This window comes from Diuraphis noxia, unplaced genomic scaffold (genome assembly GCF_037042655.1).
Source record: "Diuraphis noxia isolate RWA-SAM2 unplaced genomic scaffold, SU_Dnox_SAM2 contig0001, whole genome shotgun sequence".
In the NCBI taxonomy this organism is placed as follows: domain Eukaryota; kingdom Metazoa; phylum Arthropoda; class Insecta; order Hemiptera; family Aphididae; genus Diuraphis; species Diuraphis noxia.
In genome coordinates, this window is record NW_028301711.1 from 39,322,357 (window position 1) to 39,466,535 (window position 144,179).

Sequence of the window (144,179 nt, forward strand, 5' to 3'; positions counted from 1 at the left end):
TTTACAAATTTGTATGAGAATACTGCAAGATAACCAGCGGTGATAATTATTTGTTGTCATTGATAATACACAATTAATTAACACATTGTTTTACAATGTCGACTAATAAAAAATATGAAATAATAACAAAATTAGGGTTAACAGAGTTTTAAACGATTTTACGTATTACATGTCGCTTACGACAACTTAGTAACGACAAATAAAATACCTAGAGTTTTTAATAAAATAAATCACCAATGGGTGATATTAGTTAAATACTTAAACTAATTAATTAAATGAATTAGTACTTACCCAACATAAAAACCATGTGCCATTGCGCAAAAATCAAAATTTAAATTAAAAACTTTAAATCTTAAAAATAAATATTAATATTTTAAATGTCGTTCAATGACAAGTATTGGACTGAGCTCTAATCAGACCAACTAATGTTCATCATGTACTTTGTAAGGAGTACGGTCAATTCAATATTAACGATAAAAGTATAATATTAGGTTCACTAATAAATAATAACTATAGTAGGTATAAAATAAAATGTTTATCTTATCGAGTCAAAATAATTATGTTAAGTACTGTGATATCCAAAAACTGGAATTTCAGTAATCAGTATAAACACAGTACACACAAATAGGTAGTTTCTTTTATCTCTAACTATTATAACTTTATAAGGTTAAAAGTTATTTAATAAAGGTATTACATAAATGTATGATAATAAATTTGATCGTTTAAAACTCTTTTAACCCTAATTTTGTTATTATTTCATATTTTTTATTAATTATTAGTCGACAATGTAAAATAATGTGTTAATTAATTGTGTATTATCAATGACAACAAATAATTATCACCACTGGTTATCTTTCAATATTATCATACAACTCGATGTGTCACACGACTTTTTTGTTAGTTGGTGATTCGAGCGTGAAAAACGCGCGACAAGCACAAAAATGATGCGATATCTCGATTCGTATGAGCATTTTGCAAAAAATACGACTAGAGTGTTCATTTTTACATTCAAGATAAAATTCTAAAAATAACATTAAAAAACACAGATTTTGGAGTTAGAAAAAAAATTCCAAAAAAATCTTCATTGTGGCATCACAGAGAGTATGCGTATACTAATTACCTCACACACTTCAGAAACACCCTGTATACTTATCAAGAATCGATCGATAAAATCCATGATAAATCTATGAAGAAATTATCCCTTTCAAATGTTTTCAACATAATGTCTTTGGAGGATTAAGGGAATGATCTATTCCAGTTGTTCCCAACCTGTGCACCGTGGTGCTCTAAGGGCACCACGAGCTCATTTAAGGGGCACCACGGCTCATCCAAGAATGAACAAAATTATTAAATTATCTATTAAAAATTAAAATTTATTGTAGTTGAAAAGACCAAAGATTATTTTACGTACAAAATTACTTAACATACTATCTGTATATCTAATATTAAATACAGTGTTTTTAGTATGTGTCGAATAATTCAATAACAAATAAAAACAGATAAAAATATTGCCAAACTTTCCAAAAATAAACAACCTCAAATATCTCATTATTAGTTTTTCACTATTAAAGCAGAATTTTTTCTTTTTACTTTCAACTATAAAATTATAGTTTGTTAATAATATAATGTTCAATAAAATTATTTAAATCAGTTATTAATGAAAACTATAGTGTTTATTTTTATCACGTTCCTCATGATATTAACAGAAGGATACCTAACAAAATTTGTACAAACAAAAGGGCACCGCCGGCTAAAAAGGTTGGGAACTGCTGATCTATTCTATTGCCTTTTTATAATGATTACAAGTGTAAAGACGTAAAGTAAATCAAATAGAGTACCTAAATACATTATGTATGTAGGTTATTTATAGTGCGTACTACACCGTACTGTAAATTAGATGTCAATATGGCTTTTATCGTCCTTGAATCAATAATGTAATTGTATTTAGTCCTAATAAGTAGGTAATCAATGTAAACTTTGTCAAGGTAAAAACTTAACAATTATTATGCAGTTATTTTTTTTAAACATTTTTTTTATTTTTTTTATTACTTAGTAAAAGATCTTTGGCAACATGTTCCGTTGAATTTACAAATGATTTAAATACCTAATCAAATATACTGTCTATTTATTCAAATTATTCTTATGGTTTTTAAATCTTCGGTTGAAGTCTTGCGGCTGTGATGAATTCGAATAATTCCAAATAATTTGATGATTTTGAATATTAACTGAGGACAGTGGCTTACGCAAGGGGGGGAGGGGGCTAACGGGCTGAAGCCCCCCCCCCCCATTGCCCGTATTATTGTATTATTTTTATTTTTAAATCTACCGACGATTTAATATAGTACATATCTAAGTGTGTATTTCCCCATTTATTACAACCACGGACTAAGATACCATATATTAGTATATTGTATATTATTACTATAGTTAATATCTTTAATTGTGATGACGACCACAATCCATAGATATGTAGATATCTATAATCTATGATTACAACCGAACGTACTATGTTACCAACAATCCGAACAACGTCAATCTATAAAAATAGCCAACATTCCGATTTTCGATAATTTTTCGACTTTCGTTATTATACTTATCAGTTATCTATGTAATTTTGGAAGTTCTATAACAATTTTCAAAAACGTCACCTAAGCGATTACAGTTATTAGATTGGACTAAATAAAAATGTTTAAACAACAAAATGGGCAATAAAATACATTTAGTCCAGTCTAATAAGTTAAAAATATATTTACACTATTTACAGTCATTGTAGTTTTTATTAAATCACAACCTTATACCGGAGACCAATAATTTCTAATATTAGATGTATAACCAAATTCATAATTATAAGAATACTTATTTATACTTATATTTTTGTAAATCTTCATTATTAATTTTTAAGGAGGTATTAGAGTTGTTCTGTACACCATATTTATGTTTCACAACATATATGATCTAATAAGTCAGAGGTAAAAAAAATATTTACATATCTAAAAGGGTGTTTCTAATTCAAGGATATCACTAGGTAAATCCATTTTCAAGCCCCCCCCCCCCCAAATGTAAAATCCTGCGTACGCAACTGACTGAGGATGATAATGAAGTATTTCAACTAATGATACAGATAGATAGAAACTTGTTCTAAATTCTAATGTTGTAAATTTGTAATAATGTGGTATATTCTGCATTCAGTGAGAATGTACACTATATTATTATTACTATAATATGAATAAAATTCCACATTTTCACATAATTTATACATACCTAATACCATTATTCGTTTTTTTTTTTTTTTTTTATTAAATGTGAATTTTATGGATTAAAAATAATATTAATTAATGGTAGGTACTTACTTAAGATTTTTTTGACAATCATTAAATCGAACTTATTTTATTATTTAGGTAGTTGAAACGAAGATATAATAATAGTAGGTAGGCAAATAGCTGATAAATACATGAAATTATATTATTATTAGGTATTATTAATTCGAGCATAGCTTTTTTTTTTTTGCTAAATGCTGAACACGAATAAAGGTTCTAACTCGTTCCTGTTAAACCAAACTTAACTATTTCTTTAAAATACATTACCAATATTGTTTTGTTAACCATATAATCGGTAGCGTATTATCAATTATTTCAGGGGCATAATTAAGAGGGGATAAGCGGGATTAGATCCCCCAAACTTTTATTTTACTGCTATCATTTTATATTTGGAGGGGTAGATAACTGAGGTTTACGGATTTTGCTAAAAATACAAAATACCCCCCCCCCCTCACACACACACAAAAAAAAAAAAAATAAATTCCTAATAGCGTCACTGAATTATTTATGATGGGTGTAAAGTCGTGGAGTTCTAACTGGAGTCTGCTTATAATATAATATTATGATTAATCTAAGTATCTAACTTGAATTTCTCAACAATCATCCTAGAATTTCAGGAATTATCATACAATTTCAATTTTTTTTTTTTTTGTATTCGTAGGTTTGCAGTCATTATTAAATCATTTGAATTTAATTTTTAGAAATAAATTAACCTCAATTAGACGTAAATGTTAGTTAATTTACCAAAAAATCAAATAGTTTTAATCGAAACTCTAACTTGTTATAGTTTAGTCAATTTTGATTTTAGAGCTATGGTAAAAAGGATCATATTAACTTTAAAAAATTCGATCTATCCAAATCTGTTGTTAAAATTAGGTGTTGCCGTTTAAAAAAATGCAAGTTGTATTGCGCATACGCACAATAAAAAGATTAAAAATTTGAAAATTTGAAAAAATGTGTATTTCAATAGTCCCTATCTATTTAAAAAAAAAACCCATCTCAATCCAATATCAATGGACAAAATTATTTAATTTTACTTCTAAAAGGAAACACATTGTATACTAAAATCTTATACAATGTAATTGTTTGCTTGTAACTAATTAACTTTATTTTATCTAGGCATATTATTTCAGTATCTTTAGAACTTTTTTTTGGTTCTAAGGGTCTAAAATCCCTGGACTCTTTCCATAAATTATGCTACTGTGGCACAGAATGATAAAAATACACATAAGACAAATAAATAGGTAGGTAGTTATTAATTTAAAAATAATTTCAAATGCATTACATAAGTAAACGGTTATCAATGTTCATACTTATATTGCCATCATTATCAATGGTTGTCAGTTATCTCTATGACTTTACAATCTACAATATACTTACCTACCTACCACATGGGTAAAATATCGTATTAAAATATTTTTTATCTACAACGAATAGTAATGTATACTGTTGATGTAGACATTAAGACATGTAGTGCAAAAATTCATATCTCTTATACCTATTCCTTCTATAATTGTAACTTGTATGAATGTAAACCTTCAGTGGCGTAATTTGGCCATGTTTGTGGGGGGGGGGGGATAAAATGTTTTAACATTTAACCTATACCCCCCCCCCCCCATGAAAAAAAAGTATTTATTATAAGCACCTTTCAGAATTCAGAGCAATATATTTATGTACACAAGAGACATGGAATAAATTCGGGTGCGTTATGATTGCGCATGATACTATTGCGTATGGACCTTTTTCATTATTACGATTGCGTACATTCTACCTACCCAAAGTTAGTGCAACGTTGCCGTTGTTCAAAATCATAAAATAACTTATTTTAGGAAATTATTGGTTATACTTGATACAATTTGATAAACGTTACTGTGACTATTATTCCCAGGCCAATACCTTTCGATAATCTATAAAATACTATAAGATAAGATAAAATGCCGATTATTATATCGGATTTCCTAGCGTGTCGCATTTTAGCACCGTTATAATATTAGTATACGAACAACTTGTCATTCGATAAGTCGCTATAGTATTAATGTTAATGAGTAATAGTGCGTTAACCATGGACAATTCTTTAAATATTATAATTTCTGAACGTGGGAAAGAGTTAGCAGTGGTTTCTTCCCATAAATATCGTTTTTTAAGAAAACGCAAAGACGAATTGCTAAAGTGGATATGTTATAATAAAAGTTGTTATGCCAGCATTTTAACTGATGTCACAAAAACTCAAGTGAATGCAGTAATTGGTGAGCACAAGCATAATGCAATAACACCTCAAATTATTGATCGTCAAGTGCTCAGAGAAAATTGCAAACGAAAAGCCAGCGATTCAATTTCAACTTGACCAAGCAAAATTATACGAAAAGAATTACTGACAAATTTAGGTACAGATATTGTACATAAAGATATTTCTTCTGTTCGAAAAGCTATGTATATGGCAAGACGGAAACATTTTCCTACATATCCAAGATCTTTCGATGAAGCCATAGATAAAATTTGGAAAATGCAAAACGATGATATTTTTAAATTTAATAATAAAAATTTTATCCACATTCCGATGAATAAATCGTTTATCTGTATCACGACTGAAGACAATTTAAATTTTATGAGTTCTTGCACAGAATATTTTTCAGATGGCACATTTCAATGCGCACCTAATTTTTTTATGCAAATGTATACTGTTCACTGTTTAAAAATGGTTTTTATTTACCAGTTATATTTATATTTTTGAAAGATAAATTTAAGCAAACATATATCGAAATGTGGAAATTTATTAAAGAATTATATTTGCAACACACATCTCAAACACTTAATATATGCAAATTACACATCGACTTTGAAATAGGAGCACACGAAGCTGTGAGGGAAGTTTTTCCGAATGTAAAACTTACTGGATGCCGTTTCCATTTAAGTCAATCTTGGTGGCGTTTTGTAAGTATTTAATAAATTACTTACTCACATTATTTAACTAAAATACATACATATAGTTACATACAATAATTTTTAAATAGATAAACTAGTTATCAATACCAAGGTTTTAATTTATAACTTATGATTTGTATTTATTTGACTTAATGTTTTTAGTTTTTTTAAATTATATTATTATTATTTAAATTTTTTATCAGGGACTGCTTATTGATTAGAACCAACGTTTTTAATTTATAACTTATATTTGTTGTATTTATTGACTATAATAATGGTTTTTAAATTATATTATAATAAGTAGTAAGTACATGTTGGCAACGTTGCTCTCATTTTCATACACAATCGTAATATTTTAAGGTATAGGTAGAGAAATCGTACGCAATAGTACAAACGTACGCAATCGTTCTACTAAAAGGGAAAAACGTACGCAATCGTATATCACCGATAAATTCCGATTAAGTGTACAAATCGATAGGTTATTTTTAGTTCAATAGGGCTACGGAAAAATAGTAGGTTGGGTTAGGTTAGGTTAGATATGACAATAGTCTTTAATCTAGATAAAATAATCTGATAATCGTCGAGCGTCGTCGATCCACGATAAAATAATATTTTACTGCTCGGTGGTTTATTTTTGTACCACTACACAATGCATAAACAAGCTCAAAACATACACAAAACATATTGCAATAGTGATACTTATAAACTTGCGTGGCTGCATTTAAACGAACTATTTATGTACAACTAGCAAAAAGGATTTGTTTTTCTTTGTATTATTTCTATAAAGTATAAAATGGATTATTATAATAATATTAATTCGCCGAGGTATTTGATTCAATATATATAAATATAAAAACAAATAATAATAATATTATTAAATAAAGAAGTACATAGGTGAATGTAGTTAACCAGTCTTAAAAAAAAGGTCATGGGGGGATACGACACCCAAATCCCGCCCCCCCCCGTAATTACGCCACTGTAAACCTTTAGATAAATTGCATTTCTTTCGAAGAATTTATATAAATCATATAAAATTGAACATATTATTAAATTGTGTTGATGTAAAATATATGTGTTTATTATTAGAATCATGTATACCTATTATAAACATTTTAATATAATATTGCTGTGTCTCGTATGGGACAATCCCCGACCATATAGGTACATATAATAATATGTGCAAATGTAGGTATTTGATACGTAACTATTATTATACTGCCAATATATCGAAATACTGACTGCCGATTGTCGTATTGATAAATAAATATTTACAAATAATTTTACATGTTGGTCTTACAGAGAACGACAGAACGTCTTATAAATGAGCATATCAAAAACTACTTTTTCTCGGATCAACATCTAAGGTAAGTACTTCCAGCGTATTTATAATATAATTACCAAAATTCTACACCACACATGAAAGAACTTTATCAGCATTGTACGTTTACATTTTTATTGTTTGGATAACATAAATACAATTATCGGTTCGATACCATTAGGTTTTTAAAAAAAAAATTAAACTGTTAAAAAATATTGGCTAGTGAGCCACATAGTCACTATCTTGTTAAACCAAAAAAATAAAAACTCTATAACATAAATTAAATTCTTCTCTATGCGTTGTGGAATTTTGTTGATTTTACTAGAAACATTAACCCTATATGCATAATGCATATAGTGTTGCTTCTCGGCAACAACCGATAAAAACGGTTATAATCAAATATTTATTTATGTTAGTGTATATTAGCTATAATCATAATCAATTATGGTAAAATATATTACGTGATTTACTTTCAAACCGATAGATATAGAATATGATTGAAAAAAATAAACTATTTATCAATGGATCGGTACATTTGAATGTAGAGGCAAGAGGGAGTATGGTTGTGTCGCGCAATACAGTTATTGCAATGTTGTTGGCCTTTTTAAGACTGAGCACGGAGACAACACTAATAGCATCCTATAGAAACAATAAATTCTTTATAGGTGTAGGTACTTATCTAATTTCAATTTTAATTATCTAAAAATATATGTTTTAGGTACATTGGTTCATTAAAATATAATAAATTGTTTAATGTTAATTTGATGTAATAATATCGATGGATTTTTCGGTTTTTACAACTTGTACCTATTGTAATTTTCCGTAGTCTTAATATGGCTTTTAACCTTCCAAACCGAGGGAACCGGAAAGTGATTGCATGGTGTTCATAAATCATAACACGACAAATGAAAATAGGTCAGTGTTATATAGGTGCGTATTACTAGCTAACTAGGTGGCTACAAAGTTTTGGTTTGACATCGCGATTATATTTTGTACCCACCTAGGTATTAACTGAACTTATGTGTGGTTAACGACTGAAATTAAACACACGGGGGAATTATGATTCCTATGCACTTACCTATTCAACTATTGTTTTTGTAAAATTGTGATTTGTTACTACAATAATTTATATTAGGTACCAACCTACGTTTTTATTATTTTGGAGGTAAAAGAAAATGTATGATTATGAACAAAATAACGTACATGAATACGCGATGCCCACACTGCTCGGTCTTATCATATTCTCATCGTCACTCGTTGTTCTTTGCCCGCCAAAATATCGAAAATAGCGATAACAATATAAGATAACTATAGTCGAAATATTATTAATTTAATTATTTTAATTATTAATTATTTAGTTTTTTCACTTTGTTAGACCTCCACAACTACTTGCACTCTACCAAATTCCTATGCGATTACTGATGACGATTATTTAAATATTCAATATTTATGTAGTACACACTATCCGCGTAGGTAGTATGTGTATTGTGTTTGAACTGTATTTAAAATTTTCGAATTATTGATTTTCAACTATATTGGTTTTCGATCTATTAAACTGTAATTTACAATTCACAATAATGGTAAGCATACATACATTCTGTATTTATTATGATATTAGTATACACGCAGTCAATATTATGTTAGTGTATTCATTACAAGGTGAGACGAGGTAAATGTACAAATCGTTTTTTGTTGATGTGTGGTATTTCAAATTTATCTGTACAACTTTTTCTGTTAACTAAGGAAATTTGATCTCTCCAGATATTTGAATTTCATGCTAGATTTATAATAAGCAGTGTGAATTATTTTTAATTGTGCACTTCATAGTCCGTAAAAAATTCTACCTCTTAAATTATGCCTCCCAAAAAAAGATCAATTGGTAGTTGTACGCCTTGAGCATGAAAGAAAATGGCAATATGAGCTTCAGAAACAATGAAGCAAAGAAATTATGAATGATAATTAGGCCTGTCACTTTTTAACTTAGCCTTCTGCCCTTATCTCTATACAAAATTTTGTCGCAATCGGTCCACCGGTTTTGAAATGTATATAGGATAAACATATATATATAAATAGATTTCTGTCTATTTATCCTTTATGTATCTGAATTTCAATTGGTGGACCAATTACAATGAAATTTGGTATAATTACAATTACAGTATTGTATATTAAGATATATTATATTAAGATAAAGTGTATCCAAAAGATAGAAAAAGATTAAAGTGTATCTATTAAAAATAAACTTAGCCTAGTAATGACTATGTAAAAACCAGAGGTAGACCGCATACTATATGACAGCCAATATTTGAATTGTCACACTTTTCATCATAAAATTAATAAATATACATAATGATAAACTAAATTGAATATTGCTGTACGATTATTACCTAGTATATTTTAACAATTATCTATCTATATGTATAAAAATTTACTGCTAGCATAATCACAGGAAACAAATTTAACATAAAGTTTGAGATATATAAGAGGTAGGACAGGCTACGAAGTGCACGGGTTCAGCTAGTATTTTAATAAATGAGAAACTTAAGCCTATGATCTAAAATAAATTATCCAAAAGATGGTATAAGTGTTCAATTCTCTAAATCTTAATGACAAAAAATACCTTTAATCTAACTCTACAATGTGTATTAGTCATTCTTATAGTTGTAAATGTATTTATAATTAATTATACATACATTTATGTACTATTTATATAATTAATGTTTAGTTGTCGATTTTTAAAATTATATTATACACTTAAAAGTTATTCATATAAGCATTATACATAACTCTCAACCTCCATCACTAGCTTGTGCTTATAGGAGGTTGATGAACCATAATATTTATGTAAAATATAATATATAAAAAAAAATTGTTGATTCTAAAATAATTAGTGATATACCAAAATAAAATGTATTTAACTAAATTATAATATTTGATAATAATTATTCTAAATATTTGTGTTACGGCCATGACAAAATCATTTTTATTGACAGATACTTAGGTGTTGAGAATATTATTAATCATGTGATGTATGAAAAAACATTACTGAGTGATGACTAATAATTGACAGGAAAATCAAACATCATGTGGTGATTTTATATAGTGATAACAATATTGATGGAATAACAGTTTTTAATATAGAAATCAAAGGGCAGGGACTTGTCTAAAACTGTTCATTAGTTATAGGCTGAAAAAACTGGTTATTGACTAATTTTTACTGGATTCTTAAGAAATAGGTATACTGAAATAATATTAGTAATTTTGAAATTTGAAGGCCATGTTATGATAAGTTTTGTTTTAGAACCTATTTTTATATTTCAATCAAAAAATGTGTTAATCACGATGGTAAAAAGTTAATCCCTAGTATATTTATGTCATGACTTATTTGTTAAAAAATAATTTATCCTTGTATACCTAAAAGTTAATATTTTTTAAGAATATGCTACATTCATACTAACACTTGTTTTATTGTCCTTAGAAATGTGTAATTACAAATTTTAATCTTGTCAAGTTTTGATAGTTCCAATATTGGCAATATTTGATTAAATTAACCTATGTTTTAGATTTACTTTTAAATTTGATAATAGATTATATCACTAATATTAAAGTTAATAAATTAAAATAATAAAAAATAAATGTGAATTGCCCAATATAAATTATAAATATATTTTTAATTTTTAGAAATCTTCAAATAATAGTAAGACAAATATAGATGAAATAAGCAGAGAAACTCAACGACTAGTTAGTGATAGTCATGTGCGTTTACCATATCATAAACCAAAACAAAAGTCATTAAAAGACTTTCTTAACAGACAGAAACAATCAACTGAGTATCAAGCATCTTTAACAGGTTCCAAAAAATTACTGCATAAAGCATGGCAAGTATTATTAAAAATTTTGAGTTTAATAAATAATAAACATATAAAGTATTTAGAAAAATGTACATCCACTACTTCTAAAACATATTATATACCATTTAATTTAGTGTTAATATATTATATATACAGGGTGATCCTTTTATCAGACAACACTCATTATTTAAAAAAGTATTGACTATTTTCAAAATATTTTTTTACATAGTTTCAAGTTGTTAAAAAACCAACACGTTTATTAAAAAATTATATTTTTAAATATTTTTCATCCTCAACATTTTTTAAGTTTTTTACTTTTTTGAATGGCAACATAGTTTTTTAATTTCATATTCCAAAGCAGAATATTTTTCTAAAAATTTCGATACATAAAAATCGAATTTAGGACGAGTAATTTATGAGTTATAAGTATTTAAAGGTTTAGACAAGCGGAGTAGTGGACAAACATTTAGCGGGGTAACCCCGTACCACTCCACTCTGCCAATCTAAACTTTAAATACCTGTAACTCTTAAACTATTAGCGCTAAATTCGAAATTTTAACGTAATAATTAATAAAAAAAAAATAGTTTTAATAATTTATGAAACTTTAAGTATAGGTTACCATTTGAAAATCAAAAGTTGATAGTGGTTTATCTAATAAATATAAGGGTGAAAAATATAAAAAAAATAAACAATTCAAGAAGAGTGTAAATCTACAATTTTGAAGAAAAAAAAATTTTGAAAAAAGTCAATACTTTTTTAAATAATGAGTATTGTTTGATAAAAGAATCACCCTGTATATATATATATTTACATATATTATATTAACTATTTCTCACTATGAAATGTTTTTAATAGCTAATGAAGGGCATTTTTTATTGAGTGAACATAACAACTGTGTTATAGTTAAGTCATTAGGCAGGATTATAAAAATTATGATTATTTTAATCTAGTGTTATATTTCAAAATCTATTTTTAAGTTATTGATTAATGGTACCTATTGATATAGTTAACTATGATATCATTATCATGATACATGGTTGTGAACATGTTTACTCAGCTAATAATCACTATTCGAGAATAAATTATATATTTATAGAGTTTATTATATAAATTACTATTTATAAATTTCTAAGATTTAAATAATTTTTATTAGTTTAACTTCATTAATCGGATATTCATTTTACCTTTTGTTTAATACATGAGGCTAGACTTAAAAACATTCTTAAGTAATTTTAATATTAAATATAATAATATACAGGGTATCCCACAGAGATCTGACATTCTGACAAATGAAATAACTTTTGTTCTAATCAATATTTTAAAAAAATTTCTTTTAAATATAATTCATAGACACTTGCGCTACATTTTTAGAATACATTTTTATTTTTTATTTTTTATTTTTTAATACTGAAAATAAAAAACTTAAAAATTGATAAATTTTTTTTTTGAAATATTCAATATAGCCAATTTGTAAATCTGATTTTTAGAAAAATTTATATGGTAAAAACACTTATTTAAGTCAAATGACTGATTTTTTAAAATTTTTTTAAATATCAATATTTTCATTAAGTAAATTATGATCTAGTTTATGTTAGAAACCTTGTAATTTCAAATATAATAAAGTTTTTTAAAAATATTTTATAAGAACATTTTTAAATAAGTGCATGTTAAAATCTAATTATTTTTTTTATTGTATTTATATTTTAATAATATGTGATGTATAAACTATAAATTATTATAATTTACCTAACAAAAATATTGATATTTAAAAAAATTGTAAAAAATCAGCCTTTTGACTTCAATAAGTGTTTTTATCATATAAATTTTTTCTGAAAATCAAATTTAGTAAAATTGGCTATATTGAATATTTCGAAAAAAAAATTTATCAATTTTTAAGTTTTTTATTTTCAGTATTAAAAAATAAAAATAAAAAATATATTCTAAAAATGTAGCGCAGGTGTCTATGGATTATATTTAAAAGAATCTTTTTTTTAAATATTGATTAGAACAAAAGTTATTTCGTTTGTCAAAATGTCAGATCTCTTTGGGACACTCTGTATAGGTAGGTACATAACCATTTTCTATGACCTATTAGTTTGTAATAAGTAATAACATAATAATATAATATAGCAAATATTGTATTTTATTATTATTCACTAATTTAGTTATGTATATACATTTAGGGAATTAATTGAAAATAAAGAACAAACTGTTGAAAAATTTTACAATGAAGAGAGTGTCCAAGAAGAAAACAACAGAGAAGTATCTTTGGATACTAGTAATACTCAAGCAGAAAATAATTTTTCTTTAAATGATAAAAACTATGATAAAGGTTTGAAACCAAATTGAATTATTCGTATGTAATACTTATTAATAATAAGCTTAATAACCTATTAAATTTAAATTACCAAATTAATCTATTAAATATACACACTTACTAGTATAGCTAAATATAAAGATATGATCTTATTGAGACTCATTTTTGCTATGGTTTGTGCATGTACTATTATTGCATAATTTAGCATTTAAAAGAATCTCAGTTGGCAGTAATTTTTAAATTTATTTAGTCATAGAATTAATAATTTGTATAATTTTGTTAACCAATAAATCAATGTGTTAATATACACTGCCAATGTAGGACATGACACCTGTATATTAAAAAGTTGCAATTCTATCTATATTTTTAGCTATACTTGCTAGTTTCTTAAGAAAAAAACACACTTTAAAGTTTAAATGTATAACTTTAATGTTTTTAATAGTACTTATTTGTTGTGCTACACAGAAATTTCTCTTAATGAGAACCATAACAATAGTTTATTTGAGTTTAATGATGATGAAGAAAACGTTGACACCAATTCAAATATAGCAAGTGAATTATCATCTGAAGATGAAACAATTGATGATGATGATGATGAAGATACTGTTACTGCGGATGATGATGATGATGATGACAATTCTAGGCAAGAGAAAAGCTTGAATACAGAAAAACATCTTTTTGAAGATGAAACAGAGGTATGTATTTATAAATATTTTACTTTCTTTAATTAAATTAATATGCTATTTTTTTGTTGATTTCAGAAAGGTAATGGAAACTTAGAAAATAATTAGAATCTAATAAGTAAGTACATAATTTTCAATCTTAATAACATTATAGACACTGAAGACCAATTAAAAAGAAATGTAGCTAAGACATTCATTGATGATGAAGCGGAGTTGTCTGAATTAGATTGTAGTTCAGATGATGAAGACAATCGACCTAATAATTTTATTGATGAAGAAGAAGACGACGAAGGTAATACAAATAAATATCTAAAAAAAAATGAAAATTTATTAACGGTTTTATTATCTTGTAAAATATTTATTTTAGACTGTGAAATTGAATTTTCTAAGAAAAAGAAACGTAGATTAGTTTTATTATCAGAAAGCAGTGACGATGATATGAACAATAAAGATGAAGATCATTTAAACACAGATATTCAGCTAATAACAAATAATTTATCACCTTTATTCAATGATTCTGAAGCTATTGTCTCTACACAACAACTGATGGGTTTTTGTTCTGGACAATTTCAATCCCAACAATCGGATGCTAAGGTTTTAGCAATACAAAACTTAATGTTTTATGTCACTTGATAAATTTATGTTTTATATTTACAGGGAGATAATAATCAAGAAGTAGATGATTTTGAAGATAATTTTGATTCTGAAGTGTAAGTTAAATTATTTATGGCTTATTTTTTAATTAATATAATATGTGACTAATGTTTGTCATTCTAGTGCACAGAATGATACTGACAGTGTTACAAATGAAAATGATGCTGATGATGATGTATCTCTCAAACTAGTTTCAGCTAAAGACTTTTTTGATGATGAAGTGTAAGTTAAATATTTATTTCTTATTTGTAAATATAATATAAAAGTAATATTTATTGTTTTAGTACTCAAAATGACACTTATAGTATAACAAATGAAGATGATGCTGATGATGATAATGTGTCTCTCAAACTAGTTTCAGCTAAAGACCTTTTTAATGACGAAGTGTTAGTTAAATATTTATAACTTATTTTTAAACATAATTTAAAAGTAATATTTATTGTTTTAGTTCTCAAAATGGCCATGCCAATATTACAAATGAAGACGATGATGATAATGTGTCTCTCAAACTAGTTTCAGCTAAAGATTTTTTTGATGATGAAGCTGAATTATCTGAATCAGACTGGAGTTCTGATGATGAAGATAGATTAGTTGGTTTAAATGACAAACTGGAAGAAGAAGAAGGGGACAAAGATAAGCTGGATGAAAACCTTGTTAAGGATGGATTAGACAAGATATATATGTATGTTTAGACATTTATTTGTAATAATTTGGTTTAAATTAATATTTTTAAACTGGATTTAGGCGCCAGCTTTTAGACGATGATAAACAGCAAGTAACTGCACTTAAAGAAATGCTTCTTGAAGATGGTGAATTATATTCAGAATCCAACAGAAAAAGAAAATTTCAGTGGGATGATGCTGGTTAGATTTTAATTTATTTTTATATTTGCTTTAAACTTAATATTTGTATTTCCTATACAGATCAAAATGATGTTGCTCTAAAGAGACCGTTATTCTCAGACAATGAAGATGATAATGAGGATGATGTTTTAAGTGATGAGGAAAAAACGGAACATTGGAGAAATGAACGTTTCAAGCGTGAATCTTATCTATCAGAAGTAACAATATAATATATATCTAAATATTAAAATATACATTTATTTACAGTGATTTGATACATCCTGGTACATCTTATATATCAATACTGTACAGTTTTATCCATTATGTGGGTAAGGCATTTGATTAATGTTTGATGAGTGTCTGTGCATTATTTTCGCTCTAAGATTAGTGCTCCTGTTGTTACTTATAAATTGTTTGTTTGGGTAAAATTTGATCAAAACTCTGCCCAATAAATATACTTGCAATGCAAAATTTGATATTAGTTCAGTATACGAATCAAAAAATCACCTTTCTGTACTTAATTGTACCTTCCCGATATGAAAAACATCTGATTGGATTTCTTCACAATACAGCTTCTACTATAGGTTACGCGAGCAACTTTTAACACATAAAAATAATGGTGAAACTGATTTATACAAATGTTAAATTATAGGAGTACCTCTCATCCTCAAAAAACATAACAATATTATATTATATTATTTACTAGCTATCTTGCCTGGCATTTCTGTGCTAACGATTAGTTTTTTTTTATAAATATATTTTTAATATAATATTCATACTAATTTTAATATAGTAGTATAATATTTTGCCAATATGTGAGCCCTGATCCATACTATTAAGCTACCTATAGGAGTTTGAAAACAAGATAATACACTTTCCATATCTCAAGGAATTTATTTGTATATCTTTTTTTTATATAAATAATCTATTGTAGTTTTGAATATATTTACTTAAAATAAACCAATCATCCATTTTTAGCTATTTAATCAGACTTTGCCTGTGACAAAATGATAAAATGTAGTGTCATATAGATTTTTGATGTATGATTTTATGCATGCGCTTATCTCATCTGCCCAAGTAACCAATATCAGAAAATACTAATTTTTCCTTTTGGCCATTACTAGTATAATCTGTAAGCATTAACCAATAGCAACCATTTTAAATCTTTAAGCCCTTTTATAAATTTATAATAAAAAAAAAAATCTAAGGACCACTTATTGAGATCACAATCTATCAGGTTGGAACAAACAAGAGATGTTTACACAATTTCATTAAAATAGGTTAAGTGTTATTTTCATAGTTCACCACTGATGAACATAATTACATGATATTTGTTATATAGATAATTTATTGAAAATTTGATGTTGGTTTTGTGTATTAATTTTTTTTTTTTGTAATGCATCTAACTAATGATTTGTCAAATATTAATATTTTTTACAATTGTTGTCATTTACAAAAATTGTAAAATATATATATATATTTTTATTTATTCTTGTTAGTTTTGTTACATTTTTTTATAAACTTTCATTCTGAATGCATATCTAAAATCAAAATCTGTACTGCACTATACTATTGATGTGTTGATAATATATACACATAATAATAAAATATATTTTGATACTATTGGTTGGATCAAATCACAATATTGATCTTTAAATGTAATAGTTTCAATTTTTAATGATTCATAATATTATTCATTCAAATAATAATATATTATATCAACAATAACTAATTCAATGTTATGCCTGTATATATATATAAAAAAATGTTGATCAGTTTATTTATAATTTTTATTTGCTGATTAAGTGGTTGTACACTTACATATATTTATAATGCATATTATATATTGACCACTTAACCTTTTTTTATATTTTTTAGAAAAATAAATATTCTGATGAGGATGAAAGCTGTGAAGATGAAGAATCAAGAAATATTTTACAAACATCTGTATCAATTGTGAAAAAAACTCATGTTGTATGTTATGTTTACTTATACCATATTTTTTTTCATCTCCATATAAGATGGGCCACCATAATTTCAAATTATTCGATGCTATTTAGTAATGTGGCCCTCTCTTGAATCTATGTATTAATAATTAATCAATAATATATTTATTTAAATTATTTTATTATAGGTTAAGTATAAAAATGGAAAAAGTATGTTAATATCAAAGACATCTGATACTGAAAAAATAAATGAATCAACACAGTTAAATAAAATTATTGATGAATCTGATCCTAATAGTCAAACTTTAAATACAAATTCAAATGATACAACAAAAACAAATAAAATAACAACCAATAATTTTGTTGACCCCCAAATTGTGAATGTACTCGCATCAAAAGTAAGATCTATTTATTAATAATATATGTCATGTTTGAAATATAAAATATTGCAATTTAAAATATAATATATTGTAGTCTGTTACATATACATTAATGTTAGTAGTTGTTTTCTATAAATCATTGGTATTTTCCAGCATATTAAATGTATAAAAGGGTCATTCATGAAACGTTCTAGTGACAAGTTGACTAACGCATTATTGTTCGCTAATAAAAAAATAACTAATAATGATGGAACAAGCTCTAAGCAATATGAAGAAAAGAAAGAAATGAAGTCATTGAGTACAATCACAGCTACTGCTACCAGTAATCCTTTTGCATATTTGATGAGAAATGAAAAAAAAAATGAAGTCAGTGTTGATTTAATGGTATGTATTATTTATTTAGAGTACTTAAGTAGGTAATTAAAATTTTTGAGTGTTTTCCACATTATAACTATACTTTATCGTTTATTATAATATACTCAATTAGTATTTCATAAATTCAAATATTTTACTATTTAATTAAATGTTATTATATGAAAAAGCCACTAAGTAGTTATCCACTATGCTGTTCAATAGCTAATAGATAATGAGTGTATCTCGTACATTTTGGTGACCATTCTCTTCAAAAAATTATATGAATAATAATTTTAAAACTGAAAAATTATGTAAATTATTTCAAATAGTAATAGAAAACTTCTAATTTTGAATCCCCAATTGTCTATCAATAACCTCTCTCAAAAAGATAGTTTGTGTATTTTTTCTTAACAGTTTACATTGTAAAAAAACTTCATACATCATAGTACATTGTATAGTATTCATAAAGCTGTGCTCCAAATCTTAAAAATAATAAATGAATAGGTAGTTTTTAAGAAATATTTAAAACAAACACAAAAATTAAAAATTTGGTTGAAAATTAAACTATCATAAAGTTATCATTTTACTTTTCAGGAAATAGAGAAAACAGATAATAGCATCAATCTTAGTAAAACATCTATCAATGTTAAAACATCCTCACAAATTCATCAAGAGAAAAGTCAACAAACAGTCAAACTCAATAATTTAACTAATAGCATACTGAAACAATTTGAATAATAAAATTATAATTTACACCTTTTTCAATAGTAATAGGTTAAGATAGTATTTTAATCTTAAGTTCAATATATTACACCAAATTATTTTACTAAAATAAATACATGTAATATACTTAATTTGTAATTATACTCAACGTCATTAATAAATTAAAATTATATTTATATTTATAAAATTTAGTTGTTTTAAGTTGAAAATATATTCTAAGCCTACCTAAGTAAAAAATGTAAAATCTACACAAAACAGTTTGCTAAAAAACAAGTGTAGCAACAATTTCAAACTGAAAATGTCGGTTTGTTTTTCACATAGAACATAATTACCTCACAGATGTATTCAATAAAATAAATATATTAAATTTAAAATTATAATTATAATTTATCATTTTAGCAAAATAGCAAGTGACAGTGTTTGAGAAATTACAATATATACAATCCTTAAAATTCTAAAATATATAGTTTTAACATTTTATTTTTCATGAGCCTTACATAAGCTAAACAATTTTATAATAATTAAATGTTACTGATTCCAAAGATAGACTTTTAATAACAAAACAATTTAACAGACAAAAAATATTTCATTTGGAACAGGACTAAACATATTATGTTTGTTAACAAACATGTATTTTTAAACAAGTGCTTCCTTGAAAACTAATTTATACCAATGACCACAGTAACGTTTTGGTTCTCCTGAATGTAGTCACATCCATTTGACATAAGATGCATCTTCTTCACATACACAGCCAATAATTCTTGCTCCAAAGGCAGATGGTACTAAAGTGGGTTTATCATAGGTACCAACGCCATGTTTTATAGCTTTCAAATTGTATGGATCCTATAAAAGAATTATATAAGATATTGGTATTGTAGAAACGACATAGATTATATCTAAAGATATTATTAAACTTAATAATATTTATGATTTATAAAATAAAAAATTAATTAATTAAAAAAAATTTAACAGTAATTTGGTACAATAATTTGTATACTAAATTGATAGAATGATATTTATTTTTTTAATTAAATTCAATATATTATTTAAAAGAATATATACATATAAACTATTCTCATATACCATTGATTAAACTTTAGTAATAAACAATTTATTGATTGAAGCAATAACAATCATATTATATTATTGTAAATTTATTTGTCCTTAAATTATTACTTTTATGATAAAATATATACGGTAAACAATTTGCTCCACTAAGAGTAGCGGTGTTTAGATTATATATGCGAGTCATGATGGATTAAGAAAAAATAATGTATGTTTGATAAAAGTTGAATGGATTTTTATACAAAAAAACTATGATTTCCATACTAAAAAGATCTTGGTTAAATTAATTCAACAGATTATGAGGTATCCCAAATATCTAACATATAATTTTTTAAGAAATAATTAATGATAAAGATAATTGAAATCTTTTTGCATATCTAAGAAAAATACCATTATTTTGAAATTGGTTTCAATATCTTTTAAATATAATGTATCATAAGAAGTTCAGTTCTGTAGACATTCTTTTTGAAACCAAATTGATTAATAGAGAAGAAAGACTCATACATGTATTCTATTTGTAATACCTTAAAAAAAAAAAAAATGTTTTTGACAATGTTATTGATAAATAAATCAATTGACTACCTTCACTTAATGTGTGATATTTTATTTGCTTTTAAAAATAGAAACAATACATAAATTAATGGTGAATTTTTAAATGTGATAAAAGTAATTTGTAATTTATGTGAATAGACAAACATGAAATTTTTGGTTTGTCTCCACCCCCACCCCCTCATTGACAATCATAAATTCTAGGTATGCCATTGTAAAAAAAAATTATTAGTTAACTAAATGTTTAAATAAACTTACATCATTTCCAGCTAGACGCAAGGGCATTTCTTTTTTTTCAATACCAGTAGCTAAATCCAATGGATTAGGAAATCCTAAAATAAAAATACCTGAAAAACCATTATAAAAATATTATTTTAATTATTTTCTAGTACTTACATTAAATATGTTTATTAATCTAAACAAAATCATATTTTATTTTATTAGATATATAATACGATTTTATAGTTACTTTTTATAATTTTATGACATACACATGACAAGTAAAGATTTAATAAATTTACTATTCATGATCATACATATTACAATTTTTTTACCTTGACATTTTAAAGCTAAATATGCTCGTAAATATGTATCTCGGAGTGCTGTGGTAATGTCCATTCCAATCTCATATATTTAGTAGGTTATATTACATATATTTTATTTCTTTGTTCTTCAAAATGATTGTATTTATGAATTGCATGTTCAAAATCTACACTGTGGCTCTGCAACTTAGTGGTCTAGTGACACCTAGCCTTAGCCACTAAGTAAGGTTTACTAAATGTTCAATTACACCGAGCAACTGCATTGTTATTTCATTGAATAATGCTACTCTTTCATAAGTCACAGTCTTCACCAACATTCAACAAATCAGTAATACCCTAAAAATATAAAAAACTACTAGTCCTAATATCTGTTACAAATAAAACCCACCCACTCAATCTAAAACACTAATTGTATAGGTTACTAATTTGTTGTTAATTGTATAAGAGACATATTGGTCTAACTACTCTAACTACCAAGTACACAAAAATATTACGCATGTGCATTCCCTTAATTGTGGCATTCATGCCATATTTGATTTTATATTAAATATTAAATTTGGTTATTGTTCCATTATATGTACAGATTGTAAATCGCTATTTTTCATATAGGTGTAAAAAAATATATTAAAATTAATTTCTTTATTTTTAAAATGTTATTATACATATTTTATATTCTAATTATGTGTGAGGGGTCGTGGTTAGATAACAATTACATAGCATTTCAAGGTATTTTGACACCTTTATAGATAGGTATATCACTGAAATACTGCTATAATATTATTAACCTATATACCTTAGAAGTTTTTAATTTTAAATTCATGAATATCTTAGCTTAACAATATTGATTACATTTTAGTTGACGTTAACATATTTGTGTAGGGAGTTCTATAATTTTATTATATAATAAATTATAGTGTTTTATATATAGGTACTTAAGAATTTGATACATTGGATACAATGAAACAAACATTTTTTAAAGGAAAGATCACCTAATATTAATAAATGTTCGAATAAATAATACATTTAAAACAATATCACAATTCATTGATTTTCATAAGTATAATAGCAGCCCTTGTATAAAGCAAAGAATTCATGAAAAGTATACATTTTTTGAACACTATCTAGAATTAATTAAAAATTAAAAAAGGTGATTTTTTAGTACCCGTTTCATCATTGCCTTTGGTGAATTTTGCGTAAGAGGCAGTGAACGTTCTACTTTGATTCCTAAAAATAATTTTTGAGCTCAAGAATAATAGTTTAGAATTCATTTTTTTTTTCTGAGATAAAGTGAAATATATTTACAATAGAAAGGACGGGAACGGAGTAGTAAATAATCGCAATTCAGAAAAAAAAATTGCGTGAGTAATGATGACGGTGAACCGGTAAAGAAAAAACTATAAAAATTGAAAAAGAGGCAACGCGTTATCAGCAGTCCATAAAACTGATAACACGGTGCCTGCCACGAATGGATCTTCGCAGGAAAATTTTTTTGTGTCCGTATATAATATTGCCTATATTTAGCCCCTTTTTTGCAGCTATCAAAATGTGAAAACATCATTTTCATTATAAATTATAATACTATATTTTATTATAATTAGATTTAATGATTTTATATATTGCTAATTTCAAATTAAAATAGTTAAATGCATTAATAGTTAAATAAATTTAATAATACACAATTCGTTGCGAATACTTCAAGCGAAAATATAATAGAAATGTTATAATTAGGCTATATTTTGTATTTTTTTTTTTTTTTAAATACAAAATCATCTTGTCGTCCAGTTTTTCAAATACAAAATTAGATTATAAATACATTTTATTAACTTTTTGGCCTATAATTGAACACTCGTAGTGTAAGCGTTACTATGTTGTTCCTTTCACAGAATCTTGAACATCATTTAATACTCTTTGAATAAGAACCAGTATAATAGATGGTACTATAGTATTATATAAAATAATATTGCTACTTGCCAATTTTTCTCTATCAGCTAAAACATATTTTAAAACATTGCAATAAAAATAGTGAATCACTTACAAACTAATCAAAACCTATGCAAACTGAGGATATGAATACAATTAACATCAAAAAAACAAAAAACAAAAAATGAAAATGAAAAACAACCACGTTTCTTCATTAAAATATTTTAAATGTTCATTTATATGACGATCATTCTTATAGCGTTAAAAAAAATGAATTTCTTAATTGTTGAATGGTAGCTTTTAAATGACGACCGTAAGTGAATATCGTGTTTTTATTCAAATTGTGTATTATATTAAATTTATTTAACTATTTGAATTTCAATTTAGCAATATATAAAACCATTAAATCTAATTATAATAAAATATAATATAATTTATAATGAAAATTATGTTATCACATTTTGATAGCTGCACAAAAGGGGCGAAATGTAGGCAATATTATATACGGACACAAACATTTTTTTCCTGCGAAGATCCATTCGTTGCCTGCCGCCACAGATATAGATAATAAATTATTATCTATATCTGTGCCTACCGCCTAGGAACATAAGTCCGGCAAGAGGATATGCGATTGATAAGAATATCACATGTTACTCCATAAAAAATTAATTAAAAAAATAAATAAATAAATTATGGAATATTTTATGGAGGTAAATAATATATTTTACTTTTTTAGTTAATTCGCTTCAAGGTTCATGGTTTCACTTCGGAGCATCTGCCGTTAAAATAGTCACCATTTCCATTTATATGAATTCTTACGTTGAACTTCGTGTATATTAACCTAACCTATATCCGTTAAGCGAAGGACACTTAATCATTTTTGAAAATAATTTTTTTCAATATTACCTACGTCCTATGGAATATACAAATAGCCATAAATTATTCTTCTATGGTCCATTTCCCGTGGACGAAAAATGAAAATTCTTAAAATAAATTATATTTTGATATTATTATAAATATACATTTGTAGGTAGTTAGGTACCTACCTAATTGTTAACTGAGCTTGAAAACTATCCTTAAAGATAAAGATGATAAATGCAGTGTTATACTGTACCTAATTGTAGTGTTAAATTATTATTTCCAATTAATTTTTATTATGTAAACAAGTTAATAACAAAATTGGTTATAATTCGTTTTCGAGTTGTATTAAAAAAACAAAGTTGATTTTGTCGAAAAATGGTTTCGCGTAAAAATTCTTAATTTTCCTTTCTTTTATTATTTTTTGTATTTCCTGAAGTATTTGAATACTATTAGTATTATACTAATGAGAGTTTTCTCACTTTTAAGTTTTGACCCTCAAAAATACAAGTCTTACCAGAAAAAATTCCGCTGTTGAAAACTGAATCATATTTACTTCCCTAAAAGGTGATAACAGATAGGAAAAAAACATAATATCCATTGTAAGATCAATACTTTCTTTCACTCCGCTCAAAATGTGTGGTTTGTTTTTAACGGTTTCATAAATAGCTACTCTAAAAGGCCTCATTATTTCCACATTACACGTTCATTCAATTTTATCTAGTTAATTTTTTTAGTTAAAAAAAAAGTATATGAATATGTTTCAAAATGAATTATTTATCGAATAAAAATTCTCTACCATAGCAGGCTAGACCAGCAGGGGCCTCTAACTAATTTATATGGGAGTCCGTTTTGAAATTTACCAAACTATCCGTGGACCATACAGTTTCTGTTCGATCCCTCTGACAATTTTAATTTCCCGCCGTCTGGTAACCGATATGGTTAACCAGGCTAGCGTGGTCGTCAAGGGCCACCGGCCGCAATGTTGGCAAAACTGCGTTTCTGTAAAAGTAACTGCTAGTTTCACTATTTAAGTAAATAGAAATATAGAATCACTTATACAAAAAAAAATTCTTATTGTTTCATAATACATTAATTTTGTGTTTTTTAAGCATGAATAACTTTTTTTGTAGTTCTGATACCGAAAAATAAAAATGATATTGCACAGACAAAATTCTCATTTTTATGTGGTGAAAATTTCGTTTCTTAGTTGTAACTAATAGCTTTCTAGGTTCTTTCCCGCGTGAAATAGTTTTGCCATTTTACGTATTTGTAAGACGGAGACAACGCATGCGAGTATAGTGTCCTCTTAATAGGAAAATCTTCTTGAATATCTATCAGGTCTTTTTCATCAAAAAATAAATTAATTTTTCAGCCATGGATTTGCATTTTTTATACAAAGAGTTAATGTTATCTTCATTCTTTTTTTTCAATTTTCTTTTGTAAAGTTTCAATCATATTCCAAGCTTGTAAATAGTTAATAGATTTAGTTTGCAAATAAACTGATACAGGACTTGTTACTGCATAAATATCAAGCAAAAAATTAGTAATTAATATTGTTTCGAATTTTGACCAATTATTTATTAAAGATTTTGCAATGCAATTATTCTGAACATTAAAGTTACCTTTGCAGACTGCAACTAAAAATTCTAATAAAGTAACAAACTTACTATTTTCAACTTCATTGTTATCTTCAATTATTTGTAAATCCATGATAGAAAACGGAGCTTTTTCTTTGCTCCACCACCTAGTGGTACCAATCTTTTGTAAACGATAGAGTTTTCCATGTGCAGAATGTTTTTCTCCTGTAACACTCATCAATGTTGTCATTCGTTTATGAGAATCGGTTAAAAACACTGCTGATTGTTCAATTAACCCAAATAAATCTTCTACCTACTGTAAATTATTTGTAGACTCGCTCATTACCAAATTTAAAACATGGCCTATACCTACAGTGAGTATATACAATATCTGGATTGACTTTTTTTAAATATACTTGTAAGCCATGATATATTCCCTTCGTGTTAGGTGATCCATCAAAAGAACATGCCACAATATCTTCAAGTAATAGACCACGAAGTTTCAAATTATCTTCCAACAATTTAAAAAGTCTACCCACCCAACATTTTATCATACATACAAAAAAGATGTGTACCTACATGTAATTATATAATTCAGTAATTAATATTCTTAATTTAGACATTAGACACATTCATATTAAATGGTATGTCTTTATCTCGACATTGAGTAAACCATTTTAGCAAACATTTATCAATGTCCAAATAAGGAGTCATCCTCATTTTTTTTCATATTTCCTAAGTTGAACTTCATTATTTTCTCTTTCTGTTTAATAATTGACGATAATTTATTTGGTGGTATATTGAACTCATTAGCGATTCCACATTTTTTTACGATCACCTTTTTCAACTAACTGTCCGAAGAACTTTGTCCGCAATTGAAAGAACATTTAATTTACGCTTCTTTTCCATTTCACTACTAACGAACTACAAAAAAAAAAAAAAACGAAAGACTAGAAACGTGACTAGGTACCAGTAGGTACCAACGCGATAAATCACAATCGCTAATACTGAATATACTGCACAATCCCTGTTTTAACCGTAATTAAAATATTATTTGTGAACTCGAGATAACGAAAAACGATTAATTTTATATCGAGTTATCGAGAGCAAGACACTATAAAGTGTAATATTAGTTTCAAGGGGAATTCAAAGTAATTCGAGAAAACGAAAAATTCGAGAAAGCGACGTTCGACATAATATTAAGAATCTACTGTACAGCATTATTATTACCACGAACGAATATAGAAAATAATACATTAATTTTTGGTTTTCGAGTATAATACAGAATACAAATTACACATCGATAATTATAATAATACCTATACCTACTGATTTTAAACCAATTAAAAAACGTACTTGATACCTAATCAGATTATCTTGTTGCTTAGGTATTATTATTTTATTTATACAGTACTTACAGTACTTCATTAATTCTAGTATGTCATATATGACCAATTTTAGTACTCATATAATATATAATGATTAATAATATTCAATATTCATATATTTCATAATATTATAAGGACCCCTCGAGGCCTCGACACAAATACGGCCGGGGGCCACGAACGCGTTTGCGGCCCCGTGGCTCTTGCCAGGCCGACACTGATAGTGGGCACACGGTAAATAACTTCAGACACTACTGGATCGAATTTTGATTCAATTGGATATACATTTTCAAAAAAACTGTGTGGTTATCAATTTAAAATAAAAAGGGTAGTTTTCGAAAAAAAGTATAGTTTGTATTGTTAAAGCACATAACTTAAATGGCATAAAATAACTATGTTTAAAATGGGGGTGATTAATATAACCACTTATACTTAATAGTATAATATAAGATATTAACATATCATAATTCATAGGTAAGGTATACAACACAACAAAGGAAAATTAAAAAATACATTTTATCAAATAAAACAAGATTTATTTGATTTTTCAACACCAAACAACATAATTTAATATATAAAGCTGGTATATAATATATAATCAACCAGAAAAGCACACCAAAACGTACAATATATTTTTTTTAATATAACAATATATTATGTGTCAGTATACGAATACCCACTGTGTAGTATTTTGTATGACACTGCTTAATCGAAAACAAAAATAGTTATCGTAATATGTTATGTCTTAATACGTAAACACCGACTTGAAATCACAAATATAACATGATAAAATGTCATGATATGTGTATAAAGTTGTTGTTTAACGTATCATAGAATGTTTGAAATTTGAAGGGTATAATTTTGATTATCCAATTAGGTATAGTTGCAATTAAATATTCGACTGGTTTAATAAAATGCATTTAAAAAAAATTACAAATCTTTAACAATTACGAGTAGATATACTAATATATATCTATATTAGTATAATAATATCATAGTATGGAAAATGCTTGCTGACGAAAAAAAAATAAATAAATTATGTGACACACGGTAAAGTTTTAAAAGAAGTAATAACAAATAATTTCTCACATAAATCTTTTGGTTGAGAAACCCCACACGCTTATTTTATTATACGTACACCCATATTTAATAGCTTACCTATCTATTATTATTTATTATTAAATTACTCTGTGGAAAAAATCAGTTACGTGAAAAACGATTTATATATATATATGTTATGTATATATTCTCGCGGGACCAAGGGCCAATGGCAATCGAAAGTTCTAGACATTCGATATGTAATTTTGTTTAAATTTGAGTTTTACGCTACGTTGGTGGAAATTCGTAAGTCACATAGGGTTTTTGTTATGATATCTCAACTAAAGATTAATTACATGATAGGTAGGTAATGATATTATGTTGATCTAAAATTAGGTAAAACTGTAAAAGTGCACGTGATTCAGTGGACAGTGGAAATGTGATAAAATATTATTATTATTTTTCTATGTCTCAAGCCGTTTAATTGGGATGAGGTTCGTTAAGTATGTTAGGCTAACAGAAGAGAGAGTAGGAGCGGAAGACGGACTGATACAGGTTAGGTTAGGGTAATCGAGATGGGATCAAACTGATAACGGAGGATGGACATAATACCGGTTAATACAATAATACCAAATATCAAAAGATAGTACTAAAAAAAGAATGACTTGGTAAATTTTCATTTGACGCAAGCGCTCATAGGGCATGGATGCTTTTCCTCCTACCTCCACAGATTTTGAAAATTAGCATCTCCAGCGTGTGTTCTGTGGGGATCGCAATGATGACGTTGAGCACACATTGGTTGTGTGTGTCGCTTTTCACTCACAACGAAGATACACAGAAATTACGGTTGGTTAAGACTTAACCCCAGAAAATATTGAGGAGGGCTTGGTGAATTCGAAGGCAAAGTGGGAAAATATTACTAACTTCATAATGGCGACCCTGAAGAAGAAGGAAGAGGAAGTACGCGAAAGGCAACGACACATCAACATTGACATTTAGAAGAGGGAAGAAGGAAAATGTAAAAACGTATTAGTTAAGTATATAATATATATATATATATGCCGAAGGCAAAAAAAAAGAGGAGTAGGGGCCAAATGTACCTAACCAATGTACTCCCTAGCAGACTGAAATTATAATTTCCCTAGTTATAGTTTTTTTTCCTGAAATAAATTATTGTGGTCGGGGGTGAAATGACGAGAGTCAGTACCACCCACGATCCCCTAATCAAAATAAAAAAAAAAATTCTGAGGTTAGATATTTCAACCGCCGGGCTTTAGGTTTTACAATTGAGTGCTTACTATCAATGATTAAGTATAGTTTGATACATATAATCATTACGTTATGAAGGAATTGAATATTACCTATATTAAACAAAAATCGTATATAGGCACATATATAGGTATAGGTATCTCTATAATATTTTTTCATAATTGCTGATTATGCGTTCGAAATCGATAACTTATAATATAGGTGGCTTAAGTATATAAATATGATATATAAACATATAATAATAAAAGCGTTCCATTTATAATAATATATAACTTATATAATCCAAAATACATCAATTACGATTAAACATAAATTACAGTAATTAACGCGATTGAGCGTCACGATGTGACGTTTAAAGTTCCTAGAACAACTTCAGTAGTATAATCTTAATAAACTAGTAGTAAAAACACAAAATTAACACATATTAAGTAGGTTTTCATCAAACATCATGTCCATAATTATGAAAAAAAAAAATCACAACACATTAAATTCAATTAGTATAACATCAAAAACATAGAATTCCTATATCATAGAAAACATTCAATGCAATTTTTATTTTTTGTTAGGAAAATAATTTTTAATTTTTTAGATAGCTGGTAACTAATATAACAATAGGTACCTAAAATTAGGGACTGACAAAATCAGTACATAACGATAACTAAGAACAGTAAGAACCCTTGAAATCAGTAGGTAAACACGCACTTATACATTAAATCATTACGTATGTTGTGCACAGTAAGTAACAAAAGATTGAGAAAGGTCGACGAGCGACAGCTAAAATTCATCCTTGATATTTTCATAATACAGTTTTCAAAGTGTCTGCGTCCTTTTATTTTTGCGATCTTATTACGAAAAATTATAATTATTATCGTTCAAACGATATCTGACACGGCAAATATTTTCTCGGCAATCGCACACGGATAACATTCTATAATATTGTATGATATTATACTCGTAATAAATAATATAACGTTAGTTGTGCAAGTCATAAGATCATTGTAATGCAATATAATATTACATGTGCCTATTAAACACTGACGATCAAGAAACACATGCAGCTGCGCAGAAGTAAACCGTATAATATTGAAACCGACATTCTGAACTTTAATTTTTTATCTTCGACTCACGTTTTAAGCATTTATTCGACGAGGAAAAAAATTATGTCTTAATTTTGAAACCTCGGATTGTTTTCTAATTTTTCATTTAACGTTTTATGCTATAATAGAACAGACAAGGTGTAATATTTAGGAACGGAAAAAACGAAAAAAAAAAACAAAAAAGCGAGCATACCTATATTAGGAGGTATACCATGAGAATATAAGATGTTTGTGCTTTAAACATTCATTATTAATAATACAACGATCGGCAATAATTTATAGGAAATTTATTAATTATTTATAACAATTATACACACACATTGATTTTGTTCAACGGGCGCAGGGCACGGGTGGAAAGCAATAACAGTAAATAATAAAATAAATTTAATAGTTACGCTAAAAACAAACATACCGACTCGCGTCTATTTGATCACGACAATTTTATTATAATGACCTAAGTTGCGCGTAAATTGGATCAAACCGATGGTCCACCGGTGATATTGAATAACGGACAAATCGTTTGCCTAATCAAATTAATTGGGATTCAAACTGGAGAAACGATTCAATCGGTAATTTTATTTTAAGTCAAAAATTAAACGAGATGTTTTGAGTAGACGTTAAATAATTGTATAGTATATGTATAGTTAATGAGATGTCAGATTACGGATGAAACAAATCCGTTGAAGCGTACGCGGATTACCTTGACGACCTGTCGACATGGAATACTATAGCCATAACCGTTCACGGTTTTCAGATATTATTATTGAATATTTAAAAATATTTCTGTGCTTTTGAAGTAAAGTCGTGTAGGTAAAACAAAACGCGTTCGATCCACGAGCGTATATTAACCTAACATATAACACACAAATTAAACCTAGAACCATTGATTATATTACATTATTAATTTATAATAATATATAATCAATGCTTAAACCTAAACGGAAGATAACAAACTAATGTCAACAGTGTTGCTCAAACACTATAATATTATAATAAATATTGTGTGTAAATAATGTGATAGGTCATAGGTTTACTTCATAAATACCAAAATAATAAAATTATAATATTATAAATAATCGACATGCAAAAATGATATAGATATTATACTAGATATCTAATTAATAAGGGCGATTGTATTACAAGTCAAATAAAAACATAATAAAGAAAACAGAATTTAAAATCGAAATTAAATGCGTCCAATTATTAATATTGGTATAATGTTTATGATGAAAGGAATGAATGGCAAAAGATAATAAACTGAGAGTAACGAACATAATACAAAATTATTATATAATTATCATAAGTATAGGAGATTGGAAAAAATATAATTGCATGCAATGTTTTTATGGTTTGGGGAAAAATATTATAATGTACGATAATAATAAAAATAATATATGAATAGTAACGTAAAAAAAAAATAATATATTGTTAAAATCGACATATCTTGTATAAATTGTACTGTTACTTGTTTGTTTTGTGTATTTTTTTCCAAATGACATAATATCGTTTTAATAATGAACATTACTAAAATATGATGTTAACAAAATCAAAGATAGAAAATAATAATACAAATAAAAATAATAACTTAAAGTTTAGACACAAGAAGTGTCATATCACAAAAAAAAACAAAAAAAAAAAAAAAAACAAAAATATAATTTAATGAAAAAACCCTTTTTGTAGTACTCTTGTGAGAGCCAAAATAATATCTATGTAACGTTTTGTTTTCTTGTAATAAAATATAAATATATATTGTGTATATATTTATATGAAAAAATTAGTTTTTAACTATTATTAATTTATATAATATACCATATTAAAAATAGTAATATATAACGGGATAAAATTAAATGTCGTTTATAGATTATTTACAAATTAATATAATATAAAATAACAATGAGAAAAAATAATTAAGGTCAAAATTAAATAATAATAAATTACCATTGACAGAAATAATAATCAATACAAATTTACTTCTCCACCTCCTCTTCTGGTTCCGGTTCCGGTTCTTGTTGTTCCTGCGGTACTTCCAAATGTTCGTGCAATAATACCGAAATCGAGTCCTTGACCGCGTGGAACATGATATTCTTGATCTGTAGCTTATCCTCGTGGTTACTGTGGCTGTTGGACAAATCTCGGAACTCGTTCATTAGCCGAAAACACTGAGACACGTTTTCAGGCGATACAAAGTCACCGGCTACCTTGATGCAGCTGTGCAGATTTCTCACCTGTGGACGACACACAATCACATTAGTCAAGTAAAAGTGTAAATAAATATCATGTTTATAATACAACATAATATATTATTGTGTGTCGACGAACAAATGTCGAAGACGCATAACGTACTTAGAAATGTAGAATAAAGTTTAAAATAAGACATTGTATTTAAATTATGTGGTAGGTTTATTGAATAATTGCAACAATAATATTATGTTGATTATAAATTAAATGATGGGTTTTTATTATTGTTGTTGTTGTTGTATAATAATACTTGTTGTACCTGGTGCGGGGCTCCGGCCGGGATAAATATGGCATCACCTAGACACTGTACCACCGCATAACCCTGAACACCGTATTCAGTCAACAACCGCGCCCTGAGATCTGCGTCCAAGTATGATGATTGGTCGTGGATGGGGTCGTGGTTGGGTTCCAATGGTTCACCGCGTTCCGCGCTCACTTTGTTCAACAGGTCACGTATCGAGTCTGCGTCCTTAGCATGATAAATGTGCCACACCGCACCCGGCAACTCTTTGGACTCACGGGCCCGTCTTCTACTTGCCATGTCACAGCCAGCCTCGTCAATCGCCCGATACGCTTCTGAAACATCCATAACATAGACTTATGAATTGACTGAACTCATTGATGTACTGTAAGATCAAACTTAAAATACATTCGTAAACTAATCATACACACGACCCATAGACTATAGATTAAAATTTATTATAATTAAAATAATTTTATAAAAAAAAATGTCTATAGAAAAAATTATGTTAGTACTTAAACGTAAAAAGAAAAATCAACTTAAATAAAATATATGAAACACGGAAATTAACTCAAGTATATAAAATGTATTCAAGTCACGAAAACATATTTTTAACACTTTAAATTATGTAATTTCTGAAATATAACAATCAAATTATAATAATATGAATGGAATATAGACAAAGAAACTTTTCCACTTTGGAAAAGAAATTGTATCACGGACATAACTTTTAATTTCTAAGAAAATAATTATATTATAGCTTATACTATTCACATATTCATCATGATCGTTACTATAAAATATGAACTGTCACTAGAACAACTGATAAGACTATCAAGCGTGATAAATAAGCGCCTTATGAATTTCAGATAGATCCCCAGCTAAAATGTCAAAAATTTGATAAAAATGGTTTAACACAATTATGAAAGATTTTATTTAAACAATTATTTATTGCAGCAAGACAAAAATAAATTATATATCAAATGGAAAATATAAATTTAAATTTGCACTTAAATATTATTGATAACATAACTTACCCTTTACGTGCCATTCATGATCAGCTTCGTCGTTTTGATTCTCACTTTTGTGCGAAATAGCCACATACACCATTACATTAACTGCATCCGATACGTCTAAATGTAGATTAGTTGTACTCATAAATTGTTTGCCGGAATCACGATTTCCAATGTTCCCGTAAGCTGAGTACATTTTTGGTCCAAGATCTGGTCGCACAAAACATGCCGGTAATCTAGCTGCCAGATTAAGACTTCCGTCACGCAGAGTATATTCTTTTAATGGCAATACTCTCATTAAATCATCAAATCTGTATCGGAAAACGCTAAATACATTAAATTCGTTTTACTATTCATGAAATAAAAACAACCGGAGATACATTGAACGTTAGCTAAGAAAATAGTTACCTTTCCGGTAAGGTATCCGCAAAATCAGTGCCAACTGGCCAGTCTTTTAGTTTCAACAACATTTGTTTACCATCCAAACCCTTAAGTCGCTTGCTTTCGTCCTCAAAACCATCCCAAAACTGTTTCATTGTCTTACCCTCGACTAGGAAACCAGTCGCACAGTCAATCAAATCGTTGGTAAATTCACCGAAGTCGCGAATAAACGAATTAGGACTCCACAGTTCCGGATTTAACCTTTGACCCACGTCACTGACCATCACTGGCTGACCTCTTTTCCATTGTTCCTGCAAATACACCAACCGATTACAGTTAAATACGTGTAGATAGCCAAAACAGTAGTTTATTCAATGTTTATTATTTTACATAATACATAGCACATAATTATTAAAAATCCGGCGACGACTCAATACGATCATCAATATTAGTGTAGTATTCGATGCAAACATCCTAATTACATAACTTAATAGGTGTATACCAGAACACAAGTAGTTATTTTATAGGTATATTGTATATAAAAGTAACTAGATAGGAATTTACTTGAAAAATTTCGTAGTTGGTAGGATCTTCGGGATCCAAAAGCCTCAATAGTTTTCCATCACATAGCCACGTATGGGGATTATTCGGGAAAAATTCTCGGCTTTCTGCTAGTGTCATTACACGTGGCGGAAGCGGTTCGCGTGGAATGGTTCTCAGATATTTATTTTTCTTACGGACAAAGTGTTTTAATATATGCTCTCTCCTCCTCGGATTAGATTGAACACTCGCTCGTCTGTCATTTGAGCACTGTGAATACAAACGAAAATAAGACAAATAATTAATGATTTAACGAAGATTTAATATTCATGTGTTTATTTTACCCCGGCAATCTGTGGTTCGATGTTAATAGCATTTTGGGAAAGACTCATACTCTTAGATCCTTCTGCAAGGCTGTCCGAAGAGCTCTTGGCAGAATTTTTCTCAGAGTTTTCAGCAGTAATGTTCTCCAAGTTTTCAGCAGCGTTGTTTTTCGATTCCTCGACTGGAATGTTATTTGAATCTTCAGCAGATTCATTTTTTGAGTTCTCAGTAGAACTAATTTCAGAATTTTCAGCAGAACTGTTTTGAAAGTTATCAGTATTTGAAGTGCTTGCTCGTGATATTAAAGGTACATCGTCATCGTCATCATCAGTACTGGCATCGCCCTTCAAATATAGAAATAACATATTATAGTGATAGTATGTACCTTTATGTTTGAGCTAAATTATATATAATATACATTCAAAGTTTTGAGCCCGGTTTTGAAAATTTAAACCCATTTATTTAAGTTAATTGAAAAAAAAATGAAATATTTACAGCAGGCAGGAAAAATAAAATAAAAAGTTGAATCTATTTATAATAAAATAAATAATCGAGTTAAATTAATATGATCATGAGCTTTGGTTTACTTAATGTTTGAAACACTATTTAACATATTTGGGTTCTTTATAAAATATTGAAATATTTAAGATTTTTTAAGATTTATTAAATTTGGTAAGAAGACTACAAAATAAAATTTTGATGGTAAAAGAAAAATATTTTGTTTAAATAAAGACATAGTTTCAAATTTGAATAAAAACACTTATTACCAAAAAAATCACCGTTATTCAAAATTTTAAATCGAAATAAATATTTACCTGTACTTCAGGGAAAGGATGTCCTGGACAACCACATTCAATTGGAAGGTTCCATAAAGTACTGATTTTGTGTAAATCAGAGAATACAACGTCCATCGAGTCACTGGCTACGATTTGTGTAAGCATGAGCCGCTCAACGTCGTGATTATGTTTGCTGTTACAAGTCATCCACGTGAATTTGTCCTTCTCTCGCAGGTCCTTTTTAGTCATGGTCGCGGCGTTTGGCAACTCTGACCAGCCGTTTAGACGTGCCTGCACAACAATCATAATATATTTGTGTTAGTTTTATAGCTGAAACATTATTTGTAGAAAATATTTAAAATCGAAAATAAATGTGCAAATATAATATTTTATTTAACATCTAAAGGGGAAATAATGGGTTTTAAGAATGGTGGCCTCTGAGCAGAAAAATCTAATTTTAATATACATCAGTGCTGTCCAGAAAATTAATTTAAAATTGATTCGTGATTTCATTCTTACTTTTTTTTTACGTAAGTGTGCATTTGATTTGTATTTAAATAACATAATTGGTCCGTCGCGCAGCAGTGATATTTGAGCAATTTTCGACAAAAGACGTTGTGTTAAAATTTTTTACTTAATGGAAATTAAAATGGAGTAAATTTATGGAAATTTGTCACAGAAAGTTTTGAACATCACTACACTGGGTATTAAATTACGAATTGAACACAAATTGTGAATAAAGGTTGGTATTTCTGACAGGCAACGAAATGCACAGGATAGTTTAGTATGATTTATTTGAGACACATATTAAGAAACATTAAAATAATATTGGATAATTTCTTAAAAAAATATTTTATACATTTTAAATAAATGCATTGGTATGGTAATTTAATTATTTTTTAATTGTGTGCTTTGTAAACATTTTTAAAAAGAAAATTATAAAATAACTATAAAAAACTGATACATTTAAGTTTAACGATTATTTAAAATTTACATAAATATACACCTTTACACAATCGATGCAAACTCCAAAACCACATTTTGCGCAAGCCCAGTGGTAGTTAAAAATAGTTGTAAGACAAACATCACACATTTCCCTCACGCCGTTAGCTGCTTTTTTCCATGCAATAGGTTTGCCTGCAATACAAATAAAATTAATATTTAAATTCACTTTAATCACGTAAATTAATTACCTTGGAAATATGGTGACAGTGTAAGAGCTTTATTTTCTTCTTTCACTAAATAGCAAAATTGACGACCAGCCTCAATTAATACTTTTTTTGCAACTTCAACATTTAATGAACTTGGTGGACATTTCGGGTTAGGTAACCAAAGATTTGCATCCTCCTAAAATAAATATTTAATAAAAGATAAATTTTTTGAATTTTAAAAACAATAGGCAAAAACTTACTTCAGTAATATCCAAGAAAGGATCAGGAAATCCTGCATTCATTAGTTGTCCAGATTTGTTTGTGAACAACCGACGAAACGCGTAGAACCGACAAAATATGTTATCAATTTCATCTTGAGTCATTTTATCATTTTTCTTATTGTTTAAGAATATACGACATTCCCGACATTTATGTATCTTTGGCCCAGCATTTAAACATGGGCCCGATTGAAAAAACCGCACTTCACCATCATTATTTTTTCCTTTTTTCAAAGGTATACTTACAACAACTTTGGGTTTTCTTCCTCTTTTTTTAGGAATCTTAATGGGCAGAACTTTCTTTTCTATTTCTAAAGCCTTAGAATTATCTGTTGTGCTTTTATTTTCCGGAGGTATCGTGGGATTAGAAACCTTTCTTTTTTTATACTTTTTGGTCCCACTACCTGATGATGTCGATGGCTCTGAGTGCGAACTACATGGCAACATTTCTTGAGGTGATGTTTCCTCAATATTATCGTCTAATGAACTTTTGGAACTTTTTCTTTTTTTGGTAATTTCACACTGTAAAACTGGAGGAGTATCATCCATTTGGGAGAAAGAATGTGATGCATTTTGGTCGATATTAACGCCTGCTTCTTTCAAGTCCTCAGCCCATACATGACGTTGTAACCATGCTTTCTTTAACTTGTGATGGTGAGTTTTTATTCCACTAGACATTTCTGTATAAGTCGCAGGCATTAGCACCGGGGGAGGTGTAGATGGAGAAGAATCATAAGAAGTCGAGTTGGTCACTGGAACATTTGAAGAGGTTGTTACCAAACCTTCTGTTGTAACATTAGTTGATGATGCGGTTGTCGAAATTATTTCTGGGATTGATGCAGGAGTAACTATTGGAATCTCCGTTGATGTTGCAAACGGCGTTTTTGAAATGGAAGTTGGAATAATTGTCAAATTATTCGTCAAAATAGTAGATGAAATAGAAGTTGGGATAGTATTTGGATCAATCAATGAGATAGTAGCTGGAATAGAAGTTGGGACAGCCATCAAATTAGTTATTATTTTGCTTGATGAATTACTTGCTAAACTAGTAGACGGCACCATTATCGAATTGGACGACGAGAGTGCCGTCGTTATGATCGCCGAAGTGGTAGTCGAATTGCTTAATGTGATCAGTGGGGAGCTCATATTTTCGTTATTGGGCAACATTTCTAAATAATTATGTTTTTTTGATTTAACATAAACATTTACGTCATGTGTGTTCCTGGTATCTTGAGGATCTGGTTTGGTATGTTTATAGTTAGAATTTAAATATAAAGGAACATCAGTTTCAGGTGTAGCTTTATTACATATCATAACTAGATCTAATGCTTCTGTTTGGAGATCATCGACTGGCACCGCAACAGGAACAAATTTCGGAAGGGCACTAGATATAATTGCATTCAAATGTGCGGGCGGGGGCATATCTAAATCCCTTTGAGAGTTATCAGTTAGAGGTGGATATAAGGCATAACGACCATGCGTATTTAACAGAGGCCCAGGATGATGTGGTTCCGGAGAAGAAGTGTGACCTTTTGATTGACTAGTATTGACCGAAGATGATGATGTCCTAGAGTAATGCATTGGTTTGGCTTGTTTTGATTCCTTATTATAACCTAATTTTACAGCGGGAACTGTGAGAATAGTAGGAGTACCATTATACGAATAAGCTTCTGGCACAGGCATCGATGAGTTTTTGTACGAAGACTCATTTCTGACTATCACTGATGAGTTAGAAGGAGGTGCGTACACATGATTTGTATTCATGTAAGGAGCATACGAGATCATATTATTATAGTTTCCACCATCGTTAGTATTTATTAATGCATTTTCATGATCAAAATTCGATATAGGAACGGTCCGATTTCTATAATGAGCTTGTTGCTAGAACATACAAATAAAAAAAATAGTTTAATAATTTAAGTCTACGAATTTCCAAAAATAAAATGTGCACGTGTTTTTTTAAATTTACATTTAGTATTTATGGAAATATACAAAATACAAAGTGTATTATGTTTTTTTTTTTGTATAAAAATAGACATCACAGTACTAACATATCATAGTATATCGATAAAAATTAAAAAAAAAAAATTGTATTCAAAAGCTGATAAAAACGTGAACATAGTATTAATTTTTATATTTTTGTGATGAAAATTTTCTTGGCTATACAAGATTTAATACTTTAATCTCAAATTATTAGTAAGTCATAATTTTATGTTATAATTCATAAATATATATAAATATTATGTATTTAAAATTCACAGTATTCCGATTAATGTATATTGTAATTTGTTTCTAAGTTTCTACGGAAATGGTAATTAACTTTTGAGAATATTAGAAATCTGAAAAATCGCTTACACTAAGACTAATTGATTTTCTCAAAATTATTTTTTAAATTAAAATATTTTAATTATAACACACCAAGTTTTTATATTAGTTTTGTAACTTTAACATTATATGATTGATAATAAATTTAATTTAATAATATAAATTAAAGTTCAACTAAAAAAGTAATTTTTGATTATTCGTTTATGTAAGTTATTTTATTTTATACTCACGGTTGAAGGTCTAGAAGACGATGAATCAACCGGTGTTGATCTGGGAGGTGCATATTTATTTTTCTTTTCTTTCCAATCGTCGACTCCTCGATGATTGGCGGTTTGATTTGCCCCACTGAGAGATGGATGCATTTGCTTAGATGTATCTTGAGTCTTAGTTCCTTGACTTGGGTACACATTTTTCGGTGGGGAAGGCAAATTTGATATCCAATTGGTTCTCTAATAAAAACAATATTTAAATAACGTTATACTGAATTAGAAAGTGCGTTCATGCATAATTTATATATTTTGAAATACGATGGGGTAGCATGATTGGGTTCAAACTTCAAATTGAATTCATATTTGTTTAATAAATTTATTTGATTGATTTAAATAGGGTAAGATGATAAAATCTGAATTCAAAAATCCTAACATACATGTTAACAATATTGAATTTATACAAATTATAGAATTGATTGGATGATATTTGTTATGAATGTCTGTCCAAATATGATGCATTTACCTTAAACATACCAAATATTTTTGTTATTATATTTTATAATAATATTTACGTACATATAAATATTACATAACATATACACAGTTACCTCCCTTAACGGACACCTCTTAATATCGGACACCTCCACCCCTAAACATCGGAAACTCTAAATAACAAACACTTTTATGGTAATTTCATTTTTATTTTGACAATTCTACAATATAGAATAATCATAGAATGACTTAATAAATAAATAAAAAATATCAATGTATCTATCATAGTTTTAAGTTAATCTTATCTGTCTATTATCGCGTCCATTAAAACATTTTTTATAGTTTGTGTTCTGTGAAGTATCCTACATTACTACTTCCTACTCATATTTAGTAGTGTTTGTGATTCCATTACATACGAATGTATTCATAAACGTATTGTCTCCAACGCAGTTTAATTCGAAAATGTCTTGATACACGAAATTACTAGGTATTAATAAACGTCTAAACAAGTTTAGATAACTAAATTTTTCATATAATTTTAAATAATAATATGTACAATTAATATTTGCATTAAAATAATAGAAATATAGAAACATCATTGATTATAAATATGTAATTATAAATTTATCTGGGTTATTTTCAAGAATTTACCCCCCCCCCCCCCGGTATTATAGAGGTTTCACTGTATATATAATTATATATATATAGTGATATGCAGTAAGATTTTGTGATATATTTTTGCGACCCAAGATATTTATCGCCAATAATAAAAATGCACCATATTATTAAGGTATTATTAATTAATTACATACTCAATATGACATTATTATATTATTTGATAAAGATAAAAAGATATTATATTATATTTTTTTTAAGACAATCTGGTTTTATACGTTCTCTTGTAAAGATAAACAAATTATCTAACATAAATAAAATACAATGAGCACATCATTAAATGAAATGTCTAGTGTAAACTTTTGTATTTTTTGAGCTGTGTAATTTAGTCAGAATGTTTTTTTATGATAAATAGTTGATGGGATATGCATTTTTTTAAATAAATCTTTATAATTGTTTAATATATTATTAACTTTAAAACTTGTGTTTGAAATGAATCTATAGTTTCCTATTAAATGTATATTATGCTTAAAAGTAATTGCAACATTAAGTTTCATGAGTTTTATACTTCAGATTAAGAATGAAGAAATTTTTAAAATAAAACTACTACCCAAGTTTCATCAATAAAAAGCTTATTACGATTTATATTTTTATATTATATTTGTTTTACAATGATTTGTTCTGTATTTATTATGTAAATGAAAGGTGTTTCAAATATAATATAATATAAGATAATCAAACTTTTAACATTTGGAAATCTGACACAAATGGTACTTTTTGTATTTAATAATACGATTCGTTGAAACTTTATAAAATAACTGTATAAATTTCAACAACACTTTTTTTTGACAAAAAATATTTCAATATTAAATTTAAGTAAATATAGTAAGTTATTGAACTATTATGAATATTAAGACCAATAAATGTATAATGTAGTACCATATTTATGAGATGGTGTAGGGAAAATGGGGATTGATCCCCAATGACATCTCAAAGAAATGTAAATCAGATGAGTATTTTTATAATATGCCTATAGTAGTTAGCGTACAACTTTATACGATAATTAACGTCAATAACTTCAATAACAGTAAGTTCTGATTTTTAGAAATTTAACAAAAAACAAGGGAACCTATTCTATTTAGTATGTATGAATAAACGTACAGAAATACAATAGAGCACATTAATTTATGTTCAGAACTTAAATGATTTTTAAATATTCGGTTATTTAATAATATTACTATTTTAATATTTTTATATGTACGGATTTAATATTATTATTTAAAAAATATCGTAATACTGTTATTATAGGTAATATAATTTTCATAATATTTAATAATAATAATATGGACTAAAATTTAAGTCCCAGAATATAGGGATCGTATTTTAAATGACCAGAATATTAAAATAATTTTTTCTAAAATATGTGGCAAAAGATAAATCATGTTTCGTGAAATAAAAATAATAAAACTTAAATTTGAGTGGTGGCATAACGTCTTATTTTTATTACATAAAAATGTATTTATGTTATTAACTACAATAAAGAATAAATAATAATTAAACATTGCAATTATCTTAGAAATATATATATATATTAGATCCACTATGTAGAGAAGATACATAATGGGTATCTTTATGTAATTTTTTTATAGCTTCTCTACATCGTGATTAGATCAAAGAAAATTTTTAATTAATTGGTAGTTATGGCGTACTGTAATAGGCCAATCTAGCTGTGGGTGACTTGAAACAATTTTTAAATTCTTTATCTTATTCTGAACTGAGAAAAATCACAAAGGGTCTACTCCAGTACTACCTGACGGAAACGTGTAAACTCTCCCGGGTTTATTCCTGTACTACCTAACGAAAATATGTAAACTCTCCCGGGTCTATTCCTGTACTACCTGATGGAAATATGTCAACTCTCCCGGGTCTAGTAAAAATCATAAAATAAATTTAATTTACATTTAAGTTGCGTTTAAAAATAGTCAATGGCAGTCAATCATATATAATAACAATTTAATGCCTTTAGCTGCTATGAGCTATAATATTATAGTCAAAATACAATAAAAAATAAAATTTCAAAAAATCTTATATACATATAAGTTTCTTTAAAAAATAGTCAATAATAATAATAATAATCATGACATAAGTTACAAATACAAAATATACGTAAAAATGTTAAAATTATTGTATTTGATAATGAGAACAACCAGATTTTAAAAAAGTTAGGGAATCTATTTTTTTCTAACATTTAAAACAACTCGGAAGAGTTTACATACTTCTTACAGGTAACTATAAAGTTAACCCGGGAGAGCTTACACACTTACTTTAGGTAAACATAATTTTGACCCGAGAGAGTTTACACATTTACTTCAGGTAAATATAATATTAACCCTGGATAGTTTACCATCGGGAAAGTTAACTATTTTTAAAAATCGGGAGAGTTTACCACCGCCCAAATTTGAATCCAATGATATCATATCATTTTATACAAAAAACGATTCTGAGCGGAGATGGTTTATCTGTCTAGGATATATACATATAATAGATTATTAAAAAATTTCAAATCTTAGATTTAAAAAGAAGAATTTTTTATGAATTTCTAGTTTAAAATAATTTGTAAATTTTTGTGATTTTGACGTATGTTGTCAAAATCAAAATTTTAATGCTTGTAAAAAATTGTATTTATGCATTTCTTTTATTTTTCAACTGCTATTGTAAAAATATGTTAGGAGCCTTGTATTAAATTTTCAAGCTTTTCTACTAAACAAATAAATTTTTATCGATATTTATAGAAAAAAAAAACTTAAAAAGTTTAAAAATTAAAATGTCAGTAAATAGTTCAAAAGAAATCTAAATATTTTGAAAATTGTATCAAATATAGAAAATGCCTATATAAAAATTAAGTGAAAACTTCAAGTATCTGCGGTTATTTGTTTTAGAGTTACACCAAAATAAGATAATCGCTAAATGTGAAATCCAGTGAAAATTCAATGTTGTAAAAATTTAAATTTCGAATGCTCATAAAAAATTAATTTGAATTTCCAGTAGACGTTTTTTTTTATGATAAAGATTGATAAACTTGTATGGAATCTTGTATTAAATTTTCAAATCTTAGATTTAAAAATAATTTTTTTATGAATTTCTAGCTTAAAATGATTTTCGAATTTTTGTAATTCTACTGAAAATTTTACATTTAAATTGAGTTAAGACCAGATTTATGTCCAGCTGTAACCTGAAAACTTGCTTCTAAAGTGTTGAAATTTGCGAAATCGTGCAAAAAACCAATCATAATTAGGAATTAGGTAACAAATCTTTAAGTATAGGTATTTCAAATTTAATTTTTACTGTTATTTATTTTTATAATATTACTGTTTTATTAGTATTTGGCATTATATAAAAAAAAAATTAATTTAATTAATATAAACAAATTTAAAATTTATAATTATAAAATTTAAACTGATTTACAATATCGAAAATTTGACTTTCCGGGAAAACCGTTAGAGCAGGAATTATAAAAACCGGGTCAGGAATTCACAGGACTTGAGTACTAATTACTGGCGCAAAGAAAATTGCAAAAAGTTAAGTTTAGAAGGTGGGTGGGGCTGGAGTAACATTACCCCAGTTCAACCCGGAGAAAATTCTACTTTCCGGAAAACCGTTAGAGCAGGAATTCCGGGGTTTGTGGCAGGAATTGTGAGGAATTGAGCACTAATTACTCTGGCGCAAAAAAAAATTGCAAAAATCAAATTGGGGGGGGGGGCAGGGTGTAACGTACGTATATGATTCAACATTCAAATCAGTAATATATAAGTTACGTATATTAGGTATAATTATTATTAATAGTTAGGTAGACATTACTTTAAGCTTTATAATATTAATATAATTCTACTAGGGACCTATATAATACCTATAATAATATATTTATATAGGTACAGGGTGTATCTTATGATTGTACACGGAGTTTTTTAACAATTATGGACCGATGATATGGAATTTCGTTTAAACGAAAAAATAAGTGCATCTTTATTTTTAACTGGCAAATTTTTTCATAACAATTTCAAATTTTTTTAACCAATAACAATTTTAAGCCCACATTACAGTTCATTTGTTGATTATGCATGGGAAATGTTAAATTATTTTGTAAAAACATTTGAACAAATTTATGGTCAATATTTAACGTCATATAATGTACATGGTTTACTCCATTTAACTGAAGATTAAAACAATTATTGATCATTGGATAACTGAAGCACATTCCCTTTCGAGAATTACATGCAGACATTTAAGAGTATGCTCAGAAGGCCACACAAACCTTTAGATCAGGTTATAATGAGGTACAATGAAGGGGCTGATTTAAATTATACCACTAATAATGAAAAAGAACTACTTTCTCATGGCTCATTATTAGGATCACCTAATAAGGGACCTTTATTAAATAGTATAAGTACTGAGTCTCAGTATAGCAGTTTTATATTGGATAATTGTAAAGTTAAAAGAAAAATTGATGCAAATTCTTAGTTTTCTACAAAAAAAAATTGAAATTGTTAAATTACCTAGTAAATATTTCGTTTTCTAAATTTTCGAGAAATGTAATTTTAATTAGACGACAGTTCAAGAAAAAAGAAGATTTCTATTACAACCAATAAATTCATCACTATTGAAAATATATAAAGTAAAACATTTATCAAGAATTTAAATCACTGGGATATAAGTGAGGCTAAAACAAAAATTATAATGCCTTGTAATGATGCACTTTTTGCATTCCCATTACTTTACTCTATTTAGTTTTGTAAATAATACATTGTAAGCTATAATTCAATCTATTTACTTGCTATAGGTTTAAAAAAAAATTGTATAAAAATATTTTTAAACAGGAATTAATTAGGGACAATTTTAGTATTTTAATTGTAAACACTTGGTTTTATATTGTACTGTTATAAAAAAAAATTCCTTTATATTTATTTAAAATTATTGATTATCTATAATTTAATTGGTACCAACATATATTATTTTCATTTTTAGCAATATTATTCAAGTATATTTTTTAATTTTTAATAATATACTCTAAAAGTTGTATTTGATTAAGATACTTATTTACAAAAAATTTGAGTCAATGGCAACAAGTTTAAATGTCTTGACCTACTTACCTATATTATTAGTTGTAATTTTAACTAAAAAAATATTAAATATCAATTTGTTATATACATTTTTAACTAGGTATATATGTATATAATATTTATTTAGTATTATGTGGTCAATCGTTGAGTTTATTAATGAACATACAATTGAAGTTGTGCCAGCCCATTGGCTAAAGAATAAACAGTGAGCCTGGCCAAAAAAAAAACGTAAAATCCAATATTGAAAGAAGAACCATTCCAAATATTTTTGATTTTAATTACTATGCTTCCAGAGTTATAAAAAAAAGCATTGGTACATTGGTACATTTTTATATTTTTAATTTATCAATAACTTTTTGAAAAATTAATTTACATATTTAAATTAAATACAAAATATTGAACTATTAATATTTTTCATAAGGTCTTAGAGTCTATATTTATTTTAAACATTTGATATTCTTTACAAGTAGCTAGAGATAAATTAAAGATTGTTGAACATACTTAAGACTCATAAACAACTGAAGAAGTTTGCATTAGAGAAAAAAAACAACAGTCACTGACCCTCCAATGCACTCATCACATGATATGGAGACTTCTAGCGTAAAAAAAGGTAAACCAATTTAAGTTTATTTCTATGTGCATTATACTTGAGACACCAATACATTTACTATTTCAGATTATGATGATAATAATTTTGAAACTCAAAGTTTGAAAAATGTATCATTAGCAAAGACATGCAAGAGAAAACTATTTGTTATATATTGTATAGGCGCCTAGTAGGGGCCGCCTACTATTATATAGACTTATACATTTTAATCAACTAGCAATTTAGAATTAAGAATAAAAATAATTTTTTTTAACTTTAGAAATATCAGTATTAACTATTAAGTTTTCAAGGTTGTATTTGTATATATGCATATGTTTTAGATGGCACTACAGATGATCTCAACCCCAGTCATTCACTAAATATAAAAAGGCGTAACAATAAAACTTATAGAAATTCAAATAATTTGAATTCTCTTGAATTTTTAAATTTTTTACCCAAACATTAAAATAAATTTAAAAATGAAATAATTGTAGTTCTTATCCCTGTGAATCTTATTACAAAACCAGAATTTTGACATCTCTATTATTTCGTTAGATATCGTAATGGGTAAATCGTCGCGGGACACTCTGTATATTATGTTATTAAAATCATACTATTCATTTTTTTTTTTTATTTAGTGCTTTCACTACAACACACCTCAGGGCTCAGATATCAAAAAAAGTAAACACACAATATGATAATTCCGATGAACAGCATTTTACAGTAACTGGTAATAATTAATTTAGACAGTCCTTTAAATATTAGATAATATACTATTTAACAATTAATATTGATTTTTTGTAGATTTAAATGTTAAACAGTCTATAGTTTATACTTCTTCATCGCCGTTTAGAGTAACATCAGAAGAAGTTAATATTGACTATACATCAAATATGATGAATGAACCTCAAAAATCAAATATATATGTATCTTTAGGAACTCATCAGAAAACTTAAGTTAGGTTACTAATTAGTAAGTTTGATTTCAGGCCTCTAAAAAAGTTAATGTCACTTTTTTTTTGTCCTATGCTACCATAATTATTGAGATTACCTACTTAAACTAGTTTTATCATATTGTCTATCTGTGTTGAATTATAGGATTTCCATTATATAGGGCCTATTTAAATATAAATAATTAAAAATGTATGATAAAAAAAAATTTTAAATAACTACTTTTTATATAATATATTATATACAATTTGAAAAAATAATTACCATTTTATTACAATATTATATTTATTATATTGTTATTAAAATAATGCATACTTGGCGAAATAATAATACTTAAATTACAAAAACATTTTTTTTTCTATTTATATTGAGATAAAGATGATCAAATAATATTATTCATTATATTTGTAATTTTATAGAAACATTATTATAATATGTTTTTGCTATCTGGGTACACCTACATATTTTTTAAATTTTCATATTAGTGACCCAATATTTAAAATTTGTAGTAGGTACCCTTTGAAAGACACTTGTCGATGATAAATATTATTATATCTCTCATAAATGTATTTGCACAATTAGGGTGGTAGAGATTAAGATACTATATAGTGAGAAGTAGATGAATAATATCAACTAATATTTTTTATGCTTTTGTAATTCAACTAAGTTTGAAATAAAATAAATAATAGTGAAATAATGGAAAATATTTCGGTTTTCGTATCATAATTGAAGCTAGGTACCATATTCATTGGTTTTAAAAAACAATATTCAGATTAATATAATGTTGCAAAGTATAAGAATATAAACTGTAATTATGAATACAAAAAAAAACAAAAGAATAATTAATTGAAAACAATGAAAACTCTTACCCTTTGTTGCTGAGCAAGTTTCAGGCTCTCCTCGAAATGCTGATGGACAGCTGCTTCAGCTTGTTGCTTTTCGGTATGTTCGCGATTGCCTCTCTGGTGACGGTTTACCAGCCGTTCGATTTCCACCTGCCCGTACTCGTTATTTGAACCGTTCTCGATGAGCACACCTCCACTCCTGGTTTTGCCACCCCCGGAAGGGCCTTGCACGTACGGTGGCTGTTTGGCTCTTTTCATTTCTTTGTAAACGTCCTTTTCCGCATTTCCTCTGCGGCGAATAATAAAAAAAAACAACGCATGATGATAAATAACATATTTAAAGATATTCATGAAAACAAAATATATATGTATAAAAATCTGAACAGGTTATGTCACAGTTTTTACGTCATAGTACCGGTCGTACATGTGATATATTTTATTTGATACTATAGTGTACAGACGACAAATTATGATACCTGACAATTAAACAGTGATAAAATAATATAGTTGTCAATTTGTTATGTGTACGTTTCACTGTTTGCAAACTTATCTAAGCAAACTGATTCACGTTAGTCAACTTTACAAAATATGAACTAGATCAACCATCCACAATTTAATTTTCAAGTTGAATATTTATCGGCGCATCCGAGTTGGGTCCCGAGTACTAGGGGCTAATTGCAGGTATTATACTAGTTGGGTCCCATATTTTTAAAGCTACTATACTAGTTGGATCCCGGATTATTATAGGTACTATACTAGTTGGGTCCCGAATTATTTTAAGTATTCCACTAGTTCCTGGATATTGTTTGGTAAGTACTACATCATACTAACATTTTCATTCCCATTTTAACAGACTGTCTATGATCTATTTAGACCACAGGTATGGTTAAAAAAAATTTTTACAGTTTTTTTTTAAATATTAAAATATGTAATATAATATATAATAAAAAAAAATGCAGGAATAATCAATCAATTTTATTTTGTAAAATTAATGTCGTATACATTTTTACCAACACACATGTGATTTTTCAAAAAATATTATTTTATTTGTATTTATATTATATGATTATTTTAACATTTTTAATATTTTTTCACTTACACCTATATGACTATATTTTTTATTATATATTATGTAATATATAATATGTATTTTTATACTCGGTTTTTAACATTTTTAATATTTTTACCAACACAAAAGTGATTTTGTGAAGTTGAAATAGATTATAGACAGTCCTAAGTCTGTTAAAATGGGAAGGAAAATGTTAATATAGTGTAGAACTTACCAAAGAATATTCATGAACTAATGTTGTAGCAAAAATAATTTTGGACCGAACTAGTGTAGTACCTATAAAAATCCAGGACTCAACTAGTATAGTACCTACAAAAATCCGGGACCCAACTAGGTAGTGTATTACCTAACATAATTCGGGACCCAACTAGTGTGGCAATTTTAAATTTGGAACCCAACTCGGATGCAGCCATATTTATGGGTAGATGTTTTTATTTGTTCTAACTGCTATCTGTAAATTTCGTATTTATTTTCCTGTACAAATTTAAAGACCGGAATCATATTATTATTATTATTATTGTTTACGATTATATTTTATAAGTTGAACATACTGTTCTTTTATTATATCAATCCACAATGATTACTGATTACAATACCTAGCCACTTAAAGTATCATGATTAGGATATTCGTCGAAACGTTAAGAGTTAGGTTATTACCATTGACAATTTGACATATAAATATATGGACTGCGCGTTCCCTATACCTGCATGTACATTTTGAAATATCAACATCTGGCGAGACAGACTATAACTACACCTCACATGGAACAAAAAATACACTGAACATAGAAAAAAACTGTACCTTTTTTTAAAATATAACATATTAGACCGTTGGCATAAATATTTAAATATTAATTTTTGGTACATAATAATATTATTATAATAAATATGAAGAATTGAAGTAATGAATGATATATAATTATTAATTATAATATAACTTTGGGAATTTGTTTAAAGTGAATATATGGGTACAGCAAATTAGTGTTATATTGATATCGCAAAATCAAAATTAAAAATAAATTAATAGTTATAATAATTAATAAGAAGTCCATTATTAACAATGAATAACAATAGTTGTTAGATTTTAATATACAACATTAAACATAAATTACGTAAATATTATAGTTTATTACAATTTATAATATATTTTTGATTTCTAAATGAATTTGTTTTGTTAAAAATGAACTAATTCTAATTTGTGGTTGACTATTGGTTTTATTAAAGTGATGTAATTTTATTGTAAGATATATTTTCAAAATTAAATTTACAATTTGTAGTAAATGGTTACTTATTGGTGATTGATTTAAAATGTGATTTGATATGGCAGTGAACAATGAATTAATTTAGAGATGAGCTGAAGATTTTATTATTAGATATTGAATTATATTATTTCCTTGCTTTGATACTTTCCCTTTATTGGTTTTAAATGTAGATTCTGAAACTTTACAAATCTTAAGCACGTTTGTTCATGAAATGTATTTTAAATATTTTGTATTCTAACTAACGAAAGAATCATTTGTGTCAATTTGCAACAGTAAAAGTAAAATGTGGTGTTATATGGATACTGGCAGAGTAGGGCGTTATTTGAATGAAATTTTATTTAAATGATTATTTAGATAACATTTTATTCGAATAAATTATTATTCGAATGATTGTTTCACATGTATTCGAATAATTTTTAAACATTATTATTTGAATAAAAAATTATTCAGATAATTTATAAACGTTATAATTCGAATAAAAATTAAAAACGTCAGAACAAGCTGCAGTATTTAAATTGTTTTAATAAAAATCAATAAAACGTTTGATTAGTAAATTATTAAAAAAAATTGATTTTGTTTAATATACAACAGCATAATAATTAATGTTAATATTAACTAGAAGACTTATAAATTATAATCTTATTACCATTATATGATACAATTTTTGTACTAGTATAATTTTTATTCGAATAACTATGTTTTTAAATTATTCGAATAATTTTTTACTCGAATATTAACGTTTGGAAATTATCCAAATAATTGTAAAAAAATCATTCGAATAATTTTTTATTTGAATAATTATCTAGATAAAATTTTAGCCAACCCTGCAGGATACAGGATAGCTGTTCATGAGGCTCATTTTTCATTATCATATTTCAATTTATTGTTGTAATCTGTATCAATAAATCATGGAATGAACAATTATTTATGTTATTTACTCCATGATGGTGTGATTTTTTTTTCTCACTACATTATGTTGGGATTGACTTTCTCTCTCTAAGCGCAGTCCATGTATTTAAATTTCTATGGTTATTACGTTAATAAATTATTATAAAATTAAGAAACTATTGACGTTCCCTCAGCTATGGTACGCACTCTAGTGGATGTTTTTGTAACTACTCAAACGAGGTAATCATCGACAAGAGTCTACAAATAGCGAATTTGTAGAGTAATTATTATTAAATTATTGATGTATTAACTATTATGTACAATCACCAAAATAAGAAAATCGCTAAATGTGAAATCCAGCGAAAATACAATTTTGTAAAAATTTAATTTGACTTTTTACTTGTGATAAAGATTGAAAAACTTGTAAGGAATCTTGTATTAAATTTTAAATCTGAGATTTAAAAAGAAAATTTTTTATGAATTTCTAGCTTAAATAATTTGTGAATTTTTGTGCGGTTTTTACGTATTTTGTCAAAATTCAAACTTTGAATGCTTATAAAAAAAAATTGTGACTATATATTTCTTTTATTTTTCAATTGCTATTGTAAAAATATGTTAGGAGCCTTGTATTAAATTTTCAAATCTTAGAATTAAAAAGAAAAACTTTTATGAATTTCTATCGAAGATAATTTGAACATTGCCATAATTTTTACGTATTTAGTCAAAATTTTAACTTTAAATGCTTATAAAAAAAAAAATCGTGCCTACGTATTTTTAATATTTTTTAACTGCTATTGTTACAAGTTGTTAGAAGCCTATTAAATTTTCAAGCTTTTCTACCGTACAAATAATTTTTTATCGATATTTATAGAAAAAAAAAATTAAAAAGTTTAAAAATTAAAATGTCAGTAAACAGCTCAAAACATCTAAATATTTTGAAAATTTTATCAAATATAGAAAATTCTTATATAAATATTCAGTCAAAATTTCAAGTATCTGCGGTCATTTGTTTTAGAGTTACACCAAAATAAGGAAATCGTTAAAAGTGAAATTCCAATGTTGTAAAAATTTTAATTTCAAATGCTCATAAAAATTTAATATGAATTTCCAGTGGACTTTTTATTTGTGATAAAGATTGAAAAACTTGTAAGGAATCTTGTATTAAATTTTTAAATCTTAGATTTAAAAAGGAAATTTTTTATGAATTTCTAGCTTAAAATAATTTGTGAATTTTCGTGATTTTTACGTATTTTGTCAAAATTCAAACTTTGAATACTTATAAAAAAAAATTGTGACAATGAATTTATTTTATATTTCAACTGCTATTGTAACAATATGTTAAGAGCCTTGAATTAAATTTTCAAGGTTTTCTGCCAAACAAATAAATTTTTATCGATATTAATTTAAAAAAAACTAATAATGATCGAAAATTTCAAATGCCTATGAATAGTTCAACTTAAGTCGACCTTTTTTGAAAATTTCATGGTGGATAGAATATACTTATATAAACATTCGGTGAAAATTTTATGTATCTATGGTCATTCGTTTTAAAGTTACATCAAAAACCAAAATCGATTTTGTAGAAAAATGAGTGTGCGTAAAATTTCCCGTTTTTCCGTTAATTTTTAGTTTGTTTTTCTCGATTATTTAGAAAAGTATTAAGAATTTTTTACTTTTGACCCCCCAAAGTACCAACTAGATTCACTTTCTGATCGAACGAGGTACTAAAGTCAAAAATCGAAGCATTTTTAGTGCCCCAAAACGTGATGACAGACACAAAAAAATAAAAATAAAAACACACATCATGGTAAAATCAATACATTCATCGCTCCGCTCAGAATCTAAAACTTTTTGAAATGTTGAGTTACTCAAATATAAATTTCAATTTTAAATTCCTCACGATAACATACCTACCTTGTTGCATACTGTTGATAATACATTTATCTAACTTATAAATCAATCAGAACCTTTTTAACTTCCCAGCATTAAACTTTAAAACTTTTAGAATTTTTTTTTTATGTTATATATTAAATCAGAAAACAAAAAATTGTATTAAAAATATCCTCTAAATAATAAATAAATAATTATTAAATAAATAAAATCTGCATTATGTGCACATTTTGGGTTAACTTTTATCCCATAATACGACTGTCGACTACACCGATAGAATGATTATTAAAATATACATATAGATAATATAATACCAATAGTTTAACCAAAAACTACGACTTCATGGATGATTCTTTTGTTTTATAATAATTTAAAAGAGTGGACAAGTAGATCATAATTGAGTATAGATACGTTACTATGTAATAATAATGTTAAATTTGAATTCAACGATTTAAAATAACTCTAAAATAACTTCAATTATTATTTAGAGTTATTATTTAGATTGTACCTGTTATTTAGTTTCTGCTGTTCGTTGGTGCGATGATGGTGGTAATAGCTGTTGGCCACCGTAGAATTATTGTTGCCATTTCCCACAGTAGGGGTAGGCGGCTTCCACAGCATTCCGGTTGCGCCCATGGTCGACTGCATCGTGGATGGTGCTGGAATTTGTGTCGGTATCGCTGGTGATGGACCCACAGACGGTGGGTGAAAAGGCTGATAGGGCAACATCATCTGCGGCATTTGCGCCGTGTTCGACATGAAAAGACTCTGGTGCTGAACGCTGTCCACGTGTCTTATGGGACCGCTCGGTGACTGGAAAATGCGATATGACAACGATGAATTTTGGTGGTAAACGACGGTAAATTTTTTTATTGTTATGTAATAATTAATAAATTATCGATGCGGCAGCAGTACCTATTATGTGCACCCCGCAAAATAAGGACATAGTATTGAGTATGGTTATAAGACGACAGTCTACACAGATATGACGTCTATAATTAATATTATTACACATAAATGTCTATCATGGTTATAAACTATCATCTTGAAGATGATTATCGAATTTACTCACGAGAGCTCGCGCTTATATAGTTATTTATAAATTATCATGTATAATACACGTAGGTATGCTTATGTGTAAATAAATAATAAATTCTAAAAATGTAATATAAACAAAATAAAGCTATTGTGAAAAGTTTTTGAATGTTATGAAGGAAGGACCCACTCAGAGATGATATTTTTAAAATAATTTAAACTGTCATTGTCTGCGCATTGATGAGGATTATTTAAATGCGAAACTATAATAATAATTATATTATTATAGTATTCTACCATAAATACTATGTTCAGCTTCAGACGTTAATGGCTAGTTGTACCATTTATGATCAGAGGCGGTTTGAATGTATTATATTTAGTGGTGCAAGACAATATATAGACGCTCACTCACCCCCCCCACCCCTTCATCATAGAAATTACAAATAAATATTTTTTTATGTTTATAGTTTATAATTGTCCTTATATTCTTAACTCGACGCTTTCAACAGTTTCAGCCACGATTAGGTACTATATTATTTTTTTTTCATTTATTGAACATTAAAATTAAACATTGAGCACATGCTCAACTAAGACCACCCCCCCCCCCCTCACATTGCTGGTGCAGTTCACAAAAACATTATACTCAAACCGCCTCTGTCTCTGATTAAAGTTAACCGGAGTTTAATCAGCCGAATTTGCACGGTTAAATATCTGTTATCAGCTGATTAAGCATAATCGAAGTTTAACCGTAGACGGTACAACTGGCCCTAAGTCAAAGTGCAATTATCTTCGGTCATTGATGGATATTGAATTGATCACCATGGAAGTTTTGAGATTTTATAATGATCATGTGCGGTGAGACGAATAATTATTGTATTCATTTCATACAAATATCTGAAAACGCAAATCAACTCTACATAATTAGAGGTGTTTCTTCAATAGGTAACATAGCATAATAAACCATGCAAAAATAATATGTAGGCTTTGAAATATTGTAACAAAATAATATACAAATTGCATGTGCTAATAATGTGATAAAAAAAATCTAATTAGTTCAAATAATATTCTTAATATGAATTGTTATTTAAGTGTTTTGGCATTTGTGTAGCAATATTCCTTGTAATTCCTACTTTCAAATTATTATTCATTAATTAATAATTAATATATTATTAGTTATCTATTTTAGTTATCACGTAATATAATATGATACACAGGTTTTACATCGAATTCGAATAATAATGTTACCAATAAAATATTAGTTTAATATTTTAGTTGCTACGGTCATCAATGCCGAAAAATAGCGTATTTTACTGAATTAAAATTTGACAATTTGATTTATTTTTAAAATCATTATTAACTAATGACAAACAAATATGAATAAATTGTGCGTATTCAAATTCAGTAGATTGCGGCAATCTGATTGCCTTGGCATAATCCCGTTGTAGATCAAATGTTACACGAATGCCTGTATTTTTTTGAAAAGTAATATAACAAAACAAACACATCGCTCCATATTATGTTATTTGAAAAAAAAAACATGAATAAATTTACATTAAACTATACCCAAGGGCAATTGGTTATCATTGGGTTTGGTAATGATGTGGATCCAATCGGTCATATGTTTTAGACACCGCAGACGGGTTGGGACAGAATTAAAGGATACAAGTTTTGTTATCGTACGCGGAAAATAATTATATCCTATATAAATAACTTACCGATATATATCACACACAGGGGAGGGGAGGGGGAATAATAAAACTTTCGGATACCGTAGGTCTCGTTCAATTTTCTAAGCGCTATCCATCGTAACATCCACAATATAATACATCATATATTTTACATCGCACATAACGCATAATATAATATTATGATGATCGTGCATTGCGGCAGTCTATGTAAATAACACCTATACGCTGAAATGTAATATTGATGTAATTATTATTATGACGTTTTATAATAATACAATATTTACATGACGTGCGATAACACCTTTCCCCTGTGACCGACTGCTATTAAGTATTATAATAATAATTATTATTATTATTGTAGAGGGTTGCATTATGGGCCCCACACGCCGCGCCGACTTGTCGCGACACCGGCGAGATATTCCATATTTTACGACCCGACGAGAGTTTATGATATTTGCTTATTATAATCGTCATTGTCATTACCTGTGTGTGGGCGTGTGGGAGCTATTATTATTTTTCCCACCAAAACAAACATCGATAATAGTGCGATATTTAAATATATATATATACCATATAAATATACAATACCCAGTACCCACTCGGCGCAGATTATATTATTGTATTTTGAACATATAATAATAACACAATAATATGTATTATAGGACACTTCCCGAAAGTGTTGGCAAACATATTGTTATCATTATGAACTTTTAGCACACGTAAAATTCATCACCTATATATACTACGTCAATACGTCTTATCTTTATTCGACATGTCGCATTATTATTTATAGTACTTATTTTAAGCTTTGATAGTTTGTGACATGTTTTTCTCGACAACCGTTCAAAGCCGCAGTTTATCTTATGTTGAGAAATAAGCAATTCCCGCAGAATTGGTTTTAATATTAATATGATAATAAAATAAAAAGTTAATATTCTCGGTCAACGCTCTTAAAGTCTTAAAGGAATAACTGCTTTTATAAATATAGTATGTACAATGTACATACAAAATGTAAAACGCTCGAGGATCAATGGTTTAGTTCCTAAAAATTTAGTAAATAATGTTCGGAGATAATAATGATTATATTAATTATATATTATATGTAGTATTATTTATTTATTTTATTTTTCCGTTCATAACAGAATATAATATAATGCCAGACAAATATTGTAAATCAATAAAATTGTAGGGACTTGGGCTTATACAAATACTAAAGTGTATAATAAAAAAAAAAAAAAGGTCATAAAATATATACTAATATCATAATCACATATTATTATTATGTATTACATACAATATAATAATAACATAAAATAATCTGCTTAAATGAATTACCAATAATTTGTCGAACGTCCGAAGATTTGTAAGGGTTGAGCTTGTTAAATTAATGTTTATTTAAATTTGTTTAGCAGTATTTATATTATTTAAATGGAAATTATTGAAAAGTTTAAGAAAACAGTTGATTTTATAACAAGACTCATAGCGCAATCAAATTATTTAACGTAGAAAAAAAAATCATTAAATTAAATTATGTTTCGTCTAAATTCCATTAAACGCCATTTTATTTATATTTACACATATTATATGTTACATATAAGTTATAGCACTAACTTTACTCCGGATTAGAGCTACGAAATAAAAATGAAAAATTGAGACATTTCAGTTTTAATAAAACCAGAAGATTAAATTATTATTATTTATTACTATACAAATAAAGGTGATCTTATTTATATCTTTATAATCATATTTTTTAAATCAATAACAAATAAGCAAAAACATAATATAGCATGTTCCCATTTTTGATAGTAAAAATGAAATGAAGTTAATAAAAACTTTAAGGATTGAGTAATAATTTGCATCGTTTTAAGCAAAAAACCATTAATTATCTTTAACGAGGCGATGAAATATTAATTTTATTCATTTTGGGAAAATCTTTGACAAAACTGTATTTATTTTTAAATTTTACATTTTTTCTATAAAGATACCAAAATATTAAATTTCAACAATGAAACTAAATTTTAAGTATCTTATGAACTACGAGGATGCCCACATAGACTTATATTTTTAAAATCATTTACTTGAGTTGTGTATTATAAAGCGTACCTATAATCTCATCAAATTTATTTATAATTAATTTTTATATATTACTCATATATACTCATTGTGCCTCTTAGGTATAGGTATAGATTGTATATTTGAAATAAAGAAAAAAATTAATATATATTACTCATAATCGTTATTAACACAGAAATTATATTAAATGTATACTTTTGTAAGTATCTAATGAATTTAATTCTATTTTTAATTTTAATTTTCTTTTTATATTTAAATTCATTAAATATATTAAATTATATACCTTTCACGATAAAATATTTTATTGATGTACAACTATGTTATATACAGAACTTATAGTCGAAGATAGTTAAAAAAACTAATAGTTTAAAAAGAAGGTTTACATCCATAATATTATTATGTAACAAAAACCCATTGCAGCACAATCCAAATTCAATGAACTAACTTGACTCCAAACAGTAAGAAATGGTAAAATCTTAATAATTTAAAAATAAACCTTAATAAATTGTAAATATGATGATTATTATTGTTTCTGAAAACAGAAAATATTTTAAATATCAAATAGATTACTTTATAAAAAAATAATATTGTTCTTTATATTTTACTTTGAACTTTGTAGTTAAATGAGTATACATTTCTAGAACTAACATAATAGATTTATCATTAAAAAATATTGATATCAAAATTAAATTTACATATTGATTGATTAAGACCACCAAGGCAAATTAAATAATAACTAGTAACAATATCATTTACCAAATAAATAAAATAAGAAAATTTAAAAATGAAAGTCATGATATTGATGTATAATTAATATATATAATATATATAATATATAGGTAGTTATAATAATTTTAAGAGTGTATTTTATGGTATACATTAGTAATTATATATGGCTATATTTATTTATTGTTGTTTTGTTTTATAATAGTAGTTATAAATGTTAATTAAATAATGGACTTAAGACTTTGATAAACGGAACGGAACTATAAATATTATAACACACACACACACACACACACACACACATATATATATATATATATAATATTATCGTTTGTAAGTAGTTAAAATAATACTTTAAGCTGCTGTTCATTATATATTTATGATGACCTACAAATTAAAAAAAATCATTGTGTTTCATTATATAAAAGAAACAATATTATTTTTTTTCGTACAAAATGACCAAAAATATGATAAGTTTTTAAAACCAAAAAATATAAAATATAAAAGTACAAAATCAATTTATTTCTTACAAATAATTCAATGTCAATTAGTTGTTAAATGCTTATGTATGCATGTAAACATGTCTTTAAGTAATTATTTATCAAGTGTTAAAATAATATTTTAAAACTATCATTAATATGATGCGATTATATTTTTCTATATTATGTTAATTTAGTTGTAGTGATATTCTAGAGTTTATGTCATTAACGTAATGATGTTATTTTAAATAGGAAATTACAGACAACAAACAAGATCTGATTGAATTTTCTCGTAAAATGAGACAAACATAAATAAATCAGATATTTCAATATTTTACACAATATTAATTTTGTTGTTATTGTTAAAATATAAAATTCATAAAATTGCATTCCAAAAGTTTTTTTAAAACACGTTAAGTGTTGTAAGCGCGCTTTTACCATAATCGAATGATATTTGGTCGAAAAGTATGAAAATAAGAAATAAATCATTAAACCTGCTAAAAATCTTAAATCTATTGCTTACGGAATAAAACACATACATAAATATATATATATATATATATATATATATGTGTACAGTAAACACACGTATAGAGGTCATTTACGTGATAAAAAAGGGATTATATACGGGAAAAAGCCTTATGAGTTATGACTAATGAACTATCGATATCTTATATGAGGTAGATATTTAGTATTTACTTATAATGTATAAGTGCAAATATGAAATATGGTATAGCATGCAAAGCAAATTATCAAACGTCGTACATGACATTATATAATTATTTGAACGTTTATACAACATAATATTATATAGAGAGGTTTTCTTAGAGTTTCGAGGTATTCTGTACCTATTGATATTGTTATAGCTTCACCACCACGAAACACAAATGTATAGGTACTATCAGGGTATACCGTTCGACGGTAGTCTTTAATTTAAATTTCTCAATATTATTTAAGATCAATATTTCTCAGCATAATATCTTGGTTTATTGGAATATTATTATATGAAAATCTAGTACACTTTGTATTAATAGAAAATGAGAAAATACTCAAAGTTGAAATGTTATAAATGTATTTTATTTGTGATTTATATATTTTATTATATATTATTATCGAATTGAAGGCGTGTCGCAGTCTCTTTAGTCGAAATGTTTGTGTTGACTGTCTTCTAAACGTGATTTTAAATCATTGTTAACATTTAATTTTAATTATGAGTTATTCACTGTAATATTTAAAATAGTGTAATTGCATTTTAAGTTTTTATAACAAAAGCATTGTACACATTATATTATCACTAAACAAATAATAATTACAGTAGTCAAGAAATTAAATAAGGATCACTTTGGAAAATTGTCTACATTTTTTTAAGTTTATTATTCACGCTCAGCCATATAATATATCAATTATTATCTCTGCAACTATTATGAATCGTAAGTCCGTAAGGAATGATTAATTATTATTTACTTTTGTTTGAAAGTTTTGTTACGATATCTACGTAAAAAATTACTGAGCAAGACTGACGGTCGCCTGGTAGTGCGATAACAAACAAACAAGTACCTACCGTTATTAATATTATTTAATAAGAAAACGTCTAATATAAAACCATTGTGTAATTATAGGTACATACAATGTTGTGTAGCGAAAAAACTTATATTATGCCAATTATAAATCGATAGTAATAATAAAAAAATATATATTCTATTACGTAGCTAGATAAACACAATCAGCTACTAATAGTAGCCTACTATAGGTCAACCATACAAAGTGTTTTGTGAAGCAAAAAAAAAAAATGAATGTGTTTCTTCGTTTTGAGATTACTGAGCGTTAGTAATAATTAATAATTCGTATAAAAATATATCGAATATGATTAGATATTAACATGTGCGAGACAAAAGTCGCCTGTATAGAAAAATAACGAACTGAGAAACGACCGCAGTGACGTCAAAGTTTTCTGTCGACTAAAATAATAATTTATTATTATATCTACAAACTACAAGAAAATTATGTAAAATTTAATTTAATTGGCTTGTTGTTTAGAAAATGTTTTATCATCATCAAACGTTACGCGTGTTATATATTTCGAAAAAAATATAAAATACCGCTTAAGTGGAGCACATAATATTTATTAAATACGAGTATGTCGTATCACTTTTAATTTTACTTCGAAATCCGTTAATTAAATATTATTAAGTACCTAGCTTACTTATTTATGAAAAAAAAAAACCAAATGAATAATTGAAAATCGATTGTGCACGTAGCGGAGTGTGTCAAATTCACAAGTATAATTCCTGCGAGAATTCCTGCCATGTACGATGTTCACGATAAGCTGAAACGTTCAATCAAATTATTTATTGCCTACTTCAGGAACGCATCACCCCCTCCGGATGATGTTGTTACGTCACCCTTCGGCAATTCTTTTACGGTCGGCGAAATTTGGTTCGCAGTTTACTGCGGATATAATAGTATATTAATAACTGTAGACGCACGATAATACTATCTATATGTGAATATATACAGCATGTTTCTATGAAGATGGTGTAATTAATTTCGCTAATAAATATGGATTAAATTATGTGCGAAAACTTTTTAACTGATTTAGTAGGTACCGTATACAATTTTTAAAACTTTTCGACAATTTACTAAGTATACCATTTATTTACATAATATATTTAGTGTGCGGTAAACAGTAATATTAAGGAATTACAGAATTAACGTGTGTGAATGTCAGTACACAAATTTGATTGTTGATACCCAAGTTCAAATGGCAAAAGAGAAATATCAACAGCATTTGCAGATAAGTAAATAAGGTGTATATTATAATATCTTGAATTCATATAAATGTATTCAAAGGCAATTGACGATTGTATGGTTCATGATTTAACCGTATCGAAGTAATCAAAACGCGTTTTAAGTGATTTGACCTATACCTATATTATGGTGCTAACAATTTAACATTTCAAACCGTAAGTAATCGTTTACAAGTCATTAAGTCGTTTTGTCGGTTTCGCATAAATGTATTAAAATATTTAAATGGAATTTTTTATTTATATTATTATTATCATCATCCTCCGATATATATTTTATATGATTTTGATGCAAATATCGAAACGATTTGAAGACCATTATAATTATGAATTCCTGATTCAAAACATAATGACTATAAGGTACTATGACGTATTTTTTTGCGTATAGTACTACTACTTAACATCATCATCTGCAATTGTGTACTTAATTAAAAAAAAAAAAATGATTTTTCATAAGCGTTTTTTTAGTTTTGAAAAAAATACAGCAATTAGGCATAGAAATAAATTGTTTCCCTCCGATTGTCGTCCCCGGTTTTTGTAAGCGCGCGTGACACATTCTAATGGTTTGAATACATTTTTCGGTGCATTTGAATGAAAATACAAATCACATCCCTGACATTGCAGTAAAGGTCATGCAACACAAAATCACATATAAGCGCACGCCATCACGCAAGCACACCATCACACAAGCGCACTCAAACACGCAAACACAAACACACAAACACACACACATACCTGCAACATGTGAGGGTCCCTCCAGACGGGTATATTGTTGAACGTTGGCGTCTGATGTGGTTCGTTGGTCGGCGATGCGACGGCCGCGTGGTCGTCGGAGCCGCTGAACGCGCTCGAATGGGACCCAGACCGTTCGTCACCAGAGTTGATGGTGCGCGACGAACTGAGACCCGAGTCAGACCGTTCGGCGGCGGCCTCGGCGTAAGGCGCGGCCATGGTGGCGTGCACCGCGTTGTTGGACAAGGGCTGCTGAAGCTGTGACTGAAACGGCGCTGAGTTGACAGCGGTTGCGGTAGCCGCGGAAGTGATGGCCACGGCGGCAGCAGGGTTTACAGACGAGGCACTGTTAGCTATTACGGCCGGATGCTGATGATGGTTGTTCCGATATTGTTGATATTTTTGCTGTTGGTGTTTATACTGTTGTTGTTGTTGTTGCTGCTGCTGCATTTGATGGTGGCGTAACTGATTATGTCTTTGCTGTTGCTGTTGATTATACTGCTGTTGCTGTAGTTGTTGCTGATGTTGTAGTTGTTGCTGGTGCTGTAATTGTTGCTGCTGCTGCTGCTGCTGATGTTGATGATGGAGTTGTTGCGGCTGTTGCGGGTGCCGTTGTTGATGCTGCAGCTGTTGCTGATGCATGTTTAGCTGTTGTTGCTGCATATGATGTTGTTGTTGATGGTGCTGTTGCTGTTGGAAATGGTGTAAAGGCGGCGGTGGCGGTATACTTTTGGTCTTGTCGCCGTTAGTGGTGGCGTCGTCTGTGCCGCCACCACTTGTGCCTTTGACGCTGCCCGAATGTTCGTCCATGTAACTCGGCTGTGTCCAGTGCGCATTCCCATAAATATTATCGACGGGACCTACCCACGCCAAAGGTTGTCCGTGCCCTGACGTCTTTGCGCAATTCGTCTACACTTTGCCCTAGCCAAATTTGACGATGGTACAACGCACTGCAAACAACATCACCACACATCGATATTCAATATTACATAAGTACATCATTTGTCTCAAAATATTGTAATAATATTATTGCATACTGTAGTACGTTACAAGACGCCAAGTAACGCATCTTATTACTAGGTATGTACCTACATCATAATATCTAATCCGACTATTAAAATATAATATAATAATGACACGCGACCAGTTGGGTTATATTATTGTCGGCGATCAAAACATGTATAATATATATATAAACATTATTTAAGAAGACCACCTGACCCACTCTGAAGGTACTTAAGTATATATGTACAGTGTAAACATATATAATTAATCGGATAAAAACAACATATAAATACATATTTTCCGGTCGTTTGCATCACGTGGCTTAAGTATTAAAATCTTTCGGGACCTTATTTCTTTACGTTTTGAGATTCCTTTGCCTAGTTTTTAATTAAAAATACTGTTTTAACCCTTTGAGCGGACTTTTTTCTGCAGTATACCAACATTGATTATGTACCTGCGTATACGAGTTTCATCCAGAGAGTTATTAACTCTTAATTACAGTAGAACCAAAATAATACTTAATATAATATGTACCTATATATATGAATAAACCTTTTAAAATATTAAATTACAGTTCATATAGAATTATTCTTCATACGATACCCATACGATGACAAACGAGTATAAAGTGTACCTTTACCACGTGGGATTGAAATTATGCTGTTATTATTACTATTTCTTTTACTATTACTATAACTATATTATAATTATTATTTTTTTTTTTATTAATATTATTATTATGAATATTACGAAAAATTTTCGTCTACATGCGCTAATATCTACTTCAATAAAATTATACAAATATATGTACTTAACTGAATGCGACCTATCATAAAATTTTGTATTTTTTTTTTTTTTATTGGTTCCGGAGACAATAACGAATATAAAATAATAATAAGTAAATACAATGTGAATTTGATACGATTGTAATCTTACATCTGCAAGTCGTTATAAGGGTAATTATATTATAGCATATATAATATATTATGTATAATAAATTAAAAAAATAAATACTTTATGTATTAGGGTGTATATAGGACACACTTAGAGGGAATGGGCAATAAGAATAAATGACAAAATATTAATTATCTTAAAAACGATTTTGAGCTGTTATTATTATTATTTTTGTAGAAAGAAATTTAGAAATCCCAAAAGTCGAAGGTCATTGAATATTATTGAATTTTTAGTACCTTAAACGTTGGGTACGGTGGAAACTATATACTTTTTCTTTTTAAACGTATTCAAGTAATCAAAAGTGTTAATTTTTATCGCACGTATGTACTATAGGTACTTTTACTTATTTTAATACGTCTAGTTGCGCTAAAAATGTATAAATAAATCTGTATCGTAATTAGCATGAAATCTACGTTTACTTAAAACAGTTAAGACATTCATAGAATTTATTAAATACGCTAAAGAACCATGATAAAAGGTCATTACACCAGTTGCATTATTATAATGTAGACACGATAACATATTATAATACTAAAATATTATGTATAATATGGTAATATTTCGTGATGTATACATTATCAGTATATATATCTATATAGATAGGTACCTCATACCTACCACCCTAAGCTGTTGTCATTATAATCGATTCGCATATAATATTATATAGAGATATACAGGTGAAAATCGTAAAGCTATTTATATAGCTATATATATAAATATATATATTCGCGGTAAAGTACTACAAAAATTATATTTTGTCATTGTAGTTAAGACTTATAACGAGCGAACACATAAATACAAAGCAAAATTAAATTTATAATACCTGAATATTATAATAGTGTTCGAGCCACTGTGCTATAAACCTATACAATGTGTCTTGAATAAAAACATATTTGAATAATATTGTCTGAGTTGACGTTCAACACGTGCATCAACGAAATTAATTCAAACACAAATTTATTACTAAACCTTATGTTAATATAATTATGTTACTACACATTTAATACATAAAACTTTGAGCTGTATTATTTACGTACAAATATAATATAATATAATATATTATTAAATTAATTAAGCCGGTTTTTTGTGCAACAATATCACTGTACCCACCAATTTAAAATAAGTGTTCGGTTACCGATTCCTATGCTTATAAATTAAAAGTTAAATTTATAAAGTTTATTTAACCAAAATATACATTTTAATTCAAATTCCAAGTATCTATATCTGTAGAATCACTTTACTTATACCAATTATTGTTAGATTATAATGAGGCAATAAATTTGCCAGGGAAATGCGGTAAGTAATGAATTCATGATCATTTCACATTTAAGCCATTTTCGCGAAATAATTAACATTTTGTAATTTAGAAATTGCAGATTATTTAACTAACGATTTTTAATCGAGTTAAGTGATAGGTACACACGTAGTTTATAGTTTAAACTATCAGTATTTTAAGTAGCAAAGGTTAAAAAAAATAACTAGAAATTGACAACTCATAAAAATATCTATGTGAACTTTTCAAGAAAGATGTATAGGTACAGTTATACGAAAATTTTGAATAACATCGACTGCAAAAAAAAAATATGTTCCAGACCATCTGAAAATAAAAAAAATATTCTGGAACATATTAATGTTAAAATTTGATAACTGCCAAATCCATATTTAGAAACAAATTAAAGCAATAAAGCAGATGTTATGTTGAATATACCATTATATGTAATTTTAAGGAAAATCTCGTCCAATGATAAATAAAAACAACGCAATGATAAAATTAATTCAACAAATGCGTGCCAATTAATTTGTAATATACTCGTATTATTGTACTATGCTACATAACGATATCGATAATAAGTTTATATTATGATGAAAACTCTGAAAAAATTTTAAAACATAAAAAGAGGTTATGTTATGCATTTATTTTTTTTTAACTGGGGTATAATATAATATTTTATAACACTGTACCGAATTTTAGGTAGGTACAACTTCAGCGGGTTCTCGTCCGAGAATGTTCAAAAGTAAACGGAGTAGGTGTAGTAAGCTATAATATCCGATAACATAAAGTAAAATATTTATGGAACAGACAACACGAAAACTGACCACGTACATATTTCCGTTCAAAAACAACGCAATATGGAATACGATTGTTGTGAGGAAAGATATACCCTGCGACAGCGCGGCGGACCGAATTCGGCGCCCTATTATGAAAACAGGAAACTCATTTTTAGGGCGAATATATTGTAACCTATATAGAATTAGGCCGGTGTTTTTCTTTAACCAAAGCGAGGGATATTTACTCAACCACTTGTTTGAGTCTCGTAAAAGGCATCGTTCAATATCCCCCTCCTCGTATTCAATAAGCCCTCATAATTTCACACAGCCATTACAATAATATAAGTACAACTCACGATAGTTGTACGGTATATATACTGCTGGCATATGACATATAATATCTATCATTGTGCGATTATGAGTCAGCAACATGCCAACATATACGTTTTAATGATTTACACTGGTATATATATATATATATATAATACAAAAATACACCCACGATGATGATCTAATCATGCTATAATGATTAGTAATGCCGGTTCTCTATAGCAAAAGTACAAATACGTTAAGTATTTTCACCCAGGACAATCCGGTTTGTAAGAAAAAAACTCTTTATAAAAAACGAAAAGCTACTATATATAATTATTTCTGACTTATGTAATTGGATGGAAAGAAAAATTGACAATAAAATTGGTTTTCAATCACAGTAGGACCATTTTCGAATTCACGTTTTTACAAGCAATTTGTGACAAATGGACCGAAATGCCCGTCAACACATTTTAAAAATAAACTACAAATGAAGTTACAAAATAAGCAATTAATTACATAAAGTTTATCAGTAGTTTATTTATGTTATATAATATAGCTTCAATGTAGTTCACACTATAATATACAATGTGCACATAAGTTTAGCTGATTACACGTTTTTATGTAAACAAATAACTTTATTTCATTTTTTTGCGAAGAAAAACGTTTCTGCAGAAAAAAGGTAACTAAATAAGCTTATATTTCTTTATTTTAAGCGATAACAGTAATTAGAATTATAGGGAGAATTATCATTATTATTTTTTATTATTTTAACTAATTCATTAATTTACCACATTATTACATCACGAAAATATTCTAGATTTTAATTCATTTCCATGTTAAATACAATCGAGTTCTTTAGTTCTTACAATCATAGATGCACGTAAATTTATTCGTGGGTTGTCGTAGTTAGAGTTCGGATGTTGAAAAAGTCAAGAAATATGATGCTAATATATTTTTAAAAAACATATAATATACATAATTCTTGTATTTCTTAAGAATTAGGACAAATTATATAATATTAAATTACAATTTTTTTTTTGTAATTTCAATAATACTCCAAGAAATGTGTGTGTGCTAAAGTAACTAAGTATTTTTTAAACCCTAAAATATTTTTAAATATAAAAAAGCTTTGTTTTTAAATTCTGTGTTTAATAAGCGTCTTCATTTTTCACTCGCATCTAGCTATACAAAACACGCATTTCAAAGACACGATAAAAATATAAAAATCATGAATTATTGATTTTTTAGAATATATTTAACATCATATTATAATTTATTTCATATTATATCATACAACTTTTTTCACTGTTGTTTAGTTGTTAGTTACCATGACAACGCTATTACTGACTGAGAATATCTTCGAAATTAAGATGTTTGTATTGAATTGAGGAAAATATCAATTAAATGAAACTTAATAGACAAAGCCACTAAGTATAAAGATTCTCAATTTATAAGTATCCAATGATCCGTAAGTAACTATATTAAATTATACATTACGATGACGATATTGATGCGCAATATCCTGACCAACAGTTAACTCTTGTAACTCGAATAAAGTTCAAATAATCCTCAGACCTCGCTATATAAACTCATATGCCATCTAGTTTCCACGGAAACGTTAAATTGTATAATGTATTAAGTGCCTAGATAAAGTTACACGAAAAAACAGACTGTATCTTCGCGGTGTAGTGACCACTGCAGAGTACATAGCCAATAGCCATAATATATTATTATAGGTAACGCCGTTTTTAAAACACATCGAATATAATATAATATGTATAATATCAACCTTGTTATTGTAGGAATTGAAAAAACGAAAACGAAATTTTCACGAATATTGGATAAATACACAATATAGGCATTTTTAAAAATGACGGTATTTAAAAACATAATATACGAAAAAACGTTAAAACGAAAAAAATACATTTACAATATTGTATACAATGATAAACAAAAACCAAAAAATTAAAATGTATCTCTGCAATGAAAAAACAACCTCAAAAATAAGTTAGCACGTAGATTTCGGCGCCACTTTTTAAAGTTCATTCTGCTTAAATATACACATCCATACAGAGGCTGAATTAATCTGCAGATTACAGATGTGATGATTATGTCTATATACACAAATTATGTACAATATATAAACATATTTATATATAAAGAAAGTTGAACAAATTACCATAATACACTTCTGAAACTTATTTGAATACGCTTTATGTGTTATGATTCCAAATCGAATAAAAAGAATTTACATCTATATAACTAAATATCACGTTCACGTCATGGGGAATATTATGCTAATAAAATATTATACTAATCGAATTGAAAAAAAAAATGAGTATATTATTTATCTATCTATATAAAATATAATATACTATTATAAGCCGTTTGCATCCAAAAAACTTAAACCTACAAAAATGTTAGGGTTGCCATTACATTGAAATCGTGTAAGTATTTTATTTAATCTGACTGATGTATTAATATAAATGAACCAGAATCTGACCATTAGCAGGTACCTTCATGAACGAATTCCTCTCGTACGGTCACAGTGCACACATCATAAAGATAAAAAATAATACCAGGGTAAATTATTTGTTTAGTTGTTTGAAATAGTAATGGAAATATGAATATTACGATATAGTACATAATAAGAATTAATATTTCTCCCAAAAACCCTATCTACCAACCACCTACGCTGGCTACACTCCATCTGAAACAATTTCAAACTCACAAGACTTATTATGAGTAAATCCAAGTTATTGTCTTATTGTACACTACATGTTAATAAAATAAAATAAACAAATAAAAAAAATTAATAAATTTGGATAAAAATGATTCCAATAATAATATATACTTATTTAAATAATTATACTCTATATAAATATATAATGTATATGTTATATAGTAAAATAAAAAATAAAAAATATACAACATCCATGTTGGAAATACTTGGAATTCACAAACATTCAATTTTTTCCTTACATAGGTTTCAAGTGGTCGATACTTGTGTAACATTCATGAAGAGTAACTTGTACTAAATTATTATGAAATAAGTACCTAATGTAGGTAACATAATTATTTTAGTGATAACATATGTCACTAATGTTATTATCGTAAAAATTATTAAATTACCTACTTAAAATAACGTGAAGCTTATTACTAATTATATTTCTACAAGATATAAATTGTCAATAGTAAAGTCTATAATCTAAAACTATATATCATTAAACAATTTATAATTTAGCCACAATCGAAGTTTATCAAAACAAACTACTTTATGAAATAATAGATGTCTCGTTAATACTATTTATTAAGACAGACTTGAAGACAAACGATTATTATACAATAATAGATATCAGATGTGTAACAATAGATCTAATATATTACATTTTATGGTTGAAAAAAATGTTACATGATATCCACAAGGTGGACTTTTTAAATTATTTAGCTTTAGGATTAATTTTTTTCGTATTATTATTGTTATTTAATTAAGTTCAAGAAATCTAACTAATTAAATATACCTATTTATAAGATATTATCTGACATCAGAATATAATTTTATTTTAACCCAGTTAAGTACAAATGATATTAGTTATTATTATAGCTCTAGAAGCCTAATCTTATGCAAAGCCCGGGTCAATATAATAATTAAAAGATTAAATACGGTTATTTATGTTCTTGATAACAGGTGATCATACATAGACAGATTTAAAAATATTAAATGTAAATTAACTACCTATAAATTAAATTTATTTAGTAACAAAGCAATCGAAAAACACATAGTCATATTAAATTACGGCTGTACTACAATTTAGTGAAATGTAGGTATATTTTAATTTTTAATTGATAATATACTTTAAGTATTCCACGAAAATATATGGGTACTGGGTAAATACGATTTATCAAAATTAATCAACGAAAGTGAAATAGGAGAAATATAATTTAAGCAATACGAGAGCTCAGTCTTAGTATATCGTGGCAACTGGCAAGCGTATTAATGTAAAATAATAAATATTAATATAATAATATGTTTTTTTCTTTAAAATAAAACTTTTTATATGCACTCGAAATTAATTATACTCGCAGTGCCTAATATAAATAACCTAATAAGTATACTTTCGCCTTTAATGCTGAGCTGCAGTATGTGACAAGAATTTTTCAATTCTAAAAATTTTTTGTATCGTGGTTTAGATCGCCGTTTTTTTCTTTCTAATACGATTTTATGGTTTTTAATTTCCAATTCTTTTTAGTCAATTTTTTTAATAACTTTCTAATTGCTCCTAAATTATATAGATAATATGCATATTAAAGATTTTATTCTTTTGAATGTATTATAACGGTTCGGTATTATAAAACTATGTCGTTGTTGTTGTATTCCCCCAAATTCTATGAGTTATAAATATAGCCTTGGGAACTGAATAGATTAAATAGTATATTGTTCAAATTACATTCCTTATTTCACTAGGTACCTATTGAAGGTTACATGTTTTACATTTTATTATTTTAATAAAATACTAATTATGTAATATTTTAATGATATGCAAGTAATGCGAGTACGGTTATTTTTTTTTTACTTCAGATACGGTAACAATTATTATAAAGTGACCACTAATTAATTTTAAAAGTATGTTATGATATTATTATTGTTTGTTAGATAAATTTACTAGAATATTCAATTAGAATGAACCTTGATATTCAAAATTACAAAATATATACCCTAAGTATGCTATTGTAACATATACTTGATAAATAACATTACAATACCGCCAATATTTCATGTCGTATATCAAGCAACTATGTATAATACAAAATGCTTATATAGCTCTATTTCGTTTATTACCAACTTATAATTTTCTGAGAAAATGAATTAATATATTGGTTAAAAGAAATACTGCAATCAAAAAGTACGTTTTTTCTAAGTTTTAATAAAGCCGTTTAAACTTAAAACAAATATTATTTTAAAAACGTATGCTTTTACAAAACCTACGTAAATTTAGAGAATGCATACAACATATAAACTGTTATTGGTTATTAATTTATTATGTAGAAAATAAACAACAGTACAACACTTCAGTAGCAATTTGCAGTATAATTATAGATTATTGATTTTCAAATGGTATTTTCAAGTGATAAGTGATAAACTGATACCATTATAATAATATAATATATATGTACAGAAATAGCTAGAATGAAATACGCAAACCTAAATAAATTTAAAACCATAGAATTTCCCGTTTACATTATCATAATCTAACGTATCTGCCTAATAATTGAAGTCCTAAAAATAAAGAATAGTAATTGTATAGATATATTGTCAAAACTGTCAATGGTAGGTATTAAAGTTAATAGTATATGTAACTTGTATAACTGTATCATGATAGTAACGTTAAGTGGAGCTGTTTTGAAAGTTATTTCACAACAACAAATGTACATACCTACCAAGTAGATACCTAAACTGTGTTAAAAATTGTAAAAATATTTTAAATAATATATAGATAGATTTTATATTTAGGATAAGGATTATAAACTTGAAGGTACATTATTATTTAGTACTTTTATCAATTATTCGCGCAGTAACACATTTAAGATAATATAAATTAATAAATTAAAACCTACATAATATTATCAAGTACTTACAATTCAATTATAATTTTAAGATAAATAAAGTATTTGCATTGAGATATGTAATATATGTATCAAATTAAGTATTGTCGCTAATAAAAATAATTGCGTGAACCTATACTAATTTAAATAATACATTTAAAAATAATAAATAACATAAATAAGTCTATTTAAATAATCACTGATACGAAAATAAATCTACAATTATAATTACCACGAATGAAGTATAATATTTAATACCTAATGCATTTTATTATTATTTATATAAAATCTATAGCAATATGGTTGAAAAAAATGTTGGTCTAATACAAATAACAATAATACTAAATAACACATTTAAGTATTATGTATTTTCGATTCTTCAATTTATAATATTTATCATCATATTGTATTTTTAATCTAGTAAATTAAAAAAATATTGAAACGTATAATTATAAATATAAAATATAAATATAAAACATATAATTATAAATATAAAAAATACAAAAACATGTTATCCAACATGCAAGAATAGAGCTTCTCCTGTGTTTATATAATTGGTCCCTAAATATTTTAAAAACCTTTTGTGGAAAAATAACTTATAATATATGATACACAACGATTTGAAAATTTATCAGTTATATTTTACAACAATCTTTCTTAAAATACATGGAAAATATTATTATTTTCAATTTGCTATAATGTGGGTACAAACAAAATATATAAATATATTGGAAATGTCTTAAATCGCCTTCACATACAAGTAAATATACTTTTCAGGATAATTGATACAGAATAGTAAATGAGTACTCAACGTTATAAGCAATTATTGAATTATATGCATTAATATGATTTTGAGATTGAATTATATCGAACCACCTTCGGGTAATCTATTAGGTACCTATATAATTATTTATTCAATAGTAATGCAATATGAAAACGGCATCAGTTGGGAAATAACTTTCAACCGTTTATTATGCACCATAGAAAATAATATAGGAAATAATATATTGTACTGAAATGCGGCCGCTTGCCAACAGAGAGAATCAGATATAATTTACTATTTTCGTAAGACGAGGGGAATCATCACTATCTAATGGGCACGAATAATCGCGTTGAACACTCGGATATCAAGTCGGACGTGTGTATTTCTTGATGTGCTAGTTCTACCGGTAAAGATAACGAAACAAATATTGATAATATTTATGAGGATGCATACCATAATATTGTATAAGCGTAAAACTGTGCAAGAACAGACATAAATAATAGGCAGTAATATCTCATTAAGAAAAAAAAACGAAAAAACAATAGGTAGTTAACGTCTAATCAACGTAACGTAATGTATGTATAAAAAAATGCATTCAACGAGTTAATGATAATAATAATAATAATAAGTGACACAAAAAACTTTAAATTTAAAACGTTAAAGAACGATAACGGTAAAACATTAAATCGCAGTTCGTTTGTTATTAAAGAAAAACTACTTTAAATGTATATTAATTAAAGTGAACCACGTACAGACGAGTAGTTTTTCCACAGTGAATTCACACCGTATTTATTATTACGTTACAACAAAAATAAATCACTCAAAATTATGGGTATTATTTACTATACGCGAGTTGAAAAAAAAAACAATAATCCACATTAAAAACAGATGACGTTCTACTTAAATAAAAACTGTTGAGTCATAAATAATAATAAATATAAATCTAAAATCAGTTTATTGATTCAACAATATCCACATAATTTATCAAAAATAAAAATTTATGGAATGAAGTGTATAATAAGTATTAATGTGTAAATTAAAAAAAAAAAAAATGGCTCACATGCTATTATTAATAAGTAGGTATTTCGTATTCATTAATAACTCGGCGTGGCCTCGAACAATAATTTTGGTCACGTTATTTTCTATATAATATGTAGCCCATATTGGTCCTAGGCACATAATAATAAACTATCTAATAATTCTTTAATAACACAAATAGCAAATACGATTTTTATTTATCACTGCATATTAAACGAACTATTCAACTTAATTAATCTTATTTCATATTTGAACGTAGTAAACTATCCAACTATAAATTCAATTGTACAAATAGAAAATTAGAATCATAATGACGCTATACTTTACACAAAATAATATTAAATATGATGAATAAAGATACTCGAGTTAAATAAACCGAATGAATGAAGAAAAAACATTAAAATTAAACAGGGTTTTTGTAATATTTTAAGAACATTTTTATATTTTTATTTAATTATTATTATGCACTATAATTGCAATGACTGAATAACATAAAACGAATATCTAGTTAATATTATCTAGAGTATGTTCCTACCTAATTGATTATTTACATGTTGCGTAAACCATAGAATGAAAGTATATCTATAATATGCGAATTAGATATTACAAAGAATTTAAACTAAAATTTATTACTTTTTACTTGTTATAGATACTTAACATAATTTTTTTTTACGTCTATACGGCGTCACTACGGACAACAATTATTTATTATTATTTTTTATTGAAATTTCTTTAATCCTTAATCCTTGGTAGTAGCATTTTTTACGTGGACGATTTTTTTTAACTTGGTCTGTTTATATTTAGTCAAATAATATTGCGAAATAATAAAATGATTAAAAATCAATACAGTTGAAAAAGAATACAATAGATGGCTGTTTGAAAACAATAATTAATGAAAAATTAATTCTATAGTAAATAATAGGATTTCAAGGGTTAAACTTGATAAATATTATTTTTTCAAAACTCCAAGTTATAACGATAAACTAATTTTATACTTTTATTAATCATTCTTAAAACGTAAAAGACATTGCAGAACTTATAATTTAAAATATTTATTTTTTTATAATCGAAAACAGAAGTTTTTTAAAAAAAATCGATAGTTAATTATAAGTTATAACTTATTATGAGTGTGTGCGTACACTGTATACATTCCCGCTGAATTAAAAAAAAAAAAAAAAAAAAAAAAAACACTTCAACGAGTATCAAATTTTAATACGATCCACCTAACTCTTCATTTAAAAATTAAATTATATTTAGAACGTAGAATATTATACTGGAATAAAAATTGAAAGGTCAAAGGTACCTCTAACTCTAAGGTCTCAAATAACTCAGTATTACAGTAATAAATAATAATAATTTTACTGGTGACTGGTGTGTTAATTCTAATAGTAGTTTGTAATTCACTACAGCGGACCCTATTCGCTATCATAGGTACTCATCAGGTTTAAAGTTCAGCGCCATTGGTGGTAAATAATAATGCCCAATATTAAATTATGTAGGAAAAAAAGTAATGAATAATATTTCACCGATCGATTATCGTGACACAATAATTAGATTAAAATACAAGTACCATCTATTACGGTAAATTTGACGCGTGTGATTGTTAAAAATCATAAAAAAATTATAATTATGATTATAATATGTTAATTACAGCATCCAGTAAAAAAATCCTACTAATGTAATAATATTTTATAATATATATATGTATATATATTATTATTGTATATATTATACGTACTTACAATGATTATTAATTATATTAACCATCCGTTGCATAAGTGTATATACCGCCTCCTACATACACTACTACACTCGACTGCAACAATTTATTTTTATTTGCAAACAATAATTTACTTTTTTACCCGCATTTTAATTAAATTATTATCTTTATGATGTTGTTTTATACTCTCAAGCCGCGAGCGCGTAATAATATTATACTAGTAGGTATAATATAATAATATATACAATATAGTAGCTAAGTACAATATAGTACCTATGCATATTGTGTCTCGTCCCTCGCAATCGAACAAAATATATCGAAACCGTTAAAACACTGAACCATTTTCCTTCTGTTTATATTTTTCGTTCCTTTCGATTAGCACGAAACACGTCCACACGACGAGTATAATCTCTCGACGACGAAATTCAAAACAGCCGATGGAGCAAAACGCACGCCGTACCTATCTATACAATACCTATTGAATATACTTTACATCGATGATAATAGTATTATATTGGTCCTTACAGTATAAAAAATAGTATTATTTTCAATGAAAATGATGAGCATAATATTATTAAACCAACTATATAGACCAGATCATCTATATAAAAAAAATAATAACATTGTTTACCATATATATATACATAATATTATTACTATGGTTGCATTTTGTGTCATTGTAATCATTAATATTATAATTTATTTCAATGTCAGATGGATAGCTTGAAAACGAAATAATTGTTTTGTTATATTTTTCATTAAACTACATATTATATAGGTATTATGAGTTTGACGATACGCAAATTCGGTCAACAGTCGTCGAAAACGAACGGATTTTTTTGATAACCGGTTTGACGTGCGACGCGCGACGGTAGCCGTTGTGGCACGCTAGTTGGTGGTGCAACAACTCGTACGCAGAATAATTTTGAGATTAGGAAAAAAACCGAATGAAAGAAAAAAACAAGAACTTCATAGTGGTCGTCGTCATCGATTATTTCACACACGGTGTATAAAATATAAATAATGTATAAAAACACGTTTGCTACGCGTGTTAGAATCTACGGTGGCGGATGGAGAGGAGGACCTGCTTCCATACATATTGTAACGACGATGTCTTATACCGTTTTCCCCCAGTTACCTTTACCACCTACCCACCCACTCTACTCGGCACCGCCGCCAACCGAATAATGATGTATAATTTCGTGCACGTTTAGAGTGCTTAAAAAATAAATAAATAAATAAATAACAAAACGGAGAAAACGTTTTTATTGCCTGCTGTATAATAAAAAGAACAACGAACACAACGGGCGGTGGTGTAATTATTATATTGCGCGCGGAGTGCAAACAGGTGGTGGTATTGGCGGCCGTGACCTGCAGGTCGAATTTGTGTACACATTACACACATGGCGGTAGAGGAGAAAAGGGCTCACGTTGAGAGGACGGGACTGTGGTGACGATAGATGACAACCATAATTATTGTTGTGTCTACGCAGTAACACACGCACATGATATAATTAGGGATAGGACTTTATGACATTGTGCATTAGTGCCGGTTTTTATTTTATTTTTATTTATTGAAGCAAACTTTTAAAAATTTGGTCATGAATCACATTGATCACATTTAATCACATCATATTGGTACATATCAAGAGTTATTTTTTATTTTACACATTTTCGTACATATTTTAAGTGCAATTCACATTATTGTATGTAATTATACAAACACGAACAATGTATATCTATAATGATTTAATGATGCCACTTTATATAACGTTCCTAATATTTCAATTTCAATAATAAACCAACGATGATGATAAACATTAGAAAGTGGATTTAAAGTATTTTTTTTTAAGTACAAGTAATAGATGATTTAGCTCACATGAAAAGTAAATTTAATCAATATATTTTAAAATAATAACATGCTTCTCTTTCATTTAATGACAGTTTAGAAAATATTGGTAAATTATCATCGCATATATTATGTTCTATTATTATATTTTTTATTGCATATTTTAGCATATTTTAATAAAATAAAATGCAGATTTCATTATTTTACATACGTGATATCATATTATTGACCCTAGGCTTATAATTATATATTACACATATTTAACCCGCTAATCACATATATCGATGAACCATAACGCAGTGTATATAGGTTTAAAACATTTTTTTTTAGGAGGATTACTAACACTGATGGACATCGAAAATGAGTAAACGTATTAGTTATTAGTTATTACCCATATTATACTGTTTTACTACCTAGTATATAAACTGTATATTTTATACTCATTTGTATACACACATACACACACGCGCGCGCGCGAGCGCAACGAGAGTATTTTATTTATATACCTATTGTCGGTCGTCAGACACGAGCGGCACGCTTATGATTATAGCACTAACACCGTAAATGCCACATATAATATAACATTATTATTGCTATACCCTGAGGTCGTATAAAGGTACGTTCGTAATCGTAAACCACACTCGTACGCAAACGGTGGAAGCAGTGGTGATGGTGGCGACAGCAGCGGTAATAGAACATAAATATTGAGTGAAAAAATTGCATTCAAGGTCGATTCGAATGAATAAATTCGGTTACGAGTTCGTTGGACGTGTTTGCGTATGCATATTATATACTTCGAGGTAATAACATATTATACTGCAGAAAGAAAGGTGGAATTAAACGATTTCAAATAAACGAAACGTCAAAATATATATTGGACGTTAAAAACGTTATTTACAGAAAAAAAAAACACGAGAAAAGACAATAAATATTGAAAATTTTATCCACTATTGGACAATATTTAACACATTATTATAGCTGATCTAAAAATATAACATCGGGACGTTATTGCTCGTATAGGTACAAAAACAAACGTGGAAATCATTGCCTATAAACACTTTGTTCATATCATACGATTTTTCTATACACTGACACAGATAATTGAACAGGTCCTGACATCAATCCAATTCGTCTCATACCTACCTTATAAGTCAGTTCGTCAATCGGTTAAAATTAAAAGACGTTTGTCGGCTCTAAAACGTTTAAAATTCGACAGTTTTGTCAGTAAGTATTATGCGTGCGCTTGCAGTGACGCTGAATTTTACGTATAACGTATAAAATTATATATAATACATGTATACAATATACAAGTAGGTATATATCATTATCTATGTAGGGCAGTGGCGCCGTTGACTAAATAGGAATAAAAATTGATATTTTTCGTTGTACCTGCTGTTAATACAATTTATAGGTGTTATCCACAGACACTTAAAATACAGTTTATGCCATAGACTGTTATTAACTTAGGCGTCACCGAATCGATTAGTTAGTGGTATAACTATAACATTATTGAACATGTATAGTATTAAAGGAACATAGACTTAGCTGCTGGGAGCTAAAATAGTATACCTAACAGTCCATCACGTATACATGCCTATTGCCAATAGTTCAATACCTATGCGTAACGCGAGTGCAAAACTCGATTCCAATTAATCAAATTCTGAGAAAAGAAAAAAACCGTTTTAAACACATAAGCAATACCTACCTACCTATAGGATATAGTCAGAACTTAAGCATATAAATATAAAATATACTTGTATGTTTATGTATTATAAATTTACGATTAAAGATTAATTTTTGTTTCTGCGCCGATTAAAATAATATTAATTTAATGAACCGGAAAATAGTTATAGGTAAATAAAATAGGTTCGGCAATTGTCGATAAAAAAGCCGTTTTAACGATCTCAAAGTAAATCGCTACCTTTGCCTATGATACTAGTGCGGAGTAGTTGTAAACCTAATAATACGATTATTTACCATGTCTTAGATTATTAGGTTATAGTTTTACTTCTTGTGTTTTTGCAAATGTCAACCGTGAAAGTCTAGTAGTGATCACTTGTCAAACTATGCGAACATATACACACACACACCGTATATATCGAGTATTATTATGTATTAAGAAATAATATATTATATCTATAAGCTCTCACACTATGAACTTGGACAACTGGCGCCAATTCGTTATCCGCTAAAACCGGTTCCATCATTCCCGATTAAATCACAAGTGAACCTCGTCGCTGCACTATTCGCGATCATATATATTTGTATATAATATAAAACAACACCACTATTATTCTAACGCTTTGATATCAAACCGCTATTTCAAAATTCCACGCGTATGTGTGTGCTTGTAGCTTTATATAACGAGGTATTTTTATAATACAGCTATATACAGATATACTTGAAATAGTATCGTATTTTTTTGTTCTATAAATCCTCTAATCCTAAAAAATAAGCATCTTCGGTAAGATTATCTGCGAACGAAAACAATAGTCAGCCATTATGCTCAAGGCTCAACAAATTATTACATACACATTAAAAAAAAAATTTCACTCTATGCTTGTGATCATTATTAACTCAAATAAGTACCACATAGATTTCGATATCAATGAAACGATATTGAAAAATTGAGATTACCAATATTACAATCACACTAATCCACACCCTACAATCCAAAAACGAAATTAACGATGTCAAAATATGGAGAAATCCGAAGAAATATATAATAGTACCTACCTTAATATATAAATTTGCTATAGATGTACTCAAATTGTTGTCGTCATATTTCAACTTCAGTCTCATAAAAAGAATATTGATTGTTTACATATACCTACCCTGAATTATAAAAAATCAATTTTAAGTGATAATTATGTGACTTTAGTGTTTTAACTTATTTTTTTGAATAAAATAAAAATAATATGTTTAATGAGTAAGTGATCACAACAAAACGATCAAATTCATTTAACATTTTGACGTGTATACCCGGTAATTGCAATGGATTGCATGAATAATATTTTTACATTGATATTTCGGTCAACCACAATTCATTCATTAATTTACTTCTGATTATTAATATTTTAACAGTTGGAAATCAGATAGATTGTTTTATGCATTTCTAGTACGTATAATACATTTATAATATATACCTATAAATAATGTAATACAATTGTAATTTAATTTAAATTCTTAGCAAAAAATAAATGATACTTTATTTAAATTATTAAAACCAGTTTTTATGAAAATAATAATATTATATTAAACATTTAAATTTTAACAAATCGGTTTACCTACCATTAAAATATTGGAACTCTGTCCTCTACCTTGGGCATCATTAATAATTAATTATGGCATGTCTCATTCTTTCGATAAAATAAAAATTAAGAGGCAATTGTTAATCTAATACAAAAATCAATATTATTTTTATATTGTTAGTATCAAAATCGTAGATAATAATAATAATATTAAAAGCAACTCTAAACATAAATTTTTGATTTGAGTAATTTGTAAGTTATATAAATAACAGCAGAATAATAAATGTATTAGGTACATAAAAAAAACTATTTAAATTATACATAATACCTATAATATCTGGCCTACGCTATTAGTTCAGTTACATGTATGTTTGCCCTGAGAAATATAATTATATTTATTAATTAGAATTACCTACACAATATTTACATTATATATTTTAAATATGTGTTTACAATAGGTAGTATATGTTATGAATAATTGAAGAATCCATACAATTTACATTTTCCACAGTACATTATAAATACTTATTAATGTTACTCAATTTTATAATGGTAGTTCTCCGTACAGTTTAAAAATAATTTAACATCAATACAAAAATTGAAATTGATATTGTAATTGGAAATTTTGTCAAACGTTTCAGTTCATTTGTTTATTGTGTTGTAATTAATATAATTAATAATTTAATTAATAAATAATAATACAAAATCTTAAAGGGTACCACGGGAGTAAGAACATATTTCATAAATAACTAGCTGAATAACTCGACTCGCCCGTCTGCAGTTATTTTGTCTTATAGGTAGAGATTGTCTTTAGATCATAACCATTATTAAAATTATTATTATTATTATTATTTTGATTATTTTGATGATTTATTAAAAATAGTTTTTTTCTGGGTACTCTTCTAAAGTGTTATGAGGTACGACGTCGGATTTTACCTCATCTACTCGAGTAATGACAACCATTTATACAAATAAATATTTCTATTTCTATCGATGATCTCAAAATTTCTGTTGGAGGATGTTTTTCAAAAGCAAATGTTAGAAAATCCTTTCTTAACGTGAGTCTCAACATCATATTACAAAATTATTGACCAAATTTCATGCTCATGCTTTAGGAGTTTTGGCTATAGGCTATAATAGTGAAATCAGGACAAAATATGTTATAAATATAACATAAATAACATTCATCTATATAAATATAGATGAATTATAGACAATGATAATACATATTAATAATATTACCTTAATACACGAGTGTTTTTTCAATGGTTAAAATGTTTATATTAGGAATAATATAGTTTTAAAAAATGATTTTATACAAGTATACAATTTATATAATATGTGTTGTAGTATTCATTGTACTTGGACCATAATTATAAATTATAAATATTGATAGATTAATATAGATTACTAAAATGTTCAAATAATATAGCCCCTATTCCTATATTATGTTCTAAACTTATTATTGTGGTTTTGTGGACCTATTATATTTAGTACACAAAATTAAATACTTAACTCAAAACCCACTATCTAAGTAATTTACGGTAGAATGCGGAGGTCGTCAATTTAAAAACAAAAGTTTGTAACTCCACGAGACATTGGCGCAACAAATCCACGGAATTTAAAAAAAAAAATGGTCTTTAAGTATATACTGGTATTTAAAAATTCCGAAAACTAGATTTTGAAATACTGTATTATTGAAGAAGAAAAAGGGCATGAGGACGCTTGATGAACAAATGTATATATAATTATATATACATTATTATGCATGAATAAAATACCGTTTGAATTAAAATAAGTATAGAAATTTGGACTTTGATCTTCCCAGACATGCTATAAAAACTTATATTTTATTGATAACAAAAACATTATAAGATTTTTTTGAATAAACGCAAACAAAAAGTGGTATAAGTTATTGACTTAGATTTCAGTAAAAAAAAGATACAATATGATTGAAAAACTCTCAATACCAAAAAATAAAAATATAGAAACGACGATTCGGAAACACAAACAAAAATCGAAGTAGTGTAAAATTAATTGTGTTTTTTTCAACTAAATAGCATACCTCTATAGATGATACCTATACTACTATAAAACCAATTAGGGATCAATAAATAGCAATGCTTTCTTTTTCTAGAACTTCAATGATTAATAAAATAAAAGTATTAATATAAATGTATCTCCTAGTGTATGTCATCATTACCATCATTACCATCATTACCATCATTCCATCAGCAGTATTTTAATTACTTGACCTTATAGCTTTATACTTTACATGAACTGAAGTTTTTTTCTGTAACACTTAACAATTCATTATAGGTAACTAGGTATAGTTAAAAGAAATATGTTGTCTTAAAATAAAATAATCTAAGTCTTGTTTAGACCATTGTTTAGCTGTATGTACTAAATGTTGATTGTCCTAAAAGACATTGTTTAGCTGTATGTACTAAAAGTTGCTGGTGAGGTTTTAAATTTGAACCATAAGAAGGGTGAATTGTTTTTAGAAATATATGAAACGAACGTAGACCAAGATGGAAATCCACGGAAATCAGATTTTAGAACCCCGGCCGTATTAATTAATTTTTTTCCGGTTCTATATAAACAGTATAAACCACTGGACGATAGTATTAATACATCACTCCTGAATATTTTTATTAAGTTTAGTAAATCATATGTGATAATAAAATAGATAAAGCACAATTTACTACAATTTAAATATTATTATGTGTATATATCATTCTTCCTAGATTATGACAAGTTATTATGATTTAATGCTTAAACCTACCTAATTATTCAAAAACGTTAAAATGAAATGGGTGGGATTGAAGGTATAAACCGTGATTAATATTTAATTTTAAAAAACTGTTAATTTTGTTATCACCTATATACGTTTTATACTTTCTTAAGTCAGCAAATGCAAAACATTTTATTAGTTCTATATCTCAAGTCCGCATGTTGGAATATCGTTTATATAAAGTCATTTTACTCATTATAAAAAATAAAAAGAACTGTTATATTAATATTAGCTTTATTAAAATAAATACAACTGATTAGTAAGACTCTGTTTTATTTTTTAAGTAACTTAAATAGTAGGTATCAAAATATACTTGGCAAAAACAAAAAGTAGATGTAGCAAGAAAAATTATAATTGAATATTAACAAATAAAAATTGTCAAAATTAATATAAAAACAAAAAATCGATCAGGCGTTGGCAAATCGAACTAAAGCAAAATAATCTGTTTTTTTTTTTAATCAAACAATAATAATAAACTCTAGAAGAGTCGAACAATATTCTATTCTTAAATAAAAATACAAGTAAAATAAACTTAAAAATCTAATCAAATATTGCAATCTAATACCGTTATATATAACGAGGAAAAAGTGGTATTCAAACATATTTTTGTTTTTTTTTTAGTATTTGACTTGAAAAATAAATAAACAATTTACCTAACATAATAATGTATCATAAAAAAAATATTTCAACTCCTATCTAAAATATATAAAGATCCATATAAGTATTCAGTATTGCACGTATGAATATATTTATTTTGAACAATGATGGTAACATAAATATTTATAATATGATATTACATTTTTTATTCGATTTATAAAATTTTTTAGTTTTTCATTTTTTTTTTTTTACTTAAACTAAATATTAACAGTCTATACTGGGGTCAATATTATAAATTAAACAAAACGACTAGTCGTTAATTGTTATTACTTGTAACTTGTAGCATATAGATGACGTGTACAGTGTACACAATGCGTGTATATAGCGATATTATTTTTCGCCACCTACAAAGAAACATATACCAGAAGGCCAAATGATTTATATTAGAACGTCAAACAACACATTCGTGTATATCTACTATATAAATATATATTACATCAATTTTGATAAACATGAATTTATGTTATTCTGTATGCAATGTTATGGGATGATCAAATGCAAGTATATACACATATAGTTATATGTATTAAGAATACGAAATTACTTCGTGATGACAGTTAACTGGTTAACAACTGCATCTACAATAGTTAAGACCGAAATTAAATCTATAAAATTGTATTGGTTGCCCTTGGAATCACGGATTTTTCTTGCGATAATTATTGAATATAAGTGGTTACAAAAAATATTTAAAACTCAAATTGCATGTATATTGTAGGTATGTTCGATGTAGATTAAAATTCAAAATAATGAATCAAAGTATAATTTAAATTATTTTATAATGCTCGGGCCTGTTAATATTATTACCAATGGTTCGATCAACAAGCATTTACCAAAATTTATACAGTTTTACTATAAACAAAACATCATTAGGAGGGTTATTTTTTCTATTATAAAAAACACAATATATTTTAAGTCACACAGATGAATTCCTAATGTCTTAAAAACAAATTAGAATCTAACTTGAAAACATTTGGTAAGGTAATAGAAGCATTATTTCCGTTCTCATATTTTGAATCAAACTATTTTACAGTTTAATTGGCAATTTTTTTATAAAGAACAAAGCTACGAGTTTATATACAAAATAATTATTATGAAAATAGCACCATTTGTAATGATAATACGTTAAAAATATATAATTAATTTAAAATACCTACTTCAATAGCACAATATGGTATCAAATGTAATTGTATGGCTAGTTTATTTTTGATTACCTATGTAAAAAAATTACAATACCAAGATATATGTAGCACATATTATATTATTATAGTTAGTAGCTACTAACTAGAATAACAAATAATATAGACCTATACAATATAGAAAGCCAGGAGATAGAAAAAACTGGGTAAATATTATTCGATTACAATGAGTATTTTAAATTAATATTTTTGGTTGCCTACATTCCACAGTTATAATGAAAAAAATTAATCATACTGGTTTGAATAAATATTACACTTCATCAGCTATGTTGGACACTTATATCAAAAAGTAAGCATTGATCAGTTTAACTAACGATCCGGTATTATTTGCAAGATGTACAAACATGTAAGTATAAATGTATAACAATATAGTCTATAATATTGGTATGATGAAAACATTTACAACACATGTTCTAAAATGAAGATAACTGCAGATAAATTATAAATAAATAGATAAAAAAAAAAAAAAAAAAAAAAAAACATTAAACCAGTAATTAATAATTTTTAGGTAGTAATGTTTACAGAATGTTTAAATTTATCATAATAATATATATTATTATTTTCAAAAACTTTTAGAATATAACCTATATTTCTATAATAAACATAATATTATTGTGTTTATACGAGTAGTATTATATTAATATGCGCAATAATAAGGAATTACAAAATTATTTAAATACGGTTAAAAAAAAAACCGGAAATATCTCATCTGATGTATAATTAATCTTGGGAGTACTGCCAAGAGCTAATTATTAATTAACTGTAGTTCAATAAAAAATTAAAAAATAGTTGTAAATAACAGTGAGAGTATAATAATAATATGTAAATGGATAATAGTATAATATTACGATGCTATCAAGTTATCTCGATCATAAGATTTTCAAAAATCGACGAAAATGTATTTATTATATTATCATATTTTGAAAAAGTCGATGTATGATTATAAAATCAAATTGATACCAACTCTGGATAGTGGATTTTATTAACCGAAATAATGTTTTTAATTTTCTCTTGTTAAGTTGTAACACGTGTATGTCAACAAGTATTAGTTTAAACGTGTCTTATTATTATAGTAATATGTATCTGAGCACCACCAAGTATTCATATGATATATAATAGGGAAGAGGACTTCTAGCTTATTTGTTTTTTTGCAATCTTAATAAAATCGCTAGCTATAGAAACAAATTCATTTCAACTTACGACAAAGGCAAATTTGAAGTTTTATGTTACATATCTGTGGAGATTTGAGTATTTTTGCATATGAGGAGAATTTATTTTTTTGGAATATTTTTGCACATTTTATTTTAAATAATGTTTATCAAAACCAAAATTATTTCTTGAATCATACAACTATTTTAAAGTCTCCATAATATAGTTCAAACATTCTGCCGAAGTATAGCTGCGGGTTGATTTAGTTAGTGGGTATTCAAGTATACGTCATACGACTGTACGAGACAGGATTATTTTTATGTTTTGTCCGTGTTAAATTGAATTTCGTTCTAATAATGTTATTTATTTATAAATTAAGCAACAAAAAATAATAGATAAATAATTGCCGACAACGATAAAAATATTAATCTCTTTTCGCAGTCAGACGATCTGTTAGTCATCGCACGTCTCCCACCACCAAAATTATACACGCGCACGAGTGAATGTACAGTCATCGACGTGACGACTTCAACACAATATTATTATTATTATATTATACGTCAGGCGACGCGGACAATATAATGCGTTGCATACACTTAAGTATACAACTGTATTATTACTATATTATATTACATGTCGTATGACCTAGTGCTACATTCTAATATAATATATTTTGTTATACATCGCGTTTTCGTCGTTTACTTGCACCGGGACTATCCCGTTTTCAATAGGCACATTGCTTATTGATTCACTACGACACAGTCGAGAGACCAAAAAATAAAAGTGATTGGATAAAAAAAAAAATAATAATAAAAATAGCAACAATCTTATAATACGATATAATAGTAATCATCGTCATTGTTATACGATCGCGGAGGCGGGTCCATAGATGATAATGTCGTCGACGACATCGACACGCGGACATTGTCGACGACGACGAAGACCATGCTACGACATGAACGTGGGAGGGGGAGGGCTCGCAGAAGACTCAGGATATAGGAACAAAACGAGAAAAAGTTATATTATTATTATTATTCTCCATGCGGCCACTAACCGGTTTCAGTGCTTACGGAGACGGGATCAGTTTTTTTTTTTTTATCTCCTAGATCAAAACACTGATGGGCGGGTAGACCCCCGCGCGATAGCAGGTGGCTGCGGCGGACGAAAAACCGGTCCGAAGTCTTGTGCGCTTATAATAATAATATAAACGATAAACCGGTAAAACGCGAGCGAAGAAGGTACAACAAAAACACGATCATCGGAGGAAACATTTTCTCCCGCCACCCGCTGTTATCCAAAGCAGTATAATATTATAAAGTAATAGTAGTTGCGAGTAGAGGTATATACACGATTATAAAACGAAAATAATATTATGGTCGTTTATGAAAAGCAACGGAACAAAAAAGAATCGAGGTCGAATTTATAATAACTATAAACATAAAAATATTAATAATAATACGCTGTGCGGACGAAAAATTAAGATGTTTTTCGCCCGGGAGCCAAACGTTATATTTACCCCACTCCTACACGGCTTCCGCAACGCTGACACTAAACATTTCAAATGATAAGCATTGAGCAGCGAGAAAAAAAATTAATAATTTCCCTATTATCCAACTCGTAATTTTTTTTAACCAGATTTGTGATCGTAAGTATAATACGTATACATTTTAAAAAGTGATTTTATGTTAGTCTGTCAAACTACCATCGTGGCATGATAATTGGTACGTCGCATATAATTGTAAATTTTTAATCAATACAATATTTTCAGTGTTATAAGTTGGGTAGAATTTATATTACCTATAATTAGATTTAAATATGATAAACTGTCAAACTGATAACATAATAATTTATGTTGAGGAAGGAACAACAATAATAAGAGAAGTACACTTATTGTCACTTACACATAAATATATATGACCTGTGTAGCGTGTATGTAATACTGAGCTTAGTTTAATGTTTATAACACAGTTTAAAATGTACTGATCGACTCCTTTCATGTGTGCCCACCAGTTAACATTAAGTTTTGTACAATAGTAAAAATATATAAATATATATATGAATAATATATATGAACTGTCTTCTTCAGGGGGAATACTAACGCGGGCGATATCGACAAGACCATCGCGTTTCCCGTGCGTTTTCGGTTAAAAAAACAACGACCTAGACAAAAAAATCTACAGAATCGTTTACGTGATCCGAATTTGATTTAAGAAGTAGCGAGTGGGCATCTTTATAGTGATAGCCACCTGCCATCACTATTTTCCGAAGAAATAGTCTTTTGTCATTAATTAAGTGACACTGTGAAAAAATTAAATATAATTTTTTTTTTTAAAACGAACATCAACAATGTCAGTTCAATTGACGAAAAATAAAATGATTTGAACGTATTCATTGCTCAGTTGGATATAATAGGTACAAGTATTATGTCTTAATTTTGGTACAAAATCTGAATTCATGTATGTTATAGAGAAACATGAATTGTATGAAAATTAATTGTAAATAAATAATAAGTATATACATATATTACAAATATACAATACAAATTTATATACTGAAAAGTCAAGTTAGACGTCAAACATCATTATTTTAAATAAAAAAATAACTACAATATATATTTAAATTTTAAGTATCTCAAATATTTTGAAAGGATAAACTAATTTTTGTTCACCTTTAAGTTCTAGAGCTTCAAACCCACTTTTATGGATATACTTTTATATTGCTTTTACATACATATTAAATAAATCATATTTCATATTGAAAAATTAAATTCTGATAAATAACTTTTTAACATACTTACAACGTAGGCATTTAAGTATTAGACTTTTATCCTTATTCCTTAGTATTTCAAGTAGAATAACTCTGGAAGTTTTCGTTCGAATTTTGATTGCAATATGTCAAAATTTTCAGAAAAATTATCTGAATCACATTTTGCTTTAAAACATATAGGTTGTCATTTGAAAAACCAAAGTTGGTATCGCTACAGGATACTCCTTAAAAGTTGTGAAAAATCTAAGTACTCAAAAATATCGTCTTTAACTACACTTAAAAATTCCAAAAATCAGAATTTGAATATATGCATAATTTAAGCATAAAAATGGGGCGAGCATGCTTAAAAAATCACCATGTATATATATATAAATATACAAATTAAATATTTTCTGACTAATTGCTTATTTCAATCTATAAAATATATTAACTGACTCTGCAGTCATTAATCAATTAAAAAATATGACTATTTATTTATAACATGGCTAATTATTATGTATACATTTTATATTTGAACCAAATTAGGTTATTGCTCCACATATAAAATTAAATTAATTGAAATATCAAAATCATCATACTTTTTTTCCAAACAAGAAGGCATAAAGTAAACGAGAAAAAATGATAACGACTAAAATTTGAAACAATAAAAATGTTGACAATATAATATAGGTATATAATACTACAAATTAAATTAATTAATGTTTTGTTAATATACACTAAAATTGATTCTAAGTAATTGTAAAGAAGCCAGACGTATTTTGTCTGTATTTTGTTAAAACTCAACATTTTCATTTATAATAGCACGTAAAACGTGTAAGATTATTATAGTTTTCATTTCAGAATAACTTTTTGAAAATGTTTATTCATTAGACAATAACGATTACCTACAGTATTCCGGCAAGTGCTATGTTGGATTTACCATTATAGGTACTAGATACTGTTTTTTAGCAATATTTAAATAACGTGAACTAAATTATGTATATTTTATTTCAAAAGAAAAGAAATAATTTGGTACCACTATAAGGCTTTATTACCTTTGTAAAACTATTATTTTGATTATTAAATCATGTTAGAGTTATTACTTATATTAATATACAGTATGAACATTATTTTTTTTTAGATATAATTATTTATACACTCATAATAAAAAAAATGTAGGATAAAACCGTGCAGAAAAGTAATATTTTAAATTGAAGTGTATTTTTGAACCTCAAAGCTTAAAGTTTCATTTATAATAACTACGGAGTCTTGAAAGTATGAAAATAAATTAAATTGTATAAAAACATGTCAAACATGATTTCATAAATAAAATATGACAACTTCAAAATAAATAGTTAATAAACTGATTCCAGAAAAATTTTAACTACTAAAATTACTTTTTATAGTTTAAAATCAATCACTAAATGTCAAAATTAATTTAGGAAAATCCAATATTAAAGTAATAAAATATTCCTCTTATTACTTAATAAAAATTGAATTGTACAATATCATGTAACAATGTAAAAATTTAACACTCTTGTTAAAGCCAATAACAATAACCTATAGTATGTAATTTTTGCTTACCAATAAGAAAAAAAAAAATGTATTCCTTATTAAATATTGTTTCTAAATTTTACTTTACGTCACGTAAGTTACGTCTTAATAAATAAAAATATAATTATAAAACATAGATAAATGTTAAAAAGTGGAACTAGATTTCTTGATAGCTTCCTTCGCATAGGCGAAGAGTATAATACAGTGTGTTACGGAGATATTTAATAATTAGAAATCAGCATATAGGCGTGCGCAGACCTTTTTAGCAGGGTGGGCCAATTCAGTTATGATTTAGATACTTCAAGAGATACTTTAAAATATTTAATCAATTATATTTTTCAATTTTAAATCCATTTAATTAATTATTAATATTGAAAATTGTAATTTGTAATTGTATTATTTAAGTTTCATGACAAAAAATTATCAGGTCACAATATATACAACAAATACAGTACGGCTCGCAGGGTGGGCCATGGCCCACCTGGCTCACCCAGTGCGCATGCCTATGGAAATCAATGATAATTTATAAGTTATAACATCGTTCAAAACACAATTCTAAACAATACTCTTTGAAAACCACATTTTCTATGACATTTTCCAACATTTGTCTCATGGGTTTTTTTTTATGTTAATGATAACCGTTATGGAAAATCGAAGAATGGCATAAATTTAAAGTAACTATATAGATATAAATGTTGTCGCATATAATTTTGATTAGCATTTTTTTTCAATTCTAATAAATTTCCACAAAATGGTAAATAGTTAAAAAGTAATTAATGTACAATTCTGCAATAAGCCCCTACTTTTTATATTTTTTTTCCTATTTAACCAACAACAAATAATAAGGCTCCTCTGTGTGAACAACATAACAACATGTTTCTCTGCTGTCATCGTTTATTGATGTGCAAATATGCAATAAATACTTACACAACGTATTTCACTCAAACATTATAATAAAGGTAAGTATGTACCTATAGTGAAATTATACAAACAAAGTTGTTTTAATTTATTTTAATGAATATAGAAACTAGAACAACAATATCAATTATGACTTTATGAGTATTTAAATATTTAATAAATATTAATTATAATACATATGTTTTAATTAAATATTTTTACAAAAATAAACAAGGGGATTGGCGAGCAGAGGGAAAAGTATTAAATAAATCACTTTATTATAAGTATAAGTAAGAAGTAGGTGTTTAAAGAAAATACAAAGGCAATAGATATATACCCTATTTGTAATTATAGTATATTTAATGTGATACATAAAGTGATTTTTCCGTCTCGTCATTGATTAGTTATAAAAACTAGTTATTATTTTATATATTTTATAATGCTATATTTTTTTTTTTTTTAACTCGTGTTATTTTGTAAATAAAACCAATTATTGTTCATCTTTTATGTTGAATGAGTTTGAACAACGTAGGCCAACGTTAAAAAACTCCATTTTATTATAAAGTAATAATTTAATAATACATATGTATACGAATGTGATATGATATTATTAAGTTTATGGTTTAAAAGCGTATTTAGTTACATAATAATATGTTACACCCCGTCCCCGTGTTACACAATGTAAATGCACATAATATACTATGAGCACACTTTAGAATTATGCGAGGAATTACGATTGATACATTTCTAGGCTATGTTTGATTGGTAAATAAATATGTAAATAATAGAATTGAATCACCTAACATTCATAAATATTTATTAATTTAATATTTTAATCGATAAACTAAAAATAAACTTATCGAAGTTAACTATTTACTAAATACATTCACAATTATAATCTATAATATTTTTTAATAAGAAGAACGTAAAAATTAAGTAAATGACAGACATTGTTGCCAATATATTGTACATGCTTCACAGATTCTTTATATATATTCGATTTTTATAATAGTATCCTTCAAATATAAATATATTAATCAATTCTAATATCATTCAACTCTAAGCCCACATAAATCAACAATCTACTAAATCTACATAATGTTTCTCTTATTGGTATAATGTTATTAATGGAATCCGTTCTATAATACCGAGTATAATACATTTGTATGTTACTACCTAATTATATAAAACTGTACATTTTTTAAACAAATATGTTTCTCAAGATTAGAAAAAGATATAGATCTTTTTTTTCAGAAATCATATGCATTGTCATAACTAATGGTACTTACACGAGTAATAGAAATTAGCAAGTCCCTATAACAACATTATTTTAAGGTGTACGTTTTCTAAGTAGATATTATAGTTGAAGTTATTACTCTGTAACCATGTATATTATCCAAAAGGGAATAGAAGTTTATTACTTTAGCTTTAGAAACATTACATTTATTCGCCAACAAACCGTTAGTACAAAACTAATCTTTTACTATTGCTACAAGCTTCATATACCAATTTTATAACAAAAGTAATAGTTTTATGTTCTATAAAACAATAGAAAAATATCACTTAATACAATTTTTTTTTCGTTTTAAATGTTTAAATACAAATTATGGCTATCATAAATCATAAAACTTGTAAGGGTTAAACCTAAATTTATTGTGGGACGAATAGTTTTATTTGATTATAATTTTATTGCTAGCACATATTTTTAGTTTTGTAGTAATATATTCATTACCTATTATACACCCAACAATTATATCAAAGATACACGTGAATATTAAAAGGTTCTTGGTTAATGATTTGATTCAATTTTCAAAAATAATGAAAATATTGATGTTCTGGCCGTACGTCAATTAGATTATTATTTATTAGTTATTACCCCTGTTATAACAATTAAAGTTCAAACGTAAATTAAATTATTAGGTTTAAAAAATAAAAAATAAAGACCTATATTTACATGTTCAATTATTTGAACGTTTAATTAAATTTTTCAGGTGAATTATTTATTTCAATTCGTCACATTAATAATACTTCAATTTTAGTCGGTATTGTGATTGACATCGCATCGGTCACAGTTGTCTCCAGTTAACTATAATATTTCAAATATAAAACTACCATCACTGTCATCTGAAATGGTCCGACCAGGTTCTTATGGTATTTAAAAATCTAAATTTCGAACGGTCATTATCGAAAATAATCCAGCAATAAACAATTAAATTTTACTCAAACATTTTCATTATTTAATATATATACCTACGTAATAACATTTAGAAAAAACATACCTACACAATTTGAAAATAAAATATTTTACTGGTACGAGTATTATTACTTTTATCATCAATGTTATTTTGTTTAACTGATTTTTAACAAAAAATGTATTTTATTTTATAACTAGGTATACAAATAATATTTTTCAAAAAAAGATATTCAAACCTCCAAAATTAAAAACATTATTTTTAATTGGTTAAATTAATTTAATTATTAATTTTAGCTTCATGTATAATATTTTGTTTTGTTTTAATATTTCGGCCAAAAGAATGTTCAAAAAGTTTTATAGAGCTCTTTATATAGGGACAGCCCTTTTGGTTACACGCATACCATATTTGAAAATAAAGGTTTTTTTTATAGGTTTATCTACTTACTTTTGAAATTTTCTAAAAAAAAAAACATACTGAGTAATACCGAAACTATGTTACTTAACATATAACAACGATGTTTTTTTTTTTTTTTGGAAACCATTCGAAGGTAAATATTTTTTTGCACAACTTTTTAATATTCAACATTTATTTATTTTAATATTTTCTAAAATTATTTTTGATCCCAATTCAGCATATTGAAAAAGTTAATTTTCACCTTTAATTAAATTTTTTAAAGGCCGAACAATATTTAATTCACATGACATTTTTAAATTCTAATGCAATTTTTTAATAGGTATATGATAATATAATAATAAATCATTGTGTTTGTCAATTTTAATCAATGTAAATTAAGAATAAGAATACATATATTTTAATTTATATTTTAGTTTCATTTTTTAAATATTACAATGATATTATGTTTAAAAATATAATGTATAGGTATAACATCATAAGATTGGTTGAGATAGCAGGTATATCCAAGGGTATAATATATTAATATCTTAAACCGCGACGCGTAGTATACATTATACCTACACGAACACAATATCGTATATAAAACATATATTATTATTAAAATTTTAGTTTATATTGTTAAGACTTAGTAGCTTAATATGAGGCAGGAATAGGTACTTCTGGTGTTAATAGTATCATACCTCCTATATGTATTACAATAATTTATAGCTACCTACTAAACGCGTTAAAAAAAATTTTTTTTTCTAAAATACATCATAAATTATTTTTATGAAAGTTAAAATATTTAAAACATTTTTTTATCGTTAAGGTGACTACTTAAAATGTATAATAATTATTAATAATATTAAAAATGTTAATTTGAGTCAAGGTAAACAATAAGCTTAGAAGTCCATAGGTAATACTCGTATGTACCCGACTCGTACTTATGTTTCTAAATTTAATTAGGAATATAAGAATACAAAAATATAATAGATAACTTATTTTCTTATTAACAAACCATACTACACATGAAAAAATTTGTAGGATTGTATAGAATTTTTTTTTACTTTAATTTAAATTTTTAAATAAAATATTATTAGGTTATAAACAATTGGTTTAATTATATAAAATTAAAGGTAATACAATAACAATACATAATTTAATTAAGGTAAAAGGTAATAACTATATTATATCCATTTGAAAGGGATTATTTAAATGAGAAAAATGTATGCAATAGTTATGTTGTTTTAACTAATTTGTTGAAATTGGAAAAATAATTAATTCTATCAATTTGAACTTAGTTTTAAAAAAAAACTAGGTATAGGCTACAATAATTTAATTCAATGCACTTTTCACTTTTTTTTGTTTAAATTTTACTTTGTGAATATAAATGTTCACACATATTTCATATAGGTAGCAAACACGTTGTTGAAAAAAAAATTAACTGGTAAAACTTGGCCTATATTTCAAAGTTAAACGCGATTTCCAAAACTAAAATAACTACTTTTCGTCCAATATATAAAATTCACCTGGATGATAAAATATGATAACTAGTGGTGGTAATATGTTGGTTTGTCCTTGACGTAAACTATTTTGTTATTATAGTATCCTTTCTCGTGAAAAACCTACATGATAAATTTTAAAAAAACTTATCATTCACTACCTGCTAAGAACAGGTTTCGTTAGAGCAACAATTGAAATTTGAAAACCATGGAATGCAATTATAATTACAGTACAATAATTATTATAACATCTGACCATTTGTTACAATACATTTTAAGCCCCGTGAGATTGTTACAGAAAGTAATATAAAATATAAATAATAAGAATCCACTTGGTTTATAATAAAATCATAGTTTATGACATTTTATTTGAACTAATCAATTTTTATATGAGAAATCACTATAAATATAAAGTATGATGAACAATAGTCTAAAAAATAATATACCGATATAGTCCGTTTATTGTTATTTGTTATTAGAACGAATTTTGGACATAAATTGTCTTTATTTACACAATAATTGTACTTCTTTCAATCCAGTTAAAAATTCAACTTAAATGGTGGAAAAATGTTTTCCATCATTACAATTTTAGTTAATATAGGCCTAATTCGAATTTTAGATAGTGATTTAAAAAATAATATTTCTTCTAAATTTTAATTATTCCAACAATATGTGATGAATGATGATATATTTTAGTATTAATTAGGTTCATCATAATTCAGAAAAAATAAAATTTTAAATGATAGGTATACCGAAATTAATAGCCGAAAAGGATATTATTAATTATTCCATTCAATCCCAATATTTAATTTGTATGATACTTTAACTGAGTTATCATCAAGCGAAAAGATTACTTTATAAGTTTAGTATACCTACTCATAAAATTAAATTTAAATTAAATAGCTCTGCACACAAAAGATAAAGCAAACGTGATTCATAGATAACTATAAACAGAAATCAGTATTTACAAACAGTAGGTATAATTAAGATAATCTAAATTCATTGATTCAATAACTAATGGCTGCTGCGGAGGATGTTAATGTAAGATCAATAAAATAAAAAAAAAACAGTATAATTAGCTGCGAAAGGAAAACGATAAAAAAGGCCTTTATTTCTTCCCTATAGCTAGGATACATATTTTGAGCGACAGAAGTATACAATGTTATTTGATAGTATATAGTAGTATCTATATGTAGATTAAAATAATAATATTAACGAACTGAGATGGGTTTATAAATATAAAATATATTATATACCTATTACATGAATTGGAATAGGAATAAACATCAAAATCTAACCTATAACGACCCAAGATAACAAATAATTATAATTATAACTTATTACAATATTATATTTGAGAAAATTTGTACGCAAAGAGTGGGATGAAATTCGTTTAAAAACATAAATAAAGTAACATTAAGCTAGAAGAATTTTAAAGAAAATATGTTTCATGTTCTTAAGAAGACACAATACTTACATAAGTCACATATTATCTAATAAACGTACAACTCCGCGTACAACTTACAACTAAGCAAATCTGCGTCCAGCAGGACCAATTTTGTGTTGATAGCTTTAATATTAAGTGAGTTGTCATATTATAATCAATCATTAAGGCAAGAATATTATCTATGTTTGTGCGTTGGTAGTATATATTTTTATCTTTAAGCGGATTATGAACATTTTTAAATTGCAATATAGTATATTTTACTTATAACCCGATTAAAAGTTGAAACATCGTAAAAACCGATAAACAAAGATAATGTTCTTAAAACTAAATTTGATAATAGATAATTTTACTCTTATATTGAAGCCACTGTATAAAATTGGTTCAGTTCTGTTGTACTCAAAATACCCATATTGCACGTTTTTTAAGACGAAGACAACACTTGTATGTTTTTATTTTTATAGCTCCACACAAATATTATCATAATATTTGTACGACTTTCAAAAGAATTAAAAATATTTTACGGCGGAGATGTTACAAATCGAACCATAAAAAAATTGTTTTATACCCAGATTTAAATGTTATTATTCAAACTTTCATTTAAAACCCGCTGTAAATTGTTTTAAAGTTTTGATAAAATCGAGAATTAGAATGATAGAATATGACCAGTGGCGTATTTAAGGTTTTTCCGCCTCTAGGCACTTTCCAATTCTCCGCCTTCCTCCCACCTCCATCCTTCCTACAATTATTTCTAAAACGTATTTGAATATACAATTTATTATATTATAATATTATATTAAAAAAGATACATTGAGATATATGTAGATATACTAGTATGATTAATTTTGAGCGAACAAAAATTAGTTGAGTTTGATTTCATCAAATGAAAAATACTTTTTCTAATTTTGTAAAAAAAAATTGTTGAAATTTGCCGCCCTCCAATGTTGCCACTCTAGGCCCGGGCCTATAGGGCCTGTGCCTAAATACGCCTCTGAATATGACCTATATCCTATAGAATGATATTTGTCGATACATACTTGATTATAAAACCATTAATCAGAATATTTCAATACAATATAATTATATACGGAATTTTATATAATAAATAAAATATATGAGTTTAATCGGACTATTAATTAAAATGATATTAGAGGTTTAGAGAGTTAAGCACGAAACACTGAAAATTTTAAAGAAAATAATATCTTTTACATCTTACAAATTAAATTTAAATCAAAGTAGGTACCGTATGTACCTATATCTCAGTAGTTGATACTAAATTGCATTTTTTAGTAATTTCAACGATAAAATATATTGTCACGATCATTATAATACACTGTAGTAGAATTATTCTAACGGCTTACTATAACTTGACCTTGGTTTATATGTATACAGACTTCAACCGACCAAATAATGTTAGAACTATAATGACTAATGAGTAATGACATTATAATGGCATTATAAATTTTTATTTTTTGAAGAATTTTATTTATTATTGAGAAATATAATTAGTATAGGTAGTAGGTATCTAACACTATGTATAATGTATATACTACAATGAAAATGTATCAATCCTAAATTTCATGTTGTATAGTTAATTTTAAAACTCTAAGCAAAAGTAATGTTTTTTTTATAATATATAGGTTTTTAAGTTTTTTCTAAAAAATATCCAAAAGAAAAAAAAATAACTATTAATAATATCACCTTACGGATAATCAAGAACTGGTTATGTAGTAGAATATAAAAATATATGCATGTACATAATTATATCACAATTATAAATACCAACTGCATTAAAAGTAATATTTTATAAACTAAAATAATGAACAATTAAGATTGATTAAGATTTATACATTACAACAAACTAAATTATTTAGCTCCAGCATACAAAAATATCAGTATAATTATTATTAACTATAAGATAATATTATAACGATTCATAACTGTATCAACTCAAACCTATACTCAAACTCTTATTAGCACATAAATAGAGTGTATACAACTTAAATTAATATTATTTTAATAACCAAGACACGTTCAATAATTATATATTTTTTAGGCTGTATTCAAAACAAACAAATCCCAGTTTTGTGTAGGTCATAGTTAATCCATAAGACATTATTTACGGCATATTATGTTAATTTTTATAGATGAGAAGTGAAAAATTAATTAATATAAATGTTATTCTGTCTGGCTGTAGTCCGTTGTATAATATTCTTCTACAGAGTCCAAACAAATCAATAGGTTTAACTTATTTCTAAGTTAAACTGTATTTATTTTAAACATTATTATTTTATTCATAAAAATTAATCGAGCATAAACATAATAAATTACTTTCAAACTTTTTTCTTAAATGTAGGATAAAAGGGTAAAAATACAAGAATAAAATTACTGTAAAACTTTGTTAAATATTCTATAACTTAATAATAAATAAGCCAATTAGGTATAGTTTTGTTAGGCGTAATAAATTTAAAATAACATATGAAGCGTAAAAAAAGAAAACGTGATAACTAAAAAGTATATAAATTTTTTTGACGAATACCTATATATTATATAAAACATTTCCCAGTATTACTCACATGATTACATTTTATATTATTACCATACATTTTTATAAAGTTGGTGTAATTGTGTAATGTGTAAACTAAACGTCATAATATATATATATATTACTATTATGTATTAATGTACTACCTAACAAATTAAACAAAAATTTTAAGTTTTAATAACTTTAGATTTGGATTAACCTTTATTACTAAATTAATATAATTGATTTCACGGGTTAAAAGTAATAATTCAATAATATTGTAATTATTTTTTTCAATTGAAAGTTTAAATAGATTAAAATGAACACTGAATACTGACTATTGAGTTGTACATTTTACCTGAATAATAAAAAAATATATTGAAATTTAGATTATTGATTACAAATTACGAGCGGTTACAATTTACAACCCAATTTAATATATTACAATTTTAATTATCTAATAAAATTAATTTATTTTCTTTCAATCATGCATCATCATCAAAATAATTCATAAAATCGAATACCTAACATAATATCAATGTTTCGGGCAGTAAATCTGAACACGTTTGCCCGGGGATCTCCTCTCGTGATCACATTAGAATCTGATATATTTTAATATGTTTATTATTTCTATATATAGCATATTATACATAACTATAAATTATGGTAAGGGGCAAACCACAAAAAAACTCATTACCTGTATGGATTTACAGACAACGATTTTTTTTTGAATTTTGACCAAAAACCTACTATTTATTTAGCACTTGAGTATCAAACTAAAATAGTACAATTTGTAGGCTGGATGATAAAATGTAAGCCATGGTTTAATAATAACAAAAATTTATCAGTGTTAATGATAATATAAAATATTGTTAGGTATAGAGTATAATATTTTAACGATAGAACACGTGCCAAAATCTTTGTGTAATAGCTGATAATGTTATTTTTTAAATTTAATATTGAAACATTCTACGGTAAATTATTAAAATAAAATTATAATGGAAAATTCTCAACAGCTTAGTTATAATGGTAAAGCCGTTTGCACGCGTGAGTATATCACCGTATCTATTTTTAGCAATATGTATATAATTTAAGTATTTATATTTTATATCTGGATTAAGCTTGTATCAGTTGCAGAAGTTCCCGGAAATGACGTTAATATAAACAATTGAATAATATTATATAATATAGCTACTCATTGTTGTTGATACAGAACAACAATTTATTATTATTTGCCATTTGGGTACCAGTACAATATAACATATATTAAATTTGATTGAGAAATATTTACGGAACTTTTAGGTACCTATAGTGCCCTAGTACAAAACACTAATATAAGAAGTTATATATTTAAATTATCCTTACCCACAGAGGTATTTATTAATTGAATTGATTTACATTAACAATTTAAACAGAATTGTTCAAAATAACATTTAATAGCTTACTCGATTAGTTAAGCGTTTTAACCTTTCACTCATAACATTTTATAATTATACAATAACCGAAATACTTTTTTATTATAACGACGGAACAAAACTTCCTAGTTATTATTTAAGATTTAATTAATTTTTTCCAAATATTATCAACTGTCAATACGTGCTCTAATAAAACATAATAATATGAACACCTTCCCGCTTTCCTCCTTACCGGTTTGGTTTGATGTTCCTACCGGAACGTGTAACTGCCACGGATTGGAGAAACGTTAAGAATTCAAATGTTTTATATTAGATACCTACACTATATTATCTATTTCTTCTTAAAGTAGGTATCTAATAACTTAACAAAGATCGACAAACATTAAAAATAAAAAGTAATGTATGTTATTGTTGTACAATAAAAAATAATAATATTAATAGTACCTATTAGTAATTATTAGTAATAAATAATAACCGTAAGTGTTAATGATAATATTAGTGAGAAAATCAAACGAGACTAAATATTAACTGGTAAATAATATTAAAGCTAGTATAAGTACTCACGGGAAGTTGTTATGAAGACGACGTTGTGTCCAGGGTCTTCCGGTACCACGGATAATTGGGTCAGGAGTGCGAGTAAATACAGGTAGGTACGTATATTATTTAATCGGTGCGATAAATGGACGACGGTCGGGATATGATATAATATAGTAATAACGTTATAAGTACCGACAGTGTTGTGGGCACACGGTGAGGACACCCGTAAGGCTGCACGGGAAACGTCCGGAGATTATGGCATCGACGAAGCGGAAACGGTCAACGGGGAGAAGATTCGTGTTGACGAGTCAAAAAAACTGAAACCAATGACGACGAAGTGCCCACCGGGAGAGACGTCGGCGGCGCTGATAAGGGGCGAGCAGCGCGGCGCCGCGCGACCGTTTGATGGATACGTGTGGGGAGGGTAGTGGGGGGACTGGGCGAGTGTGCGTGTGTTCGGCAGCTGGACGCAGCGGACGCGTGCGACTATGACGATGAACGAGGTGCCACGTGCTGCACAGACGGCGGACGACTGGCAACTCCCGGCCCCCGGGCCTTCGACCGATGCGGCTGTGTGCGTGCCAGGCGCTCCGTCGTTGTCGTCGTCGTCTCGTAGCCGCCGCCGTAATAGTCTCTCGGTCCGGCTGCGCTCCCAGTGGCGAGTTTGAGAGTTGACCGGCTGTGGCGGTTGCGGAAAATGACGTCGCCTCCTCCGCCGCTAGCAAAACGTTGTCCTTAAAGAAAAGTGTGTATTAATGCGTTGGCGTTTAACTGGAAAAAAAAACGACTTACCCCCACCCTCCCACTTCTCCGGCACTATCACCCCTCACCAATTACATGTTTGAGAAACCGTCTCCAGCAGTCTACCGCGGCTGCCGTGGCCGCGCGCACCGACATGGGTTTTTATTTTTTGTACAAGATCCTGCTAATTTGAGTTTGGAAAAATCTCCCCTCCCCCCCCCCCCATCGACTTTATCGGTGAGATGACCGCAAGACGCGCTTATGAAATGTTCAAATCGATTTTTTTTTTTATTTCTCCGATGTAATTTGATTGTGACTGGGAGACATACCTATCTATACTTGTACGTTGTACATAATATCTATATACATATATTCAGTTCTAGGTATTATATATTTATATTAGAATCGACTATCGAGTCAAACCGTTAAAAATTCGTTTAGAATAATGTAGTGTACCATGTTATATTTCATTATCTGCATAATATTATTATGAAGAAAGTGTATACGCATTATACATACCAATACATAGGTATATAGGTACTATAATAACGCAAGACTCGGTCGTAAAGTTGTAATAATTTTACGTTTCGAAAAGATGCAACGAAAAAATAATGTTTTAAATTTATAGATTTAATAAAGAATACATCCACGCCCGTCCCTATAAAATGCCGAAACAAAATTGATCCTATTATAATAGACCTTAAGCAGCGAAAATGAGATTACCAACAATCTTTTTACTTAAATATATGTTTTTATGATTTTTTTGTCAATCATATTTAAAACAAAAATGTATTCCCATTCTGTTTTCATTTTTATATGAAGGACTCTTGAGCATTACAGAGGACATATTATGTCGACATTATAATAGTTTAACAAACATTTTGTATTTATTAAAAGCAATTTCCTTCTTTTAGTTTTATTTACTAATGGAATGGTTTGAGTTTTTATCTATTGATACACATTTACAGGAATCTGTGCCTCGAATATTGGACCTGAATATTTATTTTGTGTTTTAGTTTTAGATAAACTATATTATATTAAATTATATTTATAATAAATATATACTGCATTTTACCCATATTGTATACATTAAATCTATACAAATATTAGTGTTTGATTAAAGTGATTTTATTTTATATTATATTATTTTTAATTATTTTTAATTATATACAAATTTACAAATAAAGTAGTTATACCAATCACTTTTTAAATGCCAATCTTAGTCTAAAGTATGTAATTAAATTATTACAAAATGTTTAAACCTCAAGTAATAGCTAGGTTATCTTTTTTTAATTAATATATATTTTTTTTTCATATAATTTAATAGTAAACTTAAAAATACCTAATGATACAGCGCATTTTACGCAGCTATAACAACTAATTAATTCAGAATTATATAGTTTTTTAGATTTTCCGGTATTAATTATTATTTATCTAAGACGAGTCAATTAATTTTATTATCTCTTCTAAATGCCTAAATGTGATCTTAAGAAGTATACTTTTTTTAAGCACAAAACGTTTATCTTTTTATTTTATTTTTATTTATCTCGTGTGGTCATAAAATAGTCATCTGCAGTTTATCATTGATTGATAAAAGAAATAGAATAACTATAATACGTAATATTTAATTTAGGATAATATTCTTTGCCATATAGATACAACATAACTTATAAATTACAATAATTAGGTATATAATATAACGATTAATATAATACAATTAAAATTGATATTTAAGTAAAAAATTTAAAATACAGATGTTGATATAATTATAGATGTTTATAAAGAAAACTTGATATTTTATCGAGATCCAAAGCTTGAATGAATATTATCAGATGATATTGATTATATGATTCAGAGATTTTTTTAGATCAATTTTTTTATCAAATGTCAATATTATTTATAATTGACGTTTTCTTAACTATATATAATCAATATACATTATTTTTTTTTATCCGTATTGATTTTGAACTGCTGATTCACATTAATATTAAGTACTGAGTACTTTCATACATTAAATATACTAGTATATTTAATCTATGGTACTATATCTATATTTATTTAATTTTTTTATTCTAAAATCAAATTAAAAGTATGTAATTGATATTTTTATTTTAACTTTTGTTTAATGATGTTTTAATAACTCCGATAACTTTAAATCGCAAATATAATAAAAATCTAGTGTGAATACTGAGTTTTGGGTTGTGTTAAAGTTATGTATTATATATGTATTATTTTTAGAATACTCACTTTTTTTTATTAAAATGTATTTCTAGCATAAAAAGGTACTCCAAATGTTTTATATGACAATTTTTTTTCTGTTTAACATTGTATCTAGTTGTCACATAAGTGTGAGGTGTTCAAAAGCTTAATAAAAATATACCAGAATATTAACAATAGTCAAATATTTATAATCTTGTAAAATAAAAACAGTACTTTAATTAAAAATCTAGCGTGATGGTAGTACGGTCGAATGAAGCGAAACTTATTTCAACCATCATTCAACGGATAGAAATAGAATAATATAGGTTCGTATTAAATTATCAGACTTATCTACATAATATTTTACATGTTGCATCATTAATTAATACAGGCTCTGTGTTTTTTTGTTGTTTAATTGGTATTTTTTTTTAACAATATGTGAATTATTACAGCAAAATTATGATCTCATTTTTATCTATTTGAACTTTGAAGTTAGGTTCAACTGAGCATTTAATAAATGTTTAAGGGAAGGAACATGATATAAAAATCATGTAAATGGATATTTAAGACTCCCGCACCCCTGTTTAAGGTATTGCGTATAGCAGCAGTTCTAAAACTTTGTTGTTCTATTGCTGCTAAGAAAATTCTATAGGGTCCCAAACATTTTAAATGCTTATAAAATATACATAACCTCTGAATAATAATGCATTGAAGATTGCTTGTTAATTTGTTGTTTTATAATATTATAATCATAAACAGCAAAAACAAAAAAACAAAAAAAAACAATATAAATAATTAATGTAATTTTTATTTTTATCAAATGTTATTCATAATAATATATTCATATTGTTTGTGCATTATTATTAATCTCGTTAAATTGGATTTTTAGTTTCTTATCCGTAAATAAATTAATGATTATAATATTCTTCAACCCACTCTCATCAGTCACATCTCACATCGTTTTCAACTACGGAACAAAATATTTTTATTAATAAAATATACACGATAATAACTAAATATTATTTTATTTAAGAGCCCTTAGATAACTATCATGGAGCACAGTTTGAAAATCTCTTCAATTTAGGTATAGTGTACACTAAATTATTATACATTGAATACTAAACTAACACAATTAATCATTATTTTTGCTAGGTCTAGAATAATTAAAAATTACAATAAAAATCAAATTTATTTTATTTGATGGCAAATTAATCAATAAAATCATCAATATTCCTATAATTTATTATTTTTTAGACAAATTTAATGCAAATAACAGTCAGCTGTAGTACAAAAGGCACAAACTCCAAAAACTGATTATTATTAATATAACTATAGAAGCTATACACCAGTATGAGTATTAGATTGTTGGTACTAGGTACTAAGTTTAAAATAAATATTTTAACGCTTACACGTAAATTATAAAATGTATGTAAATACCTATATAATACAATTAATTACAATCAGTTAGAATTTCATTTAAAAATACAAATATTGTGCTAAACTGCTAAACGAATAAAAATGCCGATAACCTAATTAGGTACGTGCAATATATGTATACTTCTATAATATTACTATAATAGAATTCGATATTATAAATTGTGATTTTGATATTTTAGTTTAAATTACATAAATAAATGAAATAACTTTTTTTTAGATTCAAATTGTACGTTAGTTAAGACTGTTTAACACTGAGTTTTTGCGATGGATCAAATATGCAATAACAGTGAAATATGGCTATATGATGGGTGCTGGGTAGGTAGATTTTTTTTTCGTACCCTCTGTAAAGCAGTTACACTTCAATCAGTTTTTTCGTAATATAAGAGAAAGTGTTGCATTAATTTCAAAAATATAGTGTCAATAAATGCAACACACTAAGATCTGTCCGATATATAAATTATTTCAAACCTATAATTAATATATTATAATTTATAAAGTATAAAAATAATATCAACAAAAAATTATTTTATATTCTTGTAGCCTGACCAATGTAGTACATTGAATAAATATTGTACCTATTGAAACTAAATTTCAAACAACAATAAATTTTATTTAAACCATAAATAATATTATAATAATATATTATATGTACAAATAACCTGATCTATTACTATAAAAAATATTTATTTATTTAGTATGAAGAGTTTTGCCTATATATATATATATATGTATGTATAAATATATGTATATAAGAAGAAAGTTCAAGAAACATTAATTAGTAATTACCTAACAATTTCAAATATTGTACCCCGTAGGGTAGGGCTCATTGTCCTTTAAATACGTCTATTAAGTCATTTAAATATCTACAGTAAAAAAATAACAGTTTGATGGAATTTTTTCTTAAATCTCAAGATAATAGATATTTACCAAAAAAAAATAAAGTATTTGCATAAAACGTATGAGTGTAGAAATGAGTATAAAAGGGACATTAATAGACTGCAAATTAAAATCATTAAAAATGCAAAACAAATGTATTGGTCTTGATCGTAAAACAGTTAGTTGAAGGCATATGCGAAAAAAGTGAAAATAAATACATAAACCTATACGTACTTACATTCGAATCGTTGGTTATAAGTATAACTTAGGTATAGGTAATCATATTCGAGTTATACTTTTGAATAAAGACTGATCAATCCATAGTATTTTAGGCAATAACAAACGGTATATGTAACTGACTTTAATAAATCATAAACCTATATAACAAATAGCATTAACAAATCAATATTATTGTGTATATAATTTACTATGGTTACCTTAAATATAAATAAAGAAATACATTTAGAATATTAATGTTAAAATATGATCAACCTAATTTATATTATACACGTTTTATATAATTATATAAGAGTTTTTTATTCTCATAAAACATAAAAAAAAAAAATTTGGAACTCACTCGGCTGTTTAGTATATAGGTCGTGAATGTGCGTTATCATTGAGTAACAGGTCATGACTGTAATGGATATGTTAAATATTTTGCATTTAATGATGAACCATTGAATACGAAAAGCGATTAAACTAGTCAGTTTCTTCTAAATCATTATGATTAATATATTTTTTATTTTTTTATTTTTTTTTTTTTTTTGTAATAGGTAGAAGACTAAAAATGTTGTTTGCACTTCCGATTCTGTCAAAGTTATAACTTAAAGAGTGTTCAAACAAATTGTGTTTCTATCATTTTCTTTCATTTTTCAACTTTTCAATTTAGGTGCTACAAATAATAATTTTGACACTTTATGAGGATATTTGTAAGCTTTTTCTTTCATTAATGTGGTATAGTCTAGTATAATAAATATTTCAATTTTACAGATTTGCTTGTATTTAATGTCATTTATTTTTTTCACATAAATAGAAACAGTAAACATTTTAAAAGTGTCAACTAATTACACAGCAAAAATACGAATAATTAATAACAATTTTTTTAAAAATGATAAGATTAAAAACCAGAATTAATAAATGAATCAACGTTGTAAGTGATTAGGTCAGATAAGACCGCCATAAATGTGTCTAAGTTCTAAACAATATGGGTAGATAAAATATAAAAACAAATAATAATGTACACATTAAACATCAATAATAGTTGCACACAACTGCTGCCGTCGTAACTTCCTGCGTAAGTAGGTACTTCCATTTTTGCGCCATTCTATGTGTACAGGATGCATTCTAGCCAGAACCTACGCTACGCAACCATATCAGACACTGTTCTTGAAGCACCTTGAACTCCGAATATCAGCACCTCTTTGAGGCTGACAAGGAGTTGTTCTATTCCGAAATGTTTTTTGCATCATTAGCGCCTAAACGAGGGATGCGTACAGAAGTTAACTGTGGGCCATCAATATTAGCAGTTGCCTCGTTGCCTCCTATATGCTGAAAACTCATGGGCATTGGACATTAACCTCCCCATCTGCTTAGCCACTGCAGTCATCGACCTGACATAAGCACTAACATTCAGCTTCCAATGTTACTGGACCCCGAGGTATCTCATTGAGAGCTTCACTGAGATTTTTTGCCCACCTTAGGTAAAGATAGGGTTCGAAAAACTCGTTTTTTGGCCAGGACACCACTTCAAATTTTTTGGTGCTAGCTACAATTTGGTCTTCTACATCCATTGATTGGCTAATTCCAGTGCTGGATTATCAATGTTCTCTGAGAGGTTTAAATTGGGTGCAACAATGAACAACAAAATTTCATCAGTGAACCCAACCAGCACCACTGCTTCACAACTCTAGTCGCAACAAATTGTCGTAGAAAATGTTCCATAAGCAAGGTTCAATAATCGAAACTTGCGGAATACCACTTCCATACTTCCATCCTGACAGGATCCCCACCAATGATGCCTACCAATAGAGTTAGGCCCTTATATGACCGAAAAATTCAAATCAGGAATTCCAAGATCCCACGTCGTCGAAATTCCGCATCAATGAATAACCAAAATTCTAAGTTAAAGGTATTCCTCACACAGAGAGTAATCACTGCATTTAAATGTCTCTTCTACGCAGGGCCCCTACGTCACCCTACTATCAAAACCGATTCCCATATTGCAAAGTGTTGCGTAGACCTGATTTTGGTCGGCGCTTGGTGAGTTCTCTCGCTGAACAGAGTATGTGTACCTATTTTATTTGTTTTTTAATTATGTCATATTAATGTATATTATGTTATAAAGGTACACTATTCTGTCACAAAAATTAACAATAAACCAATCAATTGTCTTGTTAATTATTAAAATATAGATAAATGCTATTTTTTTAATTATTTATTATTTGTTGTAGGAAATTAATTTAAAAAAAAAATATTCACTTCTATATGAGCAAAAAAAAAATAACAGGAATAGTAATATTTCCTCAGCAGGTTCCATTCGTATTTAGTAGTCAGCTAATACAATATATAGACTATTAAACACGTTTTTCAACAAGGCATTTGGTAATAATTTCAAACTCAATGATTCAAAAACAAAGTGGTCAACGGTATTACTACAGTATTTTTGTACATAATATTAACTACATTAATATATACATATAATTCACCTCACTTCAACAACTTAACCTGTTCCCGTTTCCTATGAGCAATACTACTTTTAATAGTTTTTAGAGTTTTATACACTGAATTAATAGCAATATTATTATTATTTATTCACATATACAACTATCAGTATACTCACTATTATTATGCTGATTGGAGTATTGGAAAATGAGCTTTATTCTCCTGAGGATGGAAATTGACTGTGCAAATCAGATTAATTATAATATGATAATATTTTATGAATATATCGACATGTTTTGTCAACACAGTAATAGCTGGTATGTGCTGGTTATTTCCGTGCTGTTTTATGAAACAATAATCAAGATACCAAGAACGACATGCATTTTTATTATAGACTACCATAAAATCGACAAAGGTGGTTTAAAAGTGAATTCCGAATGTCAAAAAATTATTTCAGAACATTTTGGTCTTTGGTGAAATGCAGCACTTGTTCAAGCTCAATAGCTCATTTTCCACAAAAGATACTATTTTACTTTCATAAATTATCAACTATCATGTTGTATATAATATGTATACACAATTATATAAACACGCTATAAGTATCCTATTAATTATTGTATTTTCCGTCAGTAGAACTAAACAATGTTAATTAAATATTCAAATCCATTACAAAATATTCAGGTATAGATAAAAATATTTTAGTACAGTTATGGTAGTTACTAGTCCCAATAGTATATTATTATATATTATATATATTATGTAATATTTATCAAAGTGGTGTTTAGGGAAGTCGATACAATCTATTATATTGGTAAAAATAAGCGTTGATAGTTGATACCGTTATATCGCTGAGTCATATGAATCAATGTTTATGTTGTAATAGTGATTTGGTGGTAAATGAAATAAAATGTGACACTCTGTAATCTGTTTTAAATAATATTATAGGTAGGTATAATTATTATATTATAATAACATTTTACTTGTTTTTAAAAATACTTTTTTTTGTGGCCCTATTACTTTGAAACAGGTTTTTCAACATTCAACTTGAAAATGTGATTAGCAAACCAAAAGGATTGAATTTTCGACTAGTTGGATCGTTATAGGTCGTATAATACTGTGCAATATAATATAATGGTTGGTAAGTGCACGAGCGATTGCCGATTTTTAATCGTTTCCGCATTTTTTGGATAGTATTTTAATAGAAAGTTGATGTAATATTGGTGATGAACACATTTAATAAAAGGTCATGTATGTGAATATTATTTTGAAAAAACAGGACAACTCGTTTTACTTTAAAGGAGGTAATTGCTGTCTAGCGTACCTAATTCGTTATTGAATAGGTCACTATAATGGACGTGTTAAATTTGAATTCATCGCCAAAGACCATCCTCAAAGAAAAATTCGAGCATTTTTATTGCCTCATAGGTGATGTCAGCTAGAGATAAACACTAAAAACAAACATCATCATAAAATCAATACATTTATCTGACCACTCTGAATCATGTGAATAACACATTTGGAACGGTAGTAAAATCATATATTGAAAATAACAACGAAGTTAAACTATATACCTATGGTGCATACAGGAAAATAATCATTTTAATCAAACTGTGGGATGGTTCCCAACTGCTACCTACATTTTCCATCATCACGAATCAGTTGTTGCGACCGTTTTCTTCGTTCTAATGTCAATAGCACATTCACAGCATAATTTTGTTTTCGATTTTTCATTTATAGCATATTTGAGTGCGTTTTATACTAAGTTATAACAGTAATTATATCACTATATAGGTTACTAAATAGGCGAGTCGACGGTAGGCGCGATAACGCACAAGTACCCTAAATATTACTGTAGTACCTATACCTAATACTAGTGGTGTTGTATATTAAATTCCAAACACGAATCACGAGCCATGCCTATATTTTTATTGATAAAATCAACCGTTTTTGTGCTGTTGTCATCGTTCGCGAATGTATATTATTTATTGAAGTAAATAAATAAAATTGGTGTTGTATTTTAAAAAAACGAGGCATTATGGTCTTACGTGGCCCAACGATACGTGCAGCTCATTTTACCGAGGATTACTCAACGCAAAGAAACTCATATTATAATAATTACATTTATATTATATAGGTAATTCCTTTGTAGACATAATGTAATATTTGGGTACATATTGGAAATCCTGTGGAAATCTTAGTTGAATAATAGCGTATAACATTGTATGCATATTTTTAGTATAATACTATAAGTTATAACATATATACACATAAAATATCATCGTGCATTATCGTTCATTACTACTAAGGTACTTTATAAGTCAGCGACACGCATATTCTATGCATATAAAGCGTATTTCGGGTGATAATGTAACCACAATGCGCAAATGCGCAATTAACCTAGAAAAGTATGAAGCAAAATATTGATTTTCATTTATTATTAATAATGTATGATCAAAGCATGATTAGATACTAACTTTTTGAAAATATATTATTATGATTCATGAGGTATGACAAATAATTAGAATTTATAATTAGGTAGGTACACTTTATATATTTATTAATTTTTATTAATAATTTATTCGTTATTCCAGCATAGTTTTTAATTTTTTTTATTTCATAAAGAGATGTTACCACTAATAAGTTATAACACGGCGACATATTTTGTTATTTTTTTTTTCATTGAAGTTATTAATTGTGCGCAAAAAATGTATTTTTTTATATATATAAAATTATAAACGCATACCTATCTAGTCAATTATTTTTATCGAAAATTTAAATAACATATTACAGAAAGAGTATTGAATATAGTATTATGTTAATGCTTGTCTTGATTAGTCATACTTGGCACAAGAAAAATAAAAAAGTAACTAAATTGTTTCTCGTTCATGGCTTAAATAAACAAAATAGTTCCTTTTCTTGATCTTAAATTAAGACAATTTTTCGTTAATCAATATTTTTAAAATTGTATTAACATAATTTTTTATAAACATTGTTTAAGTAAAAACAGTTTTTTTTTGTTTTTAAAATGTGTAATTTGTTTATTTCATACAAGTTAAGAATTTAAGACCAATAGATTTTCGTGATTGACCCGAAATTCTTGTAAACAGTGTCAATATTATCGTTTAGTCACATGTTATATCTCATTATAAATTTGACTAAATTTCTAAAAAAAAAAATAGTAAAAACACAAATTATTTACATTTTCTTTACTTAAGAATACGTGAACAAAAAAGAAACAAACAAAACCATTCATGTTCCACTAAATATGAAGACTAGTAATGAAATTAAGTGTTGCGGTACAGAAAATTAGAATTATAGAAATGTACTCGTGTACAAAATATTAATATAATTTATTAAATATATCATTATAGCTTCAAAGCATTAGCTATGAATCTATGATATTATTATTGTATCTATATTAAATTACTATTCTCAAATAAAAGTTAAACTCTATAACTTATTATATTCATCTAAAGATGATATTACAATGTTAAAATTTGACACTATAATAATTATATATAATACAAAAGCGTAAATTTTATTTTATTGTAGTATAGGGTGGTGATCTGTATAAGATATAGTATAGAATAAGTATAAGGCAAAAGACTTTAAAAAAAATAATGTACCCATCAATTAATAAAATCAAATACTAATGTTCCTATCATGTTCGTGGTCATTAATCTCCTGATTATGAGGTCTATAATTATACTATTATTTATAAAACAAACTCAAACGAAAAAATAACAAAGTGAATTAATTCTACATTCTTACGTTAAAAAAATCGAAGCATTCAAAAAATGTATAATGTACATGTACGACTGTACGAATACCTATATAGAACTTAGACATCAGATTATGATAATGAAATATTAATTAATTTTTATTCATAATATAATATTAATAAGCCCATTACATATTTATAATAGAATGAATAATTAATATTAAATAAAAGGTACATATTATTGTATTGTTAAATGTTTTTGTTTGTAATGAAGATGAGTTGTGTCTAATGCACATCGTTAATTTCAAATTTGTTTAATAAATAATATATTTCAAATAATCTAGAATTCTAAAAAATTAATATCTCTAGTATTATATACCATTCAAATTAAAAAGTTCCATTTGATTGTATTGCTAAATTGATTTCTAAAAATATATATTAGTATTTACTATTTATTTGGTTTGTGATTTATGCACCATAATAGTTTAAAAATGGTTTTAAAAACAAAAAAATACAATTAAAAAAAAAAAAACTATAGTTAACTATTTTTTGTTCCCATAAATAATTTATTTTTAATTTATAATTATATAAAAACTAAGATTATGGATTGCCTTGACTCAAGATTCGGTTGTTGAATTGATTGTTTATTAGAGTAAAAAAAAAACTAAGAGTTTTAGGGCGAGTTGCAGATAAACTTGTCAATTTAGTAGTTAGATAGCTAAAACGTATCAATCATACATTTCTGCGCCACTAAATCATGTATAAAGGGATAATTAGGTAACTATGGATTTATTAAATAGGTACTTATAGCGATTTTTTATACTTAATGCTACCCAGTATATTATATATGTTTATTATCATTATTTTTATTAGATACCTGCAGAAATTATTATAATAATATTGGTGAAAATTCTAATTCTAGCCTTATATAATATAGGTATAATATTTATAAAATAAACATGATCTAAATTAATATCTGCTCTATATTTATAATCTTAATGTAACACAATACACACCGATAACGTGAAATTATAGTAATGAGAATACTTAAAATATTTCATATCTATAATTTAACAAATTATACCTATCACATGTAAATATGTAATTGGTACCTATACCTACTAGGTATCTATATTTTACTGTAGAATGTCGATACTTTAAAGATGTAATTATTTCAAGTTCAATAGTAACCTCCGAAAATTAAATTAATAAGTAATGTTAACAAACGCCAATTTTTAAGTCATCCAAATCATTATCACATTTGGATAAATTAATTTCACATCGTGGCGTTAACGAATTTAAATAGCAATGATTTATCACTGCAGATTTCAATTATAAATTTCGTTGCCAATATCTATATGGGTGTATGATTTATTTATTTTCTCGATTGTTATGTTTATCGTGTGTGTTGAGTATAATATGATTGTTGTATTTAGTTGTGTCGTAGATATGCGTAAAGACAAAGTGGCGGAAATGGCTTCAATTAACTGCTGTGTGATGTGAAGTATAATATACATTAAACCTATGGTCATTATAATAAATCATATTGACTTATGGATAACTATTTTCTGATTGTTTGGTTAGCTGCACTTCTGAAACTAGTTGATTAGACATATCCATTTACGATAAGAGATTCATATTCATGAATAGGACCTTTGAATCGTTCAATTGAATACATAATTAAATATGCGTTCTTTCGTCGTAGGTATAAATGACAATAATAAATGAAATTTCAAAAATGTATTTTAAAAATATAAATAAATTTTAAAAACAGAAGATTTAAGCTACATAATATTATATAACCAGGTATTTCGAAGACCGGCGAGATATTAAAATAACGGGTCGCTGTAAATTGCGGCCCATTTTAAATTTTTATATAAATTGCGGCCCGGGCATATTTTTCACATACGTAAATTGCGGCCTGGCTATATTTTATATATACGTAAATTGCGGCCTGGGTATAATTTTTATTACCTACCCAAATATTTTTTATCAATAATATTAAAATCAGTATTTTCCTTCTAATTTTTCAGACTTAGGGCTGTTAATATAATTGTATGAATATTGGTATGATTAAGAATATTGGTTTTGCTGTTTTTTTTTTGTTTTTAATTAAAAAATATATTATTAACAATTAGTAATAATGTGTCTGTAAAAATGTGTTATTAAATAAGGTCTTCGATCAAATGCACACTGACTGCTAATAATATATTATATTAGTGAACATATTATTATTATCTAAATCGATTATTCAAAGATTAATACTTACCTTTAAATTGTACAACCGATCGGAAATCGGAATATCCCAGGCCGCAATTTACGTATATTTTAAAAGTATATGAGCCGCAATTTACGTAGTATTTAACTATCACCCTTTTTGGGGGACGAAATTTATTGACTCCGAAAATAACATGACCATATCTACATAGAAGGTACATGAATAAAATGCTGCCCCTACATATACATATTATAGCTACACTTATAATTCCCGTTTGCACGTGTCTTAAGCAAGCCCTGCAGTATATAACTTGTTAGTTATAAGTTCTAAGTGTTAAATGTGAATTTTACTGGATTTAATCATGTAATAAGTGATAATACTGAGAAATTGAATCATTCGAATTGTAAATAACTGTAATTATTAAATGTACTTTTAGTAATTAAAATATGTTAAAAATAAAATGTAGGTATAGGTATATTTTATGAAACAAATTTTATTTTGATAAATGTTATACTAAATATATTATTAGTATATATAATATATATATTTTTTTTTTATCCCTGAGTAAAAGTAGTTTATAGAAATACAACTTGATATTTTGAGTTGATAAAAACCCTTGGGAGAGCACAAATATTGTACCATATATGCATGTACCTATCTTTTAGGTAAAATACTTATACAATTAATTAAACAGTTCTGTAAAATACAATAAGCAATCATACTATAGATGGATTAATTTAGATGATCATTATTTTAATATTGTGTTTCTTATCCAATACATACGATAAAATCATAAAAAAATAATTGAAAGATTATTTTACCATAAAAGAACCAGCATGGGAAGACAGCTTGCAGCAAAAACACATAGGTGAAAATCAGTATTTTCAACCTGAGTGAATAAAATGTTGTGAAACCTAGTTCTCGATCAAATCCTTGTGTAGGTATTCATTCTTCCATATCAATAATTCAAGATTTCGATATCAAATGGTTAACAAGATATTATTTTTATTTAAGTAATTAATTTGTTGGGGGCTGGAGGAGAAGTACTGGCACCATAGTTCCTCCTCCAGTCCTCGATACCATAAGGAAAAAAAAAAAAAAAAAAAGTAATTAATTTGATTATTAATAAAACAGTAGATAGATTGAATTAATTTTTTACGAAAACTTACATTTGAAAACTTCATGTTGTTATCATTTTTATGAATGCGTGTGTATGACTGCGACAGAAATCGCTTGAATTATGTTACTCAGTGTGTATTTTATGTGTTTTTTTTCGTACTGATTTTTTTCACTCCTTCCCTAGCTCACTTATGATTTAAATATACGATTTAAACATAAGATTTAAATCATAAATGACGCGATATCACACTCGGACATATCACATTTAATCATTCAAACGATTTCTGTCGCAGTCATACACACGCATTCATACACCGTTTCATTTTTCGTGACGAATTTTTTCTCCATCCATACCTCAAGAAAGAAGTTTTACTTCAAAAAATTATAATATACTTTAAAAGTTTCAAGTTTCAAATAGGCGTCCACGAATAATATTTGTAAATAACAAAATAACTAAAATTGTTATTTTTAATTTGAATATCTAATTCCGTCCAATTTTTATTTTTTGTAACAGAATAGTAAAGTTGAAATTAATTTTTAATTAATTTTTGAACAATTTATATATTTTTTCTAGTAATTTGGATAATGTGTTATAATTATAGTCGAACATTATATACGTCAAAAACTGACTTAGGGCCGTTCTTACAATGTCCGGTTAAGTGTCGGTTAAGACTAACCGGTAGAATTCTATCGGTTAACTCATGATAAATTCTTCCGGTTAGTGTTATCAGGCACTAACCGAGCATTGTAAGAATGGCCCTTAATATATTTTATATCTATAGATACCTAGCTAGTATAGCTCACATAATGATTATAGGTATTATATATATCCAACTCATGTTTGGTAAAGTATCACCACATTATCACAATATTAGTACTTATACCCAATAAGATTTATAAATTATGTAATACTTATTTAATTTAAAAAAAAAAACCCATATCGTGAGTCTTAGTTTAACCAAATTTATTCAATACAATTTTTGTTAAAAAAAAAATGATTTAATTAATTCCTGACTTAATGTTATAACGCTCTACAGAACTCTTAAAATCTTTTAATCTTAAAATAAAATTATATTTCTGTTTATATCTGTATAGAATTTTAAATTTTTAAGCTGTTTAAAAGATTATTTCAAATATGTATTACGCTGGTACGCCACGTATTCCAAACAAAATATAAAAATATAGTCTACAGGAAATTTTATATTAGGAAGCAAATAAAGTTTCAAAGAAACTGTATAGAAAACCAAGCGACTGATATTAAAAGCTTGCCGTCGAAATTCAAAGAATTTATTTAATTGTGTAGTGTTTTTTAATTGTTTTCATCTTTACTTTAAATATTCCTATATTTGTGTTACAAGAAAAAATATTATATTTAAATCAAATTATAACGTCATAAATAATTTCAAAAACGCTTAAGAAATAATAACCAGCTATAAAGTGTACATAACGATATTATTCGTGTATTGTAATTTGTAGATTAGAATTAAAGTAATTATTATTTTATAGTTTGTTAATGTACGTATATTTATGAACGTTTTCGTAATGAATGGTCGATTTTAATTTGCTTTTAGAAAGTCACTTTTTTTCTTCGATAATTATCAAAACTTCTTAATTTTGTGGTGGAATTTCAAATAATTACTTTTGGTAAGTAAATTTTTTTTTTATTGGGGTATTCAGTTTGAAACAGTCATCGACATTTTGTATTATTGGTAAGTACGTAAAATGTGAAGACATTTTTTTTTTCAAATGCATTAGATTAGAATTAAAGTGAACTTTTAAACACATATAAGACATCCGACCAAGTTTTTGAATTTTTATTTTCTATATATCAATTTGTAATTTTGGATAACAAATATTACTAAATTAGGTTCTTGAAATTTCAGAAAGATTTTATATTTTCTATACTTCATGATTCATGACTATAATACATTATTTTTTTTTTAAATATAATAATTTTAGAATTTTTTAAATACTGTAACTTATAAGTATATAATTAATATTAAAACTATACCTAACTCAAAGTTATAACGATAAAAAAAAACTTAAATATACACAGTCAAATTATATGTAGATATACAAGTTTGTTTGTGTGGTAAAAATTAAGTTACTGTATAGTTATTTACAACTTTTTTTTTATAATTTAAATAAATTGATTGATTTCTCAAAAGTTGGATAAAGCATAACGAATTTTTTGAAGTATACAATTTAGCTTTTCTATTTGAAATCACTTCTACTTCTACTTACGAAATATAAATTTGAATCGTAAGCGTATAGTGTACACAAGAACGACGAGGAAGAAAAACTCTAACTCTAACAAGTATTAATGTGTTCATGTGTATTGTGTGCCAATATTCAAACTATGAAAATTTTTTTTATGAAAAATAATAAGATTAAGTGTGCTTAGCATTAAGTTAAAATGCCAAGTATATTTGTTATTAGGTTACACCAATTTTGTCAAAAACTGGTTTCACGTAAAAAATCATGATTTTACTTAACTTTCCTTATGCTCTTGAACAATAGAAGTCATTTTTGAATTTATACCCCTCCCATCCCATCCGGTATGAACTAGATTTACTTTCTTACCAGAAAAATACTCAAGTAGAAAATTGAAGTAATTTTATTGTCCAAAAGTTAATGACAAATAAAAATAACATAAAATCAATACAATCAACGGAGCGGAGCGCTTAGATCCTAAAAATAATTTAATGTATGATATTCCATTGTTTTAATTAATGTTTATTAAAATAAAATAAATGTTGTATTATACTTATTTCCGTATAGTACTCGTAAATTATAATAGTATAGTATATAATACGTAGAAATGCTTAAATATTTTAATAATTATTATTGCATCATAACATACTGTTAATGTCTTATAATGATAAGAGTTAATAAATTCTTATTTTATTATGAAACCTGTTGTTTTCAATTCTCAGCTTACAGTTTACATTTATCGACTTCTCAGTCAGGTATAGTTTGTGATACATTGAGATGACGAGGAATGAGGAAAATTAAGGACATATATATGTATAAAGTCTTACATCGTATGGGTATTACAGTATTGGACTGTACAGTCTTCAGCTTTACTTTTTTATATAACGTATATATCCACATATACTAATTTTATATCAAATATATTGAATTATATGCATTAGTTTATTTTTGTGGAATAGACATAAACGAAATTTAACGAGATTTGCATAATTTGATTTGATAATTGAAGGAAGTTTTCTGTATAGAATGATATCTTACAAGAATTTGTACAGTTATATATTGATTTTCATGTTACCAGTGGATGGACACATTTATCCTTTAATTGTAGGTAGTGAAAGTAATATGTGATCCATGTGGATTTATTTACATATTATTATTTTGTTTGCCAGTTGACGATGGTAACTGTAGTACAATTTAGTATAATAAATATCTCCCTTTTGTAGATTTTCTTGTACATAATGTCATTTATGTTTTTCTTATAATACGAAACCGTTAACATTTGGAAAGTGTCAACTAATTACACAGCAAAAAGGTGAAGTAGTAATAAATTACAATTTATTTACAAATAACAAAATTAAAAAACAGAATTGTCAATAAGTAACAAATGAGTCAACGTTTTGGGTATGTGATTGGCGATAGCTGATAATATTGTGCTAGCTGTTAACGCCGTCATAAATGTGTCTAAATTCTGAACAATATATGGGTAGATAAGATAATATGATAATAATGTATGCATTAAACGTCAATAACTACTTTGTTGTCTTTAGTATTTAGTTTTTTTTTTAAACATTATGAGGTTACATGAATAAGAAGCCACCCATCAGATGTACTTAGCTTGTTTATTATGTGATTTTTATAACTTATTAGGATAAAGTTAGATGATCCTTACACCATTTCCTTTTCAACCAGCGACGGGGATTTACAGGAAGTGACGAGATATGTAAGCCTTTTTATCAGAGGATTTTCATGATTTTCTAATTTATTATAAAATCATTTATAGAAAATGGCAGCTTCTTCTTCTACTGTTTTTACATATAGGTTTTTGTGGAGGGTCATTTTAGAGACAAAGGATGGGGCATTTGTGATTTTACGAAGGGTAATATTTTAGAAGGCTTGAATTTTATTTAAATTTTATTTTTTAGCCAATCCCCATAGTTGGGTACCATACGTCCATATGGGTTTCAGAAGTGATTTGTATATATTTGAAGTTTTGTTTTTAAAGATGTGAATTTATTTCAATAAAGTAATACTTTTAGAAAACGGGAGCGAGCATTAAGTATTAATCTTTTTTTTTATATGATTTTGCCATGTTAGTCTTTTATCGATATTTAGTTCTAGTATTTAATATTGTCAAGAGCAGGGATAGGTAAGTTATTTACAGTTAAGTTAGGGCAATATCCGTGTTTTAGGGGGAAAGTTGTGTGAAAGGATTTGTTATTGTTTAATTTAATTTTTCATTTGACATATCATTCTGAAAGTAGATTTTGGTGGGATTGTAAATTTATTGAAGCAATTAGTGGATCATTATGTACTGACAATATGACTTTATCGTTAACATAATCAGCAACAATAGTATTTTGTGTTGAAGGTTGATCGGCAGCATAAATATTAAATAAAATAGGAGAAAGTATGGGGTACTCCTGCACCAATTGTGGCTATATTTGAGGTGGCAGAACCTTGACGTATTTGAAAATGTTGGTTTGTATGATATGACTTAATTAGTAGAAATAGTTTAGGACTGTAGGAGGTAAATTTACGAAGTTTAAACAGAAGACCTTCATGCCAGACTTTGTCAAATGCCTGAGAGATGTCTAAAAATGCACAAGTACAGTAGCATTCGTTTTCAAGAGAGGTAGAGATTGCATCAATTACTCTATGGACCTGGTGTACGGTGCTGTGTTTGGCTCTAAAGCCAAAATGTGAGGACGGGAGTACATTTTTTGATATTACGTGCGGATAAATACGTTTGAGAATGAGTCTTTCACATATTTTTGAGAAGTATGGAAATAGACTTAGGACCTTATAGGATGTTGGGAGGTCAGAATGTTTATTCGGCTTAGCAAACATAATTATTTGCGAAAATTTCCAAAGAATGGGGAAGCATGAAAGTCTCAAAATAGCTTTGTAGATATAAGTAAGCAGTATAAAGGCTTTGTTCGGTAAGCAATTAGTAACATTAGCCGTTATTAGATCAAACCCTGGAGATTTTTTGTGAGAGCAATTGGAGATTCTTTTAACTTCATTAGGTGTAAAATATTTTTCTGGGCGAGCACTTGGTAAGGTAGAATGTAAATAATTTTCATCATTAATAACATGTTGCGGAATATGGATGTCCTCATGCAGATAAAAGGTTTTAGAAAGGTGGGCTTAGAATACTTCTGGTTTTTCAGCATCTGAAACGGCGAACGAATTGTCAGCATTTAACAGTGGGGGTGAAGCAGTTTTGTATTTATGTTATCACTTAGTTTCCCTCCATAAACTCCCATTGATGACAGATAGAGTGTAATTTTTGTTCAAATTCATATGATTTATATTTTTCCAAAGCCTTTTTTTAGCGTGTTAGAGAGTTAGGTATAAGCTTTTTTATGAGATGAAAGCCTAGTGACTTAGTATTTAGCTCTAGCTCTTCGTTTTTCTACTATTAGGCAGTGAATTTGATCAGATACTATTGGGTGAATATTTTTATAATTATGTGTTTTATTAGGCTTGGTGGCTTCGCAAGTAGCTGATTGTATTAACACAGTCAAGTTATTTACCACTTCATCGATTTCATGATTTGACTTAAGTTTAATTTTTAAATCAATTCGTTGATTAAGGATATTTTGAAATTCAAGACAGTCAGTTAAAGGAGAAAAAAGTCTAGGTGGTTCAACTCGTGTAAAAATAGTGGCGGACACATTGAGTATAACAGATGAATGATCAGAGTTAAGATCTAAATTGTTATTAGTTAGGCAGTGTAAATTACTAGGAATTTTAGTGACAAATATATCTAAAATATCAGGTTATTTTTGCTGGGGAAGAAGGCTAATAGATAGGACCCGGTGGTGCAAGTACATTGAAATTATTTGTGTTACAAATAACTAATTATTTAAATATAACTAATTGTTTTTGTAATAAGGGCAATGTCAATACGTTTATCATATAGTACATTTTGTAATATATTTACATGATTTTTAAGACCATTAGCATTAAATTGTGAAACTAGGAGGGACTTATGTAAGTAGTGAGGGTTAGGTTAGGTTAGGTTAGTGTGCAGTAAGGGTTCAAATTTAAAAATTTCATTTGAATGATCTGTTGGCTCGAAGGCGACAAAAAATATGGCAGAGGTATTTTACTAATTCTGCGAATAATCTGCGTAACTTGTGTAACTTCGTATAGTCGAAATTCAAGTTCGCTTTTGATCATTTCCGTTGAAGTAGTTGGATTAAGTTACGAATAATTAAACGCATTGGTTTATCTTCTTTTAACTGGAATGTATGGAATTCATCTTTTTTATTTCTTAAGTAATGAACTAGTGTTCTATACGCTCCGAGATTGGAGGTTTGGATTTTTAAATGATCGACCGCTGAATTGCAAATATCGACACTGATTAATTCGATTAATTCTGTACCAATTAACACTAGGGAAGTCTATTACGCCTTGAATGAAAATTGGAGGTGGTGGTTTAGAGTAAGTGAGAACTGGATCAGCAATCGACTGTTTTTCCTTTATAATAATTTCAATACTTTCTTCTGCTGATTCAGTTGGTTTTAATAAATCAAACCGATTTCGAATCACAAAAAATTTTTTGCTTACATGTTGAAGTAATTTTGGTGACGGTGATTCTGAATTGGACAAGCTTGAGTGATTACGCTTATTATCATTATTAGCAGGTATCTGCGGTAACTTGGATTTAATTACATTTGTATTTGTTTTCTTGTTTTTATTATTTGTATTATTTTGATTACGGTACCCATATTTAAATGTATAACTGTTGATTGATAAGTTTTTACAGACTACGAAATCGATTAATTAAAGCCAAGTAACGTAGATTATAATATTAATAATAAAATTATAATACTATCGTAATCGCGTGGACAAAGGTCATCGCCGTGACGATTGTAATGAGATTAGGTATATTATTATAATATAACCATGCACTACGATACGTACGAGTATACTTAGTAAACTTGAATGTATTTCCACAAATGAAGGTTGATTTTTGCAGCTGGTAGACACTGGGGTCAACAACCACTCTAAAAACTGCGTTGATTGATATAAAGTACGAAAAATTCCAACAAGTTTAAACGACACTACTTTAAACATATAACGCGGAGGCATAAAAACGTGTGCATTCATCTTGGCTGTCTGCGCGTGACGTAATTAGTATTTAGTCATTATTATTCTAGTGAGGGGGCAACTCAATTTTTGTTTCACTACCACTTGCCCAAAGATAATTACAATTTAAGATTTTTCGAAATATTTAAACTAAAATAAATCCAATTTAGTTTTGTTCATAATAAAATACGTCCGATTTATTTAAATCGCTAACATATGGTAGAAATGTAGGTAATTATATTTTCATCATACGAAATAATACACAATGATTTAACTATTTAGCTATAACATATTACATAAATCAATTTTTTTTAAATTATATTTCTCATTATTCTTTAATGGAATAACAATATTCTATCCACAATAATAAATTTCTAATGTTCGATGACGATTAGAAAATTTTCCTTAAAATCGAGTTTAAATCTGAGTATCAAGCTTTCTTAATCTATAATTCAACACTAGTAAATGCCAGTCCAAGTTTTTTTTTTCTATAATAGACTTGATAGTCTAGTGACGATAATACGTAATGTCTAATTTATACAATTCTATATCATATTCTAGACTTTTTATGTACATTTTTGGTATACCTACACGTAATTACCCAATACATATTAAAAAGTATTATACATTATTTACATTGTTAACATCGATTTTTTTTTATTGATAATGCATAATATTTATTATTTATATTTCGACACTACATGGTTTTTAAAAATTAATGGAAAACACTAAATAGTTCAATTAAGTTCGAGGTTTTTCATTGATGAATGATATATATATATTGTAGGTGTAGGTGCAGACTACTAACTATATTATTGATAACTACTATAATTATGTTATTAAAATCGTTATTGAATATGGGACAAAAAATTATTCTTATACACTTTCAATGACGGAATATTTTATTTTAACAACGAAATCTCTTCAGTCCTGTGAAGAAGTTAAAAATTATATTAAAACACAATATTCAAGGTCTGATATTTACGGATGTATTTTTAAAATGCAATTTAAATATTTCCACATAGTGTATATTATACAACAATGTTTTACATATTCCATTTTGTGAACGTAACAAATAGACTGCAAATAGACTTTTCAATAATTTGACATAATAACGAAATATAATAATATATTTTCAGAGAAATATTATAAAATAACTAAAAATATGTCATTCTATGATTACAATAGTTTTCGGACGACCTCAATTATTCATTGCTTTTCCGAGTAAACTCTATGAACGATTATTCTTCTGGAAACGTACATTTTCGTTATGAATTTCCATTAAAAAAATTCTTAAAAAAAACAAAGTAATATATATTTAAGATAATATGCAATACAGTATTTTACTTCATCGAAATTTAGTTGATGTTTTTATATTCTTATGTTCAGTATGGAAAAAGGGTGAAATATATTTATTTTTTTAGGAATTTAATGTGCATTCATTATAACTTTATTTAAATGAATATCTACACTCCATAGTATAACATTAGTTTTCATATTTGTTTAGAATGCTTGTAAAACAATTTATTAAGATTCTACTATTTCTACTAAATGCATTAAATTATACTTATAAGCATACATGTAAGAAAGTAAATTTGAATACCAGATTTTTTTTTTAAGTTTTAGTTAACATGTAAGTTTAAACGCATTATTATTTCCCAAACATTTTATTTCGGTTTTTGCCTTTTATGGGAGCAATGTCTTGTAGTTAATTTTTAATTAAAAAAATGTAATTACAAAGAAAGTAGAAATATAAAAAAAAATAACGTCAATTCATATTATATTTAGAATAACTGTGGAAAATTGGTGAAAGAAAGTATACTTACTAATTATTTAGTAGTATTTATCTGCTTAAAAATACTTTACCAAATAATGATGTTTGATGGTTTGAGATTAAATCTAGTTATTACTTATTAACAGTTATCAATAGTTATTAATATTAACTTATTAATAAAAGTTATTACATAGATACTTTTTAATCACTGAATCATTTTTTATACATTTATACTTGTGTCAAGTTCAAAGTGTTGTTATGATTTTTCATACAATTATAGTATGTAAATTATATAAAAATTATATCAATTAATTAAAAATTAAAATTATTTTTATCACTTCTCTGCTCGACGAGTTAACTCGATAACATAACGAGTCAAACGAAACCTATACCGGATGTAATAACCTTACACAAAATATACATAATCTTAGAGCTTACATCATATTAAATATATTTATAACAAAAAATTTAATTTTTAATATAATGATCATTTTAATATTATACCAATTCTCCCACCTACAATCAATCTATAAATTAATATTTAGGTATCGTAAAAATCAAAGTGTGTTTTTATATAATAATCTGAAATATTTGTTTTTATGTTACTATTGTTTATAACATAATACATAATACCAAATAATAATAAGTCGACATTTTAGAGATCAGAGCCAGCAGCTAGAGTGATAGACTGTCAAACAGCTAACGAGTATTTAGTACACCTATATATTTCAGTTTTCATTATGATTGCATTTCTATTATTGGCTATAAAACATACTAAATAAAGCCATATTCAATTCCATTCCTTGAGCGGTTTAATGAAAATTATTATATATAATTATTGGTGGTTAAAGGTACCTTATTTAATTCATTATTCAATAAGTCTCCGATTTACGAAAATAAGAATAAAATAATAAAGTTACTTTTACCGAACAGTTATAAAAAAATGTTTTTATGATATCCCTTCAACTGATGTTCTATATACATATGTTGTAGAAATACTAACAATACTATTGATCTTTGCCTTATAAATTTTGTATTTGTATTAACTAAAATGAACAAAACATTACGTCAATACCTTTGTATTTAGAGGACGCCACCAAAGTTTGTTACACTTATACACATCTTACACCATCGAAAAATTAAGTTGTCGTAAGTCTTATATAATACATTATGTTATGGCTATAAAATAATTTTATTGCTAAGGCATACACCGGTCCTATATCATAAAAATATTATAATGCTAAATGCGAGTTCATCGTTATTTGAATACATTTGGTAAATTCCGTTACTGACCAATTAATTTAAGGTATAGATACTTTGTTTTCCGATATATTTTTCTCATTTTTAGAAGCTTAAATATACCTAGCTAAACCATAATGGTAGTGACTACTGATGAATGATGACTGAATAACTACCATATAAGATATAACTACTTTTAAAGAAAAAGCTTCAAGACAGTAAGGTAGTCAGATTAGGTTAATTTAGGTAGGTAGATAGGTAAGTACCATTAAAAATAATTTTCGTTGTTTTTTATATAGCATGTGTTTTAATACTAAATTAATTTTTAAATCATTTAGTACAATCAGTATAAGTACAGATCTTCCATATTTTGTTTTTTTATCACAGTTATAGTAGTGTGTTACGATACTGAAATTCATCAGAGATAACTAGGGCTAAGAATGCAATACAATTTTATTCTTTGTTGTCACTCGTAATCTTGATTTATTAGTCGGACGAATCCATAAGGAAAAAATACTACCTATGAATAATGCTTGATTTTTAGACAAAACTACTTTTTCAAGCTACAGTCTTAAAATAAAATTATTAAAAAACCCAGATTTAAGTCTTAAAATGCTTAAAAAAAAATTAAAAAGTTATCTTAAAATTTAAAATTATCAAAAAATACAAATAAAAACTTATTACTCTGATTCAAAACGACACATGATACGAATAAATTAATTATAAAACGAACACCATGTATCTATCTTTGTAAAACAAAGCAAAACGCATAGAAAATCACAGCCTAGAGATAACATATAATATAAAAGTGACATCATATTAATATTGAACTCCTCGAAATTACCTATAATGATTATGAAAAAATGCAATACACTTAGTTAGATAGGTACTAGCTACTTAAAGTGTTTTATTGCTGTAGATATTGCCACCGTTATAGAATATCAACATAGTTTATCATATAAAAATATAATATAATATTTATTGTAAACAGCTATTATGTAACCATCATGCTGGTACCTACTAATTTAACGTTTAATTTATTATTCTTGATATAAATTTATAGCCATTTAAAAAATTATAAACAGCGCAGCTTTGATTATGTAAATTAAAATTTTGATACGCAAACTAAAAACTTTAACTACTGTATAATGGTCGATATTTAAACAACTTTTAAGAGTTTTTTGCTTAAAAGTTGTATTCGAAACATAAAACGAAATAAAATTTAAAAAATCATTTGACGATTATTAAATTCATCATCAATTTGCTCATAATCTTAATTTATATCAAATCAAATAAAGTTATATGGAAAAAGTATTATCCACGAAACTTTTCTAATTCGTATCATAAATTGAGATATTCTGTATTATTCTAATTAAACATCATTCTACGTCATTAATTAACTAAAGAATTCTGAATAATTTATTGTACAAATGTTGTTATAACTTTATAAATTCAGACTCATCTATAGTCTAAAGATATAATATTATGTTTGAACAATACACTATTGAATTATATACCAATATAATTATATATATATATATATTAATTAAATGCATACCGATAGGTTTTTATTGCCTAATCATAATATCCACCAATAAAACGTGCACATCAATACTTCATACGAATTTAAAAAACATAAAATCCAGTGTAACATGAATTCTACTTTAAAAGGAATCTCATATGAAATATATTAATACCTACTCTGACGTTTAAATTATAATTAATTAACTTGATTTTTAAACAAAAATACTTGCACGGTGGCGTTATAAAATTAAATGTATTATAAACATAAATTAAAATAAATAACCAAAGTATGTGGGTTTAAGTACCTATGTAAATTAGGCACATCATAAGTAATATATAGTGTGATCACGATTTAAGGTAACACTAAATATCTCAGGCGGAGTAATTTTTAATATTATAATAAAATGTATTAACTAAATTTATCTTATAAATTGTTCAAAGTTTTCGACTTTATGTTCTAAACATGATTCAAGTCGCATCAAAAATTCAGTCAAAGTTTCCGCTTTGCTTTAGTCTTCACTTTAAATATCACATATGCTACCGGTATTTTGGTCTTAAATCCTGAAGATTGACAGATGGATCTGTATAAACCACAGTTTTCAAATATCCAGAAATATTAAGACGTCTTAATATAGTTTAATTTAGTTAGTAAATTTATATTTTATTATAATATTATTGACGTTACTATTACTATTACTATTATCAGTATAAATATTTTGTTATATATTTAATTAATACAATTTATGAAATACCATGCTCTAAAATTAATGTTTAAGTATCTCACCCTTATTTTATTATTTCCAGTGGATATAAATGAAAATTTCATTAAACACGAATTATGCATAAATTCAAATTTTCGCTTACTTTAACTTAGCCAGTTTTTTAAATAGAAAAAAACTTCTGTTACAAAAAATGTAAGTAGTATTACGCATCCACACATCACAAGTGTTAAAATTTGAAATTTATCTGAAAATATGTATTTAGGTACTCCCTATTATCACCTCCCGAAAACCCCAATACAATACAAGGTCATCCACCTGAGATATTTAGTGTTACCTTAAATCGTGATCACACTACAGTATATTGAAATAAAAATATAAAAAATGCGATGACTGATGAATACTATACGAAATATTAAGAAATAAAATATATTTATTTTCGAAACACACAAAATGTTTATTTGATGAAAAATAACATCATAATATAAACCGTTTAAAATTACAAAAATTTTTGTTTGGTTAACTATAATATTACATCATCCTTAAAGTGGAGAAATTAAAAAAAAAATTAATTATGAATTAAAATATTCGTTAATATTTTGGACCAATAGTTCCTATAATAATTAATAATGTGTAGATACTAGCGGTTTACTGAGTACTGACACCAAGTACGTATGCATACAATTAAATTGAGTACCTACCTGACACATTAGTTGTGTACAGACGTTAAGTACTTATTCGTTAGTATTACATATTATCTAAGTACACCCTCGTATATTATGGTTATTTCCTAAAGCTATATAATCATAAATTTTAATACCTATCGATAATTCCTTGCCACTGTATGTAAGACGTAAGTGTTGTTGGTGTCTCCGCTGAAAAAAAAGAATACTGTGCGTGTTGTGTTAAATTAACACATTTTAAAATCACTAATTATGACGAATATATATATGTAATAAATTGTGAACATTTAATGACACTTAAATGCTGATTCAATAATAATAACTGATTAGTCAATAGCGAGATAATAATAATGGATTTTAAATCCTCGAAGACGATAATATTATAAATATTTTTTCAATGCTATAATCACTATACCTATGCAGTAACACATGAAATGGAAAATTACAAAAGTTCGTTCAATTGACACTTTATAGTATTGTATATCACATATCTATATCCTGTGTTTATTCAATTTTACATACATTTAGTAATATTGTAAATAGCATAAAATAAAATAACTATCTTTTTTTTTAACAATGTATGTGCGAAGTGCACATATCCCTATTTACTATTTACTTATAGTGACGAAAACCATTAAAGCTATAGTTGACCTGCATATTTATTTATTAGTTTTATCAGTATGATTAACATTTGTACACGAATCTTATTCGATGGAACTATTTTATTATTTTAAATCATTTTTATGATATTCGATGTAGTTTATTAATTCTATTTTTATTCTACTGAAACTTAGATAATGTATATTATAATTCTGTACTTTAAAAGCTTAAAATTTTAATACCTAATTGTTTTTGTTACTTTAATTTTAATTTTTTGAAAATCATTTTGTTTAAACGGTCTAACACGAGATACTAAAGTTACTTAATGTGGTTGTAGTAACATTATACTATCATGCATTATTATAGAATATTTCATTAATTTAATAATTCTTGAATAAATTAAAACAACTCAGAACTAAGTAAAGTAAGCGATATACATTATATTATACACTACACTGAATTATTAAATGTTTGTGAAACGTACGAAACATACTTTATTACAATTTATATTGTACATAGAATGAAAGGATATAATATTATGTATAACACAAAACAAGATATAATCTCTTAATGTAAATAATTTTACTACTTGTTATTGAGAATTACGATGAATTATTACTGGCGTAAAAAAATCAATGCGCAAATAGTCAGTCGAACAGAAAGTGGTTGGACAAAATTATAAAAATTGCGAAAGTGTATAAAATAAAATTTAACATTTTTAGTTATAATTTATAATATTATAATTTCTATTTGCTTTTCATGAAATATATTTTTCATGGCATCGAATGCTTTAAAAATTAAAATACACGGTTTTCGATATAGGTACTATATGTATGAATATAATAAACTAAATTATAATCAAACATAAGTATTATTTAAAACTCGTGTATAAATAAATTTAGTGTCTTGATTATTATGTTTGTTTCTTTAACTGATATTTTTATCTTTTTTTTTTTTAGGTTGGGTTGAGAGTATTGACGGATTGTATAAGTTCCCAGAAATACTCTGATTAAACCAACATCGTTTTATCGTCGTTATAGAATTATTATTATTATAAATTCTTTTTGAAATATTAATTTATATAAAACACATCTTTTACTTTTAGTTAGCAAGGAATGTATTGGTTTAAGGTTTTAAAATGATGTTTATTTCTTTTTCTTTTTCTTTTTTATTCTGTAAACACTTTTTCTCCCTCTAAACTTGCTCAAAAGTATCAAGTGTAGCATCTTTTCTGAAAGGTAATGTTCTTGAGATGGTACTTTAAAGAGGTAATTTTTCGATTTTCCAATGGTACTCGAAATAAAAGCGGTTAAATAAGAAAAAAGGTACGATTTCACGATTTTATAATATTCAATAATTACGGACGACGTTTTCTACCAGAAATATTGCTTCAAATGAAAAATGACAAGAGATATTTTCTTCATTTTTGTTGTATATTGGGTTTTGTTCCTTACGGTTTAAAGTATTTTAGCCATTTTTGAGCTATTTGTATACATTTTAATTTTGGTAGTTTTTTGTTGTAATTCGGTTAAAAACATTCGTAAAAACTTGAAATTTGAGTTGTTCACTTATAAGTTTTTTTTATTAATTGTTTGAGGCATCAACTGCATGGTTATTATCCGGCGTTACATATTTAATTTACATTAATTTCTTACATATACATGCTTAATTTCTACTTATTACCCATATTTACAGATTTACATTTAATCTAAGTTAGAATATTCAAATCAGTTGACGCAGTTCTGTTACTTATAAGTTATATTAGCCTTACCTAGATATGGCAAAATTTTCAAAACATTTAAGTGACTTTTACTTTAATAAGCTTTTTCTTTTTTCTTCATTTTTACGATGTTTTCTAATTATAAATTATAATTTTAATTATATAAATTACCTATTTATATAAATCGTTCTTAAACTGTTCTTATGACGCTTTGTTTATTACCGTAGAAACGAATAAAATAAAATAAAAATAATAATATTTTCTCGTCCGCTCAGAATCGTTTTTTATTGAATGCAATCATTGCATTCAAATCGTATACAGTAAAATTACACTATCCTGTCCGAGGATCGAAGGAACGATGGACAAACATCCACCACCGAATTGCTGACCTACTTTTTTATATGTTGGTGAATGAAAAAAAGCTTATAAACAAATAAGTGCAGTATATTATGTATAGATACTGATGTATACAAAATATAAATTGTGTTTGGTCTATATTATTTATTTATTCCTTGAATTATTTATTTGCATATAATATTTTTTTTCATTTAAACAAAAATATTTGTTTTGCGCATATTAATAATATACATCATTATGGTCGATTAATAAAGTAACTTAAGTACTATTTTAATAGTTATTTACAGATTTAGTTTGGTTGTGATACGATTAAAAATACTCCTAAAAATTAAAATATTATCTGAAATACTCGTAGATTTATTATCTGGAAATATTATTATAATTGATGTATACAAATTAATAAATCAATAACGATACAGGATTATTCATCAAGCACGCTCAGCCCCTTTTTTCGTCAATAATATTTGGTGATTGGTGATTCAAAGTCTGATTTTTGAAATTTTTGAATATGTACTAAAAGCCATATTTTCTTGAGTTTAAATTTTTGGTATTTTTTATACTATTTAAAAATTCTCTTGTGGATGTACAAACTTTTATTTTCAAATTAGGACCCCTATTTTCTACTGTACATTTTTTAACGGATAATTTCTTGAAAATTTTACCTATCAGAATAAAAATTCATACTTATAGTTTTAAAGTTAATTGACTTGTTGTACTAACAAATTAGATAGATCCATGGACCATTAGACAATTTTAACTGATTTTTGGCTGTGGTGTTTTGAAAATGTTATAGTTTAATATTCATCTATCAACATTCATTCGACATTAATAATTTGTAAAAATATTCCAAGTAAAATACATAAAAGATTCAATATTACATCTATTTTATATTTTTGTAAAGGCATTTTTAAGGAAATAATATTATTATTATTTTTATTACAAATATTATCTACAAAATAATTTAGATCAAAAAAAGGTGAGAGATCTCATTTAAAAAACAAAAGTTAATATCATAATTATTATGCTTAATAAAACTCCTTAAGTCACACAAAATTTTCAAGAAATTGAAAAATAGTCTTTGAATACATTATATTAAAAAAATTCCAAAAATCAGAATTTTAATAAACTCAAAAACATTATGGTGAGCATGCTTGATGAAACACTTTGTTTATTATATAATATTGATAACTCCTTTATAAAAGATAAAAATAAAATAATATTATTGATTGATTTATTTTATATTAATTATATTATAAATATGAACTATACTATGTTTGCTACTATACTTGCATATTTCATTTTTTTGCGCATTAAATTCTTATAATGGCATAAATCATAATTTTGTAGTTTCTAATAAAATGTACCTAATTCAATATAGGCACTTGTAAAATCATGTGTACATTTTGTATAGCAAAAAATAGTTTATTTGATCAAATCGTAGATAGATGATATCTTTCATACTGTGTATCTATAGGTTGTATGCGAATATGAAAATGTTAAGAACCACTGTACTATTACACTTAATAATGTTATGGTACTAATAAAAACGACTATATTTTAGATTCACGCGAACGACGTATTATAATCATATAAATTAAATCCAATAAATATCTAAAAATTATCAATGTTTGCGACTATCAAATAAACATACAAAATATCAAAGTCATCATTATTCATTATGAATAAGACGAATGCAAATAGAATGAAATGAATTCGTATACGTCATCAATCTAATATACACATATTATTATAATAATATTTAGTTGAAGAAGTATACCTACCTATACATATACTCATATTAGCCGTACACTGTTGCTCGCGTATTATTTTTTTATTTTATCATGTTATAATAGACGGTATAATATATTTGATAAGAATTCATACTATATAAGGTGTTACAGCCAACACGACTATTTAACAACTTTCTATTACGAATATTACTAAATTTGTCAAATATTACTGTTACACCCTGTATATATTCTAACTCTTCATCATCATTTACAAATTTTGTATAAAATATAATCGTAATATTATTATGTTTATGATGTTTGATGATTAAACCATTAAACATTTCAATATAACATAATAATAATTGTACATTTTTAAATATATATCCGATTTATTAAAAATATATTAGGTATATATAACTTTAATAATATAGGTAGGTAGCATACAATAATCAAAAAAAAAATTTATTGTAAAATCGCTGTAGGAAATTAATAGAAAGCATACTATAAGGTAGTAAATCATACACGGGTATTATTTATTTGTGTGCAGGCACTCTTCGTGTAAATAATTTTTTTCATAAACACGGGTCTAATTCAAAAAAGTGGTCGATTAACAGACACGTTGATGGTGAATTTATCAGATGGTATAATGTCTGAATTGAATATTTTTTGTAATAAGGATACGTTTAATTTCGGACCGATGATGGTGCAGCGGATGCAAATATATTCGGGTCAAGTGCGACCTTAATAAAATTCTCTTTCTTTTTTGAGTTCAGTCGTCTACGTAGACACACGCGCACTCGCGCGTGTATACACACACACACCAATTATTATGACAGTGTTATATTATAATCACTACAAGATTACTTATTATTATGATTCGCAAACGAGAAAATAAATGACGAGTACCCATAGGTACATAGTGACAAATTGTCGGACAACACAATAATTAGTAGCAGTATGATTATTAAAAAACAAACACGCACGCAAACACACACACACACACACAATACAAATGCAAATAAAAATATAATAACTAGTTATCATTAATTTTATAATATGCCGGCATTATATTTTGTACAATAAACACAATATTATAATCATGAATCCGTGTAATTTGGTCAATACATCACCCTGGCAATTTAATTTGTGAAAAAAAAAACAAAAAAAATAATAAATGATATAAGTAGAATTGGTATTGAAATAAAACTACATTCATAAAAAATTGTATATGTATAGTGCGTGTGCAGTGTGTACATTGTTTGACCCATTTGTACAAACATTTGAGGATTTAAAGAATATAATATAATATTATTGCAACTCGAACTGCCACAGGCTATAGTACGAATAACGCAGTTATCTGCTACCGCCCCGGAAACATGACATAACATATTGTAAACTATGAACTGTATAAACTCTATTATAAAGAATGGTTTTAATGTTATCATTAATATTATATTTATATGACATTTAGATTTCAACGTTAATAATATTGTTAAAAATCTCAAGAAATCACATGTTATGATGGAAAATAATTTTTTTTAATAGTTCCTGACAAGTAACTAACAGTAACTAACATTGATAAATGTTTTCAACAAAATGTTTGGTAGTGTTTTTTTTTCGATTATCATTAAAATTTTGAACTTAAGTACGTGTATATTAGGTATATAATAATATATATTATAATTTATAATATATATAATGGTGCCTGACCATTTATAAACATCTATTACAATAAATACGTACAGTATTGTATAATATTGTGATTTACATGCACGTTCATTTCCATTTTTCAAATTCTGACTCATGCAATTTTTTAAGTATACTTAAAGACCATATTTCAAACTATTTTTATTTTTTTATTTTATTTAAGGGTATTGTCCTGTGTCGTCTTCCTGTTGTGATTCCACCTTTTTTTTTTATTGGAAACACCCTTTTTTCGTGTAAATTGTTAATCAGATGAGTTTTCTTTTAAAGTTCGATGTATCCTAAATCGAATTTTGAATTAGAATTTTTTTTTTCATTGTTTGAGTGTAACATCAACTGTCAAACTGGATACGATTTTATATCAATTTTATTCAGTATGTATTTATATTTAAATAACTCAGAAACTATAGGTACTTGTACCTATATATAATATAATTGTATAAAAGTCATTAAAGCTTGTATTGGCGTCCGTCGTGTCCTATTAAAATAAATCACCCTGTATGTACCGTGTGGATCGATTGATCAGTTTTTTTTCAATGATAGTCTATAGCGCGAGCAAGCACAGTGTGTATACAACACAATGCACGTATATTATTATTATTATCTACAACGATTGTACTGCATCCGGAGAGTTTTTACATATGGTTTTTAGTCGAATAAAAACAAGTAACAACTCACAATATACTTTGTACGTTGTTATACACTTACCCCTACCAATATATAATGATACGTATTGCCTGCGGGGCAGAGATCACTTTCCTCTGAACGCGTAAAACACACTCGTCATCGCATGTGTATACAATCGGTTGACGGGCCGCGTGGGTGGTGGTGGTTGGAGATGGGAGGCGGTTGGAGGGGTGGCTGAGGAAAACTGCCTCATTGTCCTCGTTGCTTATATATTATAAGTATATATTATATACGAATACGAATACGATATACACAAGGAATACAATCGCCGTCGCCGGTAGTAGTAAAATAAATATAAAAGAGCGTACCCACATATTATATGTATAAGTATATACAACACGAGCGTTATGCGCACTGTGTCCTAATAATATACTTATATGCAGGCAATAACATAAGACCTAAAGAGTTGTCCGTGGACATTATGGACGCATTATTAGATTTTATGTACCTTAATAACCGTCGCTGTTAATGAACGCCTTCACGGTGCAATACACAAACGAATTAGGCTCGTGCGAGTTTGTGTGTGTGTGTCTGATAGTTACCGGTAGCCTAGGTTAATGTAAAAATCTTATCGGGGCCGACAAACGTTTAGAAATTAGAAAGTCGCCAACGGACTTGCAGAATAGACTAGATCCCCCCACACTTTATTGGTGTTTTGTTTCAAATTTTTTGTTTCTATTAACACTTTTGCGTCTCTTAATAGTTATTATTATTATGTGTTCACAAGTTTCGAATAGCTGCGAGTCTCAACGCAGTTTATATTGTGTGTAATGTACCCACATATATTATATACCTTTTATAATATTATATAGGTACATTTTACATAGTCTCTACAAGTTACAACATGATAATATTATGTTTTTTTAACAAACATAAAAATTTTCTATACCTTACATTCTTTGTTCTAACACATCGATATACCAATAGGTGCCTAAATATTTGTTACTGTTAACGCTATATTATAATCACTGTGTAGAACTTGAACAATAAAATATAAATGACCGGAAATGTATTTTTTGAATTAATTAGTTTATAATATTTTTCATTAAATTAATACTAAATTACAATTATAAATACATTATTCTTTTGGAATTTTATATTTGTTATGTATTTTGTAACATTTAATTTTGTTGGTATCGGTCATCGGATATTGAATTTCTAGTTTTAAATTAAAATGTATAAGTAATTAATGTCGAAGATAATAATATGCTTTGATGAATTTGTCGGTTTACATGTTCCTATTTGTAATAGGATATTTTATTATACTCATTACTCAGCTCGTTTTCCAAATATGTTGTTATTTTAAGATCTTTTTATAGTAATAACATAACGATTTCCAAACTTTATCATGAAATAGCAAAAAAGGTTATATCGTAATTCTACATATTGTATCTCAGGACGAATAATAATAAATATAACGAACTAGCCATAGAATCTTTTTTATGTAAAAATATAAAATTCTGAATAAAAGTCCTACTAATAATTCCATTCAATGTAAGATTATTTTTATTTTGAATTAAACAGGACTTTTTAATTTTGAATACATCGTTAACGATATTATAAGAACGATATCAATATCCATTTGCATACCTAATTCAATTACATAGAAATAAAATAATTTATTGTAATATTATATAATTTATTATAACATAATAATAATAACACAATCAAATGTTCTTAAAAATTAATAAATAAATAACGGTATAAACTTTATAGAATGCCGTGATGTTATTTTGGTAGTATATTATCGATTCAAATTAATCAATTTAACACACAAATATACTACCTAATATATTAAACAGGACTCATAGGTATTATTTTCATTTCTCGCCCACAATAATAAATATATATACAACCACATTATATTTCATTATCTTAAACTATATTATGTACAATTGTATTGATCGTTTATTTTATTATTATTATTTATTAAGATAACCAAAATATGCCCAATTAAACTAAAACTAGTCCATCGATCGATAAATATTATCACCTATGTATTATAATTCTTAATATTTAACTATAGACTATAATATTATAGTTGCAACTTGCAAGACAGTGAAAATAAATTGCTAACGGGTGCAAGTATAATAGGTGATTTATAAGAAAATATCGTAGTATGTACTATGTAGTATGTACCATTGTACATTTATTGAACACTGTATCACATTACGTATTTTTCGGTACCTATGACCCTGGCCAAATATAGTAAAAACAAAAAACAAATAAATAAAAAAAATTCTTTAAACGAAATTAACACCGGTCTATTTGGAAATAAAAGAAAAAAAAATTATACACGCCTGAATGCTTGAACGCTGTCTGTGGATATGAATTGTAAATGATGTTTATATAACATACGACCGCTTTCCATGCTGCACTTGGGTGCAGTGACTCACTTTTCGTGCACAAGGATTTCTATGTCCCCGAGGTAGCAAGTCACATTTCTTCGTCGTACTCCCCGGCCCGTCTACCTTTAACGCGCGGATATGTCTACGATCATAATACGATTATATTATAAACATAAATATAATATTATGTATACCTACATAATATATATTTATATTGGAGTATTAATATTAAGTAGTATGTAGATGTATAATATTATAGTTTCGTTTGCGAGTTTATAATATAATCATTTTGTTTAGGACGACAACGGTCGGGAAGGATACGGTGGGATATACGTGTACGGGGGGGGGGGCTTTCATTTGGACGAATTTCTACATATCATTTGGGCGAAATTTACAGGGGACCCCTGATTTATCTGATACGTCGTTTAGTGGAGCTATAAATATAATATATTTATAAACATTTATATAGACTAATAGATTTTCCTTTCCATTTTTAGAGACTTAGGACTCTCAGTTAACTCTAACTGGTATGGTTAAAAATCTATTATATTGTCATTTATTATATAATATTTATTATCTTAACTAAATTTTTTTTTATTATCAGTATCTTATACTTATTATTACCTACCTCATGCCCATTTATTCAATAAAATGTATTATATTCTGGGTACATTTCTACGGCCCCCCCGATTTGGAATTTTTGAATTCTGTTTTGACAGATCGTTTGTGCATCGTTTGTGCACGAATGTGCACGAAGTCCCGTCGTTTGTGCACAAATACAGGGGGGATTATCCCTAAATCAAATTCGGGGGGCCGTAGAAACGGCAGCCCCCCCGATTTGGAATTTTTGAATTCTGTTTGGGCAGATCGTTTGTGCATCGTTTGTGCACGAATGTGCACCAAGTCCCGTCGTTTGTGCACAAATACAGGGGGGATTATCCCTAAATCAAATTCGGGGGGCCGTAGAAACGGCAGCCCCCCTGATTTGGAATTTTTGAATTCTGTTTGGGCAGATCGTTTGTGCATCGTTTGTGCACGAATGTGCACCAAGTACGGTCGTTTGTGCACAATTATTCCCGGAGATATCACAAAAACAAAATCGGGGGGCCGTAGAAACGGCAGTCCCCCGATTTGGAATTTTTGAATTCTGTTTGGGCAGATCGTTTGTGCATCGTTTGTGCACGAATGTGCACGAAGTCCGGTCGTTTGTGCACAATTATTCCCGGAGATATCGCAAAAACAAAATCCGGGGGGGGCATAGAAACGGCAGCCCCCCGATTTAAAATTTTGAAATTCTGTTTGGACAGATCGTTTGTGCATCGTTTGTGCATGAATGTGCACGAAGTCCCGTCGCTTGTGCACAAATACAGGGGGGATTATCCCTAAATCAAATTCGGGGGGCATAGAAACGGTAGCCCCCTGATTTGGGATTTCGAAATTCTGTTTGGGCAAAGTTTTAATGAAAATGTCAATTATGTTTGGCTCGACAAAAATATATACAAACAACAAAATCTAATCGAACAAAATATTACCATGGATGAAACATACAAAATTTGTTCATAAATAGATTGCAACTTATGGAACACCTTTATGCAGTTTTTGAAAAATGGAACTACTGAATTTCAATCAGATTTTTCATTATTAGTAAACGAAACACAAGCTCAAATTTCATATTATAAATAATTTATTGTAAAGTATTTTTATTATTATTGTACTTTTGGAATATTTAAAAGAATTCACAAATTAATAAAAATAAATGTAATAATATTAATTTTTTTAAAAAATATTTTGTTATATTTAAAAAATTTGTGACGGGCCACATGAAATAGAGGTTATCAGTGCATCACTATTGTAGAATCTCCTTATTATGATTTATGATTCTTTACAAATTCAATAAATCATAGAAAACTCTTCTTATTTGTCTAATGTAGTATAGTGACTTTTCTTGCATATAAATTATGTTTAAAAATTATATTGTACTTATTATTTCAGTATTAAATTTTCATCTGCACAATCTTTTGTATGGACATTCTCATTAAAATTAGTTTTATAATACAGTTCTCATCTTATCGGCGTCGCCGTCGTCGTCGGTGCTCCGGTAAAAAGGCAAAATTCCTAGAAAACAGTAGGTATATCGTGTAATCGTACCGTACACGAGCGGTATAGAGACCCAGGTAGGTTTTATCATAATGAGTCTATATGGTAAACCGGTATCCAACGTCCAAAGGTTTTCAAATAATCAGTTTTGTAAAAATCTATACATTGTAAAATAACGATTTTGTATAATTGGTCATTTGTGATTTTGTGAGGTCACAGTTAACACCTAGTGTCATAGTGTTGTTTAGTTTGTGTGCTACAATAAGTATGTATAAGTACATTGAAGATTTATGGATGGATTTTCTATGGTTTTCTATTAGTGAATTTGAAGAAGTATCAAGTAAGTATCTTTTGAATTAATAATTCATTCAAATGAATATCTAAGTGTATATATATTATTATATATTATTTAATTATTGTGATATCTTATTTGTATGACGACACTACTGAATAAAATAACAGTTTTATATGGACTGTATAGTAGGATCATTCTCTGTTCACTTAGAATAACTACAGAAATGTTAATAAAAGAAATGATTTTTTTTTACTTCAGTGGTAAAAACTTTATACTAGATATAAATTTTGAATGAATTTAATAGTTATTCTTGGTGTTTAAAAATATTTGTAAAGCATTTAAAAAAATGATTAATCATAGGCATATTATGGATTAAACCAAAAAAAAAAAATCATTTTATTTAGCATACGCTTCTTTTTAACAAATTTAAATATATAATATACCTAAGGATATTGTTAGGTGATTTACAGTTTAAAGTACCTTATTGTAATCCAGACTTATTTTTAGCATGATTCCGGGACAGAATTTTTTTGGTGGCAGTTGCGGTTACTTATTATTTTTTATACACTGACAAATTGATAATAATAATACTGTAATTAAATTGTAGGGTCAAAATTCGGAATATTTAATTGAGTTTTGTTTAGAACTTTAGAAGTAATACAAAAATTACCGGTATTAAATTAATTTCACCCAACTATATAATATGTATGGTAATATGGTATCAACCAGCGGTCCTCACTACGCGGCCTGCGGGCCGTATGCGGCACTTTAGTAGCTTTAGTGCGGCCCGCACTAAAATTAAATTGTTCATTCTAATTATTTTTGAGTAAAAAAATATCAATATTTATCTTATAATTTAATAAATATATAAATTTAATATACTAGTATAATAATATGAATAATTTGTATTTTGTATAAAATAAACTATGAATTGAAATTTAAAATTATAATTGTAAATCCAAGAAAAACATTTACTTATGTCATTCATTCTTTCATACATTTCATACTTTTTCCTACAATACCTATTCCTAACAATATATATATATATATATAATTTATATGTTTTAATTATTAAAAAAATAATTAAAAATGTATGCGGGTAGCTATAAATTTCTATGAATTGTTGGTTATAACTTTTAAAAGTTTCATCAAGAAATAAATGTTTATAAGTAGATGTAGCTTTTCTTTGAACACTACTTGAAAATGCAATAATTCTTTCTTCGTCATCATCGTCAAATAATAAACATTGGCAATTGGTGAAATGTGATCGCGTAGGTTTAATTCTTCTTTTGGATTTTTATCTAATGTACCTATTACCGTGTAGTTTTTTTTTATCAAATTTAAAGTTGTTGTTGTAAAAGCGTATGTCAGAATATTAGTAACGTAGCCGTAATGTATTATGTGAAACTAGTTCATAGGAATAAAAAAATGAGTGACCGCAAGTGCCACCAAAAAAAAAAATGACTGTCACTGTGCCGATACCTTTTGGTTATAAATATTAAGCCGTATAAATAAATTATAAATAGGTGAGTAGGTA

The 144,179-nt window shown here is 27.0% G+C and overlaps 3 protein-coding genes across 5 annotated transcripts; 1 reads left to right on the forward strand and 2 right to left on the reverse strand.

The window, feature by feature from the left end:
• Positions 1-8,866: 8,866 nt before the first annotated feature.
• Positions 8,867-19,685, forward strand: LOC107170244 (uncharacterized). The gene is made up of 16 exons (XM_089216598.1): positions 8,867-9,137; positions 11,236-11,432; positions 13,590-13,738; positions 14,189-14,422; positions 14,561-14,698; positions 14,774-15,000; positions 15,064-15,116; positions 15,184-15,282; positions 15,345-15,446; positions 15,509-15,742; positions 15,805-15,923; positions 15,984-16,120; positions 17,781-17,876; positions 18,037-18,246; positions 18,382-18,612; positions 19,177-19,685. Exons 1-16 carry the CDS (start codon positions 9,135-9,137, stop codon positions 19,318-19,320), a joined length of 2,373 nt encoding a protein of 790 aa, XP_089072724.1. The 5' UTR covers positions 8,867-9,134; the 3' UTR covers positions 19,321-19,685.
• A 97-nt stretch (positions 19,686-19,782) lies between these two features.
• On the reverse strand, positions 19,783-22,884 carry LOC107171289 (cytochrome c oxidase subunit 5B, mitochondrial-like). Its single transcript, XM_015521557.2, has 3 exons — positions 22,624-22,884; positions 21,178-21,266; positions 19,783-20,148 (listed from the first exon to the last, which is right to left on the reverse strand). Exons 1-3 carry the CDS (start codon positions 22,727-22,729, stop codon positions 20,014-20,016), a joined length of 330 nt encoding a protein of 109 aa, XP_015377043.1. The 5' UTR covers positions 22,730-22,884; the 3' UTR covers positions 19,783-20,013.
• A 5,209-nt stretch (positions 22,885-28,093) lies between these two features.
• Positions 28,094-103,430, reverse strand: LOC107171901 (uncharacterized). 3 transcript variants are annotated; one of them, XM_015522263.2, is made up of 15 exons: positions 102,910-103,430; positions 63,339-64,285; positions 54,307-54,611; positions 48,714-48,978; positions 40,106-40,324; positions 37,533-39,431; positions 37,315-37,468; positions 37,128-37,258; positions 36,161-36,412; positions 35,366-35,689; positions 35,046-35,291; positions 34,509-34,792; positions 34,125-34,411; positions 33,106-33,422; positions 28,094-32,833 (listed from the first exon to the last, which is right to left on the reverse strand). In XM_015522263.2, the coding sequence occupies exons 2-15, from the start codon at positions 64,143-64,145 to the stop codon at positions 32,576-32,578; spliced, it is 5,748 nt and encodes a 1,915-aa protein (XP_015377749.2). In that variant the 5' UTR covers positions 64,146-64,285; positions 102,910-103,430; the 3' UTR covers positions 28,094-32,575. The 3 variants fall into 3 exon arrangements, with proteins under 3 accessions (XP_015377749.2, XP_015377679.2, XP_015377809.2); XM_015522193.2 differs by having other exon boundaries at positions 34,125-34,426; XM_015522323.2 differs by lacking the exon at positions 63,339-64,285 and having other exon boundaries at positions 34,125-34,426; positions 102,910-103,428.
• Positions 103,431-144,179: the final 40,749 nt, after the last annotated feature.

What these genes read in the sequence shown, in the direction of transcription:
- LOC107170244 (XM_089216598.1), top strand. An exon ending in TGAAGAAGAAGACGACGAAG is followed by an intron (nt 14,699 to 14,773) that starts GTAATACAAATA and finishes TATTTATTTTAG; the next exon opens with ACTGTGAAATTGAATTTTCT. An exon ending in TGAATGTACTCGCATCAAAA is followed by an intron (nt 18,247 to 18,381) that starts GTAAGATCTATT and finishes GGTATTTTCCAG; the next exon opens with CATATTAAATGTATAAAAGG.
- LOC107171289 (XM_015521557.2), bottom strand. Translation starts at nt 22,729, where the DNA reads ATGAATTCTAAACTATTATTCTTGAGCTCAAAAATTATTTTTAGGAAT. An exon ending in CAAAGGCAATGATGAAACGG is followed by an intron (nt 21,267 to 22,623) that starts GTACTAAAAAAT and finishes ATGGTTTTTCAG; the next exon opens with GTATTTTTATTTTAGGATTT. An exon ending in TGCGTCTAGCTGGAAATGAT is followed by an intron (nt 20,149 to 21,177) that starts GTAAGTTTATTT and finishes ATTCTTTTATAG; the next exon opens with GATCCATACAATTTGAAAGC.
- LOC107171901 (XM_015522193.2), bottom strand. Translation starts at nt 64,145, where the DNA reads ATGGACGAACATTCGGGCAGCGTCAAAGGCACAAGTGGTGGCGGCACA. An exon ending in GCGGATACCTTACCGGAAAG is followed by an intron (nt 34,427 to 34,508) that starts GTAACTATTTTC and finishes TAATGTATTTAG; the next exon opens with CGTTTTCCGATACAGATTTG. An exon ending in TCATGAATGGCACGTAAAGG is followed by an intron (nt 33,423 to 34,124) that starts GTAAGTTATGTT and finishes TGGATGTTTCAG; the next exon opens with AAGCGTATCGGGCGATTGAC.